Source organism: Mustelus asterias, chromosome 16, assembly GCF_964213995.1.
Source record: "Mustelus asterias chromosome 16, sMusAst1.hap1.1, whole genome shotgun sequence".
NCBI lineage: Eukaryota > Metazoa > Chordata > Chondrichthyes > Carcharhiniformes > Triakidae > Mustelus > Mustelus asterias.
This window is the reverse complement of record NC_135816.1, coordinates 15,031,212-15,142,433: the sequence shown is the minus strand read 5'-3', so window position 1 is coordinate 15,142,433 and position 111,222 is coordinate 15,031,212. Positions and strand designations below refer to the sequence as shown.

At 47.4% G+C, this 111,222-nt stretch overlaps 1 protein-coding gene across 3 annotated transcripts; it reads left to right on the top strand.

The window, feature by feature from the left end:
• The first annotated feature begins 1,303 nt into the window (after positions 1-1,303).
• Positions 1,304-109,509, top strand: larp1 (La ribonucleoprotein 1, translational regulator). Of its 3 annotated transcripts, none has more exons than XM_078230669.1 (20): positions 1,304-1,778; positions 52,678-52,739; positions 64,937-64,996; positions 73,089-73,115; positions 73,621-73,792; positions 76,850-76,987; positions 77,528-77,686; positions 79,521-79,686; positions 82,682-82,826; positions 83,282-83,432; positions 83,599-83,768; positions 88,838-89,194; positions 93,592-93,715; positions 94,314-94,525; positions 96,011-96,117; positions 98,109-98,266; positions 99,745-99,889; positions 100,522-100,631; positions 103,005-103,132; positions 106,770-109,509. In XM_078230669.1, the coding sequence occupies exons 1-20, from the start codon at positions 1,337-1,339 to the stop codon at positions 106,989-106,991; spliced, it is 3,255 nt and encodes a 1,084-aa protein (XP_078086795.1). In that variant the 5' UTR covers positions 1,304-1,336; the 3' UTR covers positions 106,992-109,509. The 3 variants fall into 3 exon arrangements, with proteins under 3 accessions (XP_078086795.1, XP_078086798.1, XP_078086797.1); XM_078230672.1 differs by lacking the exon at positions 1,304-1,778 and adding an exon at positions 26,171-26,317; XM_078230671.1 differs by lacking the exon at positions 1,304-1,778 and adding an exon at positions 37,457-37,528.
• The last annotated feature ends 1,713 nt before the right edge of the window (positions 109,510-111,222 follow it).

The window sequence follows — 111,222 nt, the reverse complement described above, 5'->3', positions numbered from 1 at the left end:
AACAATTATATATTTCCAAGTCAGGATGGTGAATGATTTAGGGGGCGGGGGAACCTCCAGGTGGTAGCGTTCCCAGGTATTTGCTGCCCTTGTCCTCCTAGGAGGGAGAGGTTGTGGGTTTGGAAGGTACTGTTGGAGAAGACTTGATGAGTTGCTGCAATCCATCTTGAAGATGGTACACACTGCAGCCACAGTGCATCAGTGGTGGAGGGAGTGAATGTTTATGGAAGAGGTACCAATCAAGTGGGCAAGCTACGTCCAGGCAGGTGTTGAGCTTCTTGGGTGTTGTTGGACTATTCCATCACACTTCTGCCTTGTGCCCTGTAGTTGGTGGATAGGCTTTGGGAACTCAGGAAGTGAGTTCCTCATTGTGGAATTCCCAGCCTCTGACCTGCTCTTGTAGCCATGATGTGGAGATGCCGGCGTTGGACTGGGGTAAACACAGTAAGAAGTTTAACAACACCAGGTTAAAGTCCAACAGGTTTATTTGGTAGCAAAAGCCACACAAGCTTTCGGAGCTCTAAGCCCCTTCTTCAGGTGAGTGGGAATTCTGTTCACAAACAGAGCTTATAAAGACACTCTTTATGTTTTCCCCATACCCCTGTACATTGAGTCTGTGTCTTACTCTGCTTCTTGTAGCCACAGCATTTATATGTCAATTCTAGTTCCATTTCTGGTTAAGGGGTTTGGCTGAAGGGGAGGGGTCTGTTCAGTTTATTTACTAGTCACAAGTAGGCTTACATTAACACTGCAACAAAGATACTGTGAAAATCCCGTAATCGCCACATTGCGGCACCTGTTCGGTTACACTGAGGGAGAATTTAGCATGGCCAATGCACCTAACCAGCACATCTTTCGGACTGTGGGAGGAAACCAGAGCACCCGGAGGAAATCCACGCAGACATGGGGAGAATGTGCAGACTCCGCACAGACAGTGACCCAAGCCGGGAATCAAACCCAGGGTGCTGGCGCTGTGAGGAAGCAGTGCTAACCACTGTGCCTGCCGTAATTTAGATTAGAAGTGGTGTGTGTGTGAGGGGGCGGGGTCTGGGTGAGGAGTTTGTGTGATGGGCGGGGTCTGGATGAGGGGGGCGGGGTCTGGATGAGGGCAGGGTCTGGATGAGGGGGCGCAGTCTGGATGAAGGGGCGGGGTCTGGATGCGGGGGCGGGGCGTTGTTGAGCAGTCTCCACATCCCACTCTCTACGCATGCGCACTGTCCGCCACCACAGGCCGGCGTCGTGCGCGCCCCCGCGAGTGTGCGTCGGGCCGCCGCCGTGCGTGCGCGCTCGCGCTGCTGCCACACGGAGCCCGAGCGCGAGCCCAGCCGCCGCCGCCATGGCCACGCAGGTGCAGAGTCTGCCGCCCAACCCGCTGCCGCCGCCTCACGGAGCCCAGGCCCCGGAGCAACCGCGCCCGGAGCCGGCCCAGGGCCCGGCACACGCCCCGGCTCAGGGCCAGGGCGCGGGGCCCGAGCAGGCAGCTAGCCAGGCTGGGGCCGGCACAAGCAGCAGGCCCGAGGCCAAGCGCCTCATGGCAGCCCCGCCGCCCAAGGTGAACCCGTGGAGTAAAGCGGCCTGTGCCGGGGAGGCCGGCACCCCGAGCCCGGCGCCGCCCGCAGAGCCTGGGCCTGCGCCCGAACCCCCGGGACAGGCCGGAGACAGCGTTGAGGAACAGCGTGCCGGCAGCGGCCGCAGGAAGGAGTTCATCGAGGCGCCGCCGCCCAGGGTCAACCCCTGGACCAGGAGAGTGAGCGGCAGCGGCGTGGAGACCGAGCCAGGTTAGTGCGGGGTACTGGCAGAGCAGAGAGACACCAGCAGCCGGGCACAGGTGCTGGGGGAGAGGGGCGCTGCCCAGAGCCCTCTGCAGACCCGACAGAACCCAAACGCCCATCAACTCCACCCCATTAATCCTACATCACTGGGGATCCGCCCCCAATTGGCCAGATAACCACCTCCCCCCCCCCCCCCCCCCCCCAAGCTACCCCCCCCCCCAAGCTACCCCCCCCCCCCCAAGCTACCCCCCCCCCAAGCTACCCCCCCCCCCAAGCTACCCCCCCCCCCCAAGCTACCCCCCCCCCAAGCTACCCCCCCCCCCAAGCTACCCCCCCCCCCAAGCTACCCCCCCCCCAAGCTACCCCCCCCCAAGCTACCCCCCCCCAAGCTACCCCCCCCCAAGCTACCCCCCCCCAAGCTACCCCCCCCCCCCAAGCTACCCCCCCCCCCAAGCTACCCCCCCCCAAGCTGCCCCCCCCCAAGCTACCCCCCCCCCCCAAGTTCCCCCCCCCCCAAGCTACCCCCCCCAAGCTACCCCCCCAAGCTACCCCCCCAAGCTACCCCCCCCCCCCAAGCTACCCCCCCCCAAGCTACCCCCCCCCCCAAGCTACCCCCCCCCCCAAGCTACCCCCCCCCCCCAAGCTACCCCCCCCCAAGCTACCCCCCCCCAAGCTACCCCCCCCCAAGCTACCCCCCCCCCAAGCTACCCCCCCCCCAAGCTACCCCCCCCCCCCAAGCTACCCCCCCCCCCCAAGCTACCCCCCCCCCAAGCTACCCCCCCCCAAGCTACCCCCCCCCAAGCTACCCCCCCCCCCCCCGAGCTACCCCCCCCCCCCGAGCTACCCCCCTCCCCGAGCTACCCCCCCCCCGAGCTACCCCCCCCCGAGCTTACCCCCCCCCCCGAGCTACCCCCCCCCCCCCGAGCTACCCCCCCCCCCCTGAGCTACCCCCCCCCCCGAGCTACCCCCCCCCGCCCGAGCTACCCCCCCCCGAGCTACCCCCCCCCCGAGCTACCCCCCCCCCCCCGAGCTACCCCCCCCCGAGCTACCCCCCCCCCGAGCTACCCCCCCCCCCCCGAGCTACCCCCCCCCCCCCGAGCTACCACCCCCCCCCCGAGCTACCCCCCCCCCCGAGCTACCCCCCCCCCCCGAGCTACCCCCCCGAGCTACCCCCCCGAGCTACCCCCCCCCCGAGCTACCCCCCCCGAGCTTACCCCCCCCCCGAGCTACCCCCCCCGAGCTCCCCCGAGCTACCCCCCCCCGAGCTACCCCCCCCCGAGCTACCCCCCCCTGAGCTACCCCCCCCCCGAGCTACCCCCCCCCCCGAGCTACCCCCCCCCCCGGAGCTACCCCCCCCCCCCCCCCCGAGCTACCCCCCCCCCCCCCGAGCTACCCCCCCCCCCCCCGAGCTACCCCCCCCCCCCCCGAGCTACCCCCCCCCCCCCCGAGGCTACCCCCCCCCCCCCCCCGAGCTACCCCCCCCCCCCCCCGAGCTACCCCCCCCCCCCCCGAGCTACCCCCCACCCCCGAGCTACCCCCCACCCCTCCGCCCCCCGTTGGGCGACCCCCCCCCTCCCCCCTTTGGGCGACCCCTCCTCCCCCCTTTGGGCGACCCCCTCCTCCCCCTTTGGGCGACCCCCCTCCCCCCTTTGGGCGACCCCCCCTCCCCCATTTGGGCGACCTCCCCTCCCCCTTTGGGCGACCCTCCCCCTTTGGGCGACCCCTCCCCCCTTTGGGCGACCCCCCCCCTCCCCCCTTTGGGCACCGCCCCCTCCCCCCTGTGGGCGACCCACCCCCTCCTTTGGGCGCCCCCCCTCCCCCTTTGGACCGACCCCCCTCCCCCTTTGGACGACCCCCTCCCCCTTTGGACGACCCCCTCCCCCTTTGGACGACCCCCCTCCCCCTTTGGACGACCCCCCTCCCCCTTTGGACGACCCCCCTCCCTCTTTGGACGGACCCCCTCCCCTTTGGACGACCCCCCTCCCCCTTTGGACGACCCCCCTCCCCCTTTGGACGACCCCCCTCCCCCTTTGGACGACCCCCCTCCCCCTTTGGACGACCCCCCTCCCCCTTTGGACGACCCCCTCCCCTTTGGACGACCCCCTCCCCTTTGACACCCCTCCCCGTTTGGACGACCCCCCTCCCCGTTTGGACGACCCCCTCCCCGTTTGGACGACCCCCCTCCCCGTTTGGACGACCCCCCTCCCCCTCTTGGACGACCCCCCCCCTTTGACGACCCCCTCCCCTTTGACGACCCCCCTCCCCCTTTGGACGACCCCCCCTCCCCCTTTGACGACCCCCTCCCCCTTTGGACGGGCCCCCCTCCCCCTTTGGACGACCCCCTCCCCCTTTGGACTCTCCCCCCCCCCCCCCCCCCCCCCCCCCCTTTGGACGACCCCCCCCCCCCTTTTGGACGACCCCCACCCCTCTTTGGACGACCCCCCACCCCCCTTTGGACGACCCCCCACCCCCCTTTGGACGACCCCCCACCCCCTTTGGACGACCCCCCACCCCCCTTTGGACGACCCCCCACCCCCCTTTGGACGACTTTGGACGACCCCCCACCCCCCTTTGGACGAACCCCCCCCCCCCTCTTTGGGCGACCCCCCCCCCCCTTGGGCGACCCCCCCCCCCCTTTGGGCGACCCCCCCCCCCCCTTTGGGCGACCCCCCCCCCTTTGGGCGACCCCCCCCCCCCCCCCCCTTTGGGCGACCCCCCCCCCCCCCCCTTGGGCGACCCCCCCCCCCCCTTTGGGCGACCCCCCCCCCCCCCCTTTGGGCGACCCCCCCCCCCCTTTGAGTGACCCCCCCCCCTTGGCGACCCCCCCCCCCCCCCTTGGGCGACCCCCCCACCCCCTTTGGGCGACCCCCCCCCCACCCCCCAAGCGATCCCCCCTTCCCCCCCAAGCCAGCACGCCCTTTGGGCGACCCCCCCCCCCCCCCCAAGCGATCCCCCTTCCCCCAAGCAACCCACCCCCCCCCCAGTTATTTCTGTTTGTGCCCCACTGCCCTGGCAACCCCCCCCCTCCCCAAACTCCAGTTTCTATGTTTCGCGATCCTTCCCCCTATCTATCCATTCCCCGCCACCGATATCTTTCCACCTCCACCCCCTCCACTTCCTGATGTCTTTCCAGTCCCCCTGCCGCCATCCTTCCGCTCCTGCTCTCCCTTTCCAAAGTCCTTCCCCTATCCTTGGGGTGGCACGGTAGCACAGTGATTAGCACTGCTGCTTCACAGCTCCAGGGACCTGGGTTCGATTCCTGGCTTGGGTCACTGTCTGTGTGGAGTTTGCACATTCGCCTTGTGTCTGCGAGGGTTTCCTCCGGGTGCTCCGGTTTCCTCCCACCGTCCAAAGATGTGCGGGTTAGGTTGATTGGCTATGCTAAAATTGCCCTTGGTGTACTGAGATGCGTAGGTTAGAGGGATTAGTGGGTAAATATGTAGGGATGTGGGGGTCGGGCCTGGGTGGGATTGTGGTTGGTGCAGACTCGATGGGCCGAATGGCCTCTTTCTGTGCTGTCGGGTTTCTATGATTTCTATGATTTTTTTATGATTCCCCCCTTTCCCCAAGTCCTTCCCCTAACCCCCTTCCCGACGTCCGTCCCCATTCCCCGCCCTTCCTGACGTCCATCCCCATTCCCCGCCCTTCCCGATGTCCGTCCAAAGAACAAAGAGAACAAAGAACAGTACAGCACAGGAAACAGGCCCTTCGGCCCTCCAAGCCTGTGCCGCTCCTTGGTCCAACGAGACCAATCGTTTGTATCCCTCCATTCCCAGGCTGCTCATGTGACTATCCAGGTAAGTCTTAAACGATGTCAGCGTGCCTGCCTCCACCACCCTACTTGGCAGCGCATTCCAGGCCCCCACCACCCTCTGTGTAAAAAACGTCCCTCTGATGTCTGAGTTATACTTCGCCCCTCTCAGCTTGAGCCCGTGACCCCTCGTGATCGTCACCTCCGACCTGGGAAAAAGCTTCCCACTGTTCACCCTATCTATACCCTTCATAATCTTGTATACCTCTATTAGATCTCCCCTCATTCTCCGTCTTTCCAAGGAGAACAACCCCAGTCTACCCAATCTCTCCTCATAGCTAAGACCCTCCATACCAGGCAACATCCTGGTAAACCTTCTCTGCACTCTCTCCAATGCCTCCACGTCCTTCTGGTAGTGCGGCGACCAGAACTGGACGCAGTACTCCAAATGTGGCCTAACCAACGTTCTATACAGCTGCATCATCAGACTCCAGCTTTTATACTCTATACCCCGTCCTATAAAGGCAAGCATACCATATGCCTTCTTCACCACCTTCTCCACCTGTGTTGCCACCTTCAAGGATTTGTGGACTTGCACACCTAGGTCCCTCTGTGTTTCTATACTCTTGATGACTCTGCCATTTATTGTATAACTCCTCCCTACATTATTTCTTCCAAAATGCATCACTTCGCATTTATCCGGATTAAACTCCATCTGCCACCTCTCCGCCCAATTTTCCAGCCTATCTATATCCTGCTGTATTGCCCGACAATGCTCTTCGCTATCCGCAATTCCAGCCACCTTCGTGTCATCCGCAAACTTGCTGATTACACCAGTTACACCTTCTTCCAAATCCAGTCCGTCCCCATTCCCCGCCCTTCCCGACGTCCGTCCCCTATCCTCCCCTTCCCGACGTCCGTCCCCTATCCTCCCCTCCCCGACGTCCGTCCCCATTCCCCGCCCTTCCCGACGTCCGTCCCCTATCCTCCCCTTCCCGACGTCCGTCCCCTATCCTCCCCTTCCCGACGTCCGTCCCCTATCCTCCCCTTCCCGACGTCCGTCCCCTATCCTCCCCTTCCCGACGTCCGTCCCCTATCCTCCCCTTCCCGACGTCCGTCCCCTATCCTCCCCTTCCCGACGTCCGTCCCCTATCCTCCCCTTCCCGACGTCCGTCCCCTATCCTCCCCTTCCCGACGTCCGTCCCCTTTCCTCCCCTTCCCGACGTCCGTCCCCTATCCTCCCCTTCCCGACGTCCGTCCCCATCCTTCCCTTCCCGGCAACCGTCCCCTATCCCCTACCTTCCCGACGTCCGTCCCCTATCCCATCCTTTCCGACGTCCGTCCCCTATCCCCGCCCTTCCCGACGTCCATCCGCATTCCCCGCCCTTCCTGACGTCCGTCCGCATTCCCCGCCCTTCCCGACGTCCGTCCCCATTCCTCCCCTTCCCGACGTCCGTCCCCATTCCTCCCCTTCCCGACGTCCGTCCCCATTCCTCCCCTTCCCGACGTCCGTCCCCATTCCTCCCCTTCCCGACGTCCGTCCCCATTCCTCCCCTTCCCGACGTCCGTCCCCATTCCTCCCCTTCCCGACGTCCGTCCCCATTCCTCCCCTTCCCGATGTCCGTCCCCATTCCTCCCCTTCCCGACGTCCGTCCCCTATCCCCGTCTTCCCGACGTCCGTCCCCATTCCCCGCCCTTCCCGACGTCCGTCCCCATTCCCCGCCCTTCCCGACGTCCGTCCCCATTCCCCGCCCTTCCCGACGTCCGTCCCCATTCCCCGCCCTTCCCGACGTCCGTCCCCATTCCTCCCCTTCCCGACGTCCGTCCCCATTCCTCCCCTTCCTGACGTCCATCCCCATCCTTCCCTTCCTGGCGTCCGTCCCCTATCCCCCACCTTCCCGACGTCCGTCCCCTATCCCATCCTTCCCGACGTCCGTCCCCTATCCCATCCTTCCCGACGTCCGTCCCCTATCCCCCCCTTCCCGACGTCCGTCCCCTATCCCCCCCTTCCCGACGTCCGTCCCCTATCCCCCCCTTCCCGACGTCCGTCCCCTATCCCCCCCTTCCCGACGTCCGTCCCCTATCCCCCCCCTTCCCGACGTCCGTCCCCTATCCCCCCCTTCCCGACGTCCGTCCCCTATCCCCCCCTTCCCGACGTCCGTCCCCTATCCCCCCCTTCCCGACGTCCGTCCCCTGTCCCCCCCTTCCCGACGTCCGTCCCCTATCCCCCCCCTTCCCGACGTCCGTCCCCTATCCCCCCCTTCCCGACGTCCGTCCCCTATCCCCCCCTTCCCGACGTCCGTCCCCTATTCCCCCCTTCCCGACGTCCGTCCCCTATCCCCCCCTTCCCGACGTCCATCCCCTATCCCCCACTTCCCGACGTCCGTCCTCTATTCCCCGCCCTTCCCGACGTCCGTCCACCACCCTTCCCTTCCCGACGTCCATCCGGTATCCTTCCCTTCCCAACGTCCGTCCCCATCCTTCCCTTCCCGACATCCGTCCCCATCCTTCCCTTCCCGACGTCCATCCCCTATCTCCCTCTTCCCGTCGTCCGTCCCCTATCCCCCCCTCCTTCCTGGCGTCCTTCGCCTATTCCCCCCCTTCCCGACCTCCGTCCTCTATCCCCCCAATATGTGAGGAGCGTGTGAGGACTCTCGGTCTGTAATCCATGGAGTTTAGAAGGATGTGGGGGGGGGACCTAATTGATTACTGAAAGGCCTGGATAGAGTGGACGTGGGGAAGATGTTTCCATTTGTAGGCGAGACGAGGATCGGAAGGCACAGCCTCAGAATGAAGGGGTGGCCCCTTTAGAACTGAGATGAGGAATTTCTTTAGTCAGAGGGTGGTGAATCTGTAGAATTCATTGCCACAGAAGGCAGTGGAGGCCAGGTTATTGAGTGTATCGATATTGACTCGATAGGCTGAATGGCCTCCTGCACCGTAGGTATTCTATGATTCTATATTTAAGACAAGAGATAGGTATCTGATTGATAAGGGGATCAAAGGTTAGAGGGAAAAGGTGGGAGAATGGCGTTGAGAAATTTATCCCCCCCCCCACACACACACACACACACACACACACACAAAGATCAAGTATCATTTCTCCTTCCCCATCTCCACCGGTATCCCCCCAAAAATATCCTCCCTCCCAAACTCCTAATTCTGCTTCCCAACAGTCCTTGACTGGGCCTGTCCCCAAACCTGATGCTTTCACTCCCAGATTCCAGACCATGCTTTATTGGTTCCCTTGAATTGGGGAGCTCCTTTGCCCACATCTCCGACATCCAGAAATCCCTGTTCAGAATCCATAGATCTCGGGAGCCCTGGCTACCAGGCCGAAACCCTGTTTCCAGGCAGTATTTATCGGCAGGATGTCTGGAGTTACCTTTTTCTTTTTATCTATATTGAATTCTAAGACACTTAATAACTATTGACTTTTGTTCCCCCTGAGAGAACAGGAGGTTACTTTGTGAGGGGTTAAAGTTTACGAAGGATGGGATGGAGTGGGAAGATGCAAATTAGGGGTTAATTGGTGATGCTTCAATGTGTGACGAGACTCTATTTAAGAAAAGGTTAGGTAGGTGGCTGAAGGTTCTGGGAACCTTGCAGGAACATTGAATTTGGACTGCTGGTGTGGAGTATAAATTCCCACAGAGTGCTGGTCTATAATGGTCTGTTTTTATGTCCTCTTGTCTATATTTTAGCCTATTTCTGGTTGGTTGTTCGATGATGCTATAACGTGAACAGTTTAACTGGCAATTCTGTCAATTCATTCGGTGCTGAATCTGGAGAATGCAGAAGCTGCTCGGCACTAATGGGCCCACATGGCTTGTGTGAATTATGTGACCCATGATGACGTGCCTTGTTAACCCAGTTGCAATATTGTTCTTTTCCTTAATTGAACTATGAATTCGCTATTGAAGACTGTTCCCAATATCGAATGAAGTGTGAGCTGAAGCTGGTTTCTGGTCTTGGATAATCCTTCCCCGAGACTTGGATTGGTTTTATGCACAGCAATGCAGTAAGGAGGGTAGTTAAACTGACATCGGGGCACATTCATTAAGCAATGCACCGTGATTATATTAAAGGCAATTCTGGGTGTTGCCAAAAAATGGGTATTTGAGAAGATTTAAACCGGCGCGCAGCAATGGTGTATTAAATTCAGATAAAGGAGAAACTGAAAATGGATATTTCAAAGTCACAACAGAAAATTCTGGAAATACGCAGCAGGTTAGTTGGAATCTGAAAGAGAGAGATTGTGGTTTGGACTGGAATTTATTTATTAGTCACAAGTAGGCTCACATTCACACTGCAATGAAATTGCTGTGAAAATCCCCCAGTCGCCACATTCTGATGCCTGTTCGGGTACACTGAGGGTGAATTTAGTGTGGCCAATTCACCTAACCTGCACATCTTTGGATTGTGGGAGGAAACCAGAGCACCCGGAGGAAACCCACGCAGGCACGGGGAGAAGTGCAAATTCCGCACGGAAAGTGACCCAAGCAGGAATTGAACCTGGGTCCCTGGCGCTGAGAGGCAGCAGTGCTGACCACTGTGCCACCATGTTGCCCCATGCTGTTGATGGAGATCCTGTGATTGTAGTATTCTGATTAATGTTGATTGTAGTATTTCCTGTATAAATTGATGTTCAATTTCTACACAAGTTGTCTGAAGCACTTTTTAAGCCAGTCCCTGATCTTTGAAAGTTGATTGCATGAGCAAAACCGCTCTGATCAATGATGGTGGCTAGACTTCAGTGAAGCCACAATAGGCATTGGAACTGAGCCTCTTCCTACACAGACTGCTTGGTCTGAAACGGAGGCATAGAAACATAGAAAACTACAGCACAAAACAGGCCCTTCGGCCCCACAAGTTGTGCCGAACATATCCCTATCTTTTAGGCCTACCTATAACCCTCCATCCTATTAAGTCCCATGTACTCATCCAGGAGTCTCTTAAAAGACCCTATTGAGTTTGCCTCCACCACCACTGACGGCAGCCGATTCCACTCGCCCATCACCCTCTGTGTGAAAAACTTCCCCCTAACCTTTCCCCTGTACCTACCCCCCAGCACCTTAAACCTGTGTCCTCTCGTAGCAGCCATTTCCAACCTGGGAAAAAGCCTCCGAGAGTCCACCCGATCTATGCCTCTCAACATCTTATATACCTCTATTAGGTCTCCTCTCATCCTACGTCTCTCCAAGGAGAAAAGACCGAGCTCCCTCAGCATATCCTCATAAGGCATGCCACTCAATGCAGGCAACATCCTTGTAAATCTCCTCTGCACCCTTTCAATCTTTTCCACATCCTTCCTGTAATGAGGCAACCAGAACTGAGCACAGTACTCCAAGTGGGGTCTGATGAGGGTCTTATATAACTGCATCATTATCCCAGGACTCCTAAACTCAATCCCTCGATTGATAAAGGTCAGAACACCATACGCCTTCTTAACCACCACCTCCACCTGCGGGGCCGATTTTAGAGTCCTATGGACCCGGACCCCAAGGTCCTTCTGATCCTCTACCGTACTAAGAGTCTTTCCCTTTATATTGTACTCCTTCATCCCATTCGACCTGCCAAAATGGACCACTAGGCATTTATTTGGGTTGAAGTCCATCTGCCACTTCTCCGCCCAGTCTTGCATCCTATCTATGTCCCTCTGTAACTTCTGACATCCCTCCAGACTATCCACAAACCCACCAACCTTCGTGTCGTCGGCAAACTTACCAACCCATCCCTCCACTTCCTCATCCAGGTCATTTATGAAAATGACAAACATCAAGGGTCCCAGAACAGATCCCTGGGGCACACCACTGGTGACCGACCTCCAATTAGAAAAAGACCCATCTATACACACTCTCTGCCTCCTTTGGGCAAGTCAGTTCTGGATCCAGCAGCCCCTTGGATCCCATGCCCCCTCACTTTTTCGAGAAGCCTTGCATGGGGGACCTTATCGAACGCCTTGCTAGAACATGGTGACACATGTTCTAGTTTGCAATGGGGAAGTAATCTACTTGTATGTACATAGTGCCTTACCATGTTCTCAGGCTATCCAAAGCACTCTTGCAACAAATTAGTTACTTTGGATGTACAATGGCTGTCACATAGACAGTTATGGTGGCCAATTTGTGAGAGCAACAACAGCATATATTTTTGTCTGGCCTTCAACACAGTGAAACATCTGAATGTACTTCACAGGAGTGTTATCAGAAACATTTTGACAATCGGCCACTTTGGAATTAGAGCAGACGAGGTTGGTTTTAAGGACCATCTTAAAGGCGGAGAGGTTTAAGGAGGAATTCTGCATTTTACAGCCCAGGCAGCTGTAGGCACAGCTGTCAGTAATGGAGCAAGTGAAACTGGAGATGCTGGAGAGGGCTGAATTGGAGGAACACATTTTGAAGGTTCAAAAAACAGGCTTGTATTTGTGTCGGACTTTTCATGATTACAGAATACCCCAAAGCCCTCTTGCCAATGAGGTACTTTTCCAAGTATGTTCCCACTGTTGTGGGAAATGCAGCTGCAGAATTGTGCTCAGCAAGCCCCCACGAAAAGCAGTGCAAAATGACCAGATAATCTATTTTCATCATGTTGATTGAGGAATTGAATGTTAGCCCAGGGCACTGGAGCTCAACTTCCATGCTCTTCAAAGTAGTACAGTAAGAAGTCTCATAACACCAGATTAAAGTCCAACAGGTTTATTTGGTAGCACAAGCCACAAGCTTTCGGAGCACTGCCCCTTCATCAGGTGAGTTGTGTCGATATGCGCGATCTTCTTGGAGATCCTCTCCACTTGGAGTTTGTGGCTTATGGGCAGTGCTCAGAAAGCTTGTGGCTTGTGCTACCAAATAAACTTGTTGGACTTTAACCTGGTGTTGTGAGACTTCTTACTGTGCTTACCCCAGTCCAACGCCGGCATCTCCATTTCAAAGTAGTACCATAGAATAGTTTAAGTCCACCACAAGAGATGGGACCTAGATTCATCTGTTCATTCTAAAGACAGCACTTTCAGTACTGCACTGGAGCAGCAGCCTGGATTTTTGTGCTCAAGAATGGGGCTTGAATTGTACCCTTCTGACACAAAGATGAGAGCTCTACCATGGTTGTAGGACAAGAGGAGATTAGAGATAGGAAGGCAAAAGGGGTTCAAAAATGGGAGGAAATTTTAAAGTTGAGATGGTGCGGAGCTGGTAGCCACTATAGGTCAGTGAGGATGGGTGAACTGGACCTGGAGAGGCTTAAGATCATGGACAGTGCAGTTTTAGGTGGCCCCAAGTTTGCGAGGTGTTGAATGTGGGAGGCTGATTAGGAGTGTATGGATTAGTCAAGTCCAGAGGTAATGAAAGCACAACAAATGAGATGAATAATTTGTCGTTGCTGGTCTTGTTGACTGAGGTAGAAGAGTTTCTCACTTTGACTCAGTGCAGCAGGAATGTTTATGAATCTTTGGAACAGGCAGACAGTGCTTTGGTTTGACAGCTGATTCGTAAAGCAATACCGCAGTAGTGTAGAACTCTCTCCATTCAAGATTGTGTGATTGAGGCCTATTGTGGAACTTGAATCGACAACCTTATGACTGAGGTGAGAGTGTGACCAGCTGCTGGCACTGATTCAAATAGTCACTTTGATAACCTCAAATAGCGCTCGTGTTCTTAATGAACATACAGAATGTTTGTTGCAAAAAGACAAAACGCAATGGAAGTAGGCAGCTATACAGCAACAACGACTTGCACTTCTTTTGCACCTTTATCTTAGAATAACATCCCAATGGTATCTCAGGAATTAAAAAAGAACAAAGATTTTGATTGCAAGTTCTCATGAAATATTTCAATGTTTTGTAGTTTTATTTATAAATGTACATTGACTTGCTTTTGCATCCACCAGTTTGCTGATGTCATAAAAGTATCAGGTTAGAAAGTTATAGAGAGTATGGAGAAAGCAAACTGCAGCAAAACCTAAGGGGCGACTAGTGTGAGCTGCGTTCTATTCTGTGTGAAAAGTTGTGTAGTTGGCTGCCACTTGATTCAACAATGACTTCTCCCATTATATAGCATTACTATGCTGGCATGAGAGTGAAAGGGAATGGTCCTGATTGCCTGTTAGTACTCAGGTGAGGAAATCCATGCCAGTAAATGCCTCAAGTTTGTAATTGAAGATGTGTTGATTACAGCCATGGCGTTGAGTCCTGGCAACTAACACTCAGTGGGTTCCATGTACAAAGAACAAAGAAAATTACAGCACAGGAACAGGCCAATTGGCCCTCCAAACCTGCACCGACCATGCTGCCCGACTTAACTAAAACCCTCTACCCTTCCGGGGACCATATCCCTCTATTCCCATCTCATTCATGTACTTGTCAAGACGCCCCTTAAAAGCCACTACCGTATCCGCTTCCACTACCTCCCTCGGCAACGAGTTCCAGGCACACACCACTCTGTGTAAAAAATCTGCCTCGTACATCTCCTTAAAACTATGCCCCCCTAATAATTGACTCTTCCACCTTGGGAAAAAGCTTCTGATTATCCACTCTGTCCATACCTCTCATAATCTTGTGGACTTCTATCAGGTCTCCCCTCAACCTCCGTTGCTCCAGTGAGAACAAACCAAGTTTCTCCAACCTCTCCTCATAGCTAATGCCCTCCATACCAGGCAACATCCTGGTAAATCTTTTCTGTACCCTCTCCAAAGCCTCCACATCCTTCTGGTAGTGTGACGACCAGAATTGAACACTATATTCCAAGTGCGACCTAACTAAGGGTCTATAAAGCTGCAACATGACTTGCCAAATTTTAAACTCAATACCCCGGCCAATGAAGGCAAGCATGCCGTATGCCTTCTTGACCACATTCTCCACCTGCATTGCCACTTTCAGTGACCTGTGTACCTGTATGCCCAGATCCCTTTGCCTATCAATACTCTTAAGGGTTCGGCCATTTACTGTATATTTCCTATCTGTATTAGACCTTCCAAAATGCATTACCTCACATTTGCCCGGATTAAACTCCATCTGCCATCCTCCGCCCAAGTCTCCAACTGATCTGTATCCTGCTGTATCCTCTGATGGTCCTCATTGCTATCCGCAAATCCTACAACCTTTGTGTCGTCCGCAAACTTACAAATCAATCCAGTTACATTTTCCTCCAAATCATTTATATATATATATATATATATATATATATATTACAAACAGCAAAGGTCCCAGCACTGATCCCTGAAGAACACCACTTGTCACAGCCCTCCATTCAGAAAGAAATGTAGGTTGCCTTAATGTGGTCCGATGAGGATGCCAAAATACCAAGGTAGCTAAAAGTTGTTGATGTAATCTTTTCCATTGTTATGGTGGCTGTATGCATAAATTAGTTGCTGTGCTGTCCAGATCCTGTTTGGAAAATGTTGCTCTGTCTTAAGTACTGCATCTAGCAGCTAACTTTCTGTGCTTTCCTGCCATATTTTTGAAACTGTCAGAACTTTTAAACTTTTTCCTCATTTGAGATGTTCACTGTGCAGCTGCCTACATACCTTACTGGATGATCGTCCTGTGTCTACAATTCTAGGGAGTGGTCAATGGCTCTTTAATAGTGGTTAGCATCGCTGTCGAAATCGTGCACAATATTGTCTAATGTTCGTTTGCTCTCGTGCTCTCCCTTGCACTGGTATTTCTGGACAGTCCCCCACCCTACCACACACTCGTGCACACACCTTTGCCTGAGGTACTTCAAATGCTCTGAGCTATGATTTGCTGTCGCAGCATTGATCAGGGGCTATGTTGGGATAATATTGCAATGTATATTACATTTATCCCCTGAAACTTCCTACCTCTTGGCCAACACATGATTTGAGTGGAGTCCCAGAAGTCACAGTAACCTGTGACTTGTTGATTTGGCGCTAGCGTCTTGTTTTCTAAAGTTGGCGTCTTTGTGTTTGCTTTGGTTAATGAGTTTCCCAGGCACATTTATGAACTTCCAGGCACTTATTCTGAACATTCGCAGCTGGAATAATGAGTGAGATTCCGTATTATACAATTGGAAAGCAGATACTAATTTTCCCCTCATCACTTGCACAAAATTTAGGCAGCAATAGTCACCAAGCCACTTAAATTGATTGTGTCAGTGGTGGTCCCTACCTAAATGTGTTGATGTTCGTGAACCAGTAAGATGTTGACATATGCGACTTAATTGTGCTGTAGGAAAACTGCAAAGGTCACCCAGTATAAACTACCCATAGGTACTATAACTTCACGTGTGATAAGATGCACATCACAAGTCCTCTGAACGTTCAGAAGAGTAACATTCACAACATTTTATTCTACAACTCGTAAATTTATGACCACATACATTTTCTTTTTCAAATTAGTATATTCAAACACAGATGTGCTACTTTGCTGCTGCTTTGCAACTTTGAAACTAAACTGTACTGTACCTCCTGATGGAATTCTTGGCTCATGTGGGCAGGTTGAAGATTGACACCGTGCTCCTCAGGGTCTTGCTAAAAAGGCCTGGGATAATTGTCAAGGTGTCTGTTCCTAAAATGCCCAAGATTGGCTTCCATTCTTTGACTGAAGGCAGGCAAATATTATCATGGGCAGGCCAAGAGTTGTCGGGGCACGTGGTAACGCAGCTTGGAGCATTGTTGCACCATTGCAAAACCCGAGTGTAGCTTGCTCTAGGCAAACTATTAATTTGAGATACAATATGCTGAAACTAACGAACAGAAAATAAATTGGCAAGCAGTTGGAATAGCACAATTGAGTTTGTGGCTTTTTAAAATTATTCATGCTTGGGATGTGGGTGTTGCTGCCAAGGTCAGCACTTATTTCTTCTTTCTAGCTGCCCTTGTGGAGGTGGTAGTGAGCTGCCCACCACTTTGAATCTCTGCACTCCACATGGTGTAAGTGCAGCCACAGTGTTTTTAGGGCGAGAATTCCAGGTGTTTGACCCAGCAACAGTGGTGAGTGATTTGGAGGAGATCTTCCAGGTTCTGTTGTACCTATGCTTTGGAAACTGTTAAATTAGTACAGTGGTTAGATTTGCTTCTTGTATTTTGGACAAGTTCGAAAGGTTTGCCGATGTAATCAAACACTTGAGAACAGTGACTCAATTGAGCACCCATCCTCCTCCCAATAGGCAGTTAGCCAACCCAAATGCAGTGAGGAAGAGGAAGCTGTGATGCCTACGAAAGTAGAATTAGCTGCTGCACTGGTGCAGATAGAAGGGTGAGAGAGGGAAAGTGGCAGTTAAACTCAGACAGGGCCTCTCAAAATTCAGGAATTCAGTCCTGACTGGGTGTAGGAGCATGTTTTCAGAGTGTGGTTTGTTGCAAGGTATTCTGCAAGAGGTAGATATAAACCAGCTGTCAGAAGAGTTGGATGTGAGGAGGCAGATACAGTGTAAGAGTTAGAGTTGGCAGAGAGGAACATTGTAGATTAGCTGCTGTGTTAGGGTGATCAGGGAGTCTACATCTAACACACTGCCTCCAGATCATTGGGTAGTGAATCAGCTCATTGGGCTTCTTTCCTCCCCACCCCACCCAAAACCAATTTATCCTGCTAACATTACAAACTGTGAACTCGTGTGTTTTCTCAATTTGGTATTTGGAAGAAGGAAAGGTTTGCATTTGTATTGTGCCTTAATTACTTTTCTAAATTGTCTAAAAGTTATTCAGAACCAATGAACTGTGTTGAAAGACTTAATGTCATTGCTCACAGTTTAAAACTTTCTTTCAATCTCCAATATTTTGAAATCAGAGCTATCACTAATTAATTGGACTGTTCAATGAATTAAAAGAAAAGTTTTCTCCAGATGTTGATTTTTGGTGAGACTAAAGTGAATGTGCAGCCTAGATCAGATATTACAGACTTTGAAGCACCTAAGTGGTTGTTTTTTATTCAGCTCATCTCATGGAGCAGAGACTTTGTCTGTGACTGGTTCACTGTTGGTGCTCAAGATCGATAGATCATTGAAGAGTTATGGGATATGGTAGCAGGAACACAGAAACAAGAGTCAGCCATTTAGCCCCTGTAGCCTACTCCGCCATTCACTCAGATCATGGATGATCTGCAAACTCAATATCACTTAATTACTTTGGAAAACAATCTTTCAATCCTGAGATTTTAAAAATTACAATTGATCTGGCACCAACTACCAGTTGTGAAGAAGAGTTCTGAACGTTGGCTACCCATTATGTGTAGAAGAGTTTCCTGATTAGTGAGAGAAGGTAAAGTTGAGGTAGCAGTTTAGCCATGATTGTGGTGAATGGTAGAGTGGTTGCAAAGGACAGAATAGCAAGTTCCCCTTTCTCATCTGACAAATAATAATTGGCACAGACTCCATGCCCAGAAAGACCATTGCACAGATTATCAGACATTAGAGAAAGAGTACCACAATGCCAGGTATGCATTTCAACTCTGGACTTGCTTCTTTCTGTACACTGATAGCTTTGACTCATGGTATTCCAGGCCTGAGGATTTTGTCATTTTATCCTGTGCCTTTGTGTCTGAAGGTCACAATTTTGTGACTGAAGTGGAACAATGCCCCAAACTCTGCTGGCATCATTTGCACAAAGATCTTCCCATGAGGAGAAACAGCGCTGCCCATCTCTGTCTACCTTCAGACTGGTTTAGGTGGTTCTCCCACTGCAAGTCAATGCATTATTTATATTAAAGTGATAAGTAAGGATATGCAGAGTTCACAATGGTTACCCAGTTTATTATGCTGTGAATACTCAGATGATGTGTCTACAGGTGTAGTGGCTCAGGTAGTTTCTGGTATATTGCTGCCGAAGTTTTGTGTTGTAATCCTGGTGCATGGTTGCTTTTTACTGTGGCTCCGGCATCCATGTTTGTTGGGGAAGTTTGTCAAAGTCTGGATGTGGGACGTGACATTTGGATTTACATAGTTTATGCTAGAAGTAACATTTACTGGTGCATACATTAGGATGTACAGACTGGGTAAAAACCATTAGCTCAGAACCGTTTTAAAAGAAAGCCATATTCCTCCTCTGTTTCCAGCAAACGTACCATCCAGTTTGCTTTTTAATTTGCCAGTAAATGTATGGTGTGGAAGGGTCACTGAATCAACATTGCAATCACCTGTGGGAACTTTGCCAGTGATTAGAATGTTGACTTTAGACCAGGCCTTTTCTGCCCTTTAAACACACTGAAGTATGTAAAGGTTCTTTGTGACTTATTTCTACAGTGCTTTTCATGACCACAACAGTATTTTTTGAAGCGACTGATTTGTGCACAGCAAAGTTCCCATAAAATACAACGTGAGAATGACTAGATCATCTGTATTTATGATATCGATGCTAAGTATTGCCAGGACACCGAGGATAACTCCCCTGCCCTTTGAAATTGTGCTGTGGGATCTTTTATCTCCACCTGAGAGGACAGAGGTTTAACATTTTATCTGAAAGACTCCACCTCTGATGGTAGCATTCCCTCAGTACTGCGCTGGGTTGTCAGCCTGATTTTCGTGGTCCAATCTTAAGAGTAGGACTTGAACCGAGAACCTTCTGACTCAGAAGAGTGGTACCAACTGGGCCACAGCTGACATGTGAATGTGATGGTAAAGACTGATGAGTCAGCATTCGTGCAATACTTTGCAACTGGATACCAACTTGCTTTTGTTTTTACATCATTGGGACATTCACAAAGTGTTTCATGGACATTTACCTTTGTGCAGCTGAATGCTGGAGCTGGTTTCCACATAGCTTTGTGCCACAAGCAGTGATAAGATGACTGTCCAAATAATCTGCTTTCATAGAAGAAGAGGAGATTTTAGCTAGGACACTGGGAGATCTCTGTTTGTCAAAAATACAAGTAATGTGGCTTCTTTAGATTCCAACTAAAGTGTCACTTGGAGCCCTAGTTTATGGCTTAACAGAAAGATAGAGCTGTTGGCAATGCAGCAGGCCTGCAGCCCTGCACTGGAAGTTTCAACCTAGATTTTGTGATCAGATTTTGGATTGACTCTGAAATCCTGACTCACTCATGAGTAGTGCCAGAGCCCAATGATGCTGGAATATAATTCATCTGTAGTTTTCCCTTAGTTTCTCATTGAGATTATAAAAGTGTGTTATTGTATCTTAATCTCCAAATTCCGTGTCCCATTGTTACTGTTTCAGATTTTGGTCAGATTGTCTTGCAGATATCAAGTAATCGAGATGAATGAGAATGTTATAAATACCATAAATTACTGAAAACTGGCTAGTATTGTATGTGGAGTTTGCTGAGACCAAAGTTTCCAATCATTTCTCCTGTACATGGGTGTTTGCTCCATGTGTAGTGCTGATATTGTAATCTCTCTCCCAATGGCAAGCCCTTGTGAAGCTGACAGTGGGGGAGGTTAACTGAATCCCCAGGACGCTGTTGGCTTGGATTATGTTGGTAAATTGAAGAGCTGGTTGAGGGAGAAATTGAGGCGTGTTAACTATAATGGTACGTTTCCAGTCTCTGACATTGACCTGACAGTGTGTAATTTTTGTACATTCTTCTATAATCCTACTAGAATGGTGCGTTGTAGAGTAATATCTCCATTTGTACTCAATCTCTCTAGACAGCAACTTGTTCACCATTGTTACTGCAGCCATGTGCTGAGCTAATGGTTTCATAGCATTCTTCAACACTAATCCTTTTCCCGTTGAATTGAGAGGTTTAAAGAGGGTGAATTTATGACAGCAAGCACATGAAGTGCTAAAGTTGAAAGGTTGCTGCTCTTCAGGTATTTAAATGTCTTTATCTATTTATGGAAAAGATTGCTGATTCCAGCAGGACTCTACACTAAAACAGCTCTGTTTTCAGGGTCGAGAACTCCCAATAGAAATAAGCATTCAAAACAAAAACAGGCAGCCAAACAAAAATCTGCCACCAGTAAGTTCTTTCGAGCAATCAAAGTTGTGCTGTAATTCATGAAAATCCTCAGGGTTATTCGATTGCCGTTCACAATTTTTACTGCTGTAAAAAGTCATATTTTTCTAGCTTCACTTTTTTTTTGCTGTAAAATTTCAGTTGTTAGTCCTTTCTGTGGTCAGTTTTTCCCCTCTTCAGCTAGGAACTGCTGAAAAGTTCAGAAAATGGCCTTTATTGCCCTTGAAATTGTCCAGAGCAGCAGAGGCAAGTCTAACCTGTGCATCACGGAGTTAAATAGGTTCCCTTTCTTTTGGTGGAGTTTGTGGATATCGAGTACTGGGTGAGTGTGATTGAGTTTTTTTATTCATTCATGGAATGTGGGTGTTGCTCACATCACATTCAATGACAATGTTTAATTACCCTTTGATTTGAGCTGTGTTCCTGATGCGATCAGTGTAGATTCGGAAGAGCCAAGTGGCCGTGCAGGGCATTGGGGGCTCCTGGGGTGGCCGTGCTTCCAAGTTATTTTGTCATTTGGTTAGAGTGTACTGATCAGTTTTTCAGAGGTTTACTAGTTTAAACAATTAACGTACTTTCTGTTCTGGTTATTCTGTGTTGGTAGTTGAACAGAGGTCTGATAAGATCATCTGCTGTCCTTTTGATGGTTGAACAAGCTGATTCTGGCAAGATCAAGTCTGCCACAGTGTGCCACACAGGAAATTGTCCCATTTGGTGGTGTGGAGTGATATCTGGTGACATCCTGTTTGCAGGACAGCCATCTGTTTTGGAGCTTCCAAAACCACATGTTGTCATGATGGCGGATTCCTGCCCACAGCTGGTGTCACCGTTTGCATTGACCATCAGCTGAAGTTTCCCACTTGTCCTGATTGATGTTGAAGGCTGTCGTGTCTCTTTTGACAGCATTGTTGACCGGAGGTTTGGGTGCTCTGCTGGCCTCTGGGCACCAGTTACCTCTCCGTATCCCATATCAGTTGGGATGCAGTCATCTTCCATCCCATGCACTTGCCTAAGCCAGTGATGGTTGTTTTGCTTGATTTGTGCTGGCATTTATGGCATGTTTGCCTTGAATGGAGTCCTTTGTTGGTGACCTTGTATTCCCATTTGATGCCAACGATGCATCATAGACACTGAAGTACCTTTGCAGCCTTGATTTGAAGCTCAAGGAAATAAATTACACACATAGAATCCCTACAGTGCAGAAGGAGACCAGTGCACCGACAACAATCCCTCCCAGGCTCTATCCCTGTAACCCCACGTGTTTACTCACACGGTCATGAGGAGAACATGCAAACTCTACACAGTCACCCGAGACCAGAATTGAACCCGGGTGCTGTGAGGCAGCAGTGCTAACCAGTGTGCCATTGTGCCATGCCACATTGAGTAAGTCAGAAAGCAAAAATGTGAAGCTGAGGTGGTTTTTTTTGTCTTTTTCTGAGCAGACAGTACACAATTGTAAGTCTGGCATCCTTTGTCTCTGTCATCTTTGCTACAGTGTCAGAATTGCTCTGAGAGTCACACTTTTGCCTCTGAATCAGAACCTCTACATCAGGACTAAAACTCAAATGGGCTCAATTTTGTATGGATTTCCCCAATCTCTTAATTTAGGTGAAAATTCGATTTCACGAGGGCAGCGCAAACAGAAGCGAAAAGCGCAGTGCAAGCACGGGCGAGGCTACAAGGCATGAGGGAAAATGACAACACGCTTCAAAAGTGACATTGCTGACAGGCAGATGGATGATGTGTGTTTGTTAGTCCCCGTCCTACAGTAGTGCCGAGTCTCCAGTCATCCCAGATTTCCCTGCCACTGGGCCAAGACCCTCGCTCTGCTGGAAATGTGTGGTAGTTGGTGTGCATTGACCACTCCATGTTAAAAGAATCCATGCACAGGCATCTTCCACCCCACCCTACGCATCTTATGAATTTCGGAGCTTGGAACGTCAGGATCCTTACGGACAACTCCAACAGCAACAGACCTGAATGGATGGTGGGTGGAAAGACCGCAGGACACTCAGAAACTCGCGGTTAACCAGGTGTTCTTTGGCCTCTTTGTGCAATTGAAAGCACCTTTGGTCCGAGTACCCAGGGACCCACACCAAGAGAGCCAAAAATGGAGAGGCACTTATTAAAGACAGAGACAGTCAGTGCCCACTGCTGAGAGCACTTTGAGGACCTCCTCAACCAAGATGTAGTCTTTGATGCAAGTGCCCTCGACACCGCTACGCTACCAGCCACCATCTCAGCACAACCCCAGCTCGACATGAAGTTGAAAAGGCCATCTGGCAGCCGAAAAAAAACAAGGCCTCCGGTGCTGATGGTATCCCCTGCTGAAGTATTAAAATGCTGCGGAGAGGCACTCTAGACAAGAATCCTCACCCTTGTCCAGAAGGAAGAGAGCATGCTGGGAGATCACAGATGCCTTAATTATGACCATCTTCAAGAAAGGAGAGGGGTCTGACAGTGGAAATTTGAGAGATGGCCAGGAGAGAGGTCATCATGAAAATCCTCCATGACTGCTTCATCCCAGTGGTTGAAAAACTCCTCCCTGAGTCTCAGTGCAACTTTCGCCCATTAAGAGGCACAACAGACATAATCTTTAGTATGACCAATCCAGGAAAAGTGCAGGGAGCAGCATCGACCTCTTGCAAAGACTTCAACTTTGTCAACCGTGAGGGATTGTGGGACATCCCCCTCAAATTCAGCTGCCTGCAGAATTTTGTCACCATTCTCCGCCTGCTCCATGATGGCATGCAAGCCGTGATCCTCAATAACAGGACCACCACAGACCAAATACGTGTGAAACTGGGGTCAAACAGGACTGTGTCATGGCACCAATGCTCTTCTCCATTTTCCTCACAGCAACACTCAACCCCTGTTGCCTTGAAACTCACTGCTATTGTGGAGCTAACCTGCAGGACAAGTGGGGAACTGTTCAATCTCCAATGCCTCCAGGCCAGAACCAGGACCACCCCTTCTGTCATTGAGCTGCAGTATGCAGACGAGTGTGTGTGTGTGCGTGTGTGCACTGAGGCTGAGCTACAAACCATCGTCAATGCGTTCACCACTGTATGTGAGAGAATGGACCTCAGACGAAACATCTGGAAAACAAAGGTTGTCTACCAGTCCACTCCTGCCACACAAAACTGCTCCCGGATCATCAAGATCCACGGTGATCCCCTGGAAAATGTGGATCACTTCCCATAGCTCAGGAACCACCTCTAGCTTTGGGCAGACATCGACGATGAAATCCAGCATTGACTCCAATGTGCCACTACAGATTTTGGATGCCTGCACAACAGTGTTTGAAGACCGAGACTCAAATCCAACAGCAAACTTATGGCCTATAGGGCAGCTCTGGTCCCTGCCCTCCTGTATGCATCAGAACCATAGACAAAGCACAGCAGACACCTCAAATACCTGGAGAGATACACCAACATTGTGTCTGCAAAATCCTGCAAATCCACTGGCAGGATAGACGTACCAACATGAGTGTATTCACCCAGGCTGATATCCTCAGCATCGTGACACTGATCATGCTCGACCAGCTATGATGGGTGGACCATATTGTCCGCATCTGACACAAGGCTCCTGAAACAAGTGCTCTACTCGAATTCCGCAATGACAAGTGATAACTAGGAGGGCAGAGGAAATACTACAAGGATGCACTGAAAGCCTCCCTAAAGGAATGCAGCATCCTCTTTGACATGTGGGAATCGCTTGCCTTAGAATGCACAAACTGGAGAAGAAATATCCACAAAGGCGTCAGTCACCTTGAGTGTCACAGGGTGGAACACGTGGAGGCCAAGTGTAAACAGTGGAAAGAGAACGCAGGATCCAGAGCGTCCCACCCACCCACTCACCTCATCAAACACCTCCGGCCAAACCAGAGTCTGCGGCTTCAGGATTGGGCTATTCGGCCACTGCAGAATCCACCTCCCTGGGGTGGAAGCAAGTTACCTTTGGCCTTGAAGGACTGCCAAAGAGAAGAATTTGAGGGATCTCTATGTGTGCAAGTTAATTGCCATATTTGCTGGCTGAACTGTGGCTCCAATTCAGAAGTAATTCACTTTAGAGATATCCTGAGGCTACAAAGGTTATCATGTAAATGCAGATTCTTTGTCAGGAGCTCATGGATGCTTTACCTTAACATTAATGGTGTGTGAAGTTCTGGTTCTGTTCACGCTGGTTGGTCCTGGGCCCAGAGCAAGTCCGGGTGCCGACAAACTGGTATGGTTCCAGAGGCCGTGGGCTGGATATGTATGCCATACAGAGAGTAAGGCTGTTATGGTTTAGGTCAGGAATTCCAAAATATTTTAGGGAGCCTGCCTGGATCATAAGTTTTGCATCTTGAATTTGGCTAGATAAGCATGATGTGTTTCTCCTCTGATATGATTCAAATGATCCCCGAGGGAGCTTTTACCAACACACAGTTTATTTACGAATATAGGTAACATGTATAAGAAAATTAGCAAGAACTTTTATCAATTACAAACAAGAAACAAAACAACCTCTATAATGTATAACCCGTAACAAATATATCTAATATATCCCAATCAAATTAATCCCATAGACAAAAGACCCTTTTCACAGGTTTAACACAGCAAAGATTAATGCTCACTTGATACTGGACTTGAGCCCTTTGGATGAATGTTGTGGGTCTCCTGACACTCGGAACAGTTTGAAGTCGGAACAATAGGGAGAATAGGTCAAACCACCAACAACGGATTCTCTCCTTCAGAGAGACAAAACCTTGCTTTCAGATAATCAGCAGAATTTCCAAACAAAACAGGGAGAGAGAAACACTTCTTTCCAGCTTGCTGTCCCTTCTAAAACACAACTCTAACTGCAGCCAAACAGAAAATGAAATCTTAAACTCACAGGAAAGGGAAAAAAAACTGCCCAAACACACATGATCATCGTCCTAACAATGCAGGATCATAAAACAACCCAAAGTTAAAATAAACATACCCCTTTTCAGCTATTAAAGTAGCAATAACAGGACATCTCCAGTCAAGCCAGCAATAATGGCATCAGCTAAGGCTGCGAGCTGCAGAGCATAAGTTTAAAAGAAATGAACGAATGTCATGGGCTCAGAGTTCATGTTTGCGCAGCATGCTTGTTGTTATGTCACTGGACTTGCAGCGGAGTGACGGGTTTAACCCTGAGAGATCAATAGTTTGTACTTTGATGCGACTTGTAGAGTGTTTAGAAGTGCCTGGAGCTTTATGGTCTGTTGATGTTTTACTGTTGTTCCTGACCAAACTACAAAGTAATTTGAGTTGGAAGTTTGAATTAACAGGAATAGGCTGAATTCTTATCCTACATGTGTTAAACTTGTGTGTGTGTCCCCGATTCAGTAGTGTCAGAGGGTGATGCCCAATCAGATTCAGTAGTGTAACAGGGTGATACCCAATCAGATTCAGTAGTGTAAGAAGGTGATACCCAATCAGATTCAGCGATAAGACTCCTGTCACCACCTCCTGATCGATTGCTCTACTAATGCTTGCTGAGTGTTCTGACTGAAGTAAATTTATGGCTAGGTGCCACTGTGTGAGTCAACACCTTCAGAAGAAATGAAGCTATTCCATATCATGTCATTGACTTTTAAAACAATAGGCTTGTCCCGTTCTTTAAAAGGCAGTGTCTGACGGAATTCTGCAGCTAGACCTTCTGTGCTTGGTTGCATCAGCTGTCTTTCCCAGAAACAGTTCAACAGTTGGCTCAAACTACTTGATGAGTCATCCTTATTGGATTGGTCCGATAGCATAGGGCCAATGCTTCAGTTTCTTGAAGCTGAAAACACAGGATAGTACCATGCAATACTCAATCTTCATAGAATGGAAAATGATCTTATAAAAGGTGTTTCGTATTCTGAGGTACAAACATTGAAGGACCTGGCTGCAGCTGAATTTTGGATTCAGGATTAAAGTGAGGATTTTCCTTTGAAATTATTTTATAGGTGAAACAGTGTGAATGGGTTTATTAATTTTAATCTTCTATATTGCTAAGTTTGCTGGAAGAATTAATTGCAGGAATGAATGACTGTGCTGATGAAGATGATGATATAATTCTGCTTGCTAATACTTTGATTATAGAACCAAAAAAGAGAATTTTAATCTACAATAATGCCTTTTATATCTCCAGAGTGTACCAAAACTTTACACATTGAATTACTTTTTATGTAAACATCAATGTAGAAAGTGTGACAGACTTTGTCAAATGATCCAGTACTCTGCGTTTGGTGTGGGTAGTACCAGGGCACTAGGGGTACTCCATTCTCTTCAAAAGATGTATGATCTTTAACATCAGCCTAAACGGGTTATCAGAACCTCAGTTTACTGTCTCGTTGGACCTTTGTTCAACATGCCCTTAGATTTCATAGAATCATAGAATCCCTGCAGTCCAGGCGGAGGCCATTTGGCCCATCGAGTCTGTACCGGCCACAATCTCACCCACGCCCTACTCCCGTAACAATCATTTACCCTGCCAACCCTCTTGACATAATCAACCTAACCTACACGTCTCTGGACTGTGGGAGGAAACCGGAGCACCTGGAGGAAACCCTCGCATTCACGGGGAGAAAGTGCAAGCTGCACACAGACAGTGACCCGAGGCCGGAATTGAATTTGGGTCCCTGGCGCTGTGGCCAATGTGCCAGGAATCTAAAACTCTCCTTGCACCATCACTTCAGCCTTGCGTTGATCTGCTCTATTCTCCTCCTCCTGTATTTACCAGCATGTAACGCTGGGGATGATCAGATTATTGTCTGAAGTTCCACTGTGCACTGAAATGTCTGCTTTCATTATGAGCTCGTCTCCTGGAATGTGGGACTTGCACCCATGATGATTGAACTCATGGGCGAGGGCACCACTGACTGAGACGAGCTGCTGTTTCATTAGTTTTCTGATACAGACTTCTGCTATTTATGATGCTGACAGTGATGAACAAAGCAAGTCCTTTAGGGAAGGAAATCTGCCGTCCTTACCTGGTCTGGCCTACATGTGACTCCAGAGCCACAGCAATGTGGTTGCCTCTCAACTGTCCTCTGAACAAAGGCAATTAGGGATGGGCAATAAATGCTGGCCAGCCAGTGACATTCATGTCCCATGATTGAATAAAAAAGCATGAGATGCTGAAGCAACACCAGGAAATCGCAATCATCACGAGTCAATTCGCTCTGACATAGAAACCAAAAGGACTATGGTGTTTATTGGACCTGGACACAAGGGTAGTGATGGGCACCCCTATTGCTAGCTGATATTTCTCCCCTATTTTAATTCTAGAATCATAGAACAGTTACAGCACAAAAGTAAACCATTTGACCCATTGTGTCCATGCTGGCTCTCTGCAAGAGCAGCTCAGGTGGTCCCACTCCCCTGCAGTTTCCTGTAGCTCTGCAGAATCTTTCTCTTCTGATAAATATCCAATCCAATTTTGCAAGCCCCGATTGAATCTATCTCCACCACACACTCAGGCAGTGCATTCCAGATGCTAATCACTTGATATGACTCATTCAGCTCAGTTTCTGGTCAACGATAACCCCCAGGATGATGACTGTGGGGGATGCAGTGATGGTAATGCTACTGAATATCATGGGGAGGTGGTTAGATTCTTTCTTGTGGGAGGCAGCCGCTGCCTGGCACTTGAATGGTAGGAATATTACTCAAGTATTGTGGACAGCACACTTTCGTAAAGGTGTGAAGGCATCAGGGGCGCAGAAAAGATTGACCAAATTGTTTCCAGAGAGGAGGAACTACATGGATAGACTGGACTCACTGGTGTGGTTCTCCTTAGAAAAACTACGGTTGAGAGGAGATTTGATAGAGGTGTTCAAAATCATGAGGGTTCTGACAAAGTAGTTAGAAAGTGTTCTCATTGGCAGTAGGTCTGCAATCCCTGTCCTCATTTCACCTTTGGTTTTTTGCCATTCACCTGAAATTGGTGTCTTCTGGATCTTACCTACTGCCAATGAGAATACTTTCTAACTACTTTGTCAGAACCCTCATGATTTTGAACACCTCTATCAAATCTCCTCTCAACCGTAGTTTTTCTAAGGAGAACCACACCAGTGAGTCAAGTCTATCCATGTAGTTCCTCCTCTCTGGAAACAATTTGGTCAATCTTTTCTGCACCCCTGATGCCTTCACACCTTTACGAAAGTGTGCTGTCCACAATACTTGAGTAATATTCCTACCATTCAAGTGCCAGGCAGTGGCTGCCTCCCACAAGAAAGAATCTAACCACCTCCCCATGATATTCAATGGCATTACCATCACTGCATCCTCCACAGTCAACATTCTGGGGGTTATCGTTGACCAGAGACTGAGCTGAATGAGTCATATCAATACTGTGGCTACAAGAGCAGAAGCTTGAAATTCTGAGGTGAGTAACTCGCCTCCAACTCCCCAAAGCCTGCCTATAAGGCACAAGTCAATAGTGTGCTGGAATACTCCTCACTTACCTGTTTGAAGGCAGCTCCAACAACACCCTAAGCTTAACACCATCCAGGACAAAGCAGCCCACTTGGTTGGCTCCCTATCCACCACATTCAAAATTCACTCCTGATGCACAGTATGTACCACCTACAAGATGCACTGCAGCAACTCACCAAGGCTCCTTCAACACAGCACCTTTCACACTCATGACCTCTACCACCTAGAGGGACAAAGGCAGCAGACACATGGGAACACCACCACCTAATAAGTTTCCCATCAAGCCTTACACCATCTCGACTTGGAAACCTACTGCTGTTCCTTCACAGTTGCTTGATAATAATCCTGGAACTCCTCCCTAACATCACCGTGGGTGTACCTACACCACATGGATTGCAGCAGTTCAGGAAGGCGAGGCCCACTCTCCTTTTTGAGGGCAATTAAGGTTAGGCAACAAATGCTTGTCTTGCAGTGAAGTCCACATCCCATGAAAGAACCAGTGTTTCATGAAGGTTCACTATAACTTCTTTGCTTTTGGATTCCACATTTGCAGTTTTATTAACAGTTTTCTCAACAGAAAATGGCTTGCTACAAACTGGGACTTGGAGAGGGTTTCAAGAAGATTGCACATAAATTGGACATAACTGATTTTGACAATGCTGGAGTCATCTTGTCCTTGCGTTTGTTGTAACTTCAGACAGTGGCTGACTGCAATCTCTTGAGTGATTTTCTTTTAAAGATTGTTTGAATCGCTGAGGAGTCTACTGTGTATGTTTGCTCAGTATTCATTCTCATGTTAAATTATAGAGCCAAGAATCTAAAGTAGTTGAAGGAACTTTATATGAAGTTAATTATGATTTCAGTGACAAAACTGCACAAAATGAACATCTACTTAAGGTTTTAATTTTAGAAGCCATTTTGTCGGGTGGGATACTTTAGTACAAATTAAACCTCAAGTGATTTGTGGGTGGTACAAGTACTCAGTAATTTCTCTGTTAATTCACAAAAAGAGCTTTGTAATACTGTGAGCCTTTTATCTATTGTGCCTTCAGGTCTTGTCACGTGGCACGACCACAGCACTTTAACTTTGGAACCATTAGGGTTATGTACATGATAGCAGCTTTCAGCTGATGAAGGCTGTAAATTAATCTGGATCATCTGAACCATATGAAGCACTTGGGCTTTGTTCTAGTGGATTAATAGCGGAACCCTCTCACTTAGTGCAATTGTAATTAATTGGGTATCAGTTATCACCCATTAGTTATTCACAAATCTTACCATTTTTAAAGGGGTGATATTGCGCTGGAGATTTCAAACCGATGTGTTTTGTGAAGCAGCCTTTAACATTGAACTATAGTGTTAGCTCTTCTGGTGATTCTGTACGCTCTGTATGGCATACTGCTGAACATTGGGTATTGAATTGTGATAGAAACATAGAAGATAGGAGCAGGAGGAGGTCATTTGGCCCATCGAGCCTGCTCCACCATTCATTATGATCATGGCTGATCGTCCAACTCAATAGCCTAATCTTGCTTTCTCCCCATAACCTTTGATCCCATTCGCCCCAAATGCTATATCTAGCCACCTCTTGAATACATTCAATGTTCTGGCATCAATTACTTCCTGTGGTATTGAATTCCACAGGCTCACCACTCTTTGGGTGAAGAAATGTCTCCTCACTTCCGTCCTAATTGGTGTACCACGAATCCTGTGACCCCTGGTTCTGGACTCCCCCACCATCGGAAACATCCTCCCTGCATCTACCCTGTCTAGTCCTCTTAGAATTTTATAAGTCTCTATGAGCTCCCCCCCTCATTCATCTGAACTCCTGCAAAAACAATCCTAACCTAGTCAATCTCTCCTCATACATCAGTCCTGCCATCCCCGGATTCGGCCTGGTGAACCTGCACTCCCTCGAGAGCAAGGAACATCCTTTCTCAGAAAAGGAGACCAAAACTGCACACAATACTCTGGGTGTGGCCTCACCAAGGCCCTGTATAATTGCAACAACACATCCCTGCTCCTGTACTTGAAACCTCTTGCAATGAAGGCCAACATGCCACTTGCCTCCTTTACTGCCTGCTGCATCTGCATGCTTACCTTCAGTGACTGGTGCATAAGGACACCCAGGTCCCGCTGCACACTCCCCTCTCTCAATTTACAGCCATTCGGGTAGTAATCTGCCGCCTTATTTTTGCTTCCAAAGTGAATAAACTCACATTTATCCAAATTATACTGCATCTGCCATTGATTTGCCACTCACCCAACCTGTCCAGATCATTCTGAAGGATCTCTGCATCCTCATCACAGTTCACCCTCCCACCCAACTTGGTATCATCTGCAAACTTTGAGATGTTACATTTTGTTCCCTCATCCAAATTATTAATATGTATTGTGAATAGTTGGGGTCCCAGCACAGGGATCCCTAATGCCTGCCAATTTGCAAAGCATCCATTAATTCCTATTCCTTGTTCCTCTCTGCCAACCAGTTTTCTATCCATCTCAGTACGCTTCCCCCAATCTCATGCGCTTCAATCTTGAACGATAACCTCTCACGCGGGACTTTGTCAAACGCTTTCTGAAAGTCCAAATGTACTACATCAACTGGCTCCCCCTTGTCAACTCTACTACTTACATCTTCAAAGAATTCCAACAGATTTGTCCAGCATGATATTCCCGTCATAAATCCATGCAGACTCTGTCTGAGCTAAATGCTCCGCTATAAAATCCTTGATAATGATTCGAGAATTTTCTCCATGACCGATGTTAAGCTTACTGGTCAGTAATTCCCTGTTTTCTCTCTACCTCCCTTTTTCAATATTGGAGTGACATTCGCTACCCTCCAATCTGTGGGACTGTTCCCGAGTCTATAGAATCCTGGAAGATGACCACCAATCCACTCTTTCTAGAGCCATTTCCTTAAGTACTCTGGGATGTAGATTATCAGGCCCTGGGGATTTATCTGCCTTCAATTTTTCCAGCAGCATTTCTCTACTAATATTGATCTCCCTCAGTTCTTCCCTCTCACTAAATCTTGAATTCTCCAACATTTCTGGCATCTGATTTGTCCTCTTTTGTGAAGACAGAGCCAAAGTATGTATTCGTTGCTCAGCCATTTCTTTGTCCCCTATTATGCATTCCCCCGTTTCTGTCTGTAGGGCATCTACATTTGTCTTCACCAACCTCTTTCTCTTCACGTATCGATAGAAATTCTTAGTGTCAGCCTTTATATTACCTGCAAGCTTACTTTCATACTGTATTTTCCCCTCCTTAATCCCCTTGGTCCTTCTTTGCTGAATTCTAAACTGCTCCCAATCCTCAGACCTATTATTTTTCTTGGCCAATCTGTACGCTTCTTCCTTGGATACTCTCTCTAATTTCCTTTGTAAGCCATGGATTGGCCCTCGTACCCATTTTACTTCTGTGCCAGACGGGAATAAACAGTTGCTGCAGTTCCCCCACTCTCCAATGGCCCTTAATATTAACCCCTGGAAGTATGCCCACCTTAGGGTGGATAATGTGGTAATAATTAAAAAGTTCTCATTTAAAAAAAACTGAAGTCTTGGCATTTTGTCATTTTTAATGGGAAGAATGATGCTGGAAAGCTATTCTCAGAACAGATACATCCCCCACCACCACCACTTGCTCCCTCATTCACCTCACTCCTCATACATACTTGCCACCCTCCCTCTCTCTCATGCACTTGCTTGTCTCTCCCCCCTCCAACATGCATTCAACCCCCCCCCTCTCTTGCAGGCACTCACCCCTTACACACGCATACCTCATTCTTGCACACATGTGCGCACTTACCCACCCCGCTCCCTCATGCACACATGCACACTCTCACCACCTCTTCTTGCCGCTGGCCCCATTCTCAGAATCAATCTTCGTTGTCGACTGTGGGTTTTACTGCACAGCAATAGCAAGATGGTATAAATCAAATGGGCCAATCAGTTAAAAGCGTCTCGGATCACTGGATCCAGTGCTTAAAGAGGCCTTGCTCTGATTGGCCTACTTCATTGCTGTAATTATTTTTGAAATTGGTCAGCTGTTCCTTTCGACAGCGTTTGCCACTTGTGGTGGCCACCAGTTCTGTGGACACTCTGAAGACCCTTCATGGACCCCAGTCTGGGGACCCCTGGTCTACAGCATGCTACTTCCACTACATAGTTAGTTCAGGTGGATAGATGGCTAGCATGTGGTTCAGAATAATACCATCTACCCAGTTTCAGTTCCCATTCCAGCCGAGGCAGGTTTGAGATCTGCCGCCTTGCCCTTACCCAGAGATTAGAAGGCAATGCCCAGTGACAAAAGCAGCGCAGGATGGAGCGTTGGCAGACAATGAGACAAGGACCTGTCTTTGAGCGGAACATGATTGAATTTATACCTATGTGCATTGTTTATGTGTCCTGTCACCAAATATTTATCTTTCTGTCGATTAGCTTGTGGATAAACCAATATCGTTTCGCCTGATCGGAACACCATGTATATTTGTATCCTGGATCCTATTTTTCCCCTGTATCCCACTTAGATTCTTAATGCATCAGTGCAGACCCTGTGCATATGTTTTGAGATGTGTCTGCAGGGAAGTCGTTACATATAGGGGATTGGTGTGGTATGGTCTTACTGCCTTAAGTTTTGTAAATAAATTTGAAATTGCAAATTGGGCAAGATAAGAATGTGTTCAAAAATCTCCACTCGTTTTAAATTTTTAAAATGCTCCATCGTGCAGCACATTTCTTAAAGATAAATGATTGGCCTTTGGCTGAGTTTGTGCTGCATACGAAGGGTGTATGGCTGAAATCGTGCAATAACCGGTTTAACAGGTAGCTTGACAAGTGGAATAAGGCAGGTGCTGAATAACCTGGGAATCTGTTCCCACTGCTTGTTGATCAGTCTGTTGATGAGAAACTTTGGTCATTTGTAATTTAAAATTGCTGCTGTTACTGAACTCTGTCGGGAGGCTGAGAGTGTAAACATTGTGACCAGAATTTGGAGAGATCTGATCCAATTCAGCAGATGGACTGAGGTGCGGTTCTTGTTTCAAAACACGAACCATTAAAATCAGCATTCTCTTGGCTCCTTATCACAATTCGAAGTCCTTTGCAGAAACTGTCTGTACATGTGGTCATGGTGATCTGTTTGCGGCAGGTTGGCAAGATGACACCATCAGAAGTGCTGCTAGTTCTGTCTCCTTTACTGAGTATATCTGCATGGTTTGGGTGCATTGCACTGGCATGTCCAGGTCCTGGTGGAAGTGGAATCTACAGCTGTCAGCCTCTGGGAAATAATTGTATAGCAGTTTTTTTCCATTGTTCTTTCATGGGATGTGGGCATCACTGGCAAGACCAACATTTGTTGCCCATCGCTAATTCCCTTGAACCGAGTTACTTGTTAAGCTATTTCAGAGGGCAGTTTAAGAGCCAACCACATTGCTGTGGGTCTGGAGTCACATGTAGGACAGACCAGGTAGGGATGATGGATATACTCTCCATAGGAGACTATTGAACCAAATTGTTAAAGCAAAATACTGCTGATGAAGGGGCAACGCTCTGAAAGCTCGTGCTACCAAATAAACCTGTTGGACTTTAACCTGGTGTTGTGAGACTACTTACCAAAATATTGCTGATACTGAAGTAAAACAGAAAATGCAGGAAATATCGGCAGGTCCGGCAGCTTTTCTCTTCAGATGATGACCATTCAGGGAGAAGAGTTGAGCGGGAAGTTGACAATTAATCAAAACTATAATTCTTGTAACAGTTAAAAATTGGACATTGTTTCTTTGTTCTAACTGTTACCCAACAGAACTCCAGTAGGTTTAAAGCAGGTGGTACCTCTGCAGTTGTATAGCCACTAGATTGACTGTTGGGTGTATCACCAAGTACTCCTAAAGGAGCAGCATTTTAATGTTGCACAGTTCAAAGAAAGGACCTTTCTAAAGGGTGGGAATGGCTGGTGTGACAATGGTTGAGTTGCCAGAGTTAAAACTTCATGTGTTGCGAGCATTTAAAGGAGAACTGGACCAGTGGCTGACATTTCTACACAGTAAGAAGTCTCACAACACCAGGTTAAAGTCCCAACAGGTTTATTTGGTAGCAAATACCATAAGCTTTCGGAGCTTGCTGCTCCTTCGTCAGATGGAGTGGTCTCCATCTGACGAAGGAGCAGCAAGCTCCGAAAGCTTATGGTATTTGCTACCAAATAAACCTGTTGGACTTTAACCTGGTGTTGTGAGACTTCTTACTGTGCTTACCCCAGTCCAACGCCGGCATCTCCACATCATTTCTACACAGAGCAGGTAGGTGGGTCATTGGGGTGTTGTGTCCTCTGGGCACTATTGTCTTCTGGGAGCTGGAGCAGAATTTTCCTAAATGAATAAAGATTCCTTTTATTCACTTGTCCAAGCAATCTCCTGGGATTGGAAATGTGTTGAGTTGCGCAGGGATAGGAGGGTACTGGTAGGAGGTGATATGTGTGGAAGAAGATGCATGCTGTCCAGGACAAGACCAGATGTTCTTCCCCTGTATTTAACGTGTGTTTGGATGTCGTTTCTGACATCTTCCACTGTAATTACTCTACCTGGTGCTCAGGTGTGGTGTAAAATTAGATGTGTTTTGAGCAGCCAATGTGCACTTTTGTTGTTGAGTATATTTGAAGTATTTTTGGTTGTTTTCCATTCCATTGGTATATAAGTATACATTGGAGGTTTCTGCACTTTCTAATGCACAAATTACAGCCTCAAAGGAGTGGCTGATCTGTAGTTCTGCTATTTTTTAATGTTCGATATTTCATAGGGACTGTTTATTCAAACCATCTCCTCGAGCTACTAATTGCTAAAACGATGCTTTATTTTTAGGGATACCTTGCTGCCCTGTGTCTCATTTCAAAAGACACAAGCACATTTTGCAATCTATCCGACAAATCTAATAGCAATTTTGAGGGATATTTCTAGCCGTCACATTCTTCCTCATTCCTTCCCAAGTTGTAGCAATGTCAACAAGACGATGCTCTTTTTATAGGATGGGTGCATATACACCTATGATCCTTCCAGCTATTGTGGAGACTCCAAGCCTGTATTCACTCATCTCTCCTCCCTCAGTGATGACATTTTCGGCTCTTTTTAAAAATGTATTTCTTACCTTTAAGCTTTTAAATAACTTAATGCAGGCCAATCAAAATTAGATATGAAAACAATGGGTTATACACTTAAGTCTTAATACAGGGCAGCAGAGCTGTCAGAAAAATGCTGAGGTACTAGTGAAGCCCTAAATACATTTAGGGCGTACATTGTTGAGGCATTTATAGAACAGGTTTCCAGGGGATTGAAAGCAGAAAATATTGATTCATTCAAATGCAGATCAGAATGCAATAATTTGGTCCAGAGTATGTAAGTAATTTGAGATGTGGTGAGTATATCTAGTTTGGGATAAAAATGTGACATCTGACTTCTGAGTCTGCACCACTGGAGGTGTTCCTCACCTGATGCCTGGCTCTGTTGTAGCCTAATTGATATGGGTTGATTGCTATGACTAGTCAACAACACACGAGGACGGCCTCAACCGGGATATTGGGTTCATGTCACACTATTTGTAACCCCCACAGTTGCCTAGACCTGCAGAGTTTCACTGGCTGTCTTGTCTGGAGACAATACACATCTTTTTAGCCTGTCTTGATGCTCTCTCCACTCACATTGTTTTGTTTCTAAAAGACTTGATTAGTTGTAAGTATTCGCATTCCAACCATTATTCATGTAAATTGAGTTTGTGTCTTTATATGCTCTGTTTGTGAACAGAATTCCCACTCACCTGAAGAAGGGGCTTAGAGCTCCGAAAGCTTGTGTGGCTTTTGCTACCAAATAAACCTGTTGGACTTTAACCTGGTGTTGTTAAACTTCTTACTGTAGTCAACAACTCCATTATCATTGTATCATACAGCAAGCAGGATGATCAAAAACGAACCAGACACAGCGCAACCCTGGTGGCACACCACTCCCAAGTACGACTCCAATCTCATCCATGAGTGGCCACTTTAGTATGGGTTGCTGGATTGTGATCGGCTGGTTTTCTCACTCTCTTCCCTTGCCCAGAGGCACCGAGGCTAATTGTAGGATGTCAGCTTGATGCCCTGGCTGAAATTAGTTAACAGCATCGCGTGCGTTTTACCTGGAACCTGTGCAATTGGTGTGGCTCATTAACACACTTACACTGATCCATTGCGGAGCTTTGTAGTTGGTCATGGCACAGTATGTTCTACATGGGTTAAGATTACTTTACAGCAAATGTGCGTTTCCCACGTACAATTGAGAATGCTTATCAATGCATTTTATACAAACATTTGTTTTTTAATTAAGTCTTAGCTCGAGGTTTTTAAAAATCTGGTTCAAGGTCTTAACCAAATAAGTTTTGTATCAGAAAGAGAAACTATACCAGAAATCAACATTTCTTTTATGGTAAACAGCACAAGGTTCAAACGTGTTTGCAGTTCTATAAAATGAAGTCTTCACTAAGACTGTTTATAGAGAGACTTCAAGTGCTAACATACAAGGTAGGGAATAGCCTTGACCATTGCAAAAATAACCTTGCAACACCCTATTACAGTCACGTGATGCTATCATGTTTGCCTACACTGCAGTGCTTACTGTGCACACAGCTTATTATGTCGTATCTCACTGACCCTTCTGATGCTGCTGGTCTTGTTAACGCAACTGGTAAGTGATTTTACAAACAATTTACTGTGTTATATGTAGGCTGTGGTTAGTCCTTTTGATTTTAATGTGAGATATCTGCAGTACTACCTCTATTACACGTTGCAGATGGAGCTATTTTGTCCTTGCACTGCCTTAGTTCCAGGTCATTCCAAACTAAAACTGTACGCGAAAACTGAGCTCGAATGTTTCCTTAAAATGCAAAAGAGGGGTCATTCTCTGATCCCATCAGATTGTAGGTTGGCACAGATCTGATTCATTATGGAATAGGATTCAAATTTGCAGTACTGGTAGGATTTGAATAATATTTCATTGCACTTTTCTGTGAAACCTACTTTATTTAGCTTGGAGATTTGATCTCTGTAAATGGCCAGACTTCTCTGAAAAATGGATGTGATCATCTTTGTGTGTACAGTTTTGTAAAACCATATCCTGATTCATAAGGTCATTGTCAGCTATATTCTTCAATGTAAACAAGTCTGCTTTTTGAGACCCACCTACTTAAAACATGGCTGGTTGTAATTGACATAGAAGTATGTTTATATGGAATGCAAGCTTGTTTGCACTGAGGAATGTAGATGACATACAGAGACCCATGTCTATGGAAGACAGGCTGGTTTACAATGTGGGGTGTAGCTGTCAGACCTGTGTACCCACAGGACACTGCATTCCTGTAAAAGCACCATCTTGACTGAAAGCCATACTGCCTTGAACCTTCACATTGGGGCCCAGCTGATGCAGCAGCGTAAGAATTTTTGGACACTTTTTTTTACATTGTTATTTTGGATTGAACTTGAATTGGGCATCATTCTGAGGCTGAGAATTGGGCCTATACTTTGAGATTGGAAGAATGAAAGATAATATTGAAGTTCACTTGATTCTGAAGAAACTTGACAATGGTTACTTCTGGTTGGGTACTACGAAATGGAGTAGTTGAGATAAATATCATTGATCCGTTTAAGGGGAAGCTGGATAAACATGAAGGAACAAAAGAATAAAAGGTTCTAATTGTAAGTTTAGATGAAGAGGAGGCAGCACGTGGAATTTAAACACCAGCATGGAGCTTTTGGGTCGAATGGCCAGTTTCTGTGCTGTATGTTTTATATCTTTCTATGTAACTTGTGCAACAATGAGGCATTCCTGGAATAACCTTGGCCTCTAGCATTTACAACATGATGCAACAGGGCTGCTGAGGCCAAGACCTATTCGTGCCAGCAAGATATTTTCAGGTGTTCTCTTACCTTTAAAGCCTAATCTTAGCAAGAGACACAGTCTCAGGATAAGTGGCTGGCCAGACTGAGATGAGGAAATTTAAAGGAAATGTTTCACTTAATAGGTTGTGGAACTTTGGGATTCTCTAGCCTATTTGGATGCTCCATCGCTGAATATTTTAAGGCTGAGATAGACAGATTTTTGGTGTCTTGGGGAAGCAGGGAATGGGGAGTGGGTGACAAAGTGGAATTAAAGCCTATGGTCGGCCGGGATTGAATAGTGGAGCAGGGTCAAGAGGCCATGTGGTCTACTCCTGCTATTTCATATGATTCATGTCTATGTACCTATTTAGGAGCCTCGCTCACTGATTGCATCAGGTTACAATCTGCGCTAGTACAGTCTGCGCTAGCCTGTTCCGCTGTGCCTTAAATAACCAACCTTATCTTTCTCCTTGGCATAAATGGGGAGGAACGTAAACAGAATATGGAAGTAATTTAAGATGGGGGTGGGGAAGAGCTGCAACTCTTGAGTATATTCATGAGATGTGTTGAGATGTAGGCTTAATAGGTGTGCGAATATCTGAAAATGAATATGGGTCCAACCTATTATTTAAGCTCCATGCACTGCTGGCACCCTTGTGTTAATCTAGCTCCCCCTTAAATGTATTAATGATATTCATCCTAACTACTTCATATGTTAGTGACTTCCACATATCACGCTCTGGGTGGAGACATTTCTCCTGGATTCGTTATTGAATTTCTTGGTGTCTATTTAACATTTAGGACCTCCTAGCTTTGGTCACACCAGCAAGTAGAAACATTTTCTTTACGTTTACCCTGCCAAACCTCTTGATTTTAAAAGATCTCAACAAGGTCACCCCTCAGCCTTCCTTAGATCATTAATTAAGAGGAGGTTTGATAAAGGCTCAAAATCATTAGTGGTTTTCATTGCGTAGATAAGGGCACACAGTTTTAAGTCATGGAAGGGTCAGTAACTAGAGGACACAAATTTAACACAATTGACAAATAAATCACTGGTCACATGAAGAAACATTACTTTGTGCAGTGAGTTGTTCTGACTTGGAATGAGCTGCCTGAAAGGCAGATTCAATAATTTACAAAAGGGAATTGGATAAAAATAATTAGAGAAAAATAAATTGCAGTGCAATGTGCATGGGGAAGGGTTGTGAGACTAATTGACTGGCTTGGTACAACTATATAAAGCTCAGGCTATTCAGAGGACGAAACCTTTGTTTAATTTGCAATAAGTTTTATTTATACAGTGCCTTTAACACAAAATGTCCAAAATCATGTTATTGCTTAACTGGAAGCCAGGGCAGCTCAGTGAGCACAAGGGTGATGGATGAATGGGATTTGGTTTAAGTAAGGACACTAGAGACAGAGTTTTGAGTGAGGATAGAATATGGGAGGTCAGCCAGGAATGCATTTTAGTCGTCATGTCTAGAGGTGCAAAGGCATGGATAAAGGGTTTCAGCATCAGATGGGTTGAGGCAATTTTGAAGTCCAGCAAAATTATGGATGTCGGAATAAGTGGATGGTCCAGACATGCGTTCAAAAGCTTAATTTGGGCTCAGATATGATGCCACGAATATGAGCAGCCTGGTTTGGCCTGGCTAGCCGTTGCTAGTGAAAAGGATAGAGCCGGTAGATGAGAGCAAAGACAATGGCTTCCTTTACAATGTTTAAGTTTCTAACTGAAGGAAATTTCTGTTTATCTAGTGCTGAATGTTGGACAAGCCATCTGATAATTCAGTAGTGGCGAAGGAGTTTAGTGAGATGGTGGTGTGGTAGAACCTGGTGTCATCAGCCTGTTTTTGCTGTATTTTCAGATGATGTTGGCATGGGTTTGTGTGTAGATGAAAAAGAGGCAACAAACCGAGATCCTTGGGGGACAATAAAGCCGAAGTGGGAAAAGAAGCCATTGCAATGATTTTCTGGCTATGATTCAGTGGACAAGAATGGAACCAGTGGAATCCCACTGGGCAGGCCAACACTGTTGAAGGAAGGTGGTATGGTGAACCATGTCAAAGCCTGCAGACATGATGAGATAGATCCCCTTGAATATCTGTTCTCTGACCATCACTGATGCAATATGAATTTCACGGTATACTATTCATATTTGCAGCAACTCACTACGACAATTTAATCGGCATTCCAAATCCATGACCTCTCCCACCTCGCAGGACAAAGCGAAATGTGGGAAAACTCCTCAAATTCTCCTCCCAAGTCTCAGAATCCTGGTTTGAAAATAGATACCTATGTTTCTTTAAAATCCTGGAACTCCTTACTTGACCACTTTTGTCAGTATTGTTGCCACGTGGACTTCAGTGATTCAAGATGGCAGTTCATCACCATCATCTTAAGGGCAGATATGGATGGGCATTAATGACTTTTTTATGAGCAATGCCTACATCCTGAGAGTTATTTTTTTAAAATGAGTGCATTAAAGATTTTAGTGGGCCAAGATTCTCCTGGGGTCTGAATGGATAATTAATCAAAAACACCATCAACTAGCTATTAAAAGTTTTTGTGTTTTTACGCTGAAGCTGTTCCAAGGATAATGCTGATGTCCTTTATATATTGTACCAAGTGTCCCCTGCTGTGTTACACTAGGTGCTCCCAGGCATATTTTGTACTGGGTGCCATTGTTAGTCATTCCAGCCTTGACACAAACATGGAACAAAAATATTTTTCCACAAGTGAGTGGCTGCTCTTAGCACCAAGGTAGCATTTGACCAAGTGCAGCATCAAGCAGTATTGAAGTCAGTGGAATAGAGAAGAAACCTCACTGGCTGGAGTCATACCTAGTACAAGAGTCTAGTTATGGAATTTGGAGATCAATCATCTTAGGTCATCACTGCAGGAGTTTCTCAGGATAGTGTTCTGGACTCCATCCTCTTCAGCTGCTTCATCAATCACTTCCCTGCCGTCATAAGGTCAGAAATAGAGATGTCACAGATGATTGCAGTGTGCAATTGCATTTGCTGCATCTCAGCAATGAAGCAGCCTGTGCCCACATGCAGCAATGCCTAAACAATATTCAGGCTAGGGCTGATAAGTTGCAAGTAACATTCATACGAGGCAAAAAGTAGATGGCTATAAAGAGAGAATGTAATCACCTCACCATTGACAATTTAACATTGATCATTGTCAAATCTTTCACCATCTTGAGGATAATTGCCACACAAATACTGTGTCTACAAAGAGCAGTACAGAGACTGGGTATTCTATGCTTAACGGCTCACTGACTCCTTAAAGCCTTTCCATCATCTATAAGGCATGGGCAAGTATAGTTCCAATCACACTTGGGGAATTCGACATGTAATCACAGAATTGTTAGTGTAGAAGGAGGCCATCGACCCATTGAGTGCACCTGCTCTCCAAGTGAGCAATCAAGTTTAAAAGTAAAATTAAAAGTTTATTTATTGGTCGCAAGTAAGGCTTACATTAACACCGCAGTGAAATTCCCCTAGTCGCCACACTCCGGTGCCTGTTCGGGTCAATGCACCTAACCAGCACGTCTTTCAGACTGTGGGAGAAACCGGAGCACCCGGAGGAAACCCAAACAGACACGGGGCGAATGTGCAAACTCCACACAGACAGTGAACCAAGCCGGGAATCGCACCCGGGTCCCTGACACTGCTAACCACTGTGCCACCATGCCGCCCAAAGGGCAAAGTAGTCAGCTTTAATGGCACTCCAACCACCACTTTAAAAATTCACTCCGATCAGCAGTCTGCTTCTCTGAAATGCATTGTGTGAAATTGCCAGGCTTTTTTTGATAACACCTTCCAAAGCCTCACATGGAAACATTATCACCTCCAAGTTCCCCTCCCAAATCATAAACCATCCTGATTTGGAAATATATTGCCATTCCTTCCTGGTTGGAACAAATCCTGGAACTTTCTCTCTGACATCCTGATGGAAGTATCTTCACCACATGGACTGCAGTGCTTCAAGAAGACAATTCAGCCCCATTTTCTCAAAGGCCATGTGAGATGGGCAATAAATGCTGACTATAGGAGTGACGTCCACATCCCATGAATAAATAAAAAGAATTACCATTGTATTGTAAATATCCACTTGGAAAAGCATGGGTTAGTTATGGAAAATCAGCATGGCATTGTCAGAGGGAGCTGGTGCCTAACAAATTTGTTAGAATTTTTCAAAAATATGATCATGTGCGAATGAGGGAAATTCAGGAGATGCAGTTTTTATGGATTTTAGCACAGCAATTGATAAGGTCCTACATGGGAGACTGATTGAGAAGGTTAAAGCACATGAATTTAGGGAAACTTGGTGAGATGGAGCAGAAACTGGCTTAGCAATAGGACACAAAGGGTAGTGATAGAACGCTGTTTGAATGACTGGATGCATGTGTCCAGCGGTGAACCACAAGGTTCATTACTGAGACACTTATGGTTTGTTAAATTATGTAGACGAAGATGTGGGGGAATGTTAAGCAAGTTTGCAAACGACACCAAGATTGGTAGTATGGGTTAATAGTGAAGAAGAAAATCGTAGGTTACAGGAAGCTATGGATGGGGTTAGTCAGTGGCAGATGGTATTTAACCCTGATAAGTGTGAGGTGATGCACTTTGGAAGAAGAAACAAGACGAGGGAGTATTTAATGAATGGCAGGACACTGGGAAGCTCAGAGGAACCGATGGATCTTGTAGTACTTATTCACATATCCTTGAAGTCTGAAGTCCTTATCTGCTTCAAGAAAACGACCATCATCCCGGAACCAAAGAAAAGCCAGGCAGCGTGCCTTAATGACTATCATCCGGTGGTTCTGGCCATCCATCATTATGAAGTGCTTTGAAAGGTTAGTCATGACACAAATCAATTCTGGCCTCCCAAATTGCCTGGATCCGCTACAGTTGGCCTATTGCTGCAACAGGTCCACAGCAGACGCCATCTCCCTGGCCCTGCACTCAACCTGGAACACATAGATAACAAAGACTCCTATTTATTGACTGCAGCTCAGCCTTCAACACCATTATTCCTACAAAACTCATCTCCAAACTCTGTAGCCTGGGGCTCGGCTCCTCCCTCTGCGACTGGATCCTGAACTTCCTAATCCACAGACCACAATCAGTAAGGATAGGCAACAACAGCTTCTCCATGATCATCTTCAACACCGGTGCCCCACAAGACTGTATCCTCAGCCCCTCACTATACTCCTTATACACATATGATTGTGTAGCAAAGTTTCCCTCCAACTCAATTTTCAAGTTTGCTGACGACACCACCGTAGTGGTTGCATCTCAAACAATGTTGGACACAGAGTACTGGAAAGAAATGGAGAATCTGGCACGATGACAATAATCTCTCCTTCAATGTCAAGAAAGTGAAGGCTCCTGCTCTATCCAAGACCGCAAGAAACTACAAAGGATTGTGAATGAAGCCCAGTCCATCACTCAAACCAGCCTCCCACCCATTGACACTGTCTATAGTTCTCACTGCCTCGGAAAAGCAGCCAGCATAATTAAGGACCCCATGCACCCCGGACATACTCTCTTCCTTCTTCCTTTGGGAAAAAGATACAAAAGTCTGAGGATACGTACGCTGCTCCTGGTAAACTATGTTTCACTTAACTCATCTTTTGAGACCTGAGATCAGGGCCATGAGTTAACACCATATCATATTTCACTGATGCTGTGCCTATTTTAAAACCGAAACTAAATACAATATGGTGCTAATCCAACTGATTGAGAAGTCCTAGGTGGGAGTACGGAGAGAGCAGGATAAGCACATTCTAAATCCATCTTTGACATGTCACTTCCCAGTTAGGTGGGATGTGAAGGAGGGTCCAATTTAAAACCTGCAACTGTTGCTGTGGCTCATATGCTAACATGGTCCTGCACAACCAAACCCTCCATTGAAAGCCTCTATTCTTATTTGACATCACTTGGTGCACAGCCAATGACTCGGTGAGTGAACTTGTACGCCTACATTAAACTAACAAAGCCCACTTGATGGTAAGAATTTTTGGAATAGCATGTGATCCCCTTGTGAGTGTAATAGATAAATTCTGTTCATACTTAAGAGCTGGGCGGGAGTATGATAGAATTGAAGTTGGGAGGTGTACTATTTCTCCCACTAATGTAATGCTTTTTTCAACTCCAAGCACAAGGATTAAAGTAACTACAGGGAACATTTAACTTGTAGAACTTGCCTGACTCAGCTGTGTTCAGTGATAGTCACACAGTAACTGTGTCGTTCGATTCCAGCCAGCAAATTTTCGAGGAGTTGGGGAGGTAATGTTACAAAAATATTTGAAGTGAGTGAATACTTGTACCGAACTAAGTGGTCACAGAGCACTTCTATGGGCTTAGACCTCGGAATATATGGGCAGCTATTGATTATCGCTTTTCTTTATACTTCCAGCACTAGTTTTGCAGAGAATAGTGCGACTGGAGCATTGAACACACTGTCCCACTGTGAATCTTCCTCGTCATGTCAGTGATCCTCTCGATTGCAATCAGTTTTGTCCTCTGTGCTTGGTGAGAATTGGAGTGAGCCCACCAAACTCAGAATAAACTGGATTTGGACCCATGTAACAGGAAGAGCATGATATGGAGCCTTTTACAATATCAAATTTTAACATAAGGAAGATCTGAATAGTCTTTCACCTTTGTGCTCCATACGAGCAGAGAAGTTGGACAAGTTGGACAGATTAGACTTGTTTCTACTGGGGTTGAGAAGTATGAGTGGTGACTTCAAAAATCATAGAATCCCTGCGCTACAGAAGGAGGCCATTCAGCCCATCGAGTCTGTACTGACTACAAGCCCACCCAGGCCCAATTCCTGTAACCCCACACATTTACCCTGCTAATCCCCCTGACACTCGGGTCAATTTTAATATGGCCAATCAACCTAACCAGCACATCTTTGGACTTGATTTAAATATATAATGGTCTTGACAAGGTCGATGTGGAAAGGGTATTTCCTCTTGTAGGTGAGTCCAGAATTAAGGGGCACTGTTTTTTAAAATTAGGGATTGCTCTTTTAGGACAGAGAAGAGGAGAAATCTTTTCTAAGAGTTGTGTGACTTTGGAACTCTGCTTCAGAAGGCGGTGGAGACGGCGGCCGCTGAATACTTTTAAGACGTAGATAGATTCTTGTTGGGCAAGGGAATTAAAGGTTATTGGGCGGTGGATGGGAATGTGGAATTCAAAGCACAAACAGATCAGCCATAAATGGCAGAGGGGCCGAATAATGACTTCTGTTTTGTGTGTTTGTATGATAGAGATGTGCCCTCGACCCTCTCCTGATTAAATAGCCATCTGCGCGAAATAGGAAATAATTGCAAACATAAGATTGTGTTGTGCTGGATCATCATTGTGTTTTGACCGAAGATGTGTTTGTTTTCTAGTGTGTCACATGATACATTCATTAACTGTTCTGATGCTACATCACTCTGCTTACATCATAAAGCAACTGTCTCCTTGTTTACCTGTTTCAAACAGAAAGAGTTCCTCTGGTGTATTTAACAGACTCTCTATTCTGTTGGCTAATGAAATAACACCACGCCAAAAGTTTCCATATCACCAGTAGCCACGTGTAAACATAGGTGAACATGATGAGTGAAGTGTTGCAGGAGTTCACTATGCTTGTGGCAACTGTCCCACGTGCCTAACTTACTCGAGAAAGGTAACCCTTTGATACAGGGGATGCTTGAGATTTGTAATTTTCTGTCTCATCGAGTTTCTGAGCTAAAACTTCACCAGTTTTGTTCATATATGTTGTGGCTGTGTGCCTGCATCTAATGCAGAGAGACTTAGAAATGTAAGCATTGATGACTGGTGCTTCAGTCTCTCCCTTGCATGGGGCAAGGTGCAGCAGGGAGCATTTTTCGGTGTTAATTTACTATTTCATGGTCCAGATTGGGTTAATGTGACTTAGCATCAGGTTTGCTAGTAACATTGTCATTGATATCCAACCACAAGTTACCATAAATTAATGTTGATGAGTTGAATAAATTACTGTGCGGGTGAAAAATTGACAGCTAATACATCGGGTGTTTAGACACTCAATATGTACTTGTTTTTCTGGCAGCTTCCATCTTTCTTGCTCCTGTCTTGACTTGCTCTGTGATTTAGTCTCACGGGACTTTCTCCTTTTCAAACCCACCCCATCCCACTGAAGATAATGGCTCTTAGCGATTCTGTTCCACAGATGCTGATGTCCCCCCTGCCACAGGATTCAGTCCCACCTGCACCAACATTATATTGTAGTTATAATCGGGGATTTGAATGACCTGAATATAGTCTGGGATAGTGGTAGCGTAAAGGGCAGAGGAGGGGCAAGAGCTCCTAGATTTCCATGGGAATTTTCTACAGCATTGTGCCCGGTCCACCAAGAAAGAAGGCACCGCTGGACCTTGGAAATGAGGTGAGTCAAGTAGATTAAGTGTCAGTGAATAAATATTTAGGAAGCCGTGATCGCTGTCTTGTAAGGTTTAGGATGATGATGGAAAAGGGTATTGGGCAATCCAGAGTAAGAATAATTAACTGAGGGAGAGCCGACTTCAAGAATGGAGCTTGACCTAGTAGACTGAAACCAAAGGTTTAATGGAAAAAACTAGCGGAACAATGGGCTACTTTTTTAAAAAATGGTTTGGGCATAATCAAGGTGTATTCCCTTAAAAGGGAAAAGTAGGGCAAATAAATCCAGAGTTCCTTGGATGAAAAAGGAGATAGAGATCAAGATAAAGGGGGGAAAAAAGTGTGCTTATGACAGATGTCAGGTTGAAAATACAATTGAGAGCCAGGCTGAATACAGAAGGTTCAGAAGGGAGGTAAAAAACAAATGAGACAAGTGAAGAGGAATTTACTGAGAAAAAACTGGAAGCCAACATAAAGAGGAATCCCAAAGTCTTCCAAAGGCACATACATAGTAAAAGGGAGGTAAAAAGAGGAGTTGGACCAATTTGGGACCAAAAAAGGTCTTGCACAAGGAGCATGGCTGAGGTCTACTTTGCACCTGTCTTTACCAACATGCCAGTGGGACTTTATGAAGGTCATGGTGACAGGGAAATAAACTCTGTCACCAGAAGTGTTCAAAATTGATAATTGGACAGTATTGGATCAACTGTGAGCATTTAAACATTGGCAAGACACTGGGACCAGATGAGATGTATCCAAGGAAATTGAAGAAAATGAGTGGAAATTGCAGGTCACTGGGCCTAATCTTTCAGCGTTCCCTGGACTTGGGAGGTGCCAGAGGACTGGATAATTGCAAATATCAATTTCTTGCTCAAAAAAGGTTGTATGGAAAAGCCCAGTAATTACAGACCAGTCAGTTTAACTTCAACTGAGGGAGGCGATGGCCTAGTTGTTATCGCTTGACTATTAATCCAGAAACTCAGCTAATTTTCTGGGGACCCAGGTTCGAATCCCACCACGGCAGATGGTGGAATTTGAATTCAATAAAATATCTAGAATTAAAAGTCAACTGATGACTATGAAACCATTATCGATTGTCGGAAAAACCCATCTGGTTCACTAATGTCCTTTAGGAAAGGAAACCTGCCGTCCTTACCCGGTCTGACCTACATGTGACTCCAGAGCCACAGCAATGTGGTTGACTCTCAACTGCCCTCTGAAAATGGCCCAGCAAGCCACTCAGTTCAAGGGCAACTAAGGGTAGGCAATAAATGCTGGCCAGGCAGCAACACCCATGTCCCACGAATGAATTTTAAAAAAAAAGTGGTGGGGAAGCTTCGAGAAACAGTTATTCAGGATTTAATTAATAATCACATGAAAAAATCTGGGTTGGATTAGGAAGAGTCAGTGTGGATTTCTCAAGGGAAAATAGTGTTTAACTCGAGTTTTTTGAAGAGGTAAGAGAGGGTCGATGAGGATAATGTTGTTGATGTGTCCATGGAATTTCAGAAGACATTTGATACAGTGCCAGACAACAGACTTCTGAGAAAAGTTACAGCTCCTTGAATAAAAGGTGGTAGGAAAAATGATTGGGAGAAGTTGGGAGTGTTCTCCTTGGAGAGGAGAAGACAAAGAGGACATTTGATAGAGGTGTTCAAAATCATAAGGGGGCTGGGTAGAGTAGAGATGGAGAAATGTTCCCACTTGTAAAAGGATCAAGAATGAGAGGGCATTGTTTTAAAATGATTTGAAAAAGAAGCAAATGTTATGGTGAGAAACAGCTTTTTCACACAGCGAGTGGTTTGTGTCTAGATTGCACTGTCTGGCAGAGGCAGGTTCAAACAAGGCATTCGAGGGCATTAGATGATTATTTTAATAGAAAAAATGTGCAGGGGTACGGGGAAAAGGCAAAAGAACGGTACTAAATCGTAATGCTCATTTGGAGAACCATTGCAGACACACTAGGCAGAATGGCATCTCTGCACTGTTGACAATTCTGTGACTCCCTCCCCCTGTTCTGACTTGCACTGAGATTCAGTCACACAGGCCAAAACTCCTATTCACCTGTCCTGAAGTTGTTGGCCTTTACTACATTATTCATGATGCATGAGGTTTAGTGGTGAGCGCCTAAAGATATTATGGCAGATCTTTAGATTGTTATCACATAACAGGTACACAGGTGCCTTTCCAGTTGGGTATTGTGATTCATTTTCCCTTCCTTAATCTCTCTATGCTTAAAAGGGAAACAGCTGCCTTGTTTAAATCTTGTAAATCCTGGAGATGTTTAACAGATCAGTAGCAGTGCATGTAACACCTTATGGATTAATAACACAATTCTCTGGTCATCAGGCTATAAACAAATTGATAAATTGGGGCAGGCACAGGAAGAGCAACAGGACTGAAATGCAGAATGAAATGGGTGGGCTTTGAGGAGAAATTAGAGGGGAGTAAACCCAGAATATTACTGCAGAGTAAACAAGGGAAGTGATGACCGTAGGATATCAGAAAAAACTGGTGCAGAAGTGCAGAGAACCTATGGTAGGTGAGTGTTAAGGGGAGGGGAAGGTTTGGGGTGTTGTTGGAAACAAAACATTAGGCAGGTTTACAATGCAGTTATGGTGACAGTTACTGTCCCAGTGGACGGGATTACAAAGCATAATAACATTAAATTCTCACAGCTATAAGGAAACAAGCCTTTTGATCCAACTATTATGTTGGTTTATCTTCCACACAAGCAGGTTTGTACTTGCTGTTTTCCCCAATCCCTTCACCTCCTGTTCCTTTAATTCCTTGTCCAAACTATTCTCAAATATAGACATGATCTGTGCTGCAATCTGACAGCCTCACAACCCACTGTTTAACAATAAAACTTAATCCTCCTCTCTGTCCTAAATTACGGACACATGGTCTTGCATCTTTATCTCCTTGCTCTGGGAAGCTCAGCTATTCTGCCTATTCCCTTCTGGCAAGTTGTGAAATTGAAATCTGATACCTTGAGAGGGTACGAAAAGCATAGCCGCAAACCTGCCAGATTGTTTGTAAAAGCTAGGTAGGTGACTAATGCCTATCTGGGAAGGGAACTTGGCCTGGCCTACACTTGGACTCGAGTCCCACACTGACATCACAACTTTTCTTAACAAATGAAATAAAAGCTATGTATGAAGTAACAAATGCGAGTAAATGCTTGGAGGCTGTCATCCCTGACTTAAAATGATATAAAACAAATGAAATAACTTGTACTTTTGCTACATGTTTAAAATATAGAGATTGAGAGAAAAACAGAAAACCAATCTTGTTACCTCCAGCCTCAACTATTCAAATGTCCCTTCTGGTCTGTCTCATTTTCCATCCTCCTCGGACTTGAGGTCATCCAAAACTGCTGCTCATATCCTAATTCACACCAAATCCAGTAAACCCTGTGCTCAGTGACTTAGTTTGATTCCCATTCTAAGCAACACTAGAAATTTCATTCTTGTTCTCAAGTCCCTTGTGGCCATGTCCCTCCCCAACACTGCAAATTCCACCAGCCCTCCAACCCTTTGAGATTTCTAAGATCTTCCAATTCTAGCCTCTCGTGCATCCATGATTTTAATCACAACATTTAATGATCATGCCTTAGGCTGGCTAGTCCCTAAGGTCTGGAATTCTGCCCCTAAGTGCCTCCATCTTTTTCACCACCTCAAATATCCTCTTTGACCATTTGATCTCTTGCCTTAATGTCTCTCGCTTGATTGCTCCTGCAAAGCATTGAGACATTTTACTATGTTAAAGGTGCTGCATAAATGTTATATTGCTGACATTCAGTTGCTTGAGTTTTCCATTCAGCCCTGCTTTTGGTGGCTTTGACAACTATTGTAACCTTAGTGTAACCATTATAGTATCTGTCAAACATATTACTTATTAACCTGTACAGTACCTTTGTATAATGTGTACAACATTCCAATATCAGTCCACTGTGACCTGTCCTAATTTCATAGCTGAAGACCATTGCAAATGTGGAATAAGTACTTCAAAACAATGGGTTGGGAGTGAAATTTGATTATCTAAGGTGTATGAGAGAATGCTAGTCACCAGAAATACTTACATCTTGATGCTGTCATTGTGGGGAAAAAAAATCAAAATGCTGGCTTGAGAAAGGTCATATCGACTCTTGATTCTGACATTTTTTTTGCGGCGTGAGAGTTAATGTGGATGAAATTTGACAACTGAGCATGGGTTATATGTTGGAATAAGCAAGCAAACATTGGGTTAGAATGTGGAAGCAAGGATTGTGTTATGGTGCATTATGAATAGAAAGTACGGACACTACAGTTCTTAATGATGAAGGGGTCATCAGGACTCAAAATGTTGGCTCTATTGTCTCTCCACAGATGCTGTCAGACCTGCTGAGATTTTCCAGCATTTTCTGTTTTTGTTTCACAGTTCTTAATGTTTTTCTGTATTCTCAGTTGTGAGCATTGTTTGAATGAAAGGGAGAGGAAGAAGTTATAAATTGTCAAAGACATCCAACAAGAAACTGTTGTGGCTGTTCAGGCACCACCAAGTTCTAACATTCCTCACGATCTATTGCTTTGTTATATATCTGGTGTTTTCAGTTTTTTTTATTTTACTGGTTGGTGAATCACCAGCCAAATTGGCTTTCATTCAGTAATGTGTTGAGCTGGATTTCTGACATGCTGTCTTGTCTCTACGCATTTGGGGTTAAAGTTTATTTCCTCCTGCTGTAACACTGAGTATTATATCATCATTGCACTTCTGGCCAATGAGGAGTCACCTTTTCTGAGCTCAGAAGATGCCTCAGTGAGGACAGAGGTGTCTGGAATATGTGCCATCAGCCTGCTGGAGCCCTGCTTCCAGGGTACAGCCTAGCCTGGAGACCTTTTCTCGAAGTGATATGGCCCTGGGAGGCACCTAGTTCCAGGTAAACAATGCCTGTGCCTTTCCTCAGCTTTTGCATCACGGAGAGAGAGCGTGAGAGAGGCAGGAGCTCGCATCAAGGTGAGTATCTGCCCAGCCTGTAGAAAATTAATGATACATTATTGTTGTTGTTAGAAGTTTGTATGAGCAAGAGTGAAAAAGCAAGCACAAGTTTACTGCAGTTCTCATGTCAGTAGTTTTCTCTGCCCTCTTGGATATGAAGTTTGCTTGCATGGGGTGGGAGGAAGGAAGGTATGTTGTGAAGAGAAAGTATGGGTAATGGAGGGAAGCTTTTGAGAGAGATATTGTGCTGGGGAAAGAGGATCAGGGTAGGGTGGGTCACTGGCGCAGGGGACAGGGAAGGTATTGCAGATGGGAATAGTATGAAGGGGAGGGTGATTGTTTATAGGATGCTGAAGGTTCCCCCACAGGCTATGGTTGAATCCAGTGTGAGGTCACAGCCACCCTATGCCATCACCTGGGGTCCTCGATTGATCTTGCCTGTCCTGGGTCAACAATCAAGGGCAGCTGTCAGCCAATTGGCTGTCAATATTCAGGCCAGGTGTGACTGAATAAACATTGATGGTGTTCATCTTTTCCTCCTCTACAGAAATGCCAGCACCAGCTAAAGTCGTCAAAGCAGGGAACCCAAGACCAAAGAAAGGGGCCAAGGTAAATGCAACTAACTTGCACGTTCTATTTTTAAAATTTTATTTTGTGTTTTCTTTGTTAAAAGTTACTCACTCCACCAACTCTTCATGGTCTCCCCTTGCTATATATAGAAGATAATCTCTCGATTCTGAGTTTGTCAGCTCTGCTAGATCTGTGTGGTTTGCCAGCTCTGGTGTTGGGGTGATGCTCTTGGCTACAGTGTATACATTACTCCTAATTCATCCCACTGGGTCAGTTAGGATGTTCATGGCAGTTTTGAACATTAATGTCAGAAACTATGCTTTGGGGCTAATTCTCTGTGTGTGCGCCAGCTGCTACTGTAGGAGGTGGTGATGCTGAGCTGCCGAGAAGAGCTGCAAGTTTCTGGTCAAGGTTCTCCTGTAGTCTTAGGTGGGGAGTTCCAGGATTTTTACCAATTGATGATGATAAAACCACAAGTCAGGATATTGTGTGGCTTGGACAGGAATTTGAAGGTGCTGGTGTGCAAAGGTATCTGCTACCTTTGTCCTAGGTGGCAGGGGGTCGTCATGTGTTTGGGAGGGGTTGTTGGGGAATTCTTGCTGAGTTGTTGCATTGCATCTTATAGATGATACGAATCAGTTATGAGCTTGTTTGGAAGGGAGTGCATGTTTAAAGTGATGGATGAGGTGCTGATCATGGGAGCTACTTTGTCCTGAATGGTGTTGAGCTTCTTGAGTGTTGTTGGAGCTGCACTCATCCAGGCAAATGCAGAATAGTCCATCATGCTACTGGATGTGTCTTTTAGAAGATGGAAAAGATTTGGAGGGTCAGGAGGTGAGTCAGAACACAAAACATCCTACCTTTGGTCTACTCTTGTAGCCACAGTGTTTGTGGTTAATCCAGTTAAATTGCTAGTTATTGGCCTCCTAGATATTGATGGTGGAGGATTTGATGATGGAAATGCCATTGAATGCCGCGGGGAGATGGCTTGACGTTTTCTCATTGGAGATGGTCGTTCTTTGGCAATTGTGCTGCACAAAATGTTATTTGCCACTTATCAGGCCAGGCCTGAATGTTGTCCAGCCCTTGCTTCATGTGGAGGCACTGACTGCTTCAGTATCTGAGGAGTTGCAAATAGAACTGTACGCTCTGCATTCATCAGCAAGCTTTGATAGAAGGAAAGTGATTGTTGAAGGTGGTTGAGTCTCGGACAATAATTTAGAGAGCATTTGAAGCAATGTTTTGGTGCTGGGGTAATTAACCTCCAATGTTCACAGCCACCTTCCTTGCTGCTAACTGAGTCCAACCAATGGAAAGTTTTTTCCCTGATCATCATTGACTTCAATTTTTCAAGTGTTCCTTGATGCAAGATTCTGTCAAATGCCGACAACTATCGCTAGTCTCCTCGCCACTCTCTGCTCACTTGGTCAGCCTCTGCGCTACTCCTTGCTGGTTCACCCAGCCTCCTCATCGCTCCCTGCCTCTCCCTGGCCTCCTCACCTGTCCCCAGCTGCCTTGCCATACCCCACTGACTCATCCAACCTCCTTGGCTTCCTTGGCTCTCCTCAGCCTCCTTGCAAGTGTTTAAGGATATCCTAAGTATTTGCAGTTACAGCACAGATGCTGCACCTGTATGGGGGAGATTTCTCTCTCAATGTTTTGAATTTTCCATCCGCTTTTTTCTTTTTCACGGACTGTTAAAGGTTTTCAAAGGTTAATTTTCCCGCTGTCCCAGTCTATTTTGAGCCCTGATGGTAATTGACTTGGATAGATTTGCTCTGCTGTTTGTGGGCAGGATCTACCTGGGCAGCTTTCCACATTGTTGGGTGGACACTGTTTTTGTCAGTGTTTTGGAATGCTTGGGTGAAGGCATGGCTGGTCCTGGAGTACAAATGTGGAGCACAAGTCTTCAATGTTACAGTTAGGATGTGAGGACTCATAGTTGTTACTTGGCTTTTCTTGACATTGGGTTGAATGATTCAAATTGGCTGAAGGCTAGCATCTCTGATTTTGGGAGCTCAGGTGGCAGCCGACATAGATCTGACCCTCAGTACTTCTTCCTGAGGATGTTGTGCGCACATCAACCTCCAGCATCATTGAGCATGGAGATATTCATAGAGCCGCCTCTGTTCATTAATTATTTGGATTGTCCTCTACCATTTGCGAGTGGATGTGACAGAACTTCTGAACTTTGATCTGATCTGTTGGTTGTGGGATGTTTCACCTCTATCTCTGTCATCCACTATTCAGCATGCATGTAGTGCCACATCATAGCTTCAGCAACCTGGCATCTCATGTTTGGGTACACCTGCTGCTGCCCCCTGTCTGCTCTGCTCTCCTTGGTGAGCTGGGCAACAGTTGCTGGCCTTACCAGTGACACTCACATCCAATGAAAGAATAAGACAAAAGGTTGGCCCCCTCCCCTGGCCTGATGTTGATGGTAAAGAGTAGTTGCACACTGTGGTTGAATACGATTTTTGCCGCTGATGATGACCCACTCAACTTCATGGATACCCAGATTTGGTTTTCCGAGTCGACTCTGAATTTTCCTACTTCCTATGAGGATAGTGCCACACAACACAATGGAGTGTGTCTCAGTTTGAACACTAGACTTGGCATCTACAAGGAGCACCTAGCACTTATGTCATGGATATTTGTATTTCGGACAGGTAGGTTGGCGAGGACAAGGTCAAGGTTGAAGATGGCAGACACATGGGAGCACCAACACCTGTAAGCTCCCTTCCAAATCTCTCTGTTTTGGGATGGACTATATTGCCATTTCTTCACTGCTGGAGGATTAAAAACATGGCACTTGTTTCCTAAAAAGCTTTTGATTTACCTCCACCATATGGACTGCAGCAGTTCAAGAAAATAGCTCACCACCACCACTTTCTCAACAGCAATTAGGAGTAGGCAACTAAGGCTTCCTTCACATTCCATGAATGAATTAAAAAAAGATAGGTTTTCCATTTGTTATTCTCTCACCACCTCCTGCAGGCTCTGTCTGTCAGATCTTTCTGTTTCTGATGGAGCTCGTCAAGTCCCATGATGTTGTCAAGTCACTTTTGATGGTAGACATTGAAGTCTCTTCTATTCTTTGCCTTTGCTATCCTCAGTACTACTTCTTGGTAGTGTTCAGCATGGAGGAGTACTGATTAATCAGCTGAGGGAGGGTAATAGGTAGGAATCACCAGGAGGTTTCCTTGTCCTTGTTTGACCTGATGCTATGGGACTTCATGGGGGCCTGGAGTTGCTGTTGACAACTCCCAGAATGACTGCCTCTTGACAGTATATCACTGCTACTACCTCTGGTGGGCCAGTCCTGATGGGACAGGACATACCCATAGATGGTGATGGAGAAGAATGAACATCAGCTATACGGTATAACCCTACATTTGGCTGTTGTTTGGCTTGTCTTTGGGAGTCTAAGCTCTCTCAATTTTAACAAAGATAATAGCGAGGAGGATATTGTGGAGCTAATTGGGCTGGGAGTGCCTTTATCCCAAATGTTTTAGATGACCCAATCTCGAGATGGGTACTACCTCCAGGGACTAATGTTAAGGGGCCATGGGAGGGTGGCATGGACAGGGGTTAATGTGAGGGACCAAGTAGCTGGTGAATGTATTTGTGATTGTGTCTCTTTTTAAATCCTAATGTGTGCCCGGATCGAGATCAAAGAGACTTACGAACATTTAATTTGTGTTCGTGCCTATTCCGCGGCAAAAAAAGGGACATCAACATTGTGGGAATGTTTGGGGTTCGCTGATGCACCTGGGGGGTCTCTGGGGGTTCGGTGGCTCAAAGTTTGGGAAACCCTGCTTTAGAAACATAACAAGGACCAAAGCTCTGATTTGGCCCTGTTTTTGCTGAAATAATATTTGAGGTTGCTCTGGTTCCTCCCACAGTCCAAAGATGTGCGGTTAGGTGAATTAGCCATGGTAAATGTGTGGGGTTATGGGGATAGAGAGGTGGGGATGGCCTGGGTGGGATGTTTTTTTGGGAGTCAGTGCAGACTCGATGGGCCGGATGTCCTCTTTGTGCACTGCAGGGATTCTATAGTTGTCAGTGTCTGATTCCGTTGGAGCAGTTGCTGCATTTTGTGATCTTTGTCACGATGTTTACAAGAGAGCAAATTGAAAACAAAAGTGCCTTTCACAACCATAGGATATCGAAAATGTTTTATATCAATTTGTCGCTTTTGAATTGTTGTCATTGTTTGAATGGAGGCAATAGGTGGCAGATATGGTCTGTTGGTGCTGTTTTTAACATGATACAGCTATTTATCACGTGTTACAATCATCACTTGAAAATTAGCAGCAAAGTGAATTGTAACATGAAAAATGAACTGACCTGGATTCCGAAGCTGCAGTTTGTTCACTGGCTCCTGTCCCACGCTTTCACTGGGTGTCCCCACTGGGTGTGTCGTGCCGACCCCCCTCCCCCCTCTCTCCCACCTCCCCCTTCTCCCCACCTCCCCCCCCCTCTCTCCACCTCTCTCCACCTCCCCCCTCACTCCACCTCCCCCCTCTCTCCACCTCCCCCCTCTCTCCACCTCCCCCCTCTCTCCACCTCCCCCCTCCTCCCACCTCCCCCCTCCTCCCACCTCCCCCCTCCTCCCACCTCCCCCCTCCTCCCACCTCCCCCCTCCTCCCACCTCCCCCCTCCTCCCACCTCCCCCCTCCTCCCACCTCCCCCCTCCTCCCACCTCCCCCCTCCTCCCACCTCCCCCCTCCTCCCACCTCCCACCTCCTCCCACCTCCCCCCTCCTCCCACCTCCCCCCTCCCCTCACCTCCCCCCTCCCCCTCCCCCCACCTCCCCCTCCCCCCACCGCCCCCTCCCCCCACCTCCACCCTCCCCCCACCTCCACCCTCCCCCCACCTCCACCCTCCCCCCACCTCCACCCTCCCCCCACCTCCACCCTCCCCCCTCCTCCCACCTCCCCCCTCCTCCCACCTCCCCCCTCCTCCCACCTCCTCCCACCTCCCCCCACCTCCCCCCACCTCCCACCTCCCCCCTCCTCCCACCTCCCCCCTCCTCCCACCTCCCCCCTCTTTCCACCTCCCCCCCCCCTTCCGCCTCCCCTGCCTCCCTCCCCCTGCCTCCCTTCCCTCCCCTCCGCCTCGCCCCTCCCCTCCGCCTCGCCCCTCCCCTCCGCCTCGCCCGTCCCCTCCGCCTCGCCCCTCCCCTCCGCCTCGCCCCTCCCCTCCGCCTCGCCCCTCCCCTCCGCCTCGCCCCTCCCCTCCGCCTCGCCCCTCCCCTCCGCCTCGCCCCTCCCCTCCGCCTCGCCCCTCCCCTCCGCCTCGCCCCTCCCCTCCGCCTCGCCCCTCCCCTCCGCCTCGCCCCTCCCCTCCGCCTCGCCCCTCCCCTCCGCCTCGCCCCTCCCCTCCGCCTCGCCCCTCCCCTCCGCCTCGCCCCTCCCCTCCGCCTCGCCCCTCCCCTCCGCCTCGCCCCTCCCCTCCGCCTCGCCCCTCCCCTCCGCCTCGCCCCTCCCCTCCGCCTCGCCCCTCCCCTCCGCCTCGCCCCTCCCCTCCGCCTCGCCCCTCCCCTCCGCCTCGCCCCTCCCCTCCGCCTCGCCCCTCCCCTCCGCCTCGCCCCTCCCCTCCGCCTCGCCCCTCCCCTCCGCCTCGCCCCCTCCCCTCCGCCTCGCCCCTCCCCTCCGCCTCGCCCCTCCCCTCCGCCTCGCCCCTCCCCTCCGCCTCGCCCCCTCCCCTCCGCCTCGCCCCCTCCCCTCCGCCCCCTCCCCTCCGCCCCCTCCCCTCCGCCCCCTCCCCTCCGCCCCCTCCCCTCCGCCCCCTCCCCTCCGCCCCCTCCCCTCCGCCCCCTCCCCTCCGCCCCCTCCCCTCCGCCCCCTCCCCTCCGCCCCCTCCCCTCCGCCCCCTCCCCTCCGCCCCCTCCCCTCCGCCCCCTCCCCTCCGCCCCCTCCCCTCCGCCCCCTCCCCTCCGCCCCCTCCCCTCCGCCCCCTCCCCTCCGCCCCCTCCCCTCCGCCCCCTCCCCTCCGCCCCCTCCCCTCCGCCCCCTCCCCTCCGCCCCCTCCCCTCCGCCCCCGCCCCTCCGCCCCCGGCCCTCCGCCCCCTCCCCTCCGCCCCCTCCCCTCCGCCCCCTCCCCTCCGCCCCCTCCCCTCCGCCCCCTCCCCTCCGCCCCCTCCCCTCCGCCCCCTCCCCTCCGCCCCCTCCCCTCCGCCCCCTCCCCTCCGCCCCCTCCCCTCCGCCCCCTCCCCTCCGCCCCCTCCCCTCCGCCCCCTCCCCTCCGCCCCCTCCCCTCCGCCCCCTCCCCTCCGCCCCCTCCCCTCCGCCCCCTCCCCTCCGCCCCCTCCCCTCCGCCCCCTCCCCTCCGCCCCCTCCCCTCCGCCCCCTCCCCTCCGCCCCCTCCCCTCCGCCCCCTCCCCTCCGCCCCCTCCCCTCCGCCCCCTCCCCTCCGCCCCCTCCCCTCCGCCCCCTCCCCTCCGCCCCCTCCCCTCCGCCCCCTCCCCTCCGCCCCCTCCCCTCCGCCCCCTCCCCTCCGCCCCCTCCCCTCCGCCCCCTCCCCTCCGCCCCCTCCCCTCCGCCCCCTCCCTCCGCCCCCTCCCTCCGCCCCCTCCCCTCCGCCCCCTCCCCTCCGCCCCCTCCCCTCCGGCCCCTCCCCTCCGCCCCCTCCCCTCCGCCCCCTCCCCTCCGCCCCCTCCCCTCCGCCCCCTCCCCTCCGCCCCCTCCCCTCCGCCCCCTCCCCTCCGCCCCCGCCCCTCCGCCCCCTCCCCTCCGCCTCCGCCCCCTCCCCTCCGCCCCCTCCCCTCCGCCCCCTCCCCTCCGCCCCCTCCCCTCCGCCCCCTCCCCTCCGCCCCCTCCCCTCCGCCCCCGCCCCTCCGCCCCCGACCCTCCGCCCCCGCCCCGCCCCTCCCCTCCGCCTCCTCCCCTCCGCCCCCTCCCCTCCGCCCCCGCCCCTCCCCTCCGCCTCCTCCCCTCCGCCTCCTCCCCTCCGCCCCCTCCCCTCCGCCCCCGCCCCTCCCCTCCGCCCCCGCCCCTCCCCTCCTCCCCCGCCCCCGCCCCTCCCCTCCGCCCCCTCCCCTCCGCCCCCTCCCCTCCGCCCCCTCCCCTCCGCCCCCGCCCCTCCCCTCCGCCCCCGCCCCTCCCCTCCGCCCCCGCCCCTCCCCTCCGCCCCCGCCCCTCCCCTCCGCCCCCGCCCCTCCCCTCCGCCCCCGCCCCTCCCCTCCGCCCCCGCCCCTCCCCTCCGCCCCCGCCCCTCCCCTCCGCCCCCGCCCCTCCCCTCCGCCCCCGCCCCTCCCCTCCGGCCCCGCCCCTCCCCTCCGCCCCCGCCCCTCCCCTCCGCCCCCGCCCCTCCGCCCCCGCCCCTCCCCTCCGCCCCTCCCCTCCGCCCCCGCCCCTCCCCTCCGCCCCTCCGCCCCCGCCCTCCGCGCCCCCGCCCCTCCCCTCCGCCCCCGCCCCTCCCCTCCGCCCCCGCCCCTCCCCTCCGCCCTCCGCCCCCGCCCCTCCCCTCCGCCCCCGCCCCTCCCCTCCGCCCCCGCCCCGCTCCCCCCCCGCCCCTCCCTTCCGCCCCCGCCCCTCCCCTCCGCCCCCGCCCCTCCCCTCCGCCCCCGCCCCTCCCCTCCCCTCCGCCCCACTCATCGCCCCCGCCCCTCCCCTCTGCCCCCGCCCCTCCCCTCTGCCCCCGCCCCTCCCCTCCGCCCCTCCCCTCCGCCCCTCCCCTCCGCCCCTCCCCTCCGCCCCCGCCCCTCCCCTCCCGCCCCGCCCCCGCCCCTCCCCTCCGCCCCCTCCCCTCCGCCCCCGCCCCTCCCCTCCGCCCCCGCCCCTCCCCTCCGCCCCCGCCCCTCCCCTCCGCCCCCTCCCCTCCGCCCCTCCCCTCCGCCCCCGCCCCTCCCCTCCGCTCCCGCCCCTCCCCTCCGCTGCCGCCCCTCCCCTCCGCCACCGACCCTCCCCTCCGCCCCCTCCCCTCCGCCCCCTCCCCTCCGCCCCCTCCCCTCCGCACCATCCCCTCCGCCCCCTCCCCTCTTCCCCCTCCCCTCCGCCCCCTCCCCTCCGCCCCCTCCCCTCCGCCCCCTCCCCTCCGCCCCCTCCCCTCCGCCCCCTCCCCTCCGCCCCCTCCCCTCCGCCCCCTCCCCTCCGCCCCCTCCCCTCCGCCCCCTCCCCTCCGCCCCCTCCCCTCCGCCCCGTCCCCACCTCCCCCTCCCCTCCGCCCCCTCCCCTCCGCCCCCTCCCCTCCGCCGCCTCCCCTCCGCCCCCTCCCCTCCGCCCCCTCCCCTCCGCCCCCTCCCCTCCGCCCCCTCCCCTCCGCCCCCGCCCCTCCGCCCCCGCCCCTCCGCCCCCGCCCTTCCGCCACCGCCCCTCCCCTCCGCCCCCGCCCCTCCCCTCCGCCCCCGCCCCTACCCTCCGCCCCCGCCCCTCCCCTCCGCCCCCGCCCCTCCCCTCCGCCCCCGCCCCTCCCCTCCGCCCCCGCCCTTCCCCTCCGCCCCCGCCCCTCCCCTCCGCCCCCGCCCCTCCCCTCCGCCCCCGCCCCTCCCCTCCGCCTCCTCCCCTCCGCCCCCGCCCCTCCCCTCCCCTCCGCCCCCTCCCCTACCCTCCGCCCCCGCCCCTCCGCCCCCGCCCCTACCCTCCGCCCCCGCCCCTCCCCTCCGCCCCCGCCCCTCCCCTCCGCCCCCTCCCCTCCGCCCCCGCCCCTCCCCTCCGCCCCCGCCCCTCCCCTCTGCCCCCGCCCCTCCCCTCCGCCCCCTCCCCTCCGCCCCCGCCCCTCCCCTCCGCCCCCGCCCCTCCCCTCCGCCCCCGCCCCTCCCCACGCCCCCTCCCCTCCGCCCCCGCCCCTCCCCTCCGCCCCCGCCCCTCACCTCCGCCCCCGCCCCTCCCCTCCGCCCCCGCCCCTCCCCTCCGCCCCCTCCCCTCCGCCCCCGCCTCCGCCTCCGCCCCCGCCCCTCCCCTCCGCCCCCGCCCCTCCCCACGCCCCCTCCACTCCGCCCCCTCCCCTCCGCCCCCACCCCTCCCCTCCGCCCCCACCCCTCCCCTCCGCCCCCGCCCCTCCCCTCCGCCCCCGCCCCTCCCCTCCGCCCCCGCCCCTCCCCTCCGCCCCCTCCCCTCCGCCCCCGCCCCTCCCCTCCGCCCCCGCCCCTCGCCTCCGCCCCCGCCCCTCCCCTCTGCCTCCGCCCCTCCCCTCCGCCCCCGCCCCTCCGCCCCCTCCCCTCCGCCCCCGCCCCTCCCCTCCGCCCCCTCCCCTCCGCCCTCGCCCCTCCCCTCCGCCCCCGCCCCTCCCCTCCGCCCCCTCCCCTCCGCCACCGCCCCTCCCCTCCGCCCCCTCCCCTCCGCCCCCTCCCCTCCGCCCCCTCCCCTCCGCCCCCGCCCCTCCGCCTCCGCCCCCTCCCCTCCCCTCCGCCCCCGCCCCTCCGCCCCTCCGCCCCCGCCCCTCCCCTCCGCCCCCGCCCCTCCCCTCCGCCCCCGCACCCGCCCCTCCCCCCGCCCCTCCCCTCCGCCCCCGCCCCGCCCCTCCCCTCCGCCCCCTCCGCCCCGCCTCTCCCCTCCGCCCCCGCCCCTCCCCACCGCCCCTCCGCCCCCGCCCCTCCCCTCCGCCCCTCCCCTCCGCCCCTCCCCTCCGCCCCTCCCCTCCGCCCCCGCCCCTCCCCTCCGCCCCCGCCCCTCCCCTCCGCCCCCGCCCCTCCCCTCCGCCCCCTCCCCTCCGCCCCCGCCCCTCCCCCCCGCCCCTCCCCTCCCCTCCGCCCCCGCCCCTCCCCTCCGCCCCCGCCCCTCCCCTCCGCCTCCGCCCCGCCCCTCCCCTCCGCCCCCGCCCCCTCCCCTCCGCCCCCTCCCCTCCGCCCCCTCCCCTCCGCCCCTCCCCTCCGCCCCTCCCCTCCGCCCCCGCCCCTCCCCTCCGCCCCCTCCCCTCTGCCCCCGCCCCTCCCCTCCACCCCTCCCCTCCGCCCCTCCCCTCCGCCCCTCCCCTCCGCCCCTCCCCTCCGCCCCCGCCCCTCCCCTCCGCCCCCGCCCCTCCCCCGCCCCTCCCCTCCGCCCCCGCCCCTCCCCTCCGCCCCCGCCCCTCCCCTCCGCCCCCGCCCCTCCCCTCCGCCCCCGCCCCTCCCCTCCCCTCCGCCCCCCTCCCCTCTCCTCCGCCCCCCTCCCCTCCCCTCCGCCCCCCTCCCCCCTCCGCTCCCTCCCCTCCCCCCTCCGCTCCCTCCCCTCCCCCCTCCGCTCCCTCCCCTCCGCCTCCCCGCTCCCTCCCCTCCGCCTCCCCGCCCTCGCCCTCCCCCCCCTTTTAATCCATTAAAGACACTATTGTTGCAAATTGTGATTGGATATTTGAGGTAGTTTGTGCTGAATGCCTCACAGGAATACTCAGGATTTTCCCTATAGAGTTTACCTTCAGCCAAATGTTCCTGCACCACCATGGATTCGGATTTCTGCAGTAAACATGGTTGGACAGGTGTACTGATGTCGGGGTTGTCACGTTAATGTGTCGTACATCTCCCCAGCCCCCTCTGCATGATCAATTGGGGAAGATTGAAGTTGATGGTTTCGCAGGTGGCTACTTAAATGCTGTTACCATTATGCATAAGTGGAATGGGGCTGAACAATTGGCGATGTGATGTGCAGACGTAGAGCTGCTTCATGCCAGGATGATTGATACTTTTGACCAGATCTGGTTGTGAAGGAAAAGATTTGAACAATAAATAATAAAAGAATTTGGGCAGTGTATCTAGAAACACTGAGTGATTACATACTATATTTACACTGTTGATGTCAGTATTCAGGACTGACGGGGAATTTGCATGTTGATGTTGAATGCTCTGGGCTCAGAAGTTGCAGTCTCCCACCGTCCTCTTTAGTGAAAGCTAAATTTATCTGCTGCAGAGATGGTGCCTTAAAATACTGCCCTGATTATTTACTGTGTGTCACTTTCTCCTCTTCCGCCTGCTCCATGAGCCTATCAGCACCAAACCCATGGGAATCCAAAATTAGCTCTGCCAGCTTCCAAGTAGCCAGCTGCATGGGACAAAAGCTAACATTACAAGATGGTCCCTGTCCACATTGCAGCAATATTTCTCTGGGCATTGCAAGCCATTCAGTCTGCATGTTATTGGACACACACTCCAAAGTGCGGAACGGCTTTAATTTCACTTTGCTCTCGAATGTTTCAGAGGGGAGAGGAAAGAACTTTGGGTGTAATGTGTGGTGTTGGCCTGGGATACTGGTGTCTGGGGTTTTTGACTCTGGCCCCAGAGGAGGATCCCATATTGGAATTGCAGGTGTTTGGAAACAGATGTGAATTGTTGACCTGTTCCCCAGTTTCTAAGTGGATAGGCATCACCAAGAGGTGACCAGCTTGCAAACCAGTTTTTCACACCCATATTGCCTCGAAGTTACATGTACACTGGTTACTGCATAAATTTCAGCGTTTGAGGGTTCATTCAGCTCTTGCAAGCCCCCTTTAAAAAAAAACAAATCCACTATGTGCAAAATCTATAATTATGATGGGGTTGGGGAAGTGTTCTGGTGGAACTTTCTCTGCTTGGTGTTGGAGGTTAGGCCGTCATGGGCTGAACTCATTCGACTTGACACATTATGGTTTGTTGAATAGTGCCCCTGTGAAGCACCTTGTGGTGTTTTACTAGGTTAAGTGCAGCATTCAGTCCCCCTGTTCTTCTATCCAGAATGAATAGTTTTTTTCTTTCATGGGATGTGCGCCTCATTGGCAAGGCCAGCATTTGAAGCCCAGCCCTTTTTGCTAAGAGGCCTTTTCAAGAGGTCAGTTAAGAAGTCAGCCACATTGCTGTGGGACTGGAGTCACATGTAGGTCGAACCAGGTAAGAATGGCAGATTTCCTATTCTAAAGGACATTAGTGAGTCAGATGGGTTTTAATGACAATCAATGATCGTTTTCTGGTCACCATTACTGAGACTAGCTTTATATTCACAATTTATTAATTGAATTTAAATTCCACCAGCTGTCTTGGAGAGATTTGAACCCATGTCCCCAGAGCGTTATCCTGGGCCTCTGGATTACTAGTCAGCCACTACGCCACCATCTCCCCTTGTGGAATGATGTTATTGATTGTTGAGATCAGTGACTATTGTCAAGATGACTGTTTGGTACTGATTGAGATTATTGTTCCCTCTGTCAGGATTGTTGAAATGACAGAGAGGGTGCAGTTATGGAATCTAATTTTCTTTGTATAAATGAATGTTAGATATTGTCAAAGTATCAGAATTGAGGCCTGATTGTGTTTGAAAATATCTGACGGGGGAATTCTTTTTCTGTTGCAGGTCAGCGATTTTGGTGACACCACAAACTGGCCCACACCTGGTGAAATTGTCAATAACAAGGTATTATTGTGTCAGGGTTTATTCACTTTGTAACTTCTATTGTTGGCAAATTGTCAAAGCTGAGAGTCAAGGAAGGGGGTCTGCAGAAACAGCTGCAATTCTGAGGCCAGATTCCTGGGGTTAATGTAACCAAGTTAGTTTAGTATTATTGATGGCAGTCAGGCTGTAATAATTATCTCCTGGGATGGAAGGTCGATGATTTTAGGTTTAGAGTCAAGTTGGGTTTACATTGCATAGAGAGCCAATGCTAGAATGACAGACCATTCAGCCCCTCTAGCCTGTGCTACCATTCAGTAGGTTCATGGTTGATTCATGCTGCTTACCTCCATCTACCTGCCCTGGTTTCAAATTCCATAGTACCTTGGCTAACTGAGATCTATTGATTTCAGATTATTAATTCATCTACGAAGAACAATTTTTATCTTGAGTGATTTTAAAAGTGGTTCAGTAGCCGAGATCAGTATGGGTGTGTATGCACAAATCTTTGAATATGATGGGGGCAAGTTGAGAATTTGGCTGTATTGATGGAAGTATAGAGTGCAAACACCAGGCAGTTATGCTAAAACTTCGTAAACCATTGGTTAAGCCTCAACTGTATTATTTGTCCTTCTGGTAGGATTCAAGGTCTTTAGAGAGTGTGCAGGAGAGATTTACTAGTGTGGTACCAGGGATGAAAGACTGAAAAAGCTAGGAGTCTTCCTTCGAGTAGAGAAGTAATGAGAAGATTGGAGAAAGGTTATTCAAAATCATGAATAGGTTTGATAAAACAAATACGAAAAACACATTTCAGTAGTGGAGGAGTTAGTAACCAGAGGATATGTGAACGCAGCGAGTTGCATTACCTAAAGGGGTAGTGGAAGTTCATTCAATAGTAATTTTCAAAAGAGAATTGGATAATTACTTGAAAGGAACATTTTTGCAGGGGGAATGGATTTGATTGAATGGCTCCAGCAAAGTGCAAGATTGGGAAGGACATTGTCTCATTATGTGCTATGTCATTACCTGATTTTACCTTCGCAATGCTCTCCAAAACCCCTTTCAAATCACCCCATATATTCCAGGGAATTACAAACCAAGTTTATGTCAAGTCTATGAGTCCATTCTGTGCAACAGGTCAACGCTGCTTTTTTATACTCCACAAAAGCCTCCTCCCACCCTACTTCATCTAACCCAAACGACACAATCTTCTGTTCCTTTCTCCTTTATGTAATTACCTGGCTTCCCCTTAAATGTCTATTGTATTAATCTCAACTATTGTTCTATATTCTCATCGCTCTCTCGGTAAAAAGGTTTCCGTGAATTCCTTGTTGGGTTTATTTGTGACTAACCAATAGTTATGACTTCTCCCACAGATGGAAATATTGGCAATTTCAACTCTGAAAGTGATTTGGTTTTGGAAAGTTTCCCTTCTGTCTATCCTATCAAACCTATTCACCAATTTAAAGACATACAGCCGGTCACCTCCCGGCCTTTTCCGAACTAATGAGCCTCAGGCTGTCCTATCTTTCCAGATAACTATTGTGTTTCAGTTCTGGAATTATCTTCGTAAATCTTTGTTTATGCCTTCTCAATGCCCCTGTGTCCTAATATGGAGACCAGAACTGTGCATTACACTACAAGTGTGGTCTAACGTAGAATCTGTATTCAAAATAAATTTAACCTAACTTCTCTGCTTTTCAATTCTATCATTTTAGAAATGAATCCCAGTGCTTGGTTTACTTTTTAATGACCCATTTAACCTGCAAAACTACTTTGAGTGATTTCTCTATCTATATCCCTAGAACCCTTTGCTCCTTGACCTCATTTAGACTCTTACCATGAGCAGTATATGGTCTTCTTAGTCTTTATCATAATGTACCACCTCACAGTTCCCTCTAGAATATATTTACCATCTAAAACACCCATTCTGCAAGTGTATTAATATCTTCCTGTATTTTGTCACAGTCCTCCACTGTGTTAATCACACACACAGTCATAGTCACAGAGGTTTACAGCATGGAAACAGGCCCTTCGGGTCAACTTGTCCATGCCACCCTTTTTTAACCACTGAGCTAGCCCCAATTGCCCGTGTCTGGCCCATATCCCTCTATACCCACCTTACCCATGTAACTCGATGCTTTTTAAAAGAAAGCATTGTACCTGCCTCTACTACTACCTCTGGCAGCTTGTTCCATACACTCACCACCCTCTATGTGGGGAAAAAATTGCCCCTGTTGACCGTTTTGTATCTCCCCCCTCTCACCCTAAACCTATGTCCTCTAGTTTTAGACTCCCCTACCTTTGGGAAAAGTTTTTGATTTATTATTGTCACATGTATTAGCATACGGAGAAAAGTATTGTTTCTTGTGCGCTGTACAGAAAAAGCATACCGTTCATAGAGAAGGAAATGAGAGAGTGCAGAATGTAGTGTTACAGTTATAGAAGTTTTAGAAGCATGGGTCGAGAGTAAAAGATAAAATTAGAAGGTATGCTGGGCACATCTAACTGATCTATGCCCCTCATTATTTTATAGACCTCTATAAAATCACCCCTAGGTCTCCTACGCTCTAGGGAAAAAGTGCCAGTCTATCCAGCCTCTCCTTATAACTCAAACCATCAAGTTCCAGTAGCATCCTAGTAAATCTTTTCTGCATTCTTTGTAGTTTACTTATTTGTTGTGGCCTGAAAATGTTGAAATTTAACTTTGATTCTTGAATCATTAATGTAAATGATAAACAGGAGTGGGCATCGGTTAGCTCAGCAGGCTGGACGGCAAGCGAGTGATGCAAAAATCCCCACTCTTCATTTGGAGTGGTGCCCCTCAAGCTCTATAACTAATTGTGTGTCTAATGGAGAGAGATGCTTATGGCCCTAAGTGGACTACAGCTGACTGCCATTACCAAATTACCTGTGGTCCGGCAATGATCCTTGTGGAACATCGCTTCCCACCTTTGACAATCTGAATAGCTGTATTTAACCACTGCTCTGATTTTCCTTTTTTGTAGCCCTGCTTGTAAAGGGCTACAACCCTGTCCCCTGACTCCACACGTGCACCTTAATCATATGTTCACTCTATGGTTCTTTGTACTTTAGCAAGAACATTTTGAAAATCCAAATATATTACATCTGTTGTAGTAGCCTCATCTATTCTTTGTGTTACCTTTTCAAAGAGATCAATAAAGTCAGTCAGTCTGGAACCTTTTGAAATCTGTGCTGGCTGGTTGTTTTTTGCTTTCTGGATATTTTTCTATTGCATGTTTTGAGTAAACATTCGACCATAGTTCAGTTGGTAGCGCTCTGGCCTCTGAGTGAAAAGGTTATGGCTTCAAGTTGCACTTCAATATCAAAGCTGACACTGGCTTCGTAGGGCCACTGAGTCAAATGTTTGGCCTTGTTTAGAAGTGTAATCAGTCTTTGGTGCAGTGTCTATCCTGATTATTCACTCCCCAGTTCAGCCCCATTTTCCTGCTCTCTTCCCATAGCCCAGCACAATCCAAATTGATTCTGCTGTCTCTCCATAGCCCTGTATCAAACCAAATCTGTTTCTGCTCCGTGCCCCCATATCCCTTTAGCTGCCTAAATCTAATTCTGTTCTCTCCCCCCCCCCCCTCCCTTGTCCTACATCAATCCAAACCTAATTCTGCTGTTTCTGCACAGCCCAATATCAATCCAGATCTAATTCCGCTTTCTTCGCGTAGTCCGTTATCATTCTCAAATTCTCACCTCCGCACTTGGCTCATTCTTAAACATAATTCCACTAATGTGGGGTGGCCATGTGGGGAAATAGGAGATAGTTATGTGTGTGCCTTTCTTGATCTCTTCCCTATAAGAGGCAATTCCAGTCTCGACAAGGCTGTACATCTGGAACGTTAACTGATCTATTATCTAACATTATTATGCTGTCTGACCTACTACAGGTTTCCAGCATTTTCTGTTTTGGATTTTAAACATCTGCAGTTTTGACCTTGTGATCTTGTAGTACCCATTCTTATCACTGGATGTCACTGTAAGCATAGTAATTAATAGAGTTCTCTAATGGTACAGTACTTGGTCGTGAGCTTTCAGTATACCTAAGTAAGACTTTGGGTCAATATACAGTTACAATTGGTAATCTATTGGAATATATCTCAAAAGGTTTTGAGAGAAAGGATAAATTAAAGAAAATTGACATTTTTGTTTTGCCGAGAACCATAGACAGCGAGTTTACCAACAGTGGTGCGGAAATTGTTAGAATACATCATTGAACGGGTTGAAAGTTGCTGGGGAAGAATCAATGTTCTACTTTGAATAACAGGCAGATTACGCCCGAGTAGATTTATTGACACTCAGTGAGGTGATAGATAGAAAAGGTAGTTATGTACTTGGACTACAAGTGGGGAGGTGACATTTGACAAGGGGTTATACAGAAGGAATTCAAGTAGAAACTCTGTGGGTTTGAAGAAAGCAAACCGGGCTCTAGTGGTGTGATAGAGAGAGAGAATTGAAGGTAGTCCAGGACAGGCAGAGTGTGATTGGTGTCTCTCAGAATCACTTCTCCATCACCAACTAAAAGCACACACTGTAAACATACATACACACACATACTTAAAAATACATAGAAGCATAGAGTGGTTATAGCATAGAAGGAGGCCATTCTATGTCTGTGCTTCCTCTCTGAAGGAGCGCTCGCCAAGTGCCACTCCCGTCTTTCCCCTTAGCCCTGCAGATCTTCTCGTTTCAGATGATTCAGTTCCCTTTTGAAAGCCTCAATTGACTCTGCCTGCACCGCACTCTCGGGCAATGCATTTCAGATCCTAGCCACTTGCTGTGTAAAAGTGTTTAAGGAGAAACTTGTGTCCTCTGATCCTTGATCCTTCCAAAATAGTTTGTCCTTATCTACTCTGCCTGGACTCCATGATTTTGAAGGTCTCTATCAGCAGCCTCTTCAAGGAGAATAATCCCAACTTCACCAGTCTTTCTATGTAACTGAAATTCTTCATCCCTAGACCCATTCTCGTGAATCTTTTCTGCCTTCACATCATTCCCAAGGTATGGTGACAGCATTGGACACAGTACTCAATTTGAGGCCAAACCAGTGTTTTATAGAGGTTTAACATCATTTCCTTGCTTTTATACTCTATGCCCCAATTGATAAAGCCCAAAAGTGGTATGCTTTATTAACCACCCTCAACTGTCCTGCTATCTTGAATGATTTATGCACATATACTCCCAGGTCTCTCTGTTCTTGCACTCCCTTTTGAATTGTCCCCTTTATTTTATATTGGTCAAAATTTTATGATGCTCCTGACCTGAACGTGCATAAAATTGCACAGGATGACGTCGGGCAAGATTTTACGTTGCTCATTGCAAAGGCAAAAATGGCAAGCAGACATTTGGTTTTTATCAGTTTGTCATCCAAGGAGGGGATAAAAGGCCCCCAGAGCACAAGCACATTTGTTTTATTTGCTGCTGATGAATTTCTGAGTTTTACCAGATTTCCTTTTGATTGCACTAGCTTTCTATGCTGGTTTTATGCATCTACAGATCTGCGCCAAGCAGAATAGACCTGTCTGTCAAACTATGGGAGCACCGATGTTGACAAAAGGTATTGGCCATGGTCATTTGATATATTGCCTCTAATTAGTTGGAGGCGGTGGGGGGAGAGGGAAGGGGTGGTTGAGCTGAGAGTAGGGGCTTTCTGAATGGCAGGCTCCCCATGATCCAGTTCTTCATGATGACCCGTCATTCAGAGATATGCAGGTTTGTCATCAGAGGTGTCCCAACTAACCCAGCAGTAAATGTAGATTGACCAGATCCCTGCATAATGGAAACGTTTTTGAAAAAGGATTCTCTGTAAAAGGGAACAAACAACTAGACTTCATTTGCAACCACCACCCTTTCCCTCCCTCGCTTTTCCCCCGTCCATCATCATCACAGCCGCTAGCCCTAACTATGCCACCTTAGCTAGGCAGTCCAGAGCTGCTGCAATAGCAGGTCAACAAGATGCCACTTTGATGGTATGGATGTCTACCATGTTGGAGCATTCTTCTTGCTGGAGTTTAATAGGTTATGGGTGGAAGTCCCACTCCACATGGGCTTACAGTCCCAGTGCAGACCTGAGGGAGTGCTGTACTGTTTGTGGTGCAAGTGTTAAGGTTAATGTGAGACCACGCCTACCCTCTCAGGTAGCTATAAAAGAGCCAACATTGCCATCTATGGGAGCTTGCTGTATGCAGATTGGCTGTTTGGCACATTTTCCATATTATAACAGTGACCTCGCTTCACAATGCTTCCATTCCCACCTAGCATACCCGGACTGCGAAAATCAGCCCACTGTGCCTCTGTGTTCTTTATACAGTAATTAATCACTTCACGTTTCTGTGTATTAAATTTCATCTGTCACTTGTCTGTCTGCTCCAACAACGTGTCTGCATTCTTTTGATGTTCTACACTATCCTCCTCATGGGTCACAATTCTGCCAAGTTAAGTATCATTTGCAAATTTTGAAATTGTGCCCTCTACATCATGGCCTAATGTTGTTGTATATTGGGAAGAGCAAGGGTCCTAACACACATGCTTGGAGAAGTCCACTATAAACCTTCCTCCAGTTTAAAAATGTTCACCACTATTCTCTCACCTGCCTGATTTTGCGTCCATGTTGCTACTGTTTCTCTTATTCCATGAAACTTAGCTCGTGGGTCTCTTTTGCAACACTAAATCAGATGCCTTTTGGAAGCCCATGTAGAACACATCAATAGCTTTACCCTCATCAATCCTCTGTGTTACCTCATGAAAAAGTTCAAACAAGGTTAATTAAATGTGATTTGCTTTTATCAAATCCACATTGGTTTTTCTTAATTAACCCACATTTGCCCAAGTGACAATTCATTTTGTCCCAAATAATCAACTCTAAAAGCTTCCCCATCACCAAGGTTAAACTGACAGAGCTGGCTGCAGTCACCAAAAGAGAAAATGCTGGAAAATCTCAGCAGGTCTGGCAGCATCTGTAAGGAGAGAAAAAAACTGACATTCGGTACTGGCTGCAGTACCCTGGTTGTGGCCGACCAGGGCTTTATACAGGTTCAGTATAACTTCCGGCTTTTAGAACTGTGCTGTTTAGTCTATATTACCTCTCCCCTATTACTTATGCCAAAACGCTCATCACCTCACAATCCTCCTCTGTATTAATTTCTGCCTGTCATTTGCCTTTTCGGCTAGTCCATCTGTATCCTGTTGAAGTCAATTGATATCATCCTCACTGTCAATCACATCTCATTGTCAAATATTGAAATTTTACTTTGTATTCCATTTACCATGACTTTGTTTTCCATCCTTTTAGTCATTTTTAAAATCCAAGCTGACATTGATTATATGAGCCTCAGTTTAACACCTCTGTGTTAAACTGACTGGCCTGTAGTTACTAGGAATGTTCTTGCACCCTCTCTTGAATAAGGTTGTTACATTTGCCACTCTATAATGTTCTGGCACCCTTTGCTGCCTAGGGAAGATTGGAAGATTATGGTACAAGATTCCATAGCACAGTTGGAAGAAAAGACAATGGAGTTCTCGCCAGTGTTTTGGCTAATATTTTTCCCTCAATCAACATCTCTCAACAGATTATCTAGTAATTACCACATTGCTGTTTATGGGAGCTTGCTAGGTGCAAATGGGCTGCTGTGTTTCTCTCATTACAACAGTGACTAAATTTCAAATGCAGTTCATTGACTGTAAAACGCTTTGGGATATCCTGAATTTATGAAAGAAGTGATAGAATTGATCTATTTTCCTTTTGTTTACAAGTAATGATGTTGACGCAGCCTGAGTCATAAAGAAACTCAATTTCTTAGAACACAACAGAAATGTAAAAATAATGTACTTTAAAAGTACTTAATTGTAAAGTACTTTGGGACATTCACTGATTGTGAAATGCGAGTTTTTCTTTTTCTCTTTTGTGACATGTTCTCTGCAATATTACTACTATCAGAGCTTATTGCAGCGAAGCTCTTGAGTGTGTACCTCAAAGAAAGAGGTTGAACTGTGATTGTTCTGCAGTTTTGTATTTACACTGAGTGCCTTGTACTCTGAGTTCAGTTTCATCATCTGTATTTTGAAAGCTCTTATTTTTTTGTTTCAGACATGGGAGCCAGTCATTTCCTCTGAGGTGAGTAGGAATTACTTGTGCAGGTTGTTGGATGAATGTACCCCTGTTGCAGGTGTACCATGTGTTTGGTTTAACTAATCCCGTCTATGCAGCGATGGAGGGGATGACATGAACCACTGTTTCTGAGGCTGATGTCGCTGACCAGAAACTCCTATTAAAAACATGACTGGGTATTAGATGGATGTAAGATTGTCCCAACTTTGGCAACCACCACAAAAAATGGGTGCTTATGTGAGGTGTCCATGATGTGGAGCTGCCAGCGTTGGACTGGGGTAGGCACAGTAGTAGTCTCTCAACACCAGGTTAAAATCCAACAGGTTTGTGAGACTATTTACTATGTGAGGTGTGCCTGCAAGGACATTGATGGAGCCCAAACCTCAGCAGGTGTCAGGATATTCAGGAGGTGGGTGGGCTGTGGTTTGGTGTTGGAAGTGAAAGGGCACTGGAGGGCAAGATAGAACAGCTGTAAGTGTTTGTCTGTCACCTTCATGCCATTTTATTCCAGCATCCACAGAACAGTAAGCCACAACAGAACAAAAAACCTCCTGCAAGGAAGGAACGGCCAGAGAAATGCGACAGTAGTGAGAGCAAAGAGAACCAGAAAGCCAAATCAGATGAATCACCAGAGGAACGAAGTGCTGATGAGGATTCACAGAAGTCTACACAAAAGAGAAAAGGTATTCCACTGATTTAAACAGGGAGAGAAAGGTGGGGTCACTATGGGGGAATCTAATCTGTTCCATTATTTGTGTACTTAATACCACCAACAAAGAAAGTAGTAGTGCTGGTTGTAGTTTTGGGCAATGGAGTGGGCATGTCATAGTCATACAGTACAGAAAGGCCCTTTGGCCCATCGAGTCTGCACTGACAACTACTGCTAAAGGAGCGCTAATCCCATTTTCCTGCACTTGACCCATATCTTTGAATGTTATGATATTTCAAGTGCACATCCGAATGTTTTTTAAAGGTTGTAGGTTTCCGGCCTCCAATACATTCCCAGGTATTCCAGATTCCCACCACTGAGTGAAAAGGGTTTTTCTTAAATCCCCTCCAAGTCTCCTGCCCCATACCATGCGGAAGATGTTTCAGTGGAAGAGCATTTTGGAAACAGTGATCATAATATCATTGGGTTATAGAAAAGGACGAGCACCCATCAAGTATATAAATACTTAACTGGCGTTGGGATCACTTCAGTGGGTTGTAAAGGGATCTGGCCATGATGGATCAAAGATTGGTAGGCAAAATGGGGTGTCTTTAAAGAGGAGCTGGTTCTGGTGCAGAGTAGAAACAAATCAATGAGATTGGTGATTAAAAATCTCCACCTGTCCAAAGTGTAAATTAAAAAGTTCAAAGAACGTCTTAGAATTATGTACAATAGCTCAAACGTTGTCATTTTAAGCCCAGTTTATAATCCAGAAGTCCACACCATGCTTGGGAGGGGAACAAGAAGTGCACCCCAAGCTCGAGCTCTTTGTATGATAAATGATATGGATATTAAAATGTGACAGAAAAAGGAGGCTTATGAAAAATTCAAGTAGATTTTTATAACAATAGAGCACCAAGCTGAATGCAGAAAGTACGGAGGAGATGTAAAAATGCGAATGAGGGGCAAAAATACAGTATGAGACTAGCTAGCAGCCAACATAAAAGAGAACCCAAAATTATTTTATAAACATATTAAGGTAAGTGGTTAGTTCAAAGAAGGGTGGGGCTGATTAGTTTGAGTGCTTCACTGGAAAAGGGGATGTTGCTCACCTAGCAGTAACAGAGGAGACGATCTCAATAGTGGATAGGTTAAAAATAGACAGAGGAGGCACTTAAAGGTCAGCAATGTAGACAAGTCACCTGATCCAGATGGAATGCATCCCAGGTAATTGATGGTATTGTAAGGATGAAAATTGTGGAGGCCATAACCACAATCTTTTATCTCTCTTTGGGTATGGAGATAGTACCAGAGGACTGGTGAAATGCAAAATGCTTGCACCCAAGATTTTTTTAAATGGTAGGGGGGCGGTGGGGGCTGCATATCCAGCAACTAAGGCCTCAAATCATTAGGGATGTTTTTAAAGATAATCGGGATAAAATTAAGTAATACTTGGAAGCATGTGGCCCAATGAATGAATACTAACACACACTTGTTAATGCAAAATTGTGTTCAGGTAACTTGATTGAGCAGTTTGATGAAATAACAGGGTCGATGAGGGAGGGGTGGTTAATGTTGTGTACATTGACAAAGTACGACATAATATTATGATGAGCAGTAAATGCCAGCCTAACCTGCTATGCTCGTATCCTGCGAGCGAATTAATTTTTTAAGAAAATGACTGGTTAGCAAAATTACAAGCACATAGGATTGAAAGGATGCTGGCAATGTGGATACACAATTGGCTAAAGGACAGAAAATAGTGGTGATGAACAGGTATTTATTGACGCATCGGTGGTTTAGTTGGGGCCACTACTTTTATTTTGTATTAATGACTTAGACCATGGTACAGAGGATGTAAGTTTGCAGATGACATGAAACTCAAATGCAGTGAACAATGAGGAATATGGTATGGAAATTCAGGAAGATGTAGACTGGTGAATTGGTTCAACGCATGGCAGATGAAACTTAAGCCAACTAAGTAACTCCTTAGAGCAGTGAAGCTTAAGAGAAGAATCTGCTAGAGGCATTCAGATTCATGAAGCGTTTTCAAGACTAAATAAAGAGAAACTGTTTCCCTTGCCAGGCAGGGTCATTAACCAGAGGACACAGATTCAAGGAGATTCACAAAAGAACCAAAGGAGATGTGAGGTTTTTTTTTAACACAGCAAGTTGTGACCTGGAATGCACTGCCTGAAAGGATGATTGAAGTCGATTCAGTGGTAATGTTTCAAAGGGATTTGGATAAATATTTGGAAGGGTAAATTTGCAGGACTATGGGGAAAGAAGAGGGGAATGAGACTCATAGGCTAGCTCTTTCAAAGAGCAGGTACAGCCTTGATGTGCACAATGATCTTCCTGTATGCTGTGGAGAAAGACGGGTGTGATGCTGTGGCTCAAACCCTTATGCAGAATGTGGCAGAATACGAACATACTAATGAGGAGCAGGAGTAGAATGTTTTAGTGCCCTTTATGTACGCACTCTCACCCTGTGCCAAATGGGCAATATTTCTGTAGGGCTTTGAGTTTAATTAACTTTATATGCTAATAGTTGAGAAATGTGGAACTGTGCAGGCCTCCTTTGTTGGTGTCAATGCTCCATGCCCACTAGGCGAAACAGGTTTGGCTATTCCCGCTAACCTATTAATCAGGTTGTCCCTGCTTCAGCCCCAAGCCTCAGACCATATGTCTTGTTTGGTCTGACTGCATCATTAGCAATTCCTTTAAATGAATTCATAGAATCAGAAAGAATAAGAGGCTAATCAGCCTACCATGCCTGTGCCAGCTCTTTGGAAGAGCTGATAAAATTAGTCCCTTTCCCCCACTGTTCGTTCTGAAGATATTCCTTTTCAATCATTTACCCAATTCCCTTTTGAAAGTTACTATTAAATCTACTTCCGCCACCCTCGCAGATAGTACATTCCAGATCATAGCAATTGGCCGTCATTTTTTTTAAAAACTCATTCTCCTAGATATTTTCTGTGCCAAGTTTAACCTCTTTACTGAATTGTTTAGGGCCATGACGTGCTGTGGAACTGTCTGCCTAATACCTTGAGGCAGATCTGTTAACACTTCCCCACTTTATGTTCAGGGTACAAGCAAAAGTGGGTCCCGCTACAATTGGATGTAAAATCGGAGGGTACACAAGACAAGCCAGCATCTCGCAGCAACTCGCGACCCCAGACAGAGCCTCTGCGACCGCCAGTCAACAATAGGAACGACTCAAAAGGTTTGTCACACTTGACAATTTACGGTTACTGTGCTGACTGGTGACTGATGGTAGCTTTCTCAGCTGAGCCTCAGGCCCCTTTTCCTGCTAATGGATTTATTTTTTGAAAGATGCAAATCATGCTTTTGAGTTTGGTGCAGGGGTGGGGGACAATGAAGGGCTATGGTGGAAAGTCAAGTTTGCTGTCAGTAATTCTCTGGCGTCCGAATCACAACAGAATCTGGTACATTGCAGCATAATCCAGAAGGAACTGCTCAAGACTCACCCACCAGTACCAGGGGCACTCCATCTCACCTGGCAGTACTGCAGATACTCCTCACCTGCCAATAGCCTAGATGCACCATTGGTACTATAGGAAGCTCAGTTTTTGGCTGAAAAGCGTTGGGGAGGGAGGGTAACCTGGCATATTTATAGCAACTATTAGATGCTCAAGAGGATGGAAGGGTACTCTGAGCTAAATTTTGTTTTAAGAAGGTATTGAGAGATATTTAGCTGATGTTGGGGTGTGTAACCGTTTCTCTTATGCTTTCTCTTTTTCAGGTTACCATCGTGATGAGAAGCACGACTCCCGGGATTGGAGGGAAGACCGAGATGAGATTTCCAGCGTGAAAAGCGAGGGTGGCACGATCCGAGGGGGCTTCAGGGGGCGAGGACGTGGACGTGGCCGGGGGAGGGGTCGTGGCAGAGGTGCTTCTCGCTGTACGTGATGTGATGAAACTGGCCTTTGTGCTGCAAATGTTCTGAACCAGCATGATGTCAGTTGAAATTTAGTTGCACTTTCCAATCCCTTGATTACCAGGGGACACAGTATTTGTCTTCCTTCTATTCAACTTAGCACTCACCTTGGTGCTGGCTATTGTTAGTGCTGCTATGTGATGTTTGAAGTAGAGTTGATTTAATAAGTGGTAAGTGACGCAGTGAATCCATGACCTTTCCAGTAAAGTTAGCATGCAGACATTACGGCAATTGTGACAGATGTTTGAGGCATATTGCACAGTGGATGGGAATTGAAGGCTCTTTAAAGTTTTATTTATTAGTCACAAATAGGCTTACATTAACACTGCAATGAGGTTACTGTGAAAATCTCCTAATCGCCACACTCCGGCGCCAGTTCGGGTACACAGAGAATTTAGCATGGCCAATCCACCTGGGTAAATTAGTGGGTAAATATGTAGGGATATGGGGGTAGGGCCTGGGTGGGAGTGTGGTCGTTGCAGACTCGATGGGCCGAATGGCCTCTTTCTGTACTGTAGGGTTTCTATGATTTCTATGATTTCACAATGCAACACCTGACCAGCACATTTTTTGGATTGTGGGAGGAAACCGGAGCACCCGGAGGAAACCCACACAGACACGGGGAGAATGTGCAAACTCCACACAGACAGTGATTCAAATGGGAACCGAACCCGGGTCCCTGGCACTGAGGCAGCAGTGCTAACCACTGTGCCATCTTTACACGTAGATGAAAGAGACTTTACACTGGAGCAGATTAGCAGCAGGTTAGTTTTCACATCAAGTATGAATGCTGACAAATCTCTGGGAGATCCTTTGGTCTTGTTTTGTTTTGTTGTTGATTCTGTTACAAAGCACTCCGGTTAAGATCTGGGCTCCTGGGTGATAGGATTCAGAGAGGCAGACCCTTGGAATTTGTGTCATTTTGTTGGCTGAGCAGGAATTTTGACCCAGACACCAAGTGAACCCATGCTCCTCTTCAAAATTGTCATGTGATTGTTTAACATTCAGCTGAACTTAAAAATAACACACAAAAAAAATGGCTTCTGAAGGGCAGACCAGTTATAACGCAGCACTCCCTGCCACAGTACTGACGTTCCAGCCTGCATTATTCCTGGATAGGAGCTACAATCTCTGATTTTCTGGCTAAGAGACATGTGCCACCACAGAATCAGGCTGACTTTCAGGCAATGGGAGCACTGCTAATTTTTCACCACCCTCTGTCCAAGAATTACTGTCATTCCAAGTAGAGCATAGTTCATTTGTCCCAGCTGAGATCAGCTAAGAGTGCAGAAACAGGATTATGCCTGGGGGCCTCATGATCTGCACTGCTCTATGTAACATTGCACAGTGCATTTACCAATAGTCTACTTTTGACAAGTTTGGTAGATGTTGCACCTATTAGAGAGATAATTGATCTAAGATGAGCGATAAACTTAACCAATCTAGAATTAATGCCCCAGGTAGATTGAATAAGGATGCAGAACAGAATACAATCTGATCTGGATGATCTTCAGTGGAAGGTGCAAAGCTGAGCATGGAGCCAAACAGCACGTTGCTGTGAAATGAGCCTGTCTTGCCTTTGATAAGAGGGGCTAAACAGTTTATTAATTCTTGGTCTGCTACCAATACTGCCTGACCACTTCACTCACTTCATTCTCGAAGCTGATGGAAAAGGTATGGCAGACATAAGTTAATGTGTATCTGCATCTCTAATCTCCCAGCTGCTTCATGTACACTGAAAGACACTGACCTTTGGTAGTCTTAACTGACATCTAACCCATGCTGTTTTTGCTTGTAGCTCACTTTGACTACCATTACACCTACAACACAAACACCGACAGTAATGATGGATTGTACAGGCCGAAATTTGGCAGTGATATCATCTATTATTATGACAATCAGAGCAGTGCAGAGCTGTACACAATGGACAAAAAGCTGCTCAAAGACTACATCAAGAAACAGATGTAAGTACCATGGTTTTCTGCTTGTAAGGCATGTTCCAATGTCTCTTCTTCCCTGGCTGGATTCCACATTAGAAAAGAGAAGATTTTGTATTTATATTAAATAATCAGTTATGCATGTGTGCTCTCACAGCATCACTGGCAAGGATGGCATTTATTGCCCATCTCTGAAAAGGTAGTGGTGGGCTGCCTTTTTGAATCACGGGTAGTAGATTTGATGCAAACTGTTTGACATACTGAGCGGCTTCAGAGGACAGTTAAGTGTTAACCACATTGGTGTGGTACTAGAGTTACATAAAGATCAGATTGGGTGAGGGTGGCAGACCTCTTTCCCTGAAAAGCAGTTGGATTTTTATGACATTGTCACTTTACTGAGAGCATTTTATTTCCAACTTTTCTAAATTTAAATGTCTATAAGTTCTTAAACTTCTGTGGTGGCATTACTGTTCCAGTAACAGAACCATTGTGAATAATCAATCACTGTCCACTGAGTTCCTGCTCTCTCTGGATGTGTGGGTTTCAACCTGTGGCCTGAAGGGCTTCTCTTAATGGGTTTTCAAGTTGGCCTGTCTGCAACAAGCAGCCGCAGAATGTTTGGAAACAGCTAGTACTGGCTCTTTCATCTGGAACTTTGAGATGTGATGTGAATTGCCTCAGTGCACCGTGGATTTGAGCGGTGCTTGTAGCTCGTAATACATGGCTTTTAATTTGATCACTGCTCTGACAGGTGCTGTTCCCAAGTGTAAAAGTGAACTTTTGAAGCCAATGTGGTTATGTTGGAACCCAGAAGCTTTCTGTTGGTCCCGTTTACAGCAGGAAAGTGAAGGAGTGTCATAGTCCACTGTGTGTGAACCCTGACCTGTTTCCTGCAGCTTATCTTGGCTATGGAACTGTGGGTTTCTGTACGCACGCACTGTGTGCCTGAGCAGTGTCAACATTCAGCCTCAGGCAGCGTGGTTACATGATCCAATTCAGCTGACACTAAGTCACCTCACTGCTACACTGTTAAATTATACCAGCACCCAAGTTCTACATTGGAATTCTTTGAACCCCATCATGTCCTGGCACTCGGATAATTGCTTCTTAGCAAAAAGTCTAGGAGCAAAGAAGTTTCCCTGAATTTTCTATTGGATTTTTTGTGACTGTCTTATATTTATGCCTTCTAGTTTTGAATTCTCCCACAAGAATGTCTACCCTAGCAACATCTTTTATAATTTTGAATACCTCGTCATCCTTCATCCTTCTCTTTCCTAGAGAAAAATGTCCGTCATGGGTGTATCCTCTCAGTTCTGGTATTTGTTTTTATGAAATGTCCCCATCACTTTATTTTCAGCAATCATTTTAAACATTACATGTGCAGTGGACAATGGGGAACCTGTGGATGTGGTGTATCTGGATTTCTAGAAGGCATTTGACAAGGTGCCGCACCAAAGACTGCTATATAAGATAAAGGTGCACAGTGTTATGGGTAATGTATGAGCATGGATAGAGGATTGGTTAACTAACAGAAAGCAAAGAGTGAGGGTAAATGGGTGTTTTTCTAGTTGGCGATCAGTGACTAGTGGTGTGCCTCGGATTAGTGTTGGGACTGCAATTATTTACGATTTACATAGATGATTTGGAGTTGGGGACCAAGTGTAGTGTGTCAAAATTTGCAGATGACACTAAGATGGGTGGCAGAGCAAAGTGTGCAGAGGACGCTAAAAGTCTGCAACGGGATATAGATAGTCTGAGTGGGCGAGGGTCTGGCAGATGGAGTACAATGTTGGTAAATGTGAGGTCATCCATTTTGGTAGGAATAACAGCAAAATGGACTATTATTTAAATGGTAAAAAATTGCAGCATGCTGTTGCGCAAAGGGAGCGGGGTGTCCTTGTACAGGAATCACAAGGAGTTGGTTTGCCGGTGCAGCAGGTAATTAAGAAGGCAAATGGAATTTTATCCTTCATTGCTAGAGGGATGGAGTTTATAAACAGCGAGGTTATGTTGCAGCTGTATAAGGTGCTGGTGAGGCCACACCTGGAGTACTGTGTACAGTTTTGGTCTCTTTACTTGAGAAAGGATATACTGGCACTGAAGGGGGTGCAGAGGAGATTCACTAGGTTGATTCCGGAGTTGAGAGGGTTGGTTTATGAGGAGAGACTGAGTAGACTGGGGCTATACTCATTGGAATTCAGAAGAATGAGGGGAGATCTTATAGAAACATATAAGATTATGAAGGGAATAGATAAAATAGAAGCAGGGAAGTTGTTTCCACTGGCGGGTGAAACTAGAACTAGGGGGCATAGCCTCAAATTAAAGGGAAGCAGATTTAGGACTGAGTTGAGGAGGAACTTCACACAAAGGGTTGTGAATCTGTGGAATTCCCTGCCCAGTGAATGTTTTTAAGGCAAGGACAGATACATTTTTGAACAATAAAGGAATTAAGGGTTATGGTGAGTGGGCAGGTAAGTGGAGCTGAGTCCACGAAAAGATCAGCCATGATCTTATTGAATGGCTGAGCAGGCTCGAGGGGCCAGATGGCCTACTCCTGCTCCTAGTTCTTATGTTCTTAAACTCATGCCCTATAATTGTACCTGTTCTATGACTGTTTAAGTTATCCTAATTTCTCAGTTTGATCTGATATTTACTCTCATCTTGCATTTCATTTATTTCTGGGCATCAATTATTTTTACCAGATAACCCCCAACTATCCTCCTTTATACTAGTCGGAAATCCTGACAAAGCCCTGCTCATCCTTTCCACTTGAACACCGGTCCCACTCCAGGGCTTAATGTGGCACGGTAGCATAGTGCTTAGTTACTGGGTTAGTAATCCAGGGGCTTCCTCCTCCTCCCGTGTCCGCCCTTCCTTCTGTTCGCTACATGTCTCCCCGCTCACTCCCCACTCTGTCGCTTCCCCCCCCCCCCCCCCCACCTGCTGTTTGTTTCCTTCCTCTCCCAAGTACAGTGTGTACTTTGACTCTAATTATGATGTATATTCATCTCTTTTGTTTCAGCGAGTACTACTTTAGCCTGGATAACTTGGAAAGAGACTTTTTCCTGAGAAGAAAAATGGATGCTGACGGTTTCCTGCCAGTCTCGTTAATTGGAGGTTTTCACCGTGTCCAGGCATTGACCACTGACGTCAATCTCATCTTGGAGGTCTGTCGTGATGTTTATTAGTTCTCTATCTCACTCACTCTGTGCAAGATTTCTTGTTAATATCTACAATCTCGCAATGTCTGTTTTTTTTTTGTTTAATAGGAATAAATTTTACCTCCCTTACTGTCATGGCTGCAGAGCGAGTCATCACTGCTTCTGGAGCCAGTTTCCTCCCTCTGGCTGATTAAAGAGTTGTAGCGATATATAAATGTAGCCTGAGGGGCTGGATAAAGCATTGCTACTGTGGCTCCATTAGAACAGTAAGCAGAGGGCATTGTGGTTAGGCAATTGAGATGGGGAATATTTATAATAGAGGAAGGAAGTGAAAGACTAGAGCGGGGATTGACAACATTATACATGTACGCTGCCAGTAATTTCTGAAGTTTGTTTGTTTAGCATAATTTCAAGTTCTCAGTCCGATTGTGCTTCTCAATCAGAATTGTTGTGTTCCTCAGGCCTTGAAGGACAGCACTGAGGTGGAAGTGGTGGACAAGAAAATCCGAAAAAAGGAAAACCCTGAAAAATGGCCTCTCCCAGAGACGGACTTCACACGTTTACTGAATTGCCCAGAATTCATTCCGGGGCAGACTTACAAAAAGCAAACTGGTGAGTTTTGGCATCTGGTGGGTGATCATTAGGGTATGTGTCATATTAGATGGTGTATAGTGGTGTGGATAGTGTGGGCTAATGGGTTTTCAGTTGATGTGGCACTGTATACGGCAGGGCATAACTTATTTGTTTGTCTGTCTGTCTCTCTCTCTCTCTGTTGAAGAGTCGGCACCAGGATCTCCTCGGGCAGGAAGTGCTGCAAGTTCCAAGACTGAGGAGCCCAGCAACTTGAAGACTTTGCCAAAAGGCCTTTCTACCAGCCTCCCAGACCTGGATTCTGACACATGGATAGAAGTGAAAAAACGGCATCGGCCAGCTCCTGCAAAACCAAAGGTTAGTCTTGAGCTCTTCCTTCTCTCAGGGTCATTTAACTCTCTTCCTTCCCGTCGGGTCTTGGCACTGTTGTAGCAGTTCATGAAGGATGTTCACCACCTTCCCAAAGGCAATTGGGGGTGCGTAAGAAATGCTGTCCTTAAAATGATGCTCAAATTCATTGAATTAATTAAAGAAAACAGGTCCTGCTATTTTTATCCTTGCTCCTTCCTCCAAACCTTTGAGGGTCCTGCAGTCATACTGGACCAAACCTTTTCTGGCCCCATTCATGGTTTATCCTCCATCTCTGTGCATGTGTTCAATGGATTGTTGCCTTCCACAGCACTGCTGGTGTTGGAGCAGAGTATTGCTTGCTAGTATTTAACTTCCATCGGCACTAATTTAATAGGCATGGTAATTTGGTCTTTTGTGTTGATGCTGGCACGATAGGAGTAATTCACCTAGTATCAATCACTGCCTTCTCCCAATAGCCCTGCAAGTGCTTCTTTTTCAGCTAATAATCCAATTTCCTCTTGAATACTTCAATTGAAACTTCCTCCACCAATCTCTTATTCCAAGTCCTAACCATATACTGTTTTTAAAAGACAGTTTTTTCTCATGTATCCATTGCTCTGTTGCCAATGTCCTCTTGTTCTCAATTCTTCTACCAATGGGACCAGTTTTTCCCTACCTATTTTGAATTTGAATTTGTCTGTCAAATCACAGAATTGCCACGGCACAGAAAGAGGCTATTTGGCCCATCATGTCTGCACCGGCTCTCCAAATGAGCATTGTGGCTTAGTGTCATTCCCATATCTTTTCCCCGTACCTCGGTGTAGATTCTATTCAAGTAATTATCAAATGGCCTCTTGAATCTGCCTCCACCACACTTCCAGGCGGTGCATTCCTCTCACCATTCTCTTCTCCAAGGAGAACCGTCACAAACCTCTCCAATCTACCTACGTAGCTGAGGTTCCTCATATCTGGAACCATTCTTGTAAACTTTTTCTGCACCCTCTCTAAAACTTTCATATGTTTCCTAAAATGTGGTGGGCAGAACACATTACTCCAGTTGAGGCCGCGCTAGCCTTTCATACAGGTTTGCCGTAACTTAGACTAGCAATCCAGGGAATTTGAATTCAAATCCCACCAGTTTGCAAATCTGAACTTTTTTAAAAATCTAGAAATAAAATGTTGGCCTCAGTTAAAGTGGCTATAAGCTGTTGGATTGTTTGAAAAACCCACTCATTCAGGACCTTCCTTTAGGGATTGAAATCTGCTGTTCTTGGAGTAAGGACCAAAAGTCCAGGAAGGGACTGCTATTTAAATGGAAAAGCAACATGACTGAAAAATGGAAGATCTGGTAGTTCTGATTGTCAATAAATGGAAACAGTGTAACATGGTGGTATTGAAGAAGGCAATTCAACTGTTCTAATTTATAAAGGATGAATATTGAGTGAGATACTTTAGTGAAGTAATCATGCCACTTTATAAATTACTGGTGTGACCATTCTTAAAAAGTTGTGTACGTTACAGTACAGAAAGAATATTGCAGCGATTGAAATGATGCAAAAGAAAGCGACCAGAATGATGTAGGGATTGCATTATAGGTGAAACTATGTAAATTTAACCTGGCCTCCCTGGAGGAGAGGTTGAGAGATGATGCTTGCTAATTTTAGGATTCTGAAGGAACAAGATAATTTCAACCAAATCCTGATCTTAGATGGTGAGCAGGCTTGATGGGCCAAATGCCCCTCCTCCTGCCCCTACTTCTGAGATCGTAATACACTTTTCATGATTATTTATTCAAATCTGACATCATGTATGGTTTGCAATTTAATCCTTTTGCTGTGTTTATCCACGTCTTTCCACAGTGTCTCTGAGGAGTAAACGTACAGGAAAATAAACCATATCACACTCTGAAGGAAAGCTGAAGATCTTTATTCAACAACAAAAACAGAAAATGCTGGAAAATCGCAGCAGGTCTGACAGCATGTGTGGAGAGAGAATAGAGCCAAACCCTTCGTCAGAGCTGTATTCTCTCTCCACAGATGCTGTCAGACCTGCATATGTTTACTAAAATGTTTTCCAGCATTTTCTGTTTTCATTACAGATTCCAACATTCGCAGTATTTTGCTTTTATATAAAGATCTTTATGTCTTCTAGTCACACTGATCCAGATGATTCATTACCCCCCTCCCTCCTCCCCCTGAGGTATGAAATACCTCTTCCAAAACTTACAGATGATCCTCTGGTTACCATCAGGCATGTAACGAGTCATCTTGGCTCTATTGTCCACTTCCTTATCTCAAATCTAACTTGGCTATCTCATTTCACAATGTATTGACAATGTTTAGTCAAATAGAACATAACATCCTGCAGTTTCAGCAGAAGTTAAACAGCGTAGTCAGCCAAATTGTGTTGTGACACATTAAAGCCTAAAGCATTCTGGAGATAAACCATTTTAACTATTTGATTATTTGTAGCCTCAATGCAAATCCACAAACCATTTCTGGGGAGATGGTGGGAGTAGCCCGTATTGATTCTTCCAGATGCAAATTAGGAACATATGAAGTGGGCAAATTCAACACTCGAGCCTGCTCCGCCATTCAGTCAGATCGTGGCTGAACTCTTAGAGAAATTACAGAGATTTCTTTCAGATAAGCTTTTAGAGTACAGTATTTGTGTCCTTTGAGACAACAGAGTGACTAGTATGTTTGGGAGGAATATGTGACTTTGGACTCCTGGTTTCCAAATCTCTCCACTACTCGGGGTTTCCTCATGTTGTGTTTGGGTCCGTTGTAGATTAACTGATAAAGATTGATTGCAGTAATTAGTCAGCAACCTCCATTGTCATTGTACCATGATAAAGGAGAATTAAATGGATTTTGTTCTTTTTTCCCGTTTTGTGAGTCTGGCCTATGTGTGACTGCAAAACCACCACATCTTCTGGGTGGCAATGAGTGAGCAGTAAATACTGATCTTGCAGGTAGAGCCCATATCCCAGAATAATTTTTTTTTAAAAATTACATGTAAAAAGGAATACTGTGAATAGTTTGGGCCCCCTTATTTAAGCAAAGATATACTGGCATTGGAGACAGCCCAGAGAAAGTTCACTAGGTTGATCCCAGTTATGGAAGTTTTTTTATGAAGAGGGTGAGTAGGTTGGGCCTGTACTCATTGAAGTTTAGAAGAATGGGAGACATGAAGGATTTTTAGGGGGCTTGACAGGGTAAATGCTGAGAGGTTGTTTCTCCTTGTGGGAGAGCTCAGGACCAGACAACACAATCTCTGAGTAAGAGGTTGCCCATTTAAGACAGATAAGGGGGAATTTCTTCTCTCAAAGGGTAGCGAACCTGTGGAATTCTTTACCATAGAGGGCTGTAGAAGCTGGTTTGTTAAGTGTAATCAAGCTGAGATAGACAGATTTTTAAACAGTAAGGAAATCAAGGGTTATTGGGATAAGACAGGAAAGTGGAGTTGAGGATTATCAAATCAGTCATTATCTCATTGAATGGCGGAACTGGCTCGATGGGCTGAATGGCCTACTTCTGCTCCTATGTCTTATGGTCTTAAATGAAATACCTCTGATTGTTGGTGTTGATTTGAGAGACTTGTGTATTTTTATCATCTCAACTTTAATGCTGCAGACTTGTCCTCCTCCAAGGCTAGCAACAACACTGGCATCTATTCCCTGTCAGCAAAAATTATCTTGATATTTCCTGCCCTCAAAATTCAGGAAAAGTTCAACCTGGCCAACTACTGCCCCCCTCAATCATCACCAAAGAGATGAAAGTTGTCATCAACGGTGCTATGAAACAGTGCTTACTTACTAATAAACAATAGTAATGAATAATTGCACTGGCACCGGACCTTGGTTCAAACACAGCTAAACTTAAGAGGTGAGGCTTACTGCCCTTGACATCAAGGCAGTACTTGGATGAATGAACCCTAGCAAAATTGAAGATCACTAACTCTACTGGCTGGAGTCATACACAGCATGAAGGAACATGACTGTGGTTGTTGAAGGACAATAAGGACAAATTTGGGGATGATCATTGATGAAAGGGCAGTGTTCTGTTCCATTCACAACACTTGAGGTAATGAAGCAGTCTCTGCCTGCCTGTAGCAGGACATGGACAACATTCAGAGTTGGTCTGATGAGTAGCAAGTAACATTTCGCACAATGCAAGTCACAGGCAATGACCGTTTTGGTTGCTTGTCATTAATATAGTCAAGATAGGCATATTGTTGCCCAGTGTAAGGACTCACTGCCTCAACCACAAGGATGGGTCAGAGCAAGGCCACTTTCACACATTGCAAAATTTTCACTCACTTTTCTTGTGTTTGGAGCAGTTTCTGATTCTGTGTAAATCAAATATTAGTGATCTTACCTTTCCTGATGCTTATGTGTGATAAGCATGGGGGCATAAGTTCAAGTGTGATGAAAGTAAAGATAGGTCAGGGTTTGATACAAGTGAGCACAGGTTCAGATCTGAGATGTTCAGAGGAGGCGCTTGTTTCAAGTGTGATGTACGTGAGAGTTTTGATTCAGCTACGATGTACTTGATGGTGTCAGCTCAGATGCAGGTTACCGAGTGTCAGCTCAGGTACCGGGTACCCGAGTGTCAGCCCATGTGCCGGGTACCCGAGTGTTGGCTCAGGTGCTGGGTGCCTGCGGGTGTCAGCTCAGGTGCCGGGTGCCTGCGGGTGTCAGCTCAGGTGGCAGTTGCGAGTGTCAGCTCAGGTGTCGGGTGCCTGCTGGTGTCAGCTCAGGTGTCGGGTGCCTGCTGGTGTCAGCTCAGGTGGCTGGTACGAGTGCCAGCTCAGATGCCGGGTGTCAGGTGTGAGTATGCAGGTTTGGGTTTTCTCCAGGTTTGCTTATTCACTTGCTGTGCTGTGAAAGGCCAAATACAAAGTGTGGAATCATTGTGTATATTTTAATTATTTTTAATGACTATTAACTTAGCTGATACAGAATTAATTATTATTCTTGTGGATTTTTAGTTTGCAAAATATAGAGTTATATTCTTGGTGCAGAATTTTGAAACACAGCACTGATAGAATTATGGCGACTCTGTATGTTTCAGAAATCCGAGGAACCCAAATCACAAACATCTCTGAAACCGGACCAAGAGGAACAAGAGGAGCTAGACTTCATGTTCGATGAGGAGATGGAGCAGATGGTTGGACGCAAGAACACGTTCACTGACTGGTCGGATGAAGATTCTGACTGTGAAATTGATGATCGTGATGTGAACAAGATTCTGATTGTGGCACAGACACCTCCATACTTGAGGAAACATCCCGGTGGGGACAGGACAGGGAATCATGTCTCTAGGGCAAAACTGACATCTGAGTTTGGTAAGGTCATTAACGATGGCCTTTACTACTACGAGCAGGACCTGTGGAAAGAGGATTATGAGCCTGAATATGCAACTATAAAGGTAGGTCTCTAGAGTTTAACCATTGCACCTAACCAATACAGTGTTATTTCAAACATATCAGAACTTCTTCAGGGCTTCAATCATCCCACTCTTTACAATCCCGTTCTGTCTTTCAATACCCCAGCCTGTGAATTGCTGCAGCTGCATGAATCCCTTAAAGCCCCAAACTGGTCTTATCAGTTACATAACCTAACAGGTTTACCAGTTGCGGTTGATATTTTTAGCCACGTGGCTGTTACAGATGAGCAGTCTTTATACACTAGCATGCTTTCATTTACAGAGATGCACATTACATGTCATGCACCTCCAACCAAAATCCACAGTTTTCAGCGTGCTGTGATAAATATGAGCTGAAGTGAATCTCTAGTTAATGTCCAGTGTCTGAATATAATTAAGCCTCTATTTAATATACAATTAGCAAAGGTGAAGGAAGCAAGGATAGTGGGGGAGGAGTTGGGATGAAACTGGTTGCATGAGGGTGCTGCCTCTGATTGTATCTCCTGTTTCTAATCATGTTGCAGCTTGGTGTTGGACCAGGGGGAGAGGTTAATGGCTAGACCTTCTTGACCTCTATAGCAGTGAGTGTGCTACAAGCACGACAAAACAGCCCGCTTGATTGGCCCCCCATCAACCATCTTAAACATTGACTCCTTCCACCACCAACACGGTAACAGCAGTGTATACCACCTGCAGCAACTCATCAAGGCTCTTTAGACTGCACCATCCAAACTCTCAACCTCTCCCATCTAGATGCCATCACCTGTAAGTTCCTCTCCAAATCACGCACCCATCCTGACGTGGAAATATATTGCCATTCCTTCACTGTCGCTGGGTCAAAATCATGAAACTCCCTCCCTAACAGCACTGTGGGTGTACCTACACCACATGAGACTGCAGCGGCTCAAGAAGGCAACTCACCACCACCACCTCAAGGACAATTAGGGATGGGTAACAGATGCTGACGAAGTCAGCAAGGCCCGCATACTGTGAAAGAATAATGAACAAATAAACACACGCTCTAGTCTAGTCAAAGCTAGTGGTTTCCCAGTTTAATGCAAAGTTACGCCAAAAATGACTCTTTCTGAAATAGATGAATGTTCTGGAGGTGGCAGTCACAGGATGAATTGTGGTGGGCCTGAGTCCCAGTTGGTAATCATTGGCACATGTTTGCTTACCTTAGCATTCTGCCTCTTTCTGTCCTATTCATGTAAATTAATTCAGAAAACTGACTGAACCTGCACCAGCTTATAAACAAACAGGATCTGTTTGTACTGTTTGAAATGGCCATTGCTGATGGATTTACAGTCACTTAAAACAAGATTTGGGTTCCTGTGAAAAGGTTCGTTGTCAAAACAGTAGGTTATCGGGCATTGGTGTAGAGAACGTGTACTCCTCGAGCAGTGCGAATGAGCGGGTTTAAGCTCCTGTGGATTGCCTGGGTATTGTTCCCTCAGCCTTGCTCCATCCTGTCAGCATGAAGCAGCGTGTCAGGCCAGCATTCACCTCGAGCTGGGGAGGAAATGGGGAGACATGAGACTCTGACACAGGTGATTGCTGAGGTTTGGGGAGTGTTGAAGATGGTATGGGGGAAGGCGTTTACACAAAGCGATATCTCTCCTCGGACAAGCTACTACTGGATGGTGCAGAGGGTTTGTTTAGTGGTTACTCCTGTGCTGAGGGTGCATTGACTTCTCTTTGTCAAACCAGACATGACATTGGAACATCAGTACAGCCAGATCATTCAGTAGAGTTTATTCTCCTCTTTGCTGATTTTCAGTGATCTTAAAGCAGATTAGCTAACGGTATTAGGGCAGTGCAACTTTGATACTGTTTCAATAGCAACAATCAGCAAATTATATTGAGGTAAATCATTTTTGACCAAAGTAAATAGAACGAAAATTTTGGTGAAGCAGAACTCTAAGTCAACAATGATAGACTTTTAAACAGGAATTGGGAAGAGTTGAAATCAAGTATATTCCAGAAAAAGGGAATTAAGTTTGAGTCAATGATTGAGGTGCCAAAGCTGAATAGGGAGATTAAATCAAATTTGAAACCAAACATGTTGAATGTTTTGATGTGCATGTCTTTATGTCTCTTCCTTTCTCTCCTCCCCCTTCCTCACTTACAGAATGATGCAGCATAGAAAGAATCCTTTCGGCCAGTTGTGCCTTTGGTGGCCCTTCGGAGCTGTCCTTTCCCCATAGCTCTGAGAATTTTTTCACTTCAATTACTAATCCAATTCCCTTTTGAAAGTTGTTAATGCCTCTACTTCGAAGACCTTCTACTCCAAAACACGGTGTGAAGATTTTCTCTCATGTCGCTGCCTCTGGTTCTTCTGCTAACTTCTCCGATCGCTGGAAACAGTTTTTCTTTATTTGATTTGTCAAAACTCTTCCTGATTTTGCACATCTGTTAAATCTCCCTTTAACCTTCTCTGCCCTGAAGAGAACAATCCCAGTTTTTCCAGTCTTTTGACATAACTGAAGTCCCTCATCCCTGATGTATCATTCTATTAAAAATCTTCTCTGAATCCTCTGCAAAGCCTTGACACCCTTTCCAAAGATTGAGGCCCGGAATCGGGCACAATACTCTAGCTGAGACCAAACCAGTGTTTTATAAACATTTTAGGATAACTTGCTTGCATTTGTACTCCATGCCCCCGATTATAAAGCCAAGTATCCCAAATGAATTCGCAGCCCAGTCTTGAAACCTTCTGGGATTTATGTACCGAGACCCTCAGGTATCTGTCTTGAACATCTTTCCCTACTTTTCCCCCTCATTCTGATTCTCTCCCCATCTCTGTCTCTGCCATTAAATTTCTCCTAGTGCCCTCTCCATCACGGCCTCTCAGCCCTGTCGCTGTCCTGCTTGCTCACTCACTTAGCCTCTCTCTCTCTTGCCCCAGGCCCAGTGCTGACTCAGCCTCCTCCCCAGAACTGTTCTGCTTGCTCACCCTCTCCCCGCCGTGCGAACGCTCACTCGCTAGCCCGCCCTCTCCCCGGCCCGCGCTGGCATCTCCCGCCCGCCCTCTCCCCGGCCCGCGCTGGCTCACCCGCCCGCCCTCTCCCCGCCCCGCGCTGGCCCGCCCGCCCCTGCCCCCCGCTGGCCCGCCCGCCTGCCCCCACCCGCGCCCTCCCCGCCCGCCCCCTCCCTGCCCCGCCCGCCCACTCCCTGCCCCGCCCGCCCCCTCCCTGCCCCGCCAGCCCCCTCCCCGCCCTGCGCTGGCCCGCCCGCCTCCACCCCGCCCTGCGCTGGCCCGTCCGCCCCCTCCCCGCCCTACGCTGGCCCGCCCGCCCTCTCCCTGCCCCGCGCTCGCCCGCCCTCCCTCTCCCCGCCCCGCGCTCGCTTGCCCGCTCGCCCACTCCCTGCCCCGCGCCCGCCTGCCCCGCGCTCGCTCGCCTGCCCTCTCCCCGCCCCGCGCCTGCCCAACTTCTCCCCGCCCCACGCTCGCCCGCCCGCCATCTCCCCGCCCCCCGCCCGCCTTCTCCCCGCCCCGCCCGCCCTCCCGCCCGCTCCGCACTCGCCCTCCCGCCCGCGCTCTCCCCGCCCCGCACTCGCTCGCCCTCTCCACGCCCTGCGCTTGCTCACCCGCCCTCTCCCTGCCCCGCGCTCGCTCGCCCGCCCGCCCTCTCCCCACCCCGCGCTCACCCTCCCGCCCGCCCTCTCCCTGCCCCCCCCACTCCCTGCCCCCCGCTCGCCCTCTCACCCGCCCTCTCCCCATCCCGCGCTCGCCCTCTCACCTGCCCTCTCCCCATCCCGCGCTCGCCCTCCTGCCTGCCCTCTCGCTGACCCGCGCTGGCTCGCCCACCTGCCCTTTCCCCGCCCCGTGCTGGCTTGCCCGCCCCCCCCTCTCCCTGCCCTGCCCCGCGCTCGCCCGCCCCTGCCCCGTGCTCGCCCGCCCCTGCCCCGCGCTCGCCCGCCCCTGCCCCGCGCTCGCCCGCCCCTGCCCCGCGCTCGCCCGCCCCTGCCCCGCGCTCGCCCGCCCCTGCCCCGCGCTCGCCCGCCCCTGCCCCGCGCTCGCCCGCCCCTGCCCCGCGCTCGCCCGCCCCTGCCCCGCGCTCGCCCGCCCCTGCCCCGCGCTCGCCCGCCCCTGCCCCGCGCTCGCCCGCCCCTGCCCCGCGCTCGCCCGCCCCTGCCCCGCGCTCGCCCGCCCCTGCCTCTCCGCTTAACTTCTTAGCTGTCTGCACTTGCTGACATGACATGCGTCCCAACCCTTCTCTTCCATGTGCTGGCAATCTCTCTTCCCCCCTCCTTCCCCTTCCCCCACCCAACACACATGCACATGCACACACACATACATACACACACGTCTCAAGCTGTCTCTTGCTTGGGTTCCTGTTTCTCTCTCGTGAGCACACGCCCTAGTCTGTATCTCACTCTGTTTCCTTATTTTGCAGCAAGAAGTGGAAAATTTCAAGAAGCTGAATATGATCAGCAGAGAGGAGTTTGACACTCTGACCCCTGAGCCTCCTGTTGATCCAAACCAAGAAGTTCCACCTGGGCCCCCAAGGCCCCAGCAAGGTAAGGAAATCTTATCACTTCATACCCCATCCGTACCTGACATTGCACTGGTGTTAACAATTAATGACTGGCACCTTGAAACAGCGATAAAATGAAGAAAACTCAAAATGGGTATGGGGGAAGAGCAGGGGATCGGGACCAGGTGGATAGTTCTTTGAATGAAGGGCTGAATACCCTGCTATGCAGTCGCATTCTGTGTCACTGATGTCATGTGGGGAATGGATCCTTACAGGCCGATCAGCTCCACAGTCTGTTTGCTGTTGGCGTCTGTCAAACTGCTTGTCAGTATTGGTTTCCAGACTCCACTCTTCTGCCTCTATTGCTCTCAGTTAGGTTTGGTGTAAGGCAGGGCTGGGAACATCAGGAGAGGCAGAGGAGCAGTTTCCTCTAGCTGATTTCATCAAAACTCCTCAAGAGTATTGGATATCTGGCAAAAAGCATCTGCATCTCCTTGTTTCAGAACTATTATTCAGTTATGAGAGGTTGTAAAGGACAATGTATTCCTTTATTGTATACTGTAAACAATACATTTTAAGTATAAAGCATTATCCTGTGTGCCAAATGTATACTCTAACCCAAACCATATGTCTGTTTCCAGTACCTACAGATGCATTGGCCAATAAACTTTTTGGTGCAGCTGAACCACCAGTGTCGTGCATGGCACGATCTTTGCCAACAACTGTACCAGAATCACCAAACTACCGGGGTGCACGGACCCCTCGCACCCCTCGCACACCTAGGTTAAAGGATCCAAGTCAAACACCCAGATTTTACCCTGTTGTGAAAGAAGGGAGGCCATTGGATGCAAAGGTAAGACACTGACAAGGGGTTGGACTTTTAAGAACTTGTTAAAACAAGCTTGGAACATCCCACGGCGAAGGGGATTTCATTACTTGGTTGTAAAAATATTGAATATAAAAACACAACTACTTCTGCATTTCTCACTCTTGTAAAGGGTGTACTGACCTTGGCGACAGTTCAGTGACAATCCTCCAGAATGTTAGTTGCGGTGAAGATTTTCAGCTAACACCATGCGTTAGGCAATAAATATCCCAATGGAGCATCATAGTTTTATTGAAGAGAGAGGAAATTGTCTTTCTATAGTATATTCACCACCGCCGGACGTCTCAAAGCACTTTACAGCCAATTAAGTACTTTTGAAGTGTAGTCATTTTTGCAGTGCAGGAAATTTGGTGACTAATTTGTGCAAAGTTAGACCCCAGAAACGGCAATGTGATAATGACCGGATAATCTGTTTTTTTAAAAATCATATTGGCTGAAGCATAAATATAGAACTCCAGGGCAACTTTCTCGTTCTCCTTCAAATGGTCTCATGAGTTCTTTATGTCCAATAAACCAAAGTGCTGCAAATACTCAGCAGGCTGAGTAGCATCTGTTGATAGTGAAGCAGTGAACATTTCAAGTCAACTTCCCTTGAAATGTCATATTTGATTCGAAACATTAATTCTGTCTCTCTTCTCATAGATGTCGCCAGAGCTGCTGAGTATTTCGAGCACATTGTTTTTATTTCTGATTTCTGGCATCCATGGTATTTTACTTTCATCTTTTCTGTCCACCTGAGAGGGCAGACGGGGCCTTTAAAGCCTTATCTGAAGTAAAGCATTTCCAGTGGGGTGGAACTTTCTCATTACTGACCCTCTGACAGGACAACACTCCTCGGTATTGCCCATCTGACAGGGCGGCGCTCCCTCAGTATTGCCCCATTCAGCAGAGCATTGGCCCCCTGGTTCTAACCCTCTCACAGGTCAACACTGCCTCTGTATTGAAGTGAAATGTCTGCTAGATTTTGGACTCCTGTCTCTCAAGTGAACTTGAGCCCACAACCTTCTGAGACTCAGGTGAAAATATGCTACACACTGAGCCATGGCTGGCACTAATTGCTGGTAAGCCACAAAACACGGTCATCTGGACGGTTCCAAAAAGCTGGCTCACAGAGGGTCTTAAAGTAGGGCAGGATTTGGAGAGGAGTTGATAGGAAATTCTGGAACATGAACCTTGGACTGCTGAAGGCATGGTGATGTGAAAGGACAGGATTCACAAGAGATCCACTCAGCTGAAGGAGGAATGAGCTATGTATGTTCTAGAAGTCCAGTTGCCAGCTAACTTACCTCTGGCACCCTCGTGTTCATTGACAATTCTAAAATGTGATCAAAAGTACAGGCAGCAACAAAATTTTGAGTATAAAGGGTCTGACAGTTCCTTTAGTATGTAAAGTGCAGGAGATATTGTACCAACATTTCAGACCAGTTTTGGAGTTATTGTCATTTATTACAGACTCCTCGGAAGCGGAAAACAAGGCACAGCTCAAACCCTCCACTTGAGAGCCACGTGGGTTGGGTGATGGATTCAAGAGAACACCGGCCAAGGACGTCCTCCTTCAGGTTAGATGCTGAATGAGAGAAAAATCCTCGTTTTTGCCATTTTTGACCCTTAATGTTAAGTGTGATTGAAGCAGAAGGAATTCCCAGGTAATGTTACAATGAGGGAAGTCCCACGGCAATTTTCAAGTGGGGGGAATCTCAGGATAACGTTACGATGAGGGGGAATCTCAGGATAATGTTAGAATGAGAGTGAGTCTCAGGGTAATGTTACAGTGAGGGGGGATCTCGGTGATGTTACAGTGAGGGGGGATCTCGGTGATGTTACAGTGAGGGGGGATCTCGGTGATGTTACAGTGAGGGGGGATCTCGGTGGTGATACAGTGAGGGGGGGATCTCGGTGATGTTACAGTGAGGGGGGATCTCGGTGATGTTACAGTGAGGGGGGATCTCGGTGATGTTACAGTGAGGGGGGCTCTCTGTAATGTTACAGTGAGGGGGGATCTCGGTGATGTTACAGTGAGGGGGGGGTCTCGGTGATACAGTGAGGGGGGGGGGTCTCTGTAATGTTACAATGAATCCAAGATGGCACCGGAGCGAGGCGACTTCTTGCAAGCTGTGCCCAGCATACCTTCTAATTCTATCTTTTACTCTCGTTCTATGCTTCTGAAACTTCATTACATTCTGCACTCTCTTGTTTCCTTCCCTATCAACGGTATGTTTTGTCTGTATAGCGTGCAAGAAACAATACTTTTCACTGTATGTTAATACATGTGACAATAAATCAATTCAAATCAGTGAGGGGGATCGTGGCAATGTTACAGTGAGGGGGGTCTCTGTAATGTTACAGTGAGGGGGGGTCTCTGTAATGTTACAGTGAGGGGGGGTCTCTGTAATGTTACAGTGAGGGGGGGTCTCTGTAATGTTACAGTGAGGGGGGGTCTCTGTAATGTTACAGTGAGGGGGGTCTCTGTAATGTTACAGTGAGGGGGGTCTCTAATGTTACAGTGAGGGGGGTCTCTGTAATGTTACAGTGAGGGGGGGTCTCTGTAATGTTACAGTGAGGGGGGTGTCTCAGGATAATGTTACAGTGAGTGGGAAATTTCAGGATAATGTTATGTAAGGGAGGATCTCGAGGTAATGTTACAGTGGCGGGGGAGTCTCAGGGTAATGTTAGTGAGGTGGAGATCTTGGTAATGCTACAGTGAGGGGGGATCTCGGTGATGTTACAGTGAGGGGGGATCTCGGTGATGTTACAGTGAGGGGGGATCTCGGTAACGTTACAGTGAGGGGGGATCTCGGTGATGTTACAGTGAGGGGGGATCTCGGTGATGTTACAGTGAGGGGGGATCTCGGTGATGTTACAGTGAGGGGGGATCTCGGTAATGTTACAGTGAGGGGGGATCTCGGTAATGTTACAGTGAGGGGGGATCTTGGTAATGTTACAGTGAGGGGGGCTCTCTGTAATGTTACAGTGAGGGGGAGTCTCAGGATAATGTTACAGCGAGGGGGGGAGGAGGGGAGTCTCGGTAATATTACAGTAAAAAATTCTGTAGTACAAGTTGAAGAGTGGTGTTGGTGGCTCTTCCCCACTGGCAGTGTGTGCAGGGTCAGCCCTGAGAAGCACGAATCGGACAGGGAGGATATTGCAAGATCAGTCCACAGCCAGCGTACTGAGCAGGAAGTTTGACGAGAAAGTAGGATGAAGCAGTTCAAGTTGCTGATTATAAGGTGGAAGCATTGAGTGCCTCGACTGATCTTGTAGAGAATGCCAGGAGAGGCACAAGAGGGAAGTTGCAGGCTTATCTAAGGAGGAGTCAAGCCTGAGACAGTGTCAGGAGAGTAGAAAGGTGGAGGAGTAACAACTGTATCACTTTAAGAGGATAAATAGCTGGTGCAGCTATGAAGGGAAGGGATCAGTGGAAACTGAGCTTCATGCTAATGTGTGGCACTAGATCATTCGAGCATCAACACGCAATTGAAGACTTGTCGAGTGAGTGATTGTGTTGCCAGTTTACTGGGTGTTCAACAGTAAATTTTGTGTTTTGTGGCAGCTCCAATGCCAGCCCGTCAGAGGGAATCCCGATTGCTGGAGGCTATGGTTGTACCCCACAGTCTCTTCCCAAGTTCCAACATCCCTCACATGAGCTGCTGAAGGAGAATGGATTCACACAGCATGTTTATCACAAGTTCCGCAGGAGATGCCTGAATGGTAAGTGAATGGAGATCTGACATCGAGCCTTTCTTCAACATGTTCAACAGTTTCCTTCAGTTACGTGTTATGAGGATTGAAGCTGTTGGATTTGGTCCCCAATCTAAACTTTCCTGATCTACCATCTCTCTCTCTCCCTCTCCATTCAGGCCTTTGTGTAGCTTGTGTAAATTTGGCTATTCCAACACTAGTAGTTAGTCTCCCACATTCTGCCCTCTAAACTTAACTCTGTTGTCCATGTACTAATCTACACCAAGTTACATTTGCCCTACATTCCCTCCGTTGAAACAATGTTTGAATTTTAAAATTCTCACTTTTTTTCAATCTGTCTTGATGGCTTCGTCCCTCCCTATCTCTAATCTCCTCCATCCCCTCAACCTTCTGAGATTTCTGTGTTCATTTGATTCTGATCTTTTGAGCATCCCTGATTTTAATCACTCCCGTGCTTTCAGTTGCCTAAGCTTTGGAATTTCTGCATAACTCTGATTCTATCTCCATTTCCTCTTTTAAGATGCTCCTTAAAACCCCTTTGACCAAGCTTTTAATCACCTGACCTAGCATTTCCTGATGGGGCTGGGTGTCATGTTTTGTTTAATATTACTCCTGTGAAGCACCTTGTGACATTTTATTGCTTTGAAGGTGCTCTATAAATATAAGTTGTTAACAATCTTCACAGCACCAACCATGACTAGTGCTTCAAGGACACACACGGTGCCACTCAGCCACCCAGACCCTAAATCCCTGGGCTTGAACTTGGACTCTTGCTGACAAAATTGACCAAAGCGGAACAATCTTAAAGACTGATGGTCTTTCTGGGCTTGGGGCAGGAGTGAGTAAAAAAATCAGTTGCAGTTCCTACTAGCTGTTTGACGATAAGGATGAAGGTTAGGCTTGATTGTTGAGTTGCCACAGCAGGATAGCATGTCCGCAGTTACTGCTGAGGCTCACATGCGATACACTGGTCGCGTGGGTGAGGCCAGCAGTGTCTCAGGAAGCAATAATGTCGAAAACAGGAAGGGGCGACCCAATAAATTCTGCAAGATATAATCTAAAAGTAAACAGATCCATTGGGGAAATTTCGGATTGGGGCAATTTCATCTGAGCACAATCTCCCAGATGTACGTTATGTCTCTTGCAGAGGGTTGGTCATGCAGATGTTGCAGTGCAGGGAACAATAGTTCAGTGGATTCTCTAGAATCTGTAATGTTGCCTTTGTGATTATCATAATCTCAAAATACACATACCCGATGCAGAAGCTGCACATTTTAAAGTAAACACATTTTGGTGTATCGTGGTGGCAGTAAACCGAAAATATTTTCCAAGTTTGTAGTGTGATGTGTCAACCCTACGAGCTTCCCATAGTTTAGGTTGTTATATGACGTGTCCCCCCAGTGGTTAATTTCCAGATTTCTGATATTGTGTGATTGCTCTGCTCTTTGCACCAACGGCCAATTGATGCATTGTTTTCCCACTTACAGAGCGCAAGAGGTTGGGAATAGGACAATCTCAGGAAATGAACACGCTCTTCCGATTCTGGTCATTCTTCCTAAGAGATCATTTCAACAAGAAGATGTACGAAGAGTTCAGACAATTATCTGTTGAGGATGGGGAAGAAGGATATAGGTAACTATATGCAGCTGCGATTCACCTCAACAACAGGATCCAGCCCTTTTCTTATTTATTCAGTCTTAATGCAACACTCAGCAGTTTAGAAAGAGACTGGAAAGTAGCGCATGATACACGGACGTGAATCTGAAAGGAAAGCATTTTGGTGCATGTGTGCATGTCCTTTCCTTTTGTTCCACATGGAGAATGCAGCTCTGCAGGAAATAGTTGAGTCAGAAATTATTGAATCTTTTAAGGATAAATTGCATAAATATTTGAAACATGGGAAGGTATGGGACGATGGAGAGCGTGGAGCAGTGGGATTAGTTTTGGGCCCTGGCCAAGAGCCCACAGATATGATGAAGATTGCGCTCTGTGTTTAAATGTTTATGGCTATCTCATGAGTGAGGATTATACCAAGCTGAAAATGACTATTTTTTTGTGGGTTTAAACTTAGCAACCTGTTATTACTAGCAGCTTTCATTATTAAATGAATTTTGTGATTGGTATGCTATTAGAAGCCTATGCTGTTGTGCCTGTGATCCTCCTACCTCCTGTCCCAGCACAATGTGGGAGAATATTGGAGTATTTATCTCTGGTTCTTCCAAACCATTATCACCATGTTCGTCTCTTTGCCATCTTTGTCATAGATATGGACTGGAGTGCCTTTTCAGATATTATAGCTATGGCCTTGAAAGGAAATTTAGACCGGAGATCTTCAAGGATTTCCAGGAAGAAACCATCATGGATTATGAAGCAGGTACGGTGTTCTTGCATCAAGTCTAATTTAATGTTTTATATCAACTTTCCTTGGGAATGATGCTGTGGTCGGTTATTAGTTTTCAGACATCTTGCACTTCTGGGTTTTGAATTGCTGCAGAAATCCCCATGAACTCAGAAGCCCAGAGGCAAACCATTAACAAGTGAGGCAGCCTCGGAAAAAATTATATGTTTAAAAGCAAAGTTTTCAGCCAAGGACCGGGGTTCGATTCTTGGCTCGGGTCACTGTCTGTGCGAAGTCTGCACTTTCCCCGTGTCTGCATGGGTTTCCTCTGGGCGCTGCAGTTTCCTCCCACAATCTGAAAGACATGCTGGTTAGGTGCATTGGCCATACTAAATTCTCCCTCAGTGTACCTGAACAGGCGCCAGAGTGTGGCGACTAGGGGATTTTCACAGTAACTTCATTGCAGCGTTAATGTAAGCCTACTTGTAAACTAGTACACTAATAAATAAAAAAAACTAAAGAGATAACCTATGCTTAAAACGTGGTACATTGAATAAAAGATCCTCCCTCATGAACCTGCAGTTCTCAGGATTGCTTAGCACTGAGTTAAGATGGAGAAGTGGCTAATGGTCCCGCTGAGCAATGCCTTTGGACATCAGGTGAGGCCAGGATTTGGCGCAGCTATGAAGCCATAATTATGAAAAATTTGCCATTTTTAGTAGTGAGATCCGCTGTTCACTGGGCTCACACTGTGACTTATTGTTGTACTTCTTAGACTACACATGATGAGGTTGCCCAGCAATGTGAATCCAGATCCTCACTGGAAGGAGGATGGTTTAAAATAAGGCTGCAGCAACTCTTCCCCCCCCCCCCCCCCCGCCCCGCCCACCGAATAATTTCAGTTGTGCTTGATTTCCGATTTTTCACAAGATTGTTTTGTATACTTGCATGAGTACGTTCTGTGTTTAGTATTTGCTAATGTTAGATTTTATGTGTTAGGAGTGAATATATTAGTGGTCGGTTTTAGCATGTTTAGGTGTAGCACATTAATGGCTAAATTTGTCTCCATGCTTAGTTCTAATATGTTAATAGTTAGGTTTAGCATGTTGGTGGGTAAGTATGTTACTGGTTACATTTATTTTACTAGTAGTTAGATTTTCCATCTTGGTGGTTCGATAAGCAAGTTCGTTGAAAGATAATAAACTTATCCTCCCAGTGATTATATTACCCATGCTATTTAATGACCTGATTTAGTATGTTTTAATGCATTAGTGGCTAATTTTCGGTGTTCTGTTTTGTACAAGTTTGCACATTAGTTAGTTTGAACATGATAGAATCATAGAATTCCTACATTGCAGGAGAAGGCCATTCGGCCCATCGAGTCTGCACCGACCACAATCCCACCCAGGCCCTATTCTCATAGCCCCACATATTTACCCTGCTAATCCCCCTGACATTAGGGTCAATTTAGCATGGCCAGTCAATCTAACCTGCACATCTTTGGACTGTGGAGGCATCCAGAGCTCCTGGAGGAAACCCACGCATACACGGGCAGAATGTGCAGACTCCACACAGACACTGACCCAAGGCTGGAATTGAACCCGGGTCCCTGGTGTTGTGAAGCAGCAATGCTAATCATTGTGCCACCGTGCCGCCCATAGTAGTTAGATTACTGGTTAGATTGAGTGTTACTGGTTAGTTTTAATATGTTAGTGATATAGTGGCACTGTGACACAGTAGTTGGCAATGCTGCCTCACAGTGCCAGGGAACCGGGTTCAATTCTGACCTCAGGTCACTGTCTGTGTGGACATGTTTTCCCCGTGTCTGCGTGGGTTTCCTCCGGATCCTACAGTTTCCTCCCAGAGTCCGAAGATGTGTGAGTTGGGTTGACTGACCATGCTAAATTGTCCCTTAGTGTCAGGGGATTAGCAAGGTAAATGCGTGAGGTCATAGGGATAGGGCCTGGTGGAATTGTTGTCAATGCAGGCTCGATGGGCCAAATGGCCTCCTGCACTGTAGGAATTCAATCATATTATTCTATATTACAGATGGATACAAAGGGTGATAAAATTCTATAACTCACCCATCAAAAGACTGCAAGTGCTCTGAATCAGTTGGAGCTTTTAAGACAGGTGACAGATTTTTGATGGGTAAAGGGATATGGAGCAGAGGTGGGTAAATGAGATACAGATTAACCAAAATCTAATGTAATAATAGAGCAGGCTTAAGGGTTGTGACCACTTCTTCCTCTAATGTACCTATGTTGGTGATTAGTTTTAGAACGTTAGTGGGTTGATTTAGCCAATTAAACACAACTTTTACATTGTTTTGTACAGTGAGTAGATTAAGCACATTAGACTGTTCAGATGAATGTGCCTATATTCTGTGTTTTGTGTTTGATATATTAGGGCAACTGTATGGATTAGAGAAATTCTGGGCCTATCTAAAGTATTCAAAAGCTAAGAATCTGGACATTGAGCCAAAACTTCAGGAATACCTCAGCAAATTTAAACGTCTGGAAGATTTCCGGGTGGATGTAAGTAACAATCACAATGCGGGTCTTTAAGCGTTGAATAAAATCTTTGTGTCTTGTGGAGGATCATTGCTGTGTGGGTGGGAACATGTCCATAGCCACGCTATTCAGTTGCTCAAGCTTGACTCATCTCCACCTGAATATGTATCTACTAAAGACAAGCTCAATTGATTTTCACTTTGCTATCCTAAAGTTGTTCATTCAGAGGTGTGAATTGAATTTTAAAACTCTGAAATGGGTGTGGGTTAAATAAAACTACAAACCAATCAGTCTATCGTGCTAAGGAAATTACAAGTGACCTTTGTCAAGGACAAAAATAATTCTCACTTGGCAAAACATGGGTTAGTAGGGGATGGCGAGCACAGATTTGTTAAACGCACACCACGTCTGATTAACCAGATTGAGTGGAGAACATTGAAGTTAGTGCAGTTGATATAGATCTGGACTAGCAAGTGGCATTTGATAAAAGTGCCTTATAACAACAGACTTAAATGGAAAGTAGAAACATTTGGTATTGAAGGGTCGGTGGTAACTTAAGAATTCGCCGACACCTCGTGGTCTGGTACAAGCATACGAGTTCATTAGGAGTTCCTTCTCTGTCTCACATGATGTTACCAGTCTCCTTCTGTTGTCTCTTACACAGTCATTATTATCCATTACTCCAGAGAACGCCCATTTATATTCATTGGTTAATTAAACACATTTGCAGAGGTGGTCGACACTAATTGGTTCTGACCTCTGATCATGCACTGTCGATGAGTTAGTGGTCCCTGCCAAAATTAGCTGATCACAGCGCTGAGAGTGTAAGCAGCACGTCCCAGCATGTTGTAACATTGTAATGTGACCCAACACAAGTAAAACCTGAAACCTCAGCCTGATTTATCCCGTCAGAAAATGTTAGTACAAATACGCTGTGGAAAATCTTATAAAAATTATAAAAAATAAAACGGTTGTCTTCCCACATTTGATATACACTTGGCCATGGCATTGGAAGCAGTCAGTAGTAGTGATATACGGCGAGGGGGGATCAGGATATTGAATTTGATGATCAGCCTTGATCAACATGAATGGTGGAGCAGGCTCTATGTTTCTATGCATGGATGTTTCTTTGATTGGAGGAAAGTATGCAGGGGGTCGATAATGGGGCCATTTTTTCCTAATATATAAATTACATGGGCTTGTATGGGGAGTTTGGGAGTTAGCGCTGATGTGAAATTTATTATTATTTATCTATTATTAAGATCACTATTATATAGTGATCTTAATAATAGCAGAATGGAGGAGGGCATGGACAGACATGTGAAATGAGAGGACACCCGCCAATCCAGTTTAATGTGGCTAAGTGTGAAGTGATGTCCTTTGGATGAAACAGCATGGGGCAACAATACCCCAATAGTACTGTTTGGAGGCGGGAGGCATTTGCAGGAACAGAAGGATTTTAGGGAGCATATGTGCAGATCTTTGAAGGCAGCAGGGAAAGTTGATCAGGCAGTTAAGCAACCTTTAGAATCATAGAATGGTTAAGGCACAGAAGGAGGCCATTTGGCTCACCTAGTCTGTGCTGGTCTTTGGAAGGAACAGTTCATCTCGTGTTCTCTCCCACCATAGTCTCGTAAATATTTCCTTTTCAGATAATCTAATTCACTTCTGAAAGCCTCAATTGACACTGCCTCCACCAGCCATCATCTCAGGCGGTGCATCCCAGATCCTAACTATTTGCTGCATTGAAAGATTTTTCCTCATGTCGCCATTGCTTCTTTATCTTGTGCCCTCAGCTTCTCAACCCCTCTGCCAATGGGAATAGTTTTCCCCCATCTGCCCAGACTCCTCATGAATGTGTCTTATCCAAAGGACTGCAGAGGAAAATGAGTAATTTCTCTCCATTTGATTCACTGTTATCCTCTCTCGTTTTTAAAAATCTTTTTAAAAATCTCAAGTCCGTTTTTGTAGTTTTTTTCATAACTATATTCTTTCACTCCTCTTGCCATGGTTCTGATATCCTTGCTTTATTGGAACCAGAACTGCGCACAATATTCTAGCTATGGCATACACAATTCATAGATTCAGCATCACTCTCTTGCTTTTAAATTAAGTACGTGGGTATAAGATCCAGATTACACTTTTGAATTCCACTTTTTTTTTATGGCCTTTTCTGTCTGACCTCCAGCCTTTTTGAGATCTGTATCCCGCATCTACAGATTGATCTCTCTCCCCCTTCCTTCCTATCGCACTCCTGGCCCATAAATGGTGTGCTTCTGACCTTTCCCTACATCTGCATTGAACTGCATCTGCCACCAATCTGTACAAGAGTCTGCTGTAATCCTCCTGCAACTACCCTCAGTCTGCCATGTCTCTTAATCAGAAATTTTCAATATCTTTCTTCCTAAACCTGTATCCAAATCAAAAATAGAAGTCCCAGCACAAATTCAGCCCACGTTCTGCCAACCTCAAAAACACATGGACCCACGACAGCAGTTTGATAATCTTGTTGCCTAAATAGCTCCTCATTCCCCTGTTCAATCCCAACTGCTCTGTTCCATCCTTGATTCTTCCTTTACTTCAGATGTTCATCAGTTTTCTTTAAGGTGGAATGGTCTCTGCCTGAGCCACTCCATGTACCAATACTTTCCAGGTTTCAGCAACTATCTGCACAGATATTTCTTCATAAGAGATGGAATATTTTTCTGTCTGTTCTTTCCGCATAATTTTTATTCGTCAGGGTTTTGGAAAATTAGGGGTTGTGACTCATCTATCTTGGTCTCACCTTTATTTTGGGATGGGGAGTTGGTTAGCTCAGCTGGCTGGATGGCTGGTTTGTGATGCAAAAGCAATGCCAACAGTGTGGGTTCAATTCCCTTACCGGCTAAGGTTAATCATGAAGGCCTGCCTTCTCAATCTTGCCCTTTGCCTGAGATGTGCTGATCCTCAGGTTAAATCACCACCAGTCAGCTCTCCCCCTCAAAGGGGAGAACCGCCTATGGTCATCTGAGACTATGGCAACTTTATCTTTTTATTATTTTGGGATGGACACCACCTCATCCTGGGGACTTTGAGCATAGTTTCCTTTTGAATATTGACTAACAGCAGTGGCCCTGCTGACACTCAGGTTCCTGACCTTCCCATTGGAAAAACTAAGGCAAAATATCTGTTAACCATTCCCTCAAGCTCAGGTACAAGATGGTCCCACCCGCTGGTACTGCTTGCCTTTTCACTATCCATTCACTTGCCAATTCTTTGAGCAACAATTGCTGGCAGCAAGGTGTCAGGTGACCTAGATTCAATCCCAGCATGCCCTGTGACATGAGAACTAAGGAATGGTTGTTTTTGATGAATCACCTCAAAAGACTTGATTACTTTGTTTTGAAGTAATTTAAGTGATTAATGTTATTTGAGAGCTATATAAACTGACTACTTTGTGTTTTAGCATAGAAATATGATCATTTAAATACATTATGCTTTAATTGAGTCTGATAGAACCATTGGATTGGTTCTTGATAAATAAAGCAATCTATTTTTTATTCCTGGTTTAGTTCTCTAAATTGTAAAATAATTAAACTTACAATGAGGAAAGTGTGCTGTTGTGATCAATGGGGAATGCGATTCACCAGATTATATAATGAAGTAACTATTTTTGTTGCAGCCTCCAATTTGTGATGAAGTTGGCCGCAAGCGTCATTCTTCAGCAGCTGAAGAGAAACGGCGTCTGCCATCATTGTCTTCCAGTAAAATGACGAGCGCCGCGAGTGAGGCTGAGACTGGGATGCAGCTCCCCTCCAAAAACACGACAGAAGCCGCCAACGCCACTCTGAGCCAGGACACTGCTTCAGCGGAATCCCTGGAAGTGGAAAGCGCAGACAAATAGAGCTTTGGACTCTGCCCCTCAACCCTGGATCTTTTATTTGAACTTTTGGTATTGTCACCTCAATGACCGACTGAAAAACTGGGCCAGATATCAGACATTCTTCAATGCTGGGCAGTGGACAAGCGCATCAGCTGCCTGAAGACTTGTATTTAAAGCCAGTTTCACGTCCTTCACCCATATGAATGAATGTTGCATGAGAACAATTGGCTAAAATACAATTCACCTGCTTGATTTAGGGGTCGACAATACAGCTTCACTCAGATATCCAGAAAACACAAAAAAAACAAAAAAATCAAAACCCGTCCCTTGAGAACGGGATTAAAAAGATGCCTTATTACTGCCTGCTCCAGTTTCTGAGCAGCATATAGTTAAATTCTGCTCGCTCGGCTAATGACTCTCCTATTGGCCTGCTAGTCTTGATAAAATTATCAGTTCCTTATCCTGGATTTTGAATTGTCAAGGTTTTGTTTGTACCCGATTAAAAGTTACCGCAGGCGGGATCAAAAAGGGAAGGTGATTTAAGACACAAATCCTATTGAGTGGCAGATACTTCTCTGTCCAGCCTTATTCCGCTTGTTCATGGTGAAGGACATCAGTCTGATAACCAGATATAAAGACATTAGGAAGTAGCCATGGCAACGGCTCATTGACCCCCACGTCAAACTTTCGATCAAAGTCACTGCTACGGTGCCTTTGGCCACAAACGTTTTATTGCTCCTGTCCAGTTGTCTTTTTTCCTTCTCCCAAATTCAGACCAGCATCACCTTGAAAAAAAACGCTACAGTCCAATTTCATCTTAGTTGATGAGCTGCCTGCTTGGAGTAACAACCAGTAACATTGCTGAAACTTATATCGGGCAACATCATTCTCAAAATGTGTGTTACGTAGGGATGTCGCAGTGTGATTTATTTTTGATGTACTGATACAGTGGTAATCTTGAACTCCCATTATTCTAGCTGTTGTTCTGGAAATGCGACCATCACTAGGAGCACAAGGCTTGGTGTTTTCTTTTTGTTAATCATTGTCACATTATTGTGGTCTGGTTAGCAGTATATAGAAAAACTGAGGCCTGCGATTATTGCAGATATGCTACATCAGAGTATATTGGGACACGCTATTGTGATATTAGTAATATCAGATTATTATGTTGTGATTGGTATGCATGTTTCTCATGGCTGGGGTGAGTTACATTATTGGGCCCTGGAGAAGCCTGGTTGCTTTGCTTTTCTAACTGCAGCTTGGAGCTCAGATTCTGGACTACCTTTTCCTCAAGGGGGATTGTTGGCAAGAGTTTGATCAGTGGCCAGCTAGTTGGTGGCATTCTTGGTGATAGAAATGCACTTTTTCTGCTCTCTGACTCTCTTCATTGAGTGCATTTGGTGCTCATTCTTGTTCAGTCTCCCTCCCTCTCACTTGTTCTTTGGTCTCTCTCTCTCTCACTCTCTTTCACTCCCCTCTCTCTCTCACTCATGCACCCAGCAGGCTTTGTTCTCCCAGGGTCGCCATGCCCTCCCAGCTAGCGGAGTTAGTGTTGGTGAAATGCCCTGGGCTGCTTAGTAGGGTATGTGCAATGTAGACAGTGTTTGGGGAAAGGCTGCTGTATCCCCATGTAACCAGTGTGGGTTGATTTGTTTTTTTTATTTGGCTAGTCCCATCTGCCATGGTGAAAGCAGGTAGATGTTATTGCAGATTGAGTGCTGGGTGCAGCTTCTGTCTTCCTTTCTCCTCCAGGCTGAATTTCTTGAAGGATTGACTAGCTCCTGAATCTGAAGCTCTGATCCATGTTGTTGAATGTTTTAACTTCAGGCTAACGTTTGCCATTGATGCTAATTCTTTCTGAAGGTGAGTCAGTTAAATAGCAGCCACTTGCAGGATATGAAATCTTGGCCAAAGCAGGTCAGTTTAAGGAGTTTTGAGTAATGTGTGAGTACTGGGGAATAGCCCTGCTTCCCAGTGTGATTTTGAAAACACATATTGTTTACACCATACACTTAGGGAGTCCCAGTGACTCCCGGGAGTTCCTGTATTACAGGACTACGATCACTTGTAAATCAGTCAGGTTTGACCAGTTTAACCAGAATTTTCATGCAAATCAGACTGACATATTTGTAACAAAAAGGCTGCATTGTTGGCAGTAATTCAGGGTCGAGGCACCCTGAGTGCACAGCCAGCTCAGTTAGGAGAATGTGAAGCTGCTTTTATTTAAATGAGAAATACTTTAAAAATGCCTCTGCTAGACAGGAACCTAGATCTTGAACATGTTTTATTTCAGGTAACTTGGAATATTTGGTAAGCTTCTCTTTGCTTATGTTAAACTCACACTTGCATTTAGAACTCTGGTGTCTGATTCATGGGGCAATTTGTATATAATGTGAGACCATGAAATTACAGCTGAATGTCATTTTTTTTCCTAAGTGAAAAATATTCAAGAATCTAGCCATATTTGCCAAAGAAATTCTGGGTTTCACAGATGCTGGATATGAGTCAGTTGCACATATTATTAAAAAAAAGGTGCTGTGGATTTATTCTGCGTTTCTCTGGGTGAAAGACACAGCTTCCACCAACAGCTAAATAACATACATTTTTCTTTCCACTTCCTCCTCCTCTTCCCATTGAACCATTTGCCTCAATGCCCCCACTGCCCCATGTTGTGTACTAGGATCTTCCATTCCACCCCATGTCCTGTATTGTTTACCTGAACACCTGCCCATTCTCCCCGTATTGTTTTTCTGAACACCTACCCATTCTGCTTTCTCATTTCATTCTGCCGCTGTTGGACACTGCAGCCTGCTCACGGACAAAGCATCAATGCTTGAATCATAGTCAATTGTATATAACTAGTATTCCAGCATCCTACATGTATCTTGTTGTGAAGTCATACCTGATAACCATTCGGCGACTAGTCAGGAATCAAAACCATCTCTAGATGCTAATAAAACTGGTCTCTCAGTGGCGCTCAGTGAAAAGATCGGCGCCTCTGAAACAGAGCTTGATATTAGAGCCTGACTTCCTTCCACCGTGACTTGCTCCTGTACAGTTGTTTTCAATTGTTTTAGCAAGCCTTAACCTTTCATCGCCTTTTGCTATGAAATGTTTCTCCTTTGAGTGGGGTTTCAGTGTGAAGGGGAAATGCACCTAGGCAGGCCTCTCCTGTATAAGCAGAATGATGGCGGAGGGGGGGGGAGGGTGTGGAAAGAAAATTAAAGCACAAGGTATAACACTCAATTCAGACTGGCTACAAACTTATTTTCCAAGTGTTTTCTTGTTGAAGGTACATTAAGTCACTGTGCAGCAGTTGAAGACTAACTCATGTACCAAATGATGAACCCAACTTTATTGTTGTGGAATGTCCAGCTTTAACACTTGGTGTGATTGTATGCTCCGGGGAGCAGGTTTAATACTTGATGTGACTGTGTTCCTGGGAGCCATGGTATCCACTTGTTCTATTTTATTTCATTCTGAAAGTATTCCCTTCAGATGTTTAAGTTTCTGTCTGTCTAAATGGCTGGATGCTCCATCAAAACATTGTCAGTATCTGGGATTCCCCAAATGATTATATGATTTCTAAATAATTTCTATTCTGATCTTTGAAACTATACATGAGATTTCATTTTTGCAGTAATACTCAAGCGTTCAGAAAGACCTTGAACTGAAGATTGGAATTAAGAGCTGGAATGTTTTATATGGTTGCTGTCTGGACAGAAATCTACAGCTCCCTGTGTTAGGCAGTCACATGTCAAAACAACTTGATTGAGAATGCAAAATGTCCCTCTTTTATCAAGTTACTGAGAGCTATAAAAAGTCCTGAGAATATGTAATGAATTGTTCATGGAATGGGCAGTCCCTGGCGGAGGGGGAAAATGTAGTGTTCAGGGTATGGACAGCCGTGGGCAGAGGAAGATGTGTCCCTCCAATTAGTTGTTCAGGAGTCTGTTAAAATCTCTGGAAAAGTTCCACACTTCAGCTTGCTCTAGCTTTCTTGAAACTCCTGCATGAGTTGTGAGCTATTGGGTAAAGTGTGGCGATTCTATCTCTAAAGGTGCTGTTCAGTTCATTTACTGCAGAATCCAGCCCTGTTCTCTCTGGAATGATCGCAGTTGTGTGAAATTACTGGAGCAAATCCTCAGCTACAGTGGCACTTGTGCTTGATTGCGGCCTGGACCTGCTGCAAGTTACTCTGCTGTTGACCTAGCAGCAGATGTCAGTTCAGATCAGTAATGTGATCTCACTT

Excerpts from the sequence above, each read along its gene's own strand:
- larp1 (XM_078230669.1), top strand. The coding sequence starts at position 1,337 with ATGGCCACGCAGGTGCAGAGTCTGCCGCCCAACCCGCTGCCGCCGCCT. Across the intron at positions 52,740-64,936 it reads GACCAAAGAAAGGGGCCAAG|GTCAGCGATTTTGGTGACAC; the intron begins GTAAATGCAACT and ends TTTCTGTTGCAG. Across the intron at positions 73,116-73,620 it reads AGCCAGTCATTTCCTCTGAG|CATCCACAGAACAGTAAGCC; the intron begins GTGAGTAGGAAT and ends ATTTTATTCCAG.